Raw genomic sequence first — 112,605 nt, 5'->3', positions numbered from 1 at the left:
GCCCTGCAGAGGGAGAGAGCTGGTGAAAAGGGACACCTGCATAGTCACAGGTGGGCAGTGGGATTGCTAACTGTTGTTAGTATCTTTTTTTTAAAAAAGATTTATTTATTAATTTATACAAGCACTGGGTACAGTCAGAAGCGTGGGAGGGTGAGAGGATTCACCAGAGCCAGAATGGGGAACAGAACAGGCAGAAGGACCGAAGTACACTGCTGAAGGGAGCAGTGGGCGCGGCAGGAGAGGTCTGTGGCGCCATGTGGGACCATCTCTGGTGTCCGGGGATCGAACTGGCGCTGCAGAGGCTGTGGGCACCTTTACAGCCCAGGGGTCAACTGCTGCGCCACCAGGGAAGGCCCTGCTAGTATCTTAATGGGAAAAAATGAACCTAAATTATTTAGGCACCAGAAAAACATACATTTAGGATTTTTGAGAGTGTAATTTATCCGCAAGCACTTAAAAAACTTTCATATACAAACCAATGATATTTTCAGTGGGAGATCCTTTGCTACCTCACCACAGTCGAAAATGCAGATTGGCTTCTTTATTTACAAAATATCCCATTACATTAATGACATATTTATGGTTGAGAAAAATATATAGAAATATCTATCGCCTTGTATACAAAGCCTGAACATTGGTCTTAGTTACTCACAATGGCAATAGCCATAGTTATGAAAATTCACCTGCACAAATACAGAAAAGAAAATTCACTGGTCACAGTGGACATTGCTTTGTGTCCAGATCTATTACCATAAGTTCTAGAGTAATTTATGATTTAATAGACATAAAAAGGAAGAGGAAAATACAGAAGAGAAAGAATTGGGGGTAGACATTTTAACTTACTATGTGCAAGCATTCTTGTGTCATTGTGTCATTGTGATACAATGTGTCATTGTGTCATTAGTCATTAAAATATCATGAGTCACATGATATTGAGGGAACTGACTGAAGTGAGATTAGACAGTCAATATCAAAAGCTGATAAAGTACTGAACTATCTTGTTACTGCACAACAGTCCACAGTAATATAATATAGAGATTTGCATTCATATTTAGATAACATAAAAGGTAATAAAACATTGAGTATATTTTTATGTTAGGTTCAAATAGAAATATTTTCTAGATGTCTTTTAAAGCAGTTTAAATGAGAACATGTTCTTGGATGAAAAGGCAAACATGAAATCTCTCTTCGCCATTTTCAGTGACTTTGAGGGAACACTGTGTGTGCCCTGGAAGAAAGCTTGCCACTGGAGACAGAGGTTCTAAAAATAAAATTGACCAACACTATAACAGTGAGATCATCATAGGCTGCAGTGGCAACAGTAAACAGAAATGTTGGTCCAACTAGCATTAAACTAAAACCTGAAAGAAAGGGGTAGATATTAGAGTATCAAGAGATAGCATTAGAGGCACAAAGTCCCACAAATGTAAATTTTCTCTGGGAGAATCTCAGCAAAATGCTGAAACTTTCAAATGCTTTTTCCTCTATGTTGAAGAAGCAGATTATTTTCTATTGTTATTTGCCTTGCATACTCTCCTTAGGTCACAAACTCAGAAACTTGTCTAATTTTTCCTTAATTCTTGTTTTGGCACCTACCAGTGAAATTTGGTAGAGGATCCCCATCATAGACACCTCATGTAGAACCATTAGACTTTGGTTTGATAGTGTCAAAAACATGGAAAAACTCAAAGAAAGTTACTATACTTCATTTAACAATTAAGATAATGCCCAGGAAATATTTTTTTTTTTTAAAGTTCTGATCTCTGTAGAAGCTATATCATAAATAGTTAAAACTAATCTGGAAATCAGAAATTAGAGAAAATTATGGAAATTTTAAAAACCAAAACTAGACCATCTATTTAATAGTTACCTAGCTAATAATATGAATGATTGATAAGAAGAGATTGAATGTGTTTTAGTGAGTCAAATACAGATTGAAATCATCAATCAATAAGGATAATATCTGTTGTCCACAAATTCAGCAGGTCATTCACTCACTAATTAATCCTTCAAATGTGAAAAACACTCTCTATGTGTTTTGCACCAAAGGAAATAAATGGGTCATCAGGGAAAATCAGACTAAGGCATAAACATTCAAGTAACTCATCAGATTTATGAGTCAGGGGATGTTGTTTATGACGAGATGTTCTTTGTAGATTCATTGTAGGTTTCAAAATGGCGGTGGAATAGGGTCTTCAACTGCTGTACCAGATGGAGCAGCCAATGTCTGCATCAGAATATCCCAGGTGTTTACAGCTTATCCAGGGGAAAAAAGGTTCAAGTTGATCAATGAAACACAGCTAAATTTTAGTTTCCAAAGATGGGAAAATCTTGGGAAAAAGGCACAACTTAATGTTCACCAGTGATTACTTGTGGGGAAACAGATATATGCTATGAGTTAATCTATTTCAAAAATTAACTGATAAAGAGCAAAGTTTTGAAAATATGAGAAATGATCCTATCATTCTTTATACTATATTATTGTTGAATGAATCCTTAAACAATTCTGTTATTGCCAAGTCACAGGTCATTACAAATAGCAGTTATAATATCAATTTAACAATAATGCTTATTTTTATTTTATTTTTTTTTCTTTGTTAAGGATTTTTATTCTCTTTTCCATTCTCTGCAAATAGTGTCCATATCCATTAAAACCAGTGACATGCTCTCCTTAATAAAAGCAACTCTGTTAAGTAGTAGAATTCTGTCTTTTTTTTTTTTAATATTAAATTTTATTTTTATATTCCCCCATACAATTGCAAACGCCCCATTCTGACCCCAATCCTTCCCCTCCCGCCCCCCACCCCCCAAAAAGTGTCTCTGGTTCATAGTTTTTTGTTGATTTTGATTTTCACTTTCTTATATTCATTTTCCTGGTCCCTTATTTAAGTTTTCTAGATTCCTGCTATGAGTGAGACCATCCGGTATTTTTCTTTTTCTTTTTGGCTTATTTCGCTGAGCATGATCCCTTCCAGCGCCATCCATGTTGCTGCAAATTGCATGTGTTTATCTTTTTTGAATGCTGAGTAATATTCCATGGTATATATGTACCACATCTTCTTGATCCAGTTATCTATTTTTGGGCAATATAATGCTTATTTTTAATGAGATAGATTAAAAAAGAATCATAAGGGAAGTTAAATGTTAGTTATTTCTTGAAAAATTTGTTTCCGGTATACAATTTTGTTACATGTGAATGCAATATTCACCCCAGTGCAGTGTAAAATGTATTACTCTTTATATGTGCTCATAATGTTTGAGATACAAGATTTTAAGCCAATCAAATGGCATTTTAAGGAGTCAAATGTTTTAAAATAATTGTCAATAATTCAAATAAATTACATGACTTGACTTTCTAACCAAAAACCCATATGAAAAGAATATTTTTTCCTTTTTTTCTGAGATCTCTCTCTCAGTTTTAGGCACAGATTGGGAAGAGTTCCTGAGCCAGGAATGAGAAATCACACAGCAATAACTACATTCATCCTCCTGGGGTTAACAGATGACCCAAAACTGAAGATTCTGACTTTTATATTTCTATTTATCACCTACATGTTGAGCATAATTGGAAACCTGACCATCATCCTCCTCATTTTAGTGGATTCCCACCTTAAAACTGCAATGTATTATTTTCTCCAGAATTTTTCCTTCTTAGAAGTCTTATTTACTTCTGCCTGCATTCCTAGATACTTGTACTGTCTATCAACAGGCGACAGGACCATTACTTATAATGCTTGTATATGCCAACTATTTTCCATAAACTTGTTTGGAGTAACAGAATTTTTTCTCCTGACCACTATGTCCTATGATTGGTACGTGGCCATCTGCAAACCCCTGTACTATGTGACCATCATGAACCACAGGGTCTGCAAAATGCTTGTCTTTTGCTCTTGGATGGTGACTTTGTTGTTGATATCACCAGTATTTATTTTGTTACTGGGCCTGGAATTCTGCAACTCCAATGCCATTGACCACTTTGGCTGCGATGCTAATCCTCTGATGAAGATCGCATGCTCAGATACTTGGCTCATGGAACAGATGGTCATTGTCTGCTCAGTGTTGATCTTCATCATCACTCTCGCGTGTGTGGTTTTGTCCTACGTTTATATCATCAGAACAATTCTAAGGTTCCCATCAGCCCAGCAAAGGAAGAAGGCATTTTCCACCTGCTCTTCCCACATGATTGTGCTTTCCATATCCTACGGCAGCTGTATCTTCATCTATATGAAACTTTCATCAGAAGATGACATGACCATGAATAAGGGAATGTCAGTATTAAATACTTCCATTTCTCCCATGTTAAACCCATTTATTTACACTCTGAGGAACAAACAAGTGAAACAAGCTTTTAATGACTTAGTAAAACAATTATACTCTTCTCAAGGAACTAGAAGTATATTTAAATAGGTTCATAAGCTCAATTTATTGAGTTTCTACTTCATCTTTTGCCTCTTTGTGATCCCCAATTTTTTTATTTAGTGCCAATTGTGTTCTATTTAATCTGTACTACTTGTTGACTATCTATTTTTTGATAAATGGTATATAACAAAATGATTAAGGTAAATAAATATCTATATCTTCAGATCTATCATCGATACCTATATCTATACCCGTGTCTATATTTTATATATATCTATACAGTATCTATGTCTATATCTACATAAGTAGATAGGTATATAGAGATTTGCTTCAAGAATGGCAATAATAAAAACAATATTCAGAACTCATGAGAATAGGTATGTCTATTTAGAACTTGAAAAAAGGGACTAAATTGAGACAAAATAATCACAACATCTTGTAGGTAAATATTTTACAGACCATTTTTATACATATGTAACATAAGGCTAGAATCTATATTATGTTTAGATATATATTTATCCAGAATTTTGTTTAAGATTACAACAATAACTAATATTTTTATGATTAAAATTAACCATGATATGAAATAAATATATGGGGAAATCTTTCTGTGTATTCAAATAATATGCAAACTCTTGCAACTGTATATGAAAGAGCTGTTTTCAATCATCTAAAGGGTTATAGAAATAAGCTGCATTTTTAAAGACCTACAATCAAAATTTTTGATTTAAGAAATGTTTTGTTAGCAGGACTGTGGACGGGTTCTTTTATTTAAATCTGGAGATTTTGTGAATTTGGTCCAAAAGATTAAAGAAATACAAAGACCTTTCTCATTTTTAGATTTATCTTGGTCTATAAAATCTTCTACAGCCTTTGGTGAATCTCTCAATATACTCCCCTATTCAGCTTTCAAAATCTGCTCAACATCAATAATTTTTAACTTTTTTGAATTTTATTTCTTTTTCTCAGTTCCTATCACTTAAAAATTTATGCTTGCCCAGACAATAATTTATTTCTTCTTTGTATGATTTCCTCCTAGTATCCAAAAGATCTGAACTTGTTGAGAGGGTTGTCTATGAGTTTCTCAGTAGTTTCCAGAATTGAGTGAGAAAAATGTATTGTAATTTTGATATTCACTGGTCTACATATGGCTTTTCTTTTATTGATTATGTCACAATGCATTTTTCTCATATCTACTCTCAAGTAATAAGTAGCCACATGAACCTGTTTTTCCTTTCATTAATCGATGTAAAGATATCTTTCTAGGATGCTATACCCTGGCAAAGGAAAAAAAGTCCTGAACTTAATGAGTAAGTGATCGTCATAGAGCAAAGATGTTTTCTTTTCAAGTGACCAGTTCTTCAGCATTTTCCCTCAACTTTCTGATTGTTATACCTCTCTAATTAATCAGAAAATAATGACACACTAATTTAGGTGTATATAATAAACTTTGTGGCCTTATGGATTCCTATTCAATAAAAGTGTTTAAAATATTTAATCAAAAGTTAAAAATTAAATAATTGATAAATCTGTCTTTGATTCCCATAATAATTGCTTAAATATCACTTTTAAGAAAAAACTCAGTTTCTAAAGCACTGAAGTACAAATGTTAACGTTCTTGTATTTTCTTCTAGAAGCATAGAAGAAGACAGATGTAAACTTGTAGCATTATGAATGTGCTCACAGCATAATATTTTTCTATGATTGAAAAAATATTCAGATGTGACTCAATTGCAAAAAAATTGACTGTGCATTATTTGTCTCTGTAAATTTTCTACCTCAACTCTGCAAGTTTTTTTCAATGTTTGAAAGGTGAATTGTGTAATAAAAACTATAATATATTTCGTTTCCATCACAAAAATATAATCCCTAATATTTCCACAGCTAATATTGAAATGATACAAATATTAATGGTGTGCAATATTTTTTCACTTGTTATAATTGGTAATGGGAATGCTAAAAGTATAATAATATCATTGAACATATCATAGACATGATATTATACATAGAAATTCTAAAGGCATAGTTACTTGTAACTACATGAATATATTACTATTATGTGTACTCATATATACAAAAATAGATAATATACTAATTTTTAGGTTTTTTTTCATGCTTTCTTATTTGAGCAGAAGCATTTTGTTTTTTCTTCAGGCAAAGTTGTTGCATTATTGTCCCCAAGGACACTGCTCCCACATGTCTCTGTAGGAGTTTGCCAAAATTCACTTCTCCTTAGAGTCATTATCATGTTTGCACTTTGGTCACAAAGGGCCCTTTATTCACCCAGATGGTCCTTGTAAATCCATAAAAGACAGATAACAAAGCATCTTAATTCATTGTGTAAAATTTATGTCCCGAGATATCAACTGTTACCTTTCTGAAACTTACACAAATCACCTTGTCCTTGTCAAACTTTTAAAATAGGTGTTTTGATTTTTGTACTGAGAAACAAGGAATTGATTCCCAGAGATACAGTGGAATAGGATATCACTGGTGTCTGTGTGTGGGGGAATCATGGAAGATCCTGCTGTCATGTATGTTCCAAAATATGTCATAGAAACATGTAAAACTGCATGACCAGCCATTTAAGGACAGACTGACTCTCCTTACACTTTCATTTTCATCTTGAGTCTCTCAGAATTGCATTGTCAACTAAAGTCAGTTTGTCTTCCAGGAGAGTAAGTATGTTTTTGTTTGTTAATTTCAGTGTTTTTATTCAACATTCTAGTTTCTTGGTCTCAGTAAAATACCAGACTTCTATGTTTAAAATGAAAATGATAATATGGAAAAGAAAAGTTATATCTGATGGTGTTTAGTCCTATAAATGTAAAATATAAATGTTAAATGATTAGATTCATTAATTTGTTGCATGCATCAATAAAGATTTAGATCAGTTCCTGTTCACTCCTTTTTCCTCATAGCAAGAGTAGCATCAATCATAGTGTATAGTACAGGTTTTTTTTTTCCAAGTTTTTATTTATTTATGCCAAAAAAAACTAGGGTGCAGGGCATAGGTGCAAGGGGGTGAGAGAATTCACCAGAGACAGACTGGGGAACAGAACGGGCAGACTGACTGAAATACTCTTCTGCGGGGAGCAGCAGGCAAGACAGGAGAGTCTGCTGCACCAAGTGGGTCAGCTCCCTGGCCTGGGATGGAACTCAGGCCATTGCTTGTGGTGGGCCTTCACAGTGATGGTGCTGAGACTTAACCCCTAGGCCACCATGGAGGCCCTACTATAGGTTCTTAAAAAATGAACCAGAATGATTTCATGAATATGCTTTGAAATAGAATAACTTGACAGACATTTAGAAGTGATCTGCCCAATAATGTAATTTTCACATATCACAATTTATGCCAAGATATAACTATGTTTTCCTTCATCATAAAGGTCTAATTTACTGTAATATTGTCACTAGAGTTCACTGACATAATTAAATGTAAGTACTCCTGGAAATACACTAATAGAAAATACACCTGAATTTCTTTATCAAAACCTACATTAATATCTGGGTAAACAGAAGACACGTATTGATGATGAAACTGAGGGCTGCAGAAGCTGGGACATGTATTGTATTAGGATCTAGTGAAGACTTGTGGGATTAAGAGTTTTCTTAATTTGTTTCAGAAAGTTCAATTCCAATGGGATTCTGTGTAAAGACTCCCAATTACTAGATAACAATTACTTCTCCTGAGCTCTGATCAGTGCTGCTTTGATAAAATGGTCCCTAGAAACTATTGTTTGATACATAGGACAATGATAGTATCTGTTAATGTGCTGATGGGAGAAAATAAACCTAACTTATTTAGGCACTGGGAAAATATACAGCTAGGATTTTTGTGAGTACACTTTATAGGAAATATTTTAAAAAACATTTCATATGCAAACTAATGACTTTTCAATGAAAGATCCTTTTTTTATCTCACCCCAGAGGAAAATCCAAAGACTCAGATTCTTTATTTGCAAACAGAAATATCATCCCATGTCATTAATAACATAATCATGGTTGAAAAAGAAAGTTAAAAACCTATTGACTCATATACAAAAGTGCTGATTCCTGAATGCTGGTCTTAGTTACTGATGAATAGCATTCTTTCATAGTTAAGAAAATTCACCTGCTTCAAATACAGGAAAGAAAATCCACTGGTTCTAGTGGCTGTTGCTTAGTGCCCAGATATATTAGCATAAGTTCTAGAGTAATTTGTGGGTTAAATATAGATGAGGAGAAAGAGGAAAATAAGGGTGAAAAAAGTTAGGGGTAGAAATTTTAACTTACTATATCACTGTGTGATTATCTCAATTAGTCATTAAAATATTCAGAAGGTTCAATGCCAGTGGGATTGTAAAGGCTCCCAATTGTGTTGTGGAGAGAGGAAAGGAAAAAAATGAAACAAAATCAAGGGTACAAAAATGACAAGACCTGGTGATAAACTGAACTCAAGAAATGGAAGAAATAAAAACTGTCTCTCTGAGAAACTTAGTATTGACAAGAGAACTAAAAGTAGTATCAGATTTCAATTGTTGAAATGTGCATATCAAACCATTCAAATGACATCTTAAAGGAGCCAAAAATTGGTTTTAAAATAATTGCCATTAAAAAATGAAATAATTGTCATTAAATCAAATAAATTGCATAGTTTGACTTTTCCAACCAAATACCCATCTGAAAAGAATATTGTGTCCTTTTCTCAGAGTCTTATCTCCTTACTTTTAGACACAGTTTGAGAGGAATTCAGGAGCCAGGAATGAGAAATCACTCAACAATAACCACGTTCATCCTCCTGGGGTTAACAGATGACCCACAACTGAAGATTCTGACTTTTATATTTCTATTTATCACCTACATGTTGAGCATAACTGGAAACCTGACCATCATCCTCCTCATTTTAGTGGATTCCCACCTTAAAACTGCAATGTACTATTTTCTCCAGAATTTTTCCTTCTTAGAAATCTCGTTCACTTCTGCCTGCATTCCTAGGTTCTTGTACAGCCTATCAACAGGTGACAGGACCATTACATACAATGCTTGTGCATGCCAACTATTTTTTATAGACTTGTTTGGAGTAACAGAGTTTTTTCTTCTTACTGTTATGTCCTACGATCGATATGTAGCCATTTGCAAACCCTTGCATTATGTGACCATCATGAACCAGAGGGTCTGCAAAAGACTTATTTTGTGCTGTTGGATAATTGCCTTGTTGATTATATTTCCACCACTTAGTGTGGGACTGGGACTGGAGTTCTGTGACACTAATGTCCTTGACCATTTTGGCTGTGATGCTAATCCTATCCTGAAGATCACATGCTCAGATACTTGGCTCTTAGAGCAGATGGTTATTGCCTGTTCTGTGTTCGTCTTCATCTTGACTCTCGTGTGTGTGGTTTTGTCCTACACTTATATCATGAGAACAATTATGAGGTTCCCATCAGCCCAGCAAAGGAAGAAAGCATTTTCCACCTGCTCTTCCCACATGATTGTGGTTTCCATCACCTATGGTAGCTGTATCTTCATGTACACCAAACCTTCATCAAAAGATGACATGACCATGAATAAGGGGGTATTAATATTAACTACTTCCATCTCCCCCATGTTGAACCCATTTATTTATACTCTGAGGAACAAACAAGTGAAACAAGCCTTTAGTGACTTAGTAAAACAATTACACTGCTCTCAAGGAATTAGAAGTATGTTGAAGTAGGTTTCATAAGCAAATTTTCTTGAATTTCTACCTCATTTTTTTTGCCTCTTCTTGATCCCAAATTTTTCATTATATTCAGTGCCAGTTGTGCTGCAGTTAGTCTGTACTTCTTGTTGACTATCTTTTTTTTGATAAAAGGGACATGAGCACAAAATGCTTAAGATCAATAACTGTATCTTCGTTTTTGACATCTCTATCTATACCTATGTCTATATTATATCTATATATCTATATATCTTAGCCATACTCTGAAAAAGAAATTTGATAAAGTTATAAAGTTCAGAATTCATCATCTTGCCCTCAATATAATTTGTTTTGCTTGACAATAGTGCATTAATGTCAAGGTTTGAGGCACTTTAAAAATAACATGCAACTTTTGCAATTGTATATGAAAGAGCAGTTTTCTTTTTTAATTTTTTAAAATTTTATATATTTTTACATCATTCTTCATTTTTGTACAATGTAAGCTTTCTCATCTCAGTTATAGCCCCTGTGAACTTTCCACCACCAATTCACCCCTATACTATCACCCTAGTCCCTCATGCTCTTCCCACCCATTTTGACCCTGTAGACTGTCTCTGGTTTATAGTTGCCTGTTAATTTTGATATTTACTTTATTATGTCCTTCATTCCTTCCTTCCTTTTCCTAATCCCTTACTGGATCCTCTACATTCCTCCTAAAAGTGAGACCATCCAGCATGTTTCTTTTTCTTTCTGACTTTTTTCACTGAGCATGATCCCTTCCAGCTCCATCCAAGTTGCTGCAAATGGCACGAGTTTATCTTTTTTGATTGCTGAGTAATATTCCGTTGTGTATATGTACCACATCTTCTTGATCCAGTCATTTGTGTTGGTTTTTTTTGCGGCATTTGGGTTGTTTCCATATCTTGCCTATGTAAATAGTGCTGCAATAAACATAGGGGTGCAGGTGGCCTTTTGAATCAATGTTTTTGTGTCCTTTGGGTAGATACCTAGAAGTGGAATTGCTGGATCATATGGAAGCTCCATTTTGAGCAGTTTGAGGAACCTCCAAACAGCTTTGCATAGTGGTTGTACCAGTTTGCACTCCCACAAGCAGTATAGGAGAGTTCCATTTTTTCCACATCCTCACTAACAATTGTTGTTGCTAGACTTTTTAAATATGTGCCATTCTCACTGGTGTGAGAGATGGTATCTCACTGTAGTTTTGATTTGCATTTCCCTGATTACAGTAATGTTGAACATTTTTTCATATGCCAGTTGGCCATTTGCATTTCCTCTTTGAAGAAGTGTCTTTTTAGCTCTTTTGCCTATTTTTTGACTGGGTTGTTTACTTTGTTTTTGTTGAGTTTCGTCAGCCGAAAAGAGCAGTTTTCAACCGTCAAGATAGTTTTAGAAATAAGCTGCATTTAAAGAGCTACATCAATATTTTTGGATCCTTACATGAATGTTTTGTTAGCAGGACTGTACACTAATTGTTTTGATTAAATATGGAGATTTTTGTGACCACTGTATATTCGATGATTATTGTCCAGTATACTCTGATGACCTCCATGGCATGTGATTCTCCTGTTATTATATCAGTAAGAGTTTTTTCCAAGTCAATGTACTCCTGAGATTAAGACTCCTTCTATCAAAACATATGTAGTAGGTCAAACTCACAGTTGCTGCATATTTAAGTCGTTGTTCAGCTTTCATTCAATTGCAAAAAGATGGAGTATTTATTTTGTGCTTTCTGTCTTTCCTTTCTCATCCTCACAGTATTTTGAATTTGTATAATCTAAGAAATCACACAGTAAAAACTATAATATTTACTTTATATTCCTGAAATGTTAATATTTATGTTGAAATATCAAATATTAAAAAGTGCAATACTTTTTACATGTGTTATAATTGGTAATGTGAAAGCAAAAAATTCAAGAATATCTCATTTCCAGAGTTAACATACCGTCCAGCAAGGAGCTAAATCATTGCTAACTGTATTTTAAAAAGAGTATTTAAAAAAATTTTTTTAATTGCACAGACAAATGATGACAGGAAAAATCAGCAGCAGATAAAAAAACTTTTCCTGGTAATTAATGATCAGAAAACGCTAGTTACGTACAACAAAACTAATTCATTCACCATATTTTTTCTTTTTAAAAATGAGATAAATTTATTTATTTTCATACACGTTGTTTATTTTTGTATAGTGCTCGATTTACAAAAGTGTTTTAATAAAAAGTGAAGTACCAGTATACCTGAGAACTGAAGTTATTAAAAATGTCTAAGAAAATGAAGGTCAGCTGTGGACATGATTACACTAATTTTATTATTAAAGATTTAATTTTAGATTATAGTTAAATGGTATAAAATGTTATTAAATTAACCACACTAGAATATTTTATTCTGCAAGTCTCTGAAAATTTACTTATTTTATCATAAGCTGTGGCATAATACAGATAATAAATTTGGGAATGGATTGCCTCAATATTTAAAGTTCAACATAAGTTCAACATAGGTGGAGCAGTATGTCAAGACGTAAAAGTAACACTATCAAATGAAAGGAATGTGGTTTAAATGAACAGAATGTGACTAAATGGCTATTAGGGAGTTTTGTCTGAGAAAGAGAGGTAGATATGAACTGGTGAAATCCCTTTGGAAACATGCTAATTAATGGCACACCCTAGAGAAACAACCTTAGAAAAGAGGTTTTATCAGTGAGATCTTTTTAACAAAGTCTTCTCCTCTGTTATTTATTTAATAAACTTGAAATTTATGGACTTAAGATATTAATAGAAAATGCCTTGTAAATGATAAAAATAAAACAATGCCTTAAAAAAGACGTGCTTTATCAAAAAGAGATAAAGCACGTCTTTTTTAAGGCATTGTGACATGGATGGAGCTGGAAGGGATCATGCTCAGCGAAATAAGCCAGAAAGAAAAAGAAAAATACCGGATGGTCTCACTCATAGCAGGAATTTAGAAAACCCAAATAAGGGACCGGGAAAAAGACTAATTATAATAAAGAAAAAACCAAAATCAACAAGCAACTATAAACCAGAGACACACTACGGGTGTGGGGTGGGGTGGGAAGGGTGGAGGGATTAAGGTCAAAATAAGGGGAGTACAATTGTATGGGGAATATAACAAAAATGAAAATGCATGCATTGCACAAAAATGAAAAATGATGTAAGAAGTATATAAAACAAAATATATTACACATTAAAAAAAGACATGCTTTATAACAGAAAGTGACTCTTTCTTAAATGCTCCACATGTATCACTTAAATCTCTCATGACAAATATGAATCACATCCCATGCTATTATGGAGAAGAAGGACATTTTATAGAAGCCACAGCTGTCAATCCCGAGTGTTTCCAAGGGAAGAATATATGACCTGTAACTTGTTATCGACAGTACCTTTGAAACACTGGGCAAAGTTTATAATTCCCAGTTAGTCTGATTTTCATGATGTAACGTTTTTGGTATATAAGACTATTGTGATCAGAGTGACTTTTTATACCCATGGAGCATAATGATTTATGTGGTTTTAGTAATAAAAAAGAAAAAGAGAAAAAAGAAAAAGAGAAGAAAGAAAAACATAATTGATGCCAAGATGAATTGATGCCAAGATTGTTACCAAACCATCCTTGGCCTGGAGTGACAAAAACTCTTTGGAGATGGGGTACAATTCTTACAATGAAACGCAGAGTCAATAGACAGAGGTTGAGAGGAGACAGTCAAGTGGAAAGTAGGGAGCACAATGCATCATGGAAATTAGCATAATATTCTATACTCTCATCTGAAGGAAGAAGTACCGAAATCTAATGATGAAAGACTTCTCATTGCTGTGAGGTTTACACACGTTCACATGGTCACCAGGGAAGAAATGAACACCCTCTCAAATGAACTCAAGAAGGGCCATTGAGTAACCTGAGTAATACAGGTGGTTGAGATAATGATCAAATGAGTAAAGGTTCCGAAGTTATTTTTTTTTAAGACCTAGCTTGCTTTATGAACCAGCAGTATAAATGCCTAATGAATCTTTATCACTGTGGATTCACAGAATATATAAAAAGGGAGCACTTCATTAATTACATGTACTTCTGAATAGAATTATTTAGATTAATGACCCAAGTAACTGAGTTTTGTGTGCAGGCTCCGTCTGATGTTGCACTGATGGACTTTTTGAAGTAGGGAGAGGCAGGAGATGCAGGCTCATCCATTCCTTTTTTTGAACCACAATTGAAATGTTGCTTTCGAGGTGGGGATATTACAAATTCAGAACTTATTATAAGAAACTTATTAGATAGAACTTATTATAAGAAAAAAGACAGACCCAGGTTAGTATTATCAATTAGGTGTTTTTAGGAATAAGAACCAGCATATTTAACAAACAAAGATTTCTCCGATATAGTGAGAATAAACATTCTTAAAGTTTAGTTTTAATGGAGAGTTAAAAAAGAAGGATTAGTCAGGATTCATAGGAAGCAAGTTTTAAAAGGAAGTGACAATGTTTATATGACTGGAGAATAAACTATTTAAAAATATTCTTAAAAGATTCAGGCTCTGTGCCTACTCACTCTTCCTTCTAATTGGATTCATTGACTTTTTTTCTTTACATCTTTGAGAGGAATGCAATTTTTTTAATTGAATCATGAAAAGCTTGCTTCACTTGTTTATTTCTCAGTGTATAAATAAAGGGATTCAACATTGGTGAAATGGAAGTAACAAGGAGTGAAATCCCTTTATTAATAGCTACTTCATCCTTAGTTGAAGGTTTGACATAAATGAAGATGCAGCTACCATAAGAAATGGAAACAACTATCATGTGGGAAGAACATGTCGAGAAGGCTTTTTTCCTTTGCTGGGCAGAGGGAAACCTCATAATAGTTTGGATGATATAAATGTAGGAAAGAACTACACACAAGAGGGTCATGATGAAGGTTATCACGGCACAGGCTATGACCATCTGTTCTATCAACCACGTGTCTGAGCAAGAGATCTTCAGGATAGGAGATGCATCACAGCAGAAATGATCAATGATGTTTTTATCACAGAACTCCAGGCCCAAGCCCAGACTAATTGGTGGGAGAATGACTGTCAGGGCTGCTACCCAACAGAAGAGGATGAAGTTCCTGCAGACCCGGCTGTTCATGATGATGGTGTAATGCAGGGGCTTGCAGATGGCCACGTAGCGGTCATAGGACATGATGGCCAGAAGAAAAAATTCCGTTACTGCAAAGAGGTCTATAAACAACAGTTGACTGACACAAGCATTATAAGTAATGGATTTGTCCCCGGATGATATGCTATACAAGAATCTGGGAATACAAGCCGTTGTGAATGAAACTTCTAAGAAGGAGAAATTTTGGAGGAAAAGATACATAGGTGTTTTAAGGTGGGCATCAATGAAAGTGAGGGTGATAATGGTTAGGTTTCCAGATACACTCAACATGTAGCAAAGGAAAAGAAAGACAAAAAGCAAAATTTTTAGTTGAGTATCATCTGTAAGTCCCAGCAGGATAAAGGTTGTTACTGCAGTCTGGTTTCTCATTTTTGATTGTCTCTTCTCCAATTTCCTTGAAATGATAAGGAAAACTTTATATGAGGAGTGCAAGTGCTGACCAGCCCCTAACTTCAAAAGAAGTAAATCTGAGTTTGATTCCTATACATTTTTTTTAAGATTTATTTATTTATGCATACAAGAACTGGGTGTAGGCCAGAGGTGTGGGGGGTGAGGGGATTCACCAGAGACAGAGTGGGGAGCAGAACAGGCAGACTGACTGAAGTACACTGCTGAGGGGAGCAGTGGGGAGACAGGAGAGGTCTGCTGCGCCATGTGGGTCAGCTTCCTGGCCAGGAATCAAACTCGTGCTGCAGTGGCTGCGGACAGCTTCATAGTGCTGAGACTTAACCCCTTGTACAACCAGAGAGGCCCTTGAATATATTTTTTAAAGATTCATTTAATTGTGTTGTAATCCAAAATTGTGTAATATTTCCCTGTAGAAGATTTATTTCAATTATATATTTGTAATATTTATCCTTGACACTAGTTTTCACCTACTTTTAGAATGGATAACCTATGTTATATCTCCTTTATGCTTTCTAGGATGTTCTCATGCTGCAAACAATTTCTCCCTAGTTTACTAGCTGGTTTGGAATTTGTATCATCTGAACAATTACTTTCCCTTAGGAGTTCTTATTCCTTTGACAGTGAAAACCCTAACGACCTCTGACTGCTTCTATACACTTGCCGTATGATAAGTAAAGTTTGGCATTATCAGGTTAAACAAGGTTTCATTGTGTCTTAAATATACTTCTATATTTTCATTTAAATTTTACCCACTTGACATATGTCTCCTCTTTCCTTTTAGTTATTTATATACTGACTCATCTGATTCGTGCACCATCTAAATTATTCCAGCCAAGGTCATTACTAGCCTCCCTCTTGCTTCACTTATGAAACAACAATTCAGTGTTCACTTAACTCAGATTCTCTGCTGCATGTGAGTTTGTAAACTGCTAACAGAAGAAAGTTTTTGCTTTTAACTATTTCACAATTCCACTAGTTCACATTTTCCTGAATTTCTTCCTACCACTTTGTCCATTTTTTCCCATTCTCTTCCATGTCTCCTTTTCCTTTTCTAATCCCTGTGGTTGTTGTGTCACCTGAAATATCTTGTCCAGGTTGTCCTTTCTTCACACTGCTCCCTCTAGGGGACTCTCAGAAGTAAAGCGAATTCAAATAGACTGATGATTCTAAAATTTGTATCTATGGCGAAAATAAGTCTTACAGCATTCCTGACTTCAGAATTTATGTTATTTTTTACATCTAGGTCATACTTAGATGATTTGAATTTAGGCTTATCTTTCTTCCCATCTGAGTGTCGTTGAGCTAATTAACTTCCCTATATAGTATTTTAATCCTTGCCAAAAATTCAGATGAAAATAGTATGTATATAATATGCATTTAGATGCTGATAATGCATATAATAATACACATTTAGAGAACGTAGACAAGATATCTTAGCTGCATCTAGAATATGATGAATACTCCTTACTACTCGTATGCTGAGCATTTTTATTTTGTTATTTTTCCTACTGAGAAATCCACCTACCTAGATATGTACACTTCAAGAGTTTATTTTTCAAGATTCACTATTGTGGGCCTCCCCTGGTGGTGCAGCGGTTGAGCGCTGGGCTGCAAGGCTGCTTGCAGCCTCTGCAGCGCTGGTTGGCTCCCTGGCCGCCGGCGAGGGTCCCACACACACACACACACAAAAAAAAAAAAAAAAAAAAAAAAAAAAAAAAGATTCACTGTTGTGCTTCCTTTCCTGTTGATTCTATGCCTCATATATGGGCTTTCTTAATTGTTCCTTTTTCTTTACTCCCACATTCAATTTATCACCATGTCTTTCCATCTCTGTATTCTTAATTTTTTCCATTTGACAATCACACCACTAATTTTACTCCCGGTGTCTTTAGCTAACTGCTGAAATATTACCAAAAAATATATTGACCTATGAATAACATACATATTTATTTCCCCCTTCAGTATTTTAAAATAAATGCAATCGGAATCCTTTTTATAAAACCCAGATATGGCTAATTCTTCCCTTTCTGAACTGAATTGAGAAAATTGAGAAAATTCTTAGGCTTTTAATATTTTATTGCAGCATCCTAACTCAGGGCATTGTTCCAGATGCCCAAAGTCTCCCCTCTTTTTAATCACCAAGATTTATCTTCTGTGATATCAAAATACTAAGTGAATGTTTAGATAAATTACTTTTATTAAAATGTATTTTCTACTTGGTATATTACAAGGAATGATTTACATTTATAATTAAGACATTGATCGTTAATGACAACATTGCTGATATTCTGGCATTTGATTAAAAGATATAAGGTAATATCTCAGTATTAATATATGGATACATATTGATTAGTCAGAGTGATATTGTGGGGCAAGTCACATCTCTTTTTCTCTCCTATTTTCATGATTACTCATGAATTAATTTAAAACATGTATCTTCAGAACTTATTATATGACAGGTATTGCTACCCACACTAAGAATAAAAAGAGTGAGCAAATACTGACCCATCTTTACTGTAATGAATATTTCCATTGAGTCCAATCCCTTAAAATTTCATTTCCTAAAACAAAAATAACATTAGATATAAATTTTCTTTTTCAGAAACATACAAATTAATTTATTATCATCTGATCTCTAAGTAGGTGTGATACTTTACAGAGAGCAAGGAACTAAAATACTGAATGAATGAAGAAGCTAAAATTAACAAAGAAGAACATACTTACTCTCATGGAAGTTAATCATGACTTTAGTTGACTCAAAGTCGACTGAGTGATTCAGATAGTCCCGACAAGGAAACTGAAAGTCTAAGTGGAGCAGTATGTACACAAATGTTCTCGCCAGTTCTCACCCACTCACAGACAACTTTTTGTAGCAGTTAGTGCTTTTTGAGTGGCCGCCATACTCTCATTACAGATTCTAACCCACAACTCTGAAAGCTGAAATAAAAAAAATATAGTATGTCTTATTATTTACTTATAAATAAAAGACATTTACCTTAAATGTCTGAGAAATGTTTTGTGATTTTTAGAAGACTTTAAAAGAGATGTTTTCTAATGTCTCTGGACAGAGGTAAATTTTTACATCATCAGGTAGGATGGATGTTTTATTATCCTGAATGTCCAGGGATCCTCTGTTTCGATAAATAAAAGGTCCTTTGTGACCAGAGTTCAAAGATGACTAATGAATCTAACATACACTGATTTTTGGCAAAATACCTAAAAGAGCTGCAGTGGGAATTATGTCCTTGGAGACAATAGATGCGACCGTTTTATTCAACACATTCCAAGCGCAAAACAAATATTCTGTGCAAAAAGATTTCTGTCTGAAATTTACACTTATGGATAATTAAGTATCAACAAAAGACAACAAAATGGTTTTATGTCTGTGTTTTCAGTGGGAAAATATATAAATATGCACTGGGAAGTCGTTTATATGCAGTCAATTTTGAAACCAGTAACTGCAAATACTCCTTTGTGATAAAAATATAGATTTGCATTTTAAGTTTTCTGCACTGTACTTTTTAATTAATAAACCGTTATTTAATAAAACTTCCCATTTTTAAATTATGATATAAAAATCTTTCAATAATATTTTACGTAAATTCAACAATTTATGTAAATATTATGTGACTATGTCCTTATAAATTACTGGAAGAGGAATTTCTGAAGCAAAATTTATGCACATTTTAGAATTTTGAAGTGTTTCATGACATTTCACATCCGATAGGTCATATCACATTATAACTTGCAAAAGTGGGTCTCACGGGTTGAATTAACATCTTTAACAGTTTGATCAAGAGACGTATGAGTGGGAGCCTCCCTAGTGGTGCAAGGGGTTGACTCAGCACTAAGAAGCTATCGCCAGCCACTGCCGCAAGAGTTCGATCCCTGGCCAGAGATTAACCTACATGGTGCAGCAGACCTCTCCTGTCTCCCCATTGCTCCCCTCAGCAGTGGATTTCACTCCATTTGCCTGTTCTGCTCCCCACTCTGTCTCTGGTGAATCCTCTCACTCCCTTGCACCTCTGGCTTACACCCCAACTCTTGTATGCATAAATAAAATAAATCTTTAAAACAAAAGAAGTCTGAATGAATCAGGGCACTGTACCCATCTTTCTTAGCCATCTGTGTGCTGGTTTGATACCCTGTTTAGTTGCTCTCCTGTTAACATGAAGAATGACAACAATTTCAGATATTACTTTTCATATCATATTGTATCAGGGAAAGAGTGTACAGTAAATGTATCAAATGTCCAGAAGATGGCTTAACTCTTTATTGACTTCAATAAATAAATCAATAAATCACTGTGGACTATGAATTTACTGTGGAAATTCAATAAATCACTGTGGAATTTACCACTGAAATTCAGGATAGAGGTGATTTTTCTGCAAAAGAAAATCAATTGAACAAATGTATTTACTGAATGTTCTACCTCCATTCCCACAGGTGAATGTAGGTAAGACATTAGAGCTTTAGGTTTTAATTTATTTGTATATAAAGGTTTCATTTTTGCATAACATTTGGCTGCAAGCACATTAAATCTAAAATTTCCTACATATATTTAGTCAGTTATTCCAGCACTATTAACGATACTGTCCTATTTGTCCTGATATAAATAATATCTTTGATGCTTTCTTGAATATTTGCATTTTTTTGTTCTTTTGCATATATATATTTAAAATTTTAAACTTGTAGCTTGCTTCCTCTACAAATTGTAAAGAGATATTTTGTCAAATTTTGTTCCAAATTGCACAGAATTTAGCAGATACTGATTTAGGGTTGGATAAGTTTTATTTTTAACAGAGGAGGTTTACATTATTTAAATTATATTTTGTCATCTTAAATGGCTTTCAACTAGAGTAATACAATTATGTATATATACATAAAGCATAACCAGGAGCTGTCCATATCTTGCTACCCTTTTGCACTGGTGGTGGATTTTTAAAAAAATTTATTTATTTATACATACAAGAACCGGGGTTCAGTCCAGAGGTGCAAGAGGGTGAGAGGATCCACCAGAGGCAGAGTGGGGAACAGAACAGGCAGACTAACAGAAATACACTGCTGAGGGAGCCCTAGGCGAAATAGGATAAGTCTGCTGCACCATGTGTTTATCTCCGCGGCCAGCCGCATCGAACCTGCACTGCAGGGGCTGCAGACAGCTTGATAGCGCTGTGGTCAACTGCCTGTGCCACCAGGGAGGCCCTGGTAATGGATTCTTTTCCAGTACTTTGTTCTTCTAAAAATATTGTTTTCTGTAATATTAGGGGCTTGGGAGTACTTGAGTGTTAGGTAGTTTTTTTTAGACTGATATATATTGATTAATCCTGCCCTTCCATTTTGAAAAAGCAATCATATGTTTATATGGTAAGAAAGGGCAGTTCAGACTTAGGCAGACAAGTTGCTGATCACACACACCGCAGGATGGAGGGCACTGAGTCATGCTCCGCTCAAAGTTAGGGAATAAATTTAACTCTCAATGGGGTAAGAATTTGAACAATAGTTGGAAAAAGAGGTGATATAAAGGATTATTTCTCATTTTTTTGATCTGTGGGAGTAACTGAACTATACATCATAATGAAAATAATTATCTTGAAGAGATTCTTGATAAGCTATTATTTATTTGCTTATAACATTGTCTTTTTGAGCAAGAAAGTCCTGAATAATAGTTAAGCTATGTAAATACAGCTCACATCTTTCTTAATACATGAAGAATTCAGAATAATTCATAGAGTAGAAATAATCAGATTCAGAAAAGAAAATGAAAGATTCAAAATGTATGTAATATATTCCATTATCTATTTTGAATTGTAAATACACAATGATCAATAATTTAAAAAAGAAGAAATATCAAATGTCAATTTTAGATCATCTTGTAAAATTATCTTACTTTGTATACATACAAACAATTTTGTCATTTGGGCCATGATGTCTCTATTAAATGAGTCAGTTCTGACATTAAAAGTAGCCACATAAAATATACAAATAAGTGAGACTGGACTTGTTCCAATAAAACTTTATTTATGACAACCAGTGGTGCCTGGATTTTACCTTCAGGCTGCAGTTATCTGACTCTTTCTCTAGACTGTGGTCCATACTCTTAAGGTATTCTTTTGATTCCAGTAAAAAAAACCTCTCACGTTCTTCTAGAGAGAAGCGATTTTGATTGCGAATAAAGAAAGAAGTTTTTTTAAAAAAAATTTATCTATGCATACAAGAATTGGGGTGCAAGCCAGAGGTTCCGGGGGTAAGGGGGGTGAGAAGATTCACCAGAGACAGAGTAGGGAGCAGAACAGATAGAACCACTGATATACACTGTAGAGGGGAGCAGTGGGTGAGACAGGAGAGGTCTGCTGCGCCATGTGGGTCAGCTCCCTGGCTGGGGATTGAACTCATGCTGTAGTGGCTGCCAATAGCTTGACAGTGCTGAGACTTAATCCAAGAGAGAAAGAAATTATTTAATACAAATAAATTCACAAATTAAGATTCAAAGGCTCATGACACTATTAACCTAACTAAGCTAGTTGGGTCTTTGAAAAAAAGATTCAAGAATGAATTTCTACTTTTTGTTTGATTACTCCAACTCCATGCATTCTTACTTGTTCAAAATAAATGCAATTTTTTTAATTGTGTCATTGAAAGATTGTTTCACTTGCTTGTTCCTCAAAGTATAAATGAAGGGGTTCAGCAGAGGAGCAACAGATGTCATAAGCACGGATACTCCTTTGTTAATTTCCACCTGCTCTTTGGCTGAAGGCTTGATGTAGATGAAGATACAGCTGCCGTAGGTGATGGAAACAACAATCATGTGAGAAGAACAGGTGGAAAAAGCTTTCTTTCTCTGTGAAGCGGAAGGGAATCCTAGGATAGTCCTGATGATATAGATGTAGGAAAGAGCCACGGCTATCAGTGTGACGATGAATATTAACACTGCACAGAAAACAACCACCAGCTCTATGGACGAAGTATCTGAACATGAAATTTTGAAAAGAGGAGAAGCATCACAGATAAAATGTTCGAGGGCATTGGAGTCACAGAATTCTAGCTTGAGGCCCATGCCAAGTGGCGTGAGGACGATTATCAATGCAGAGAGCCAGCAGCAGACAATGAGGATGGTGCAGACTCTGGTGTTCATGATGGTCACATAATGCAGGGGCTTGCAGATGGCCACATAGCGATCATAGGACATGGCTGCCAGGAGAAAAAATTCTGTGGACCCAAGAACTACAATAAAAAATGCTTGGCTGACACAGGCATTATAAGTAATCGAATTATCTCCAGTTGATAAAATATACAAGTATCTGGGAACACAAGCTGTTGTGAATGAAATTTCTAAGAAGGAGAAATTTTGAAGAAAAAAATACATAGGTGTCTTGAGTTGGGAATCTATTAGGGAAAGAATGATAATTGTCAGGTTTCCAGTTATGCTTAATATGTATGTCAGAAGCAGGAAGACTAAAACTAGTACTTTCAGCTGTGGGTCATCTGTAAGTCCCAGCAAGATGAATGTTGTTACTGATGTACGATTTCTCATTATAAACTCGATGTTTTAGTTAGTCTGCCTGTAAAAAAATCAACCAGGAAATATTTAAAGAGGAGACAGAAAATAAAAGGAAATATCTAGAAAGTTGAAAATTGAAAAACAAGAGAGAAGATTAATGACGTCAAAGTGGATTTGTTTTCTGCTTTTATTAAAATAGCAGAAGTTAAGTTTGAACATCTGTTTGTGGTAAAAAAAAAAAACACTTAATAAAATGAGTATGGAAGGAACATGAAAACATACCTCAACTTAATAAAGGTTGTATATGAAAAACACCAGACTACATCATACTCACTGGTGAAAAAGTCATAGTTTTTGTCTCAGGTCGGGAATATACCAGGATGGTTTTCTCTCACCTTTATCATTCAATCCAGTGTTGGAAGTTCTATTCAGAGCAACCAGATCAACAAAGAAAAGGAGTTATTCAAATTATAAGGGAGAAGGAAATCTATCACTTTGAAGATAGCATGATAATATACAAAGAATTTCAAGGACTGAAATAGAGTAACACAAAGCAATTTGAGAGGAGAAGTAAAATCATAAATGGTGCTACTACCATAAGATATACATATGGCTAAATATGAACACAATCAAAAGAAATTTGCAATAGATAATAAAAGTAAAAAAAGTCAGTTTTTTAAAAAAATGAAATGGGTAGTTATTTACTAGGGGAAGATATTTGTAAGACAAAAATTGCCAAAGGTGATGTATTTATTATAAATACACAGGTAAAATAAAATGTATGTATCTGAATTCAAGATTAACCTTACTGGTGGCCAAGGATCGAACCGGCGCTGCAGAGGCTGCGGGCAACTTTGCAGCCCAGCGCTCAACTGCTGCGCCACCGGGGAGGCCCAGAATAATTGATATTAATAGCAAGTGCAGGAGAATATGAGGCAAGTGAAATGTCCATTATTAATAGTGGAGATAGAAAATAGTATATCTCAGTGATCCAAAAACAAGTAAAACTCATGTCATTTGCAGCAAAGTGGATGAAGCTGGAGAGGATTATGTTAAGTGAAATAAGACAGAAGGAGAAAGACAAGTGCTAGATGGTGTCACTTACATGTGGGATGTGGAGAAACTAAGCAAAGTGTCAGATAAAAGCGAACTCAAAAACTAAGTCTTGACAGTTGACTGTAAAACTGATGTAGTCGCAGGAAGGGTGGGGGAGACCCAAAGGGAAGGAGCACAGTTTTTAAGTAGAATCTAGTGTCTCGAGCTGGACACGTCATCAGCCCTGCTGGCCACTCTCCACAGGACTTTTCTCTTAAATAATTTCTGATATGGACAATGTGAACAAACAGAACTCCATAAAATAAGTGGAAGGTAATGAGGTCTTAAAAAGTGTAATGATGATTTATTCTAATGATGATTTCCATTGTATTATATTTACCTCCATATTTACTAGAAGTCCCTTAAGTGTGTGGACGTGCTAGTTTGATTTTATAGATAATATATAGGACAAGCTACTTTGTCGTCTAGTTAGATTAGAATTAGCACCTTCTATTGGGTGGTGTGTTATTGGATAGCTAGTTTCAAACAAAGCTTCCCCTGAATTCCTTCTTTGTCAAATGGTCTTGGATGGAATCTACACACAAAGGCAGCATTTAGAATTTCTAGATACTATCAGAGAGAAAAAACACTGATACAGGTTCATGCAAAAAAAAAAAAATTGTTGAAATGCTGTCACCCCATGTGATTCTGCAGATCCACACTTGAAATAGCTGTAATAATTACATGAGAAGCAGGATTACTTATCACCACAACCCACCTTCCTTCCTTCTTACAGTCATTTTCTTTTCATCCCCCATTGAAATTTGTATCAAAAAGTCCCTGCAGACCCCTGTATTATCCTAGGATGCAAAACAACCTTTTGTCCTCGTTAACATCAAACTGTGCCTCAGATGATTCCGAAAAAATAATACATTTCAAGTCTTATTTACTATTTTATTTAAAAGAACTTAGATGTCAAAAATTACTTATGCTTTTTAAGATAAGATTTTAAAAAGTGAAAAATCAACCCAAATCTCATCAAAGTTGATGAGATTAATATTTGAGATTCTGTGCGTGTGACAGTGGGAGCCGTAGATGCTGCATTATATTCCTACTAGATTTTACTATTTAATTGCCCACATACTTTACCAATTTTTAAAACTTTTGCTTCCATGTTTAATACTTAAAAAATAAATGATATTCAAGAAATTAATTTGTTGGGTTCTTTAGAATTATCCAAATTAAACACACATATATGTATAAATTTGTGTTTATATGTAGATATGTGTATATATGTATTTAAACTTAATTAGGAATGTGATATTTTAATTAGCACCTTCTATTGGATGGTGTGTTATTGGATAGCTAGTTTCAAACAAAGCTTCCCGAGTTCCTTCTTTGTCAAAAATATTTAAATTATTTTTCCTAATTTAGCATAAAAAATTAATTTGAGAAAAATAGAAATACTTTTAATTCTCTCATCAGGCTTCAGTTTTGGGATTATCCACATGGATTCTTAATGAATCTCACCAATAAAAAGAATTCTTAGTAACATGGACATAATCTAGTTATACTCTCCACTTTCAGGGTAGCAGTGGGAATGCATGCACAAGCTTTATCAATTTTTATATTCCTATGTCTAACATTTATCATGAATTGCCATGTCAGTTAAAGTTAAAATGACAATTATTTCTGCATAATCAGAATAAATTCATAGCAGGAAATCTAGCAAACAGGCAGAGGAAAAACAGAAATTTCTGATTCTTCAAAAGTTGATGATGCAATACAACAGTTTTACCTGTGATTCTCATAGAAATTTCACCACAGATATGGCAGAGCTGCTTTATATGGGCAACTATCAACTAAGTTTAAATAATTGTCCTTGGTGACCCTGTTCCAAAGACACTAATATGTAAAATTATAATTAATATAGAAAACCAAGCCAATAGCTAACTAATGCACCTAGATTGAGACAGTGTCCTTGGAGAAGTGTGAATAACATCAAGGTCAAGATGTATTATCAGCTCACTAATCTATGTCAAAACAATGATCCTAATAATAGTTTGCTCTTTGTTCACTTTTATTCATATTTTATTAATTGATAATGACATACATTACTTACAAGGCAAATGTTTTCATAAAACACAGAATATTACTACCCTTTCACAGTTTTTGTGTCAGAGATTTTTTATAATTTTCAAATATGTTTGCATATATTCATGTTAATAAGTAATAAAAGTCTTGTATTTTAAAGATATTGTTTCATGATTCTCTATTTAAATTTATTGCAATTAATGGTGTAGATATAGAAAAGCTTTGTTTAACACATAAAATATATTTGTCTTTTGTATTATTTCTGAATCTATTGCCATTGTTTGAGAAGTTTTAAATCCTTATCTTATATATTTATTTATATATTTTTGCAGTAATTTATGATTTACCTTGTTAACCAAAACATCTTCTCTGTCATCGGGAAGATTTAAAAATTTTCATAATGTATTTCCTCTTCAGAGAAGTTTCTTTTTAGCTCTTCTGCCCATTTTTTGACTGGATTATTTTCTTAGTTGTTGTTGAGTCTCATCAGCTCTTTGCAGATTTTTGTGATCAGTCCTTTATCATTAGTGTTGGGTGCAAAATGTTCTCCCAGTTGGTGGGGTTTCTCTTTGTTTTTGTTATTGTCTCTTTTGCTGTGCAGAAGCTCTTTAATTTGATGTAGTCCCAGCTGTTTATCTTTGCCTTCACTATCACTGCTTTGGGTGATGTGTCTGTAAAGATGTCTTTGATGTGCAAATCACGTAGTGTTTCGAAGAAGAGGATATGCAAATGGCCAACAGGCATATGAAAAAATGTTCAACATTACTTGTCATCAGGGAAATGCAAATCAAAACTACCATGAGATACCATCTTACACCAGTGAGAATGGCACATATTAAAAAAACTAGCAACAACAAATGTTGGCGAGGGTGTGGAGAAAAAGGAACTCTTCTGCACTGTTGGTGGGAGTGCAAACTGGTCCAACCACTGTGGAGAGCTGTGTGGAGATTTCTGGACCTACTAAACCCAAAGGACACAGAAACATCCATTCCAAAGAGCACCTGCACCACTATGTTTATAGCAGCACTGTTTACAATAGCTAAGCTTTGGAAACAACCCAAATGCCCAAAAATAGATGACTGGATCAAGAAGATGTGGTCCATATATACCATGGAATATTACTCAGCATTCAAAAAAGATAAACACATGCAATTTGCAGCAACATGGATGGCGCTGGAAGGGATCATGCTCAGCGAAATAAGCCAAAAAGAAAAAGAAAAATACCGGATGGTCTCACTCATAGCAGGAATCTAGAAAACTTAAATAAGGGACCAGGTAAATGAATAACTATAAGAAAGTGAAAATCAAAATCAACAAAAAACTATGAACCAGAGACACTTTTAGGGTGGCGGGGGCGGGAGGGGAGGAATTGGGGTCAGAATGGGGGGTCTGCAATTGTATGGGGAATATAAAAATAAAATTTATTATTTAAAAAAAAATAAAAAAATAAAAAAAAGTAAAAATAAAACTGCTGTAAAATAATTAAGAAACAAATGTCATGATAATTGACTTAATATCTAGCGCAATTTATTTCTAGAGTTTCACAGCAATATTTCTTCTGAGATCAATAAGATATTACATACTTTTAGGATTTGACTTACAATAAATTGTATTTAAGATTTAAAAAAAATTTTCATAATGTACATTATGCTAGAAACAGTGTGGTGAAAGAGGAACTCTCTTATTTTACTGGTGGGAATGCAAACTAGTCTAGCAATTATGGAAAGGTGTGGAGGTTCCTGAAATCATTAAAAATGGATCTACCATATGATCCTGCAAATCCACTCATATGAATCTACCAAAATAACACAAAACACCATTTAAATGAAGCCTACTACCCATGTTTATTGCAACACCATTTAAAATAATCAAGATATGCAAACAACCTAAATGCCCCAAAGCAGATGAATGAATTTACAATATGTGAGATACACACAAAATGGAATACTACTCAATGATCAAAAAAGATGTGATCGTAAATGGAGTGATTTTCTTAATTCTTTCTCTTCCAGTTAAATATAACTATAAAAAAAGAAATGCTCATGAAAATCCTTCATATTGAAGTGATAGGGTTTAGTTTATGATACCATTTGCAGTATAGGCATATAAGATCCAAACTTTTCACATGTACTTTGTTACACCACACCGGAAGAGTAGGACTTATTGATTGCAGCTTGAGGATGTTTGACTGGTATATTGTGAATCCCTAAAATAAGTCTCATGGGCTATGAGAAATTTAATCTGACTGGGCTATGAACTAATATGAAAAAAAAATGTTTTAGATCTTAAGGAAAATTTAAAAGTCATTTTTTTCTGTTCTTGTCAGTGCTTGATCAATTTCACCAAATGTTTACTTGTGGATGAGAAATTCAATTTGTGTCACTGCCTTTTGCTTTGTTACCGAAAGCTTGTTTCACTTGTTTGTTCCTCAGGTATAAGTTAAGATATTCATCGAAAGGGTAAAGATGGAGTGAATATGGATACCTATTCATTAAGGTCCACATTTTGTTTGGCAGAAGGATTGATATATATGATAATACACTTGCCATAAATGATAGAGACGACAAGTGAAAAAAATTTTTTCTTTGCTGTGCAGAGGAGAATCTTAAAATTGCCTCCACAATATACATGTAGGAGAGAAAGACACGTGCTGTGTGAGCATGAATATCAACAAGCTTTGTTTTAAGAAGACTGAAGGGATTATTCTCTACTTAATCTACAACAGGTGTACTGGGATAAAACAAATTAACAGATGAAATTATCTTTTGTGACCTTAGTTTAAAGTTATTAATTTGATGTATAATTAACAATGAAAATAGAACAAAGCAATAGGGACAGTGTCCTAGGGGACTGGAAGATAGAGCACAGGTACCCATTAAAATAAACTGAGCATCATCAGATCTTGAAATTGTTCTGAAATAATTATTGTTTTATTTCAATTTATAAATAATAGTTTGTGAATCAGACAAAAGAATTTTTTAGATGTTTGTCAGCCATTCATTCTTAATTTATTAATTGGGTTGTTCTTGGACTTTCCCAATCTTAAATATTGGAGTGTTGGCTTTGTCCTTTGTTTTTAGTGAAATGTTCATACACTATGGATAATTATACATGTTAGTCCTATATATTTTATTTTTGTGTATCATTGAATGTAGTCTATGACATTTGATGTGCTTGTTAGTCAAGCTATATCTAAGTTTTGCTTTATAGTTTCTAAACTTGCTTCCATTAGAAAGATTTTAATCAAAGCTTATATAAAACCATTTATTTATATTGGGTAGACTTTTCCTGTAAAAGAGCAGATACAGAGCATTTCTGGCTTTTGATTCATGGGATCTTTATTAAATGAGTCTGCTCTGACATTAGAATTAGCCATGGAAAATACACAAATATTTGACACTGGACATGTTCTAATAAAACTTTATTTACAACTATCTACTGGTGGCTGGATTTTCCCCTCAGGCCTCAATTATCTGACTCTTGCTCTAAACTGTGGTCTATACCCTTGAGGCATTCTTTCGCATTCTCCCCAATATTCAGTGAGATCTGGGACTTCAGGGGATATTGACAAGGTGTCTTCACTTTGCTTGGCTCAAAACTCCAAGGTCACAGACAACTTGACCTCTGCACCTCTGTTGAGCTCTCAGCACTCTAGCTGGTAACCTTGACCACTTTTGCCCTACATGTGTTTTTGCATATTTCAGATATTTAATTTTTGACTTTGGTTATCATACATTTATTTTACTTGATATGCTTAGTTTAAGATCTTATATTAAAGCTTGTTTTATCAACACCCTAATACTAAGATGAACTATTTCTGATATTTCAACTGTTTCTCTTAGCATATTTACATATTTAAAATAAAAGCTATTGTTATCAAAGCTATTGTTTCAAATATTTCCGGGCAACTTAGATAACATATTTGATATGTTATACAGTTTCTTTTTGAATAATATATATGCTTAATGTTTGGATGAGGGAAGATTTTGATTTCTAGAAATAAATAATCATGCTTTTAAAAATAGGAACACTTTGATTAAGATTAAAGAGAGAAAGAAATTATTTAATCTAAATAGGTTCTCAAATCAAGATTCAAATATTACAATATTAACCTACTTAGGTGGTGGTGCCTTTCAAAACAATGTTAAAGAATACTTTCTGCTTTTCATTTGATTGTTCCAATTCCATGTGCTCTTACTTCTTTAAAATAAATGCAATTTTTTTTATTGTGTCATTGAAAGCTTGTTTCACTTGCTTGTTCCTCAAAGTATAAATGAAGGGGTTCAGCAGAGGTGCAACAGATGTCACAAGCACAGATACTCTTTTGTTAATTTCGACCTGTTCTTTGGCTGAAGGCTTGATGTAGATGAAGATACAGCTGCCGTAGGTGATGGAAACAACAATCATGTGAGAAGAACAGGTGGAAAAAGCTTTCTTTCTCTGTGAAGCGGAAGGGAATCCTAGGATAGTCCTGATGATATAGATGTAGGAAAGAGCCACTGCTATCAGTGTGACGATGAATATCAACACTGCACAGAAAATGACCACCAGCTCTATGGACGAGGTATCTGAGCATGAAATTTTAAAAAGAGGAGAGGCATCACAGCCAAAATGATCAATGGCATTGGAGTCACAGAATTCTAGCTGGAGGCTCATGCCATATGGTGTGAGGATGATTATCAATGCAGAGAGCCAGCAGCAGACAATGAGGATGGTGCAGACTCTGGTGTTCATGATGGTCACATAATGCAGGGGCTTGCAGATGGCCACATAGCGGTCATAGGACATGGCTGCCAGGAGAAAAAATTCTGTGTCCCCGAAAAGTGCAACAAAAAAGATTTGACCAAAACAAGCATTATAAGTAATGGTATTATCTCCAGTTGATAAAATATACAAGTATCTGGGAACGCAGACTGTAGTGAATGCAATTTCTAAGAAGGAGAAATTTCGGAGGAAAAAATACATAGGTGTCTTGAGTTGGGAATCTATTAGGGAAAGAATGATAATTGTCAGGTTTCCAGTTATGGTTAATATGTATGTCAGAAGTAAGAAGACAAAAACCAGCACTTGCAGCTGTGGGTCATCTGTAAGTCCCAGCAAGACGAATGTTGTTATTGATGTGCGATTTCTCATTATAAGCGCGATGTTTTATTCACTCTGCCTGTAAACAGGCAGTAAGGAATTATCTAAACAAGAGGAATAATATAAAAGAGACATCAATAAAATAGAAAATTGAAACAGCGAGAAAATTAATGGTCAAATGTGGATTCATTTTCTTTCTTTTTTTTTAAATTTCTTCCATTTGTTTTTTTTTTTTGAGCTAATGTGGATTCATTTTCTGCTTTCATTAAACTAGTGTTTTGGTAAATTTCAACAACGATTTGTGTTAAAAAAAAACCTCAATAAAATGAGTATGGAATGAATAGGGAACATACCTCAATAAAGATTACACAGACATATACAGAGCCCACATCACGCTCATTGGTGAAAATGTGATAGTTTTTGCATTAGGTCAGGAACATAACAAGATGGCTTCTCTCACCACTGTCATTCAATACAGAGTTGGGGCCCTATTCAAAGTACTAGGTTAACAAAGAAAAGGAGTTATCAAATTATAAAGGGAAAAATAAAATTATCACTTTGTATGATATCAGATAGCAGGATCATGTACACAGAATTTCAAATTCTCCAGAAAGAGGTGTAAGAAATAGTGTAACTACATTACAGAGGGAGGCTACAAAATTAATATACAAAATTCTATTGCATTTCTATATCCAAACAATAAATGGCAGAAAGAGAAATCAGAAAAAATGCCATTTACAATCATATCAGAAAGAATTACATAACTTGGAATGTATTTAATCAAATAGTTTAAAGACCTGTATGTTATTGATCACATGACATTGTTGAAGGAAATGAAGAAGACACAAAGAAATGATGAGCTAGCCCATGCTCATGGTTTGCAAAAATTAATATCTTTAAATTGACCATATTACATAAAGCAACATGCAAATTCAATGTAATTCCCATCAAATGTGAATCACATTCTTCAAAGAATTAGAACATGAAATCACAGAATTTATTTGAAATGGCAAAAACAATCTTGAGAAGTAAGAAAAAAAATGGAGACATCCTACTACCTAAGTTCAAATAAGTATTGGAATAAAAACAGACATACAGACCAGTGGAACAGAAATGAGAACCCAGACAAAAACCTACACATGTACTGAGAGTGAGTTTATGATAATGGAGCAGAAGCATAAATTGGAACAAGTAAAATATCTTCAATAAATGGTACTGGCAAAAGTGGACAAATAGAAAAGAATAAAACCAGCGACTATCTTGTATTGTACACAAAGTTAATTTGAAATGGATTAAAGACTTGGTTGTAACAACTGAAGTCAGAAAATACAGACAAGAAAACAAAACTGATAGAGCCCTTGATATTGGCCTTAGAGATGCCTTTATGCAAGCAAAAGCAAAAAATAAAGAAATGGGATTACATGAAACTAAAACGCCTCTGCACAGTGAAAGAAAACATTATCAAAATAAAAATGAATTCTATTGGATGGAAGAAGATATATGCACATGTACATGCAGCATGGGGTTAATAGCCGAAGTATTCAACGAAGTCACACAACTCAAGAACACAAATACTGAACAAGACAGTGGAAAACTGGTCAGAGGATCTGAATGGACATGTCTCCAAACTGCTGGCTGACAGACACAAGAATAGACATTCTTGATGGTGTACTATGAGGGAAATGCAACTTGGAAGAACAAGACGTCACCTCCAGCATGTGAGAATGATCATTTTTCAAGAGAAAAAAAGTGGAGCTGGACACTTCATCAGCTCTGCTGTCCACACTCCACACTCCACTTAAATAATTTCTCATGTGGACAATGTGGAAAAAAGGGACTCTAAAAACATAAATGTAAGCTCCATTAGATATAGGCTAATGATGATTTCCATTGTCTAATATTTACCTCCACATTTTTCTAGGAGTCCCTTAAGTGTGTGGAAGTGCTATTTTGGTTTTTACAGATAAAATATAGGGCACTCTACTTTGACTGTAGTCTAGTTAGATTAGAATTAGCACCTTTTTTTGGATGGTGTGTTATTAGATGGCTAGTTTCAAACAAAGCTGCCCCTGAATTCCTTCTTTCATGGTCTTGGATGGAATCTATACAACAAAGGCAGCATTTAGAAACACTTTTGTCCTACCAGTTAATATCAAAAAGTGCCTCCAATGTTTCTGATAAAATAATATATTTCAAATGTAATTTACTATTTGGTTTAACAGACTTTAGATGTCAAAATCACTTACTTATGCTTTTAAAAAGGTCAGATTAAAAAAAAATGAAAAATTAGACCAAATTGCATTGGGGAGATAAATATCTAGATTGTGTGTGTTGACAGTGGGAGCAGTAGATGCTGCATTATCTTCCCACCAAATTTGACTATTTAATTGCCCACATAACTTCACCAATTCAGAGAACATGGGGAGAGAACCCCGCATTTGCTTCCATGTTTAATATTCTTGAAAAAGAAATGACATTCAAGAAATTAATTTCTTGTATTCTTTAGAGCTATCCAAATTAAACACACATGTAAGTATAAATTCATGTTTATATGTAAATATATAAGTTTATATATATTATATATACATAAGAGTATAATAAGAAATAGTTTGTTTTTCCAAATTTCAGAATAAAAATTGAATTGAGAAATATGAAATACTTACTCTTCAGTCTCTCATCAGGCTTTAGTTTTTGTTTTATCCACACAGATCCTTATTGAATCTCACCATTTATCAAGAATTCTTAACAGTAACATGGACACAATCTAGTCATACTCTCAACTTTCACTCAAAGGTAGCAATGGAAATGCATGCACAATCTATCACTATCTCAATTTCTATATTCCTATGTCTAACTTTTATCATAAATTGCCATGTCAGTTAAAGTTAAAATGGCAATTATTTCTGCACAATCTGAATAAACAAATAGAAGGAAAACTTGCAAACAGGCAGAGGAAAAACAGAAATTTCTGATTCTTGAAAAGTTGATCTGATCCAACAATTTTAGCTTTGATTTCCTTAAATAGTTCACCACAGATATGACTGAGCATGCTTTATATGGTCAACTGTCAACTAAGTTAAAAAAAAATGTCCTAGGAGCCCCTGTTTAAAAGTCACTACTGGGTGTAATTAAAATTAATATAGAAAACATGTTTGTAAATGAGAGAACTTGCCCTTGGCCAACAGATTGATATCAATGATTATACACTTGCCATAAATGATAGAGACAACAAGTGAAAAAATTTTTTTGCTTTGCTATGCAGAGGGGAATCTTAAAATTGCCTGCACAATGTACATATAGGAGAGAAAGACACGTGCTGTGTGAGCATGAATGTCAACAAGCTTTGTTTTAAGAAGACTGAAGGGATTATTCCCTACTTAATCTACAACAGGTGTACTGGGATAAAACAAATTAACAGATGAAATTATCTTTTGTGACCTTAGTTTAAAGTTATTAATTTGGGCCTCCCCAGTGGCGCAGCAGTTGAGCGCTGTGTTGCGAAGCTGCCCACAGCCTCTGCAGCGCCGGTTCGATCCCCGGCTGCTCCCCGGCCACCAGAGGAGGGTCCCGCATGGCTCTCCTGCTGCCCGATGCTCCCCTCAGCAGTTTGCTTCGGTCCTTCTGCCTGTTCTGCTCCCGCTCTGGCTCTGGTGAATTCTCTCACCCTCCCACGCTTCTGACTGTACCCAGTGCTTGTATAAATACATAAATAAATCTTTAAAAAAATAAAGTTATTAATTTGATGTATAATTAACAATGAAAATAGAACAAAGCAATAGGGACAGCGTCCTAGGGGACTGGAAGATAGAGCATTGGTACCCATTAAAGTAAACTGAGCATCATCAGATCTTGAAATTGTTCTGAAATAATTATTGTTTTATTTCAATTTATAAATAATAGTTTGTGAATCAGACAAAAGAATTTTTTAGATGTTTGTCAGCCATTCATTCTTAATTTATTAATTGGGTTGTTCTTGGACTTTCCCAATCTTAAATATTGGAGTGTTGGCTTTGTCCTTTGTTTTTAGTGAAATGTTCATACACTATGGATAATTATACATGTTAGTCCTATATATTTTATTTTTGTGTATCATTGAATGTAGTCTATGACATTTGATGTTAGTCAGTCTTGAGTTACATCTAAGTTTTGCTTTATAGTTTCTAAATTTGCTTCCTTTAGAAAAATTTTAATCAAACCTTTTAATCAAACATTATATCTATATTTTCTTCTAGAAACTTTAGGTTTTGATTTATTTGTATCTATAGCTTTCATTATTTGCACAATATTTGACCATAGGGTCATTAAATCTACAAATTCCTACACATGATTAGCGAGCTATTCCAACACTATTTATTAATAACATTGTACTATTTGTCCTGATATTAGATAATATCTTTGATATCTTCCTAAATTTTTTTCTTAATTTTTCTTGTTCTTTTGTACATACATGTGGTTAAAATTTCAGCATTCATGTCCAATGTGTAAAGACTGAAGTGGGTAGACTTTTTCTGTAAAAGAGCAGATAGAAAGCATGTCTGGATTTTGATTCATGGGATCTTTATTAAATGAGTCTGCTCTGACATTAGAATTAGCCATGGAAAATACACAAATATTTGACACTGGACATGTTCTAATAAAACTTTATTTACAACTATCCACTGGTGGCTGGATTTTACCCTCAGGCCTCAATTATCTGACTCTTGCTCTAAACTGTGGTCCATAGCCTTGATGTATTCCTTAGCATTCTCCCCAATGTTCAGTGAGATCTGGGACTTCAGGGAATATTGACAAGGTGTCTTCACTTTGCTTGGCTCAAAACTCCAAGGTCACAGACAGCCTGACCTCTGCACCTCTGTTGAGCTCTCAGCACTGTAGCTGGTACCCTTAGCACACTTGCCCTCCCTGTGGAACATCAGACTCCCAGTCATGGCTGCATGGGGATCTCCTGCCCTGTCCTAGTTCAGTCTGGCATTGGGCTGAGGATACTAACTTTGTTACCTGATCTGATCTTTGCAAACACATCTCAGAGGCACAATCATGTTGCTCTTTATCTCTAGGTCATAGCATGAATTGAGCTAAAAAATTGTGGACTAATTTTCTGAAATTCTCTTTTTCAGAGGGATTATTTTGAATTACTCATTGTCTTTTCCTCATATAGTTGATTCCGTTTTGTGCTAATTAAATGCAGGAAACAGACTACAACAAATTGGTTTGACAGAGGGAAAAATACTCTTGTTATTTTAAATATTGCTTTATTTTTATTGTGTGTATGCATGAACATATGAATGCTAGCCTGCTATTGTCAAGTAGCTGTGGTCTAATTTTTTTCTTGCCTTGAAATAATGTATTTTTTATGTGTATTTGCTTCCTCATCTCAGGTATTTATTTTCTGACTTTGGCTACATGTATTTATTTTACTGTTATGCTTATTTCAAGTTCTTATCTTAAAGTTTGTTTGACCAACACCTTAAAACGAAGATGAACTACTTCTTTTATATTTCTGGTGTTTCTTTCAGCATATTTATGTATTAAAACAAAGGAATTTATCAAAGCCGTCAAAAATTTCTTGGAAATCATAGATACTATATTTAACATTTTATATAGTAACCTTTTGAATAATATAAGCTACCCTTTGTGTTGGATAAGGCACGATTTTGGTTCCTGCTAATAAATTCTTATGCTGTCTCAGGAGAAGTACTTTTATTGAGATTAGAGAGAGAAAGAAATTTATTTAATCCAGAAAGATTCACAAATGAAGATTGAAGAGATCAAGAGAATATTAACTAAACTGTTTGGGATTTGCAAAAAATGTTGAAGTATAAATCTCTCCTTTTCTTTTGATTGTTCCAATTCCATGTGCTCTTACTTGTTTAAAATAAATGCAATTTTTTTAATTGTGTCTTTGAAAGCTTGTTTCACTTGCTTGTTCCTCAAAGTATAAATGAAGGGGTTCAGCAGAGGAGCAACAGATGTCGTAAGCACAGATACGCCTTTGTTAATTTCCACCTGCTCTTTGGCTGAAGGCTTGATGTAGATGAAGATACAGCTGCCGTAGGTGATGGAAACAACAATCATGTGAGAAGAACAGGTGGAAAAAGCTTTCTTTCTCTGTGAAGCGGAAGGGAATCCTAGGATAGTCCTGATGATATAGATGTAGGAAAGAGCCACTGCTATCAGTGTGACGATGAATATCAACACTGCACAGAAAATGACCACCACCTCTATGGACGAGGTATCTGAGCATGAAATTTTAAAAAGAGGAGAGGCATCACAGCCAAAATGATCGATGGCATTGGAGTCACAGAATTCTAGCTGGAGGCCCATGCCAAGTGGTGTGAGGATGATTATTAATGCAGAGAGCCAGCAGCAGACAATGAGGATGGTGCAGACTCTGGTGTTCATGATGGTCACATAATGCAGGGGCTTGCAGATGGCCACGTAGCGGTCATAGGACATGGCTGCCAGGAGAAAAAATTCTGTGGCCGCTAAAAGTACAATAAAAAATAATTGACTGATACAGGCATTATAAGTAATGGTATTATCTCCAGTTGATAAAATATACAAGTATCTGGGAACGCAGACTGTAGTGAATGCAATTTCTAAGAAGGAGAAATTTCGGAGAAAAAAATACATAGGTGTCTTGAGTTGGGGATCTATTAGGGAAAGAATGATAATTGCCAGGTTTCCAGTTATGCTTAATATGTATGTCAGAAATAAGAAGACAAAAACCAGCACTTGCAGCTGTGGGTCCTCTGTAAGTCCCAGTAAGATGAACGTTGTTATTGATGTGCGATTTCTCATTATAAGATCAATGTTTTAGTTAGTCTGCCTGTAAAAATCAACCAGGGAATATTTAAAGAGGCGGCAGAAAAGAAAAGGAAATATCTAGACAGTTGAAAACTGAAAAACAAGAGAGAAGATTAAGAAGTCAAAATGGATTTTTTTTTTCTGCTTTAATTAAAATAGCATTTGGTATGTTTCAACATTCATTTGTGATTAAAAAAACTTAATAAAATGAGTATGGAAGGAACTTGGGAACATACCTCAACTTAATAAAGTTTATATATTAAAAACACACAGACCACATCATACTCAATGGTGAACAATTTTGCCTCAGGTTGTGAACAGGCCTCTCAGCACTGTCATTCAATACAGTGTTGGAAATTCTATTCACAGCAACTGTATTAGCAAAAAAGGAGTCATCCAAATTATAAGGAAGAAGAAATACTATCACTTTGCAGATAGCATGATAATATACACCAAATTTCAAAGACTGACATAGAGTAACATAATGTAATTTGAGAGGAGAAATAAAATCATCATAAATGGTGCTGCTATAAGAAGATATACATATGACCACAATCAGAAGTAAATTTGTAATAGATCATAAAGCTAGAAAAACAACCAGTGTTTTAAAGCTGAAAAGGAGAGTCATATACTAGGATAAGATATTTGTAAGGGCCTCCCTGGTGGCGCAAGGGGGTAGGCACTGCACTATGAAGCAATCTGCAACCTCTGCAGCACGGTTTGATCCCCCCAGGGAGAAAAACACATGGCACAGCAGACCTCTCCTGTCTTGCCTGCTGCTCCCCTCAGCAGTGTATTTCAGTCCGTCTGCCTGTTCTGCTCCCCACTCTGTCTCTGGTGAATCCTCTCACCCCCCCCACCCGCATCTCTGAGCCTGTACCCCAGGTCTTGTATGCATAAATAAATAAATCTTAAAAAAAAGATATTTGTAAAACAAAAACTACCAATGGTGATGTATTTACTATAAACACACAGGCAAAATAAATATAGCTGAATTCTTGCTTGCTAAATACATGCTATATGCAGATGATAAAGGTATGTAACATATACATGAACAGGATATGTGTATATGTAACATAAAAACATGCAATTACTAATGAAAACACAAACATCCCCCCCAAAAGATCTCAAAGCTCTGACGAGAGCCTTCACAAAGGATGGCGCACGAGTGGACATTCATTCTTGAAAGATTCTCAACATTGCTTGAATTGAAAACTAAAGGGAAAAATGAAATGAAACCTAAAAGGAAATAAATTATTTGTAAACATTTATTGGAATAATAAAAATTAAGTTTACTCAATAGCAAGTGTGGGAGAATATGAGGCAATTGAAAGGTTCATCCATTGCTGGTGGAGATAAAGTGTAACTGGGTGATTAAAAAACAAGTTAAACTCATGCCATTTGCAGCAACGTGGATGAAGCTGGAGGGGATTATGTTTAGTGAAATAAGACAGAAGGAGAAAGACAAGCACTAGATGGTGTCACTTACATGTGGGATATAGAGAAACTAAGCAAAGTGTCAGATAAAAGCGAACTCAAAAATTAAGTCTTCACAGTTGAGTGTAAAACTGATGCAGTCAGCAGGAGGGAGGCAGAGAACCCAGCAGGAAGGGAGCACAGTTTTGGAGTCGAATTAGTGTGTCCAGCTGGACACTTCATCAGCTCTGCTGGCCACACGCCACAGGACTTTTCACTTAAATAATTTCTGATATGGACAGTGTGAAAAAACAGGTGTATCCAAAAAATAAGTATAAGGCAATGAGGTTTTAAAAAGTTGTAGATATATTCCAATGATGATTCCCATTGTATTATATTTACCTCCACATTTACTAGAAGTCCCTTACGAGTGTGGAAGTGCTATTTTGATTTTATAGATAATATATAGGACAAGCTACTTTGACAACAGTCAAAGCATGTATTTAGCATGTATTTCAGATTAGAATTAACACCTTCTATTGGATGGTGTTTTAATAGATGGCTAGTTTCAAATAAAGCTGCCCTTGATTTCCTTCTTTGTCAAATGGTCTTGGATGGAATCTACACAGCAATGCAGCATTTCTAGATACTATCAGAGAGGACAAACACTGATACTGCTTCATGCAAAAAAATTGTTGAAATGCTGTCACCCCATGTGATTCTGCAGATCCACACTTGAAATATCTGTAATAGCCTATGTGAGAAACAGGATTATTTATCACCACAATCCACCTTCCTTCCTTCTTACAGTCATATTCTCTTCATTCCCTATTAAAATCTGTAGCAAAAACTCCCAGCAGGCCTTGGTGTTATCTGAGGATGCAAAAAACCCCTTTTGTCCTACCAGTTAATATCAAAAAGTACCTCAAGTGATTCTTATAAAAATATATATATTTCAAGTGTAATTTACTATTTTGCTTAACAGTGTTTAGATGTCTGATGAAATAAATATTTGACATTCTGTGTGTGTGTGACAGTGGGAGCAGTAGATGCTGCATTATATTCCCACCAGATTTGACTATTTAATTGCCCACTTCACCAATTCAGAAAACATGTGGAGAGAACCCCTCATTTGCTTCCATGTTTAATATTCTTGAAAAAGAGATGACATTCAAGAAATTAATTTCTTGTATGCTAACGAGTGATCCAAATTAAACACATGCAAAAATATAAATGTGTGTTAATATATAAACGTATGTATTTATATATATATTTATACACAGTTAGGGAGGTGATAGGAAATAGTCTGTTTCTCTAAATTTCAGAATAAAAAATTGATTGGAGAAATATGGAAATACTTACTCTTCAGTCTCTCACCAGGCTTTAGTTTTTGTTTTATCCACACAGATCCTTAATGAATCTCACCATTAAACAAGAATCTTAGTAGTAACTTGTATGTAATCTAGTCATACTCTCAACTTTCATTCAAAGTAGCAGTGGAAATGCATGCACAAGCTTTATCAGTTTTCATATTCCTGTCTAATGTTTATCATAAATTGCCATATCAGTTAGTGTTAAAATGGCAATTGTTTCGGCATAATCTATATAAAAATATAGAAGGAAACTAGTAGTCAGGCGGAGGCAAAGCAGAAATTTTCTGATTCTTGAGAAATTGATAATCTGATACAACAGTTTTTACTGTGATTCCCTTCAATATGTCACCACAGATATGACTGAGTAAGCTTTATATGGTCAATTGTCAGCTACATTTTAAAAAGTGTCCTTGGTGACCCTGTTTCAAAGTCCCTAACGGGTGCAAATTAAAAATAATACAGGAAACCAAAACAAAAGCTAACTAATGCACCTAGGAATTGGGACAATGTACTTGGAGACTAGAAGACGTATTAATAACACCAAGGTCAAAATGTATTATCAGTGTGCTAATCTATGTTAAAATAGTGATCCTAGTAGTAATTTGCTCTTTGTTCACATAATTTATATTTTGTATATTGTTAGCGATAGACATTTGTTCAAAACTTTTTGATAATTTTTGCCTTACGAACTACCACCCTTTTGCTGTTTTGAATAAGAATTTTCTAATATGTTTGCAAATATTCATGCTATTAAGTACATGAATATCTTGTATCTTAAAAATCCACTTGCATGATTTACTATTTAAATTTAATACAATTAATGTTTTTGATATAGAAAAAGTTAGGTTAATACATATAAAATATATTTGTGTTTTGTTTTATTTCTGAAGCTATTGTCATTGTTTGAGATCATATATACTTATATATGTATTTATGTTTATGTATTTATTTATATAACTGATCATATATTTATTTATATGACTTTGCAACAATTAATGACTTACACTGTTTACATTAACACTTTCTCCCTCTCTGGTCAGATTTAAATGTTTTCATAAACTACATTATGCTGGTGATGATGTGTTAAAAATTGAATTCTCTTTGGGCCTCCCTGGTGGCGCAGCAGGTTGAGCACAGCTCTGTGAGGTTGTCTGTGTCTCTACAGCACCGGTTCCATTCCCGGCTCTCCAGAGAGATTCCCACATGGCACAGCAGACCTCTCCTGTCACGCCCGCTGCTCCCCTCAGCAGTGTATTTTTGGTCCTTCTGCCTGTTCTGCTCCCCACTGTGTCTCTGGTGAATCCTCTCACCCTCCTGTGCTTCTGGCCTGCACCCCAGTGCTTGTAAAAATAAATAAATCTTAAAAAAAATGAATTCTCTTCTACTGTTGGTGGGAATGTAAAGTAGTCTGGCTACTATGGAAAGCTGTGTGGAGATTCCTCAGCACTAAAGAAATGGACATACCCTATGACCAAACCTAGGAATCTACCCAAAGGATACAAAAACACAATGAAAGAAATCTGCACTTCTGTGCTTTATTGCATTACTATTTACAATAGCTAAGATATGGAAACAGCATAAATGCCCCAAGCAGATGTATAGATCAAGAATATGGTATAAATACAACATAGAATACTACTCAGTGGTCAAAAAACAGAAACTCATGCCATGAGGCAGCAAGGATGGAGCTGGAAGGGATTATGTAAGCAAAATAAGTCAGGAGAAGAAAAATAAATATCAGATATTTCCCTTACATGTGGAATATAGAGAACCCACCAAAGTGTCAGGAAAAACAAGAGATGACAAAACTTGCAAGCTGATATAGATCTGAGGTATAAAGCAGGGCTGGGGGTAGCAGAGGGTCCAAACAGGAGAGGGAAGAGCACAAGGGACTGTGGTCATGGTTCATGGGTGCCATGATGGTGGGAGACCTAAAGGATGACAGAAGAGGGAAGAAATCCAATATTATCCAAAAATGAACAAGATTAAGAAAATAAATAAATTAATTAAAGAAATTAAAAAGAGAAAGCATTCCCTCAAGTCTTTCTGTTTGCTTGAAACACTAAAATGACATTAGAAGCGAGGGAGGCCGTAATGTGGCAGGAGGAGACAGCACAGACTAATCCAAGAAAGTTAGAAGCAGCCTGGGTTCTTGGTGACTGCTACTCAGACAAAACCATTTTTTCAGTTCATTAATCATTCATTCTTAACTTATTAATGGGGCTGTTCTTGGACTTTGACAATTTTAAATATTGGCACGTTGGCTTGCTCTGTATGCTTCTAATGAAATGTTCATATGCTATCAAATATTATACATGTTAGGCGTATATACCTTATTTTTGTGTATCACTGAATGTAGTCTCTGACATTTGGTGTGTTAGTCAGTCTTGAGTTACATCAGTTTTGCTTTATAGTTTCTAAATTTGCTTTCCTTAGAAAACCTTTAATCACACTTTATAAGACATTTATTTTTTATATTATTTATATTTTTTAGTCATGTTAGTTTTTAATTTATTTGTATCTTTCATTATTTGTACAATAATGGCCATTGGCACATTCAATCTAAAATTTCCTACACATGATAAGTCAGCTATTCCAACACAATTTATTATTAATGATAAGGTTTTATTAGACCTGATGTTAAATAATAACTTTAATACTTTCTTGATTTTTTCTTTGTTTTCTAGTTCTTTTGCTCATATATATATTTAAAATTTCATATCTATAGCATTGCTTCTGTTCAGTGTGTAAAGACAGAAGTGAGTAGACATTTTTTGTAAAAGAGCAGATAGAAAACATTTCTGGCTTTTGGTTCATGAGATCTTTATTAAATGAGTCAATTCTGACATTAAAAGCAACCACGGGAAATATACAGATATGTGAGAGTGGACACGTTCCAATAAAACTTCATTTGCAACAACCAGTGGTGGCTGGATTTTACCCTCAGGCCTCAGTTATCTGACTCTTGCTCTAAACTGTGGTCCATACCCTTGAGGTATTCCTCAGCATTCCCCCCAATGTTCAGTGAGATCTGGGACTTCAGGGGATATTGACAAGGTGTCTTCACTTTGCTTGGCTCAAAACTCCAAGGTCACAGACAACTTGACCTCTGCACCTCTGTTGAGCTCTCAGCACTGTAGCTGGTAACCTTGAGCACACTTGCCCTCCCTGTGGAACATCAGACCCCCAGTCATGGCTGCATGGGGATCTCCTGCCCTGTCCTAGTTCAGTCTGGCATTGGGCCAAGGATACTAACTTTGTTACCTGATCTGATCTTTGCAAACATATCTCAGAGGCACAATCAGGTTGCTCTTTATCTCTTGGTCATAGTGTGAACTGAGCATAAAATACTATGGACTCAGTTTCTCAATTTCCCCTTTTTCAAAATACTGAATGGATCCACTCATTGTGAAATGTTTCCTCATGTAATTGATTCAGTTTTATGATAATTAATTGCAGAAAACATGCTATAAAACAAGTAGCTCTGATAGAGACAGAAAAAAAGCCTCCTGTTATTTTAAATATTTCTTTTTTTGTTCATGTGTGTGTACGCATGCATGAGTGCTTGCTTGCCATTATTGTCAAGGAGCTTTGGTCTAAATTTTTAGGTTTCTTGAAATAATATCTTTTCTATATCATATTTGTTTCCACATTTTAGGTATTTATTTTCTGACATTGGTCTTCCTATATTTAATTTTACTCGATGTGCTAAGTTTAAGTTTTATCTTAAAATTTGCATATTCAGCACCCTTAATACAAGATGAACTTTTATATTTCAAATATTTCTTTTAGCATATTTACATATTTAATATAAAAGAGTTTATCAAAACTCTTTTTTCAAAAATTTTCCAGGAATCATAGATACTATATTAGCATGTTATACCATTTATTTTTGAAGAATATTTGTTTGGTATTGGATAAGGGGAGGTAGTGAATCCTAGAAAAATATTCTAATGCTATTCTCAGGAGAAACCATTTTGATTGCGATTAAGTGGAAAAGAATTATTTAATCTAAACAGGTTCACAAATCAAGCTTCAAAGGATCATGAGCTTATAAACCTGACTAACGTAATGTGTCTTTCAAAAAAACTGTTAAAGGATAATCTCTCATTTTCATTTGATTGTTTCAATTCCATGTGCTCTTACTTGTTTAAAATAAATGCAATTTTTTTTATTGTGTCTTTGAAAGCTTGTTTCACTTGCTTGTTCCTCAAAGTATAAATGAAGGGGTTCAGCAGAGGAGCAACAGATGTGGTAAGCACGGACACTCCTTTGTTAATTTCCACCTGCTCTTTGGCTGAAGGCTTGATGTAGATGAAGATACAGCTGCCGTACGTGATGGAAACAACAATCATGTGAGAAGAACAGGTGGAAAAAGCTTTCTTTCTCTGTGAAGCAGAAGGGAATCCTAGGATAGTCCTGATGATATATATGTAGGAAAGAGCAACTTCTATCAGCGTGCTGATGAATATCAGCACTGCACAGAAAATGACCACCACCTCTGTGGACGAGGTATCCGAGCATGAAATTTTAAAAAGAGGAGAAGCATCACAGCCAAAATGATCGATGGCATTGGAGTCACAGAATTCTAGCTGGAGGCCCATTCCAAATGGAATGAGAACAATGATCAATGCAGAGAGCCAGCAGCAGACCACGAGGATGGTGCAGACTCTGGTGTTCATGATGGTCACATAATGCAGGGGCTTGCAGATGGCCACATAGCGGTCATAGGACATGGCTGCCAGGAGAAAAAATTCTGTGGCTGCTGAAAGTATAATAAAAAATATTTGACTGAAGCAAGCATTATAAGTAATGGTATTATCTCCAGTTGATAAACTATACAGGTATCTGGGGATGCAGGCTGTTGTGAATGCAATTTCTAAGAAGGAGAAATTTCGGAGAAAAAAATACATAGGTGTTTTGAGTTGGGAATCTATTAGGGAAAGAATGATAATTGTCAGGTTTCCAGTTATACTTAATATGTATGTCAGAAATAAGAAGACAAGAACCAGCACTTGCAGCTGTGGGTCCTCTGTAAGACCCAGCAAGACGAATGTTGTTATTGATGTGTGATTTCTCATTACAAGCTCCATGTTTTAGTTAGTCTGCCTGTAAAAAATCAACCAGGAATTATTTTAACAGGTAGAGAATATAAAATGGAAAATCAAGAAAATAGAAGATTGAAAAACAAGTGAGAAGATTAATGAAGTTAAAAGCAGATTCGTGTTCTGCTTTTATTAAATAGTATTTAAGTGGCAACATACATTTATGTTAAAAAACACTTAATAAAATGAGTATGGATGGGAAAAATATAATATTTACCTCTACATTTTTCTAGAAGTCCTTTAAGTGTGTGGAGGTGCTATTTTGATATTAAGGAAAATATATATGATAAGCTACTTTATAATTTAGTTAGATTAGAATTAGTACCTTATTTTGGATGGTGTGTAATTAGATGACTAGTTTCAAACAAAGCTTTCACTGAATTTTTTCTTTGTCAAAATGGTCTGGACTGGAATCTATACAAAAAGCCAGAATTTAGAATTTCTAAATACTATCAGAGAGGCCAAACACTGACACAGGTTCATAAAAAATTGTTGAAATGCTGTTACCCCATATACTTCTGCAGATCCACACTTGAAATATCTGTAATAATGATGTGATAAGCAGGATTGTTTATCACCACAACCTACCTTCCTTTCTTCTTACAGTCATATTCTCATCATTCCCTATTGTAATCTGTATCAAAAAGTCCCTGCAGACCTTACAAAACAAGGCTGCAAAACAACCCTTTTGTCCTAGTTAACATCAAAATGTGCTTCAAATGATTCTGATAATATATTTCAAGTGTTATTTACTATTCAGTTTTACAGAACTTCAATGTCAAAAATTACTTATGCTTTTTTTTTGTTTTCGTTTTTCATTAAGGTAATGTTGGTTTACATCATTGTTTGTATTTTGGAAGTATAGGATCCCCCCTTTTGGTGGTGTTACCATAGCGCTCTGACCACCTAAGCCCCATAGACATACTTATGCTTTTTATTTATTTATTTTTTTTATTTTTTTTTTTTTTCGTTTAAAGACAGAGGCTTTTATTATAGGAAAGACATATTTAAAAAATATTGAAATTTCAGGGAAAATGTTAAACAAACTACAAAAGAAAAAAATAAGTTCCCTGATTCTTCCAGTATCATTTAAATAGTTATAATAATGTAAAGATTGTTTATTGTTTTAACAAAATAACTATATTCAAAAGAATTTAACATGCTTGCTTCAGAAAGGGGAACATGAAGAAGGGGAAAGTGGGGTAGGAGAGGATGATTGTTTTTTTTTTTTTTTTTATAATAAATTTTATTTTTATATTCCCCATACAATTGCAACCCCCTTATTTTGACCCCAATCCCTCCCCTCCCGCCCCCTACCCCCCATAGAGTGTCTCTGGTTCATAGTTTTTTGTTGATTTTGATTTTCATGAAAGTCATCTTCTAATTCAGCATACCATTGATGTTTATGGACTGCTGGGATTTTCTTTTTTTTTTTTTTTTTTAAATATTAAATTTTATTTTTATATTCCCCCATACAATTGCAAACGCCCCATTCTGACCCCAATCCTTCCCCTCCCGCCCCCCACCCCCCAAAAAGTGTCTCTGGTTCATAGTTTTTTGTTGATTTTGATTTTCACTTTCTTATATTCATTTTCCTGGTCCCTTATTTAAGTTTTCTAGATTCCTGCTATGAGTGAGACCATCCGGTATTTTTCTTTTTCTTTTTGGCTTATTTCGCTGAGCATGATCCCTTCCAGTGCCATCCATGTTGCTGCAAATTGCATGTGTTTATCTTTTTTGAATGCTGAGTAATATTCCATGGTATATATGTACCACATCTTCTTGATCCAGTCATCTATTTTTGGGCATTTGGGTTGTTTCCAAAGCTTAGCTATTGTAAACAGTGCTGCTATAAACATAGGAGTGCAGGTGCTCTTTGGAATTGATGTTTCTGTGTCCTTTGGGTAAATACCTAGGAGTGGAATTGCTGGATCATATGGAAGCTCTATGTTTAGTAGGTATGCTTTTTAAAGGAAAAGGTTTAAAAAAATGAAAAATCAAGCCAAATTTCATTCAGTTGAGGAGATAAATATTTGAGAGTCTGTGTGTGTGTTTGTTGGGAGGAAAGGATGTCTGGGTTGCCCTGTAACATTTGACAGTGGGAGCAGTAGCCGCTGTGTTACATGCCCACCAGATTGATTATTCAATTGCCCACCTGCTTCACCAGTTCAGAGAACATGTGCAGAGAACCCCGCATTTGCGTCTACGTCTTATATTCTTGAAAAAGCAATAACATTCAAGAAATGAATCTGCTGTATCAGTATGAACTATTCAAATTAAACATACACATATTTATAAATGTGTTTCTATGTAAGTATGTATGTATATATATATATTTACATATACTTAGGAGTAGGATAGGAAATAATTAGTTTTTCCAAATACAGATAATGATTTAAGAAATGTGAATATACTTACAGTTCAGTCTCTCATCAGGCCTCCGTTTTGTTTTATCCCCACAGATTCTTAATGAATCTCACCACCACACAAGAATTCATAGTAGTAACATAGATAGAATCTCGTCATACTCTCAACTTTCACTCAGGGTAGCAGTGGAAATGCATGCACAAGTTTTATCAATTTTTATATTCCTATGTCTAAAATTCATCATGAATTGCCATGTCAGTTAAAGTTAAAAAGGCAATTATTTCTGTTTCATCTGGATGGAGACAGAGATGGAAAACTTGCAAACAGGCAGGGGAAATCCAGAAATTCTTTTTGATTCTTGAAAGCCTGATGATGTGATCCAATAATTTTAGCGTGACACCCTTTAACATTTCACCACAGAGATGTTTGAAGATGCTTTATGTAGTCAACTGTCAACTAAGTTTTAAAGAAAGTGTCCTTGGTGACCCTGTTTCAAAATCCTAGCGGGTGCAAATTAAAATTAACACAGAAAACCAAAACAAAAGCTAACTAATGCACCTAGGAATTGGGACAATGTCCTTGGAGAAGTGTGAATAGCACCAAGGTCAAGATGTATTATCAGTGTCAAGACAATGATCCTAATAATAGTTTCCTCTTTGGTCACTTTAATTCATATTTTGTTGATTGCTGATGATATGCATTTGTTCAAATTTTTTTTTGGTAATTTTGTCTTGCTTATGAGCTGAATACTGCTATCCTTTCACTGTTTTCAAATAAGAGATTCCTTATAATTTTCTAAGATGTTTGCATATGCTCATGCTATTAAGTATATGAAAGTCTTATATTTTAAAAATACTATTTTGTGATTTGTTATTAAATTTAACACAATTAATGGTGTTAATATAGAAAAATTTTGGTTAATACATATAAAATATATTTGTGTTTTGTTTTATTTCTGAAGCTATTGCCATTATTTGAGAGGTTTTACATCCTGATCTTATATATTTACTTACATAATATTGCAATAATTTATGACTTACATTTTTAACATTAATGTCTTCTCTGTTTTGGGGCAGATTTAAATGTTGCAGAAAACACATCTACAAGTGTTCACTTATAATCTAAGTGTTAAGCCTGTTTTTCTTGCACAACTCACCTTCTACAGTTGTCCATTTACCATTTTATAAAAAAATGGATATTTCCCCTCTCTTTAATTTTTACAAATTATTGTGATACATAAACCTCATTTATTAAAATCTATGTGGTACCAAAGGGTCTATTCACATTATGACGTCAGTGAAGCTCCCTTTATTCAAAACAACTTAAATAACTGCAGTTCTTCTTTTAAAAAAGTATTTCCTATGCAATTTTATTTTATTTTTTTCAAATTGTTTTTATTTAATAAAATGAATACCAGGTTTGGGTTTCAATGATCTTCTGAACTGTCTTTTTTTATTCCTATTTCATATCCGTTTGCACTAGTTGTTCTAACTTCTTCCACTACATTTTTGTTTGTTCTTCTTTTTCCACTTCCATAAGGTGAGAGGTAAGGTGTTTTATTTGATCTCTATCTTATATCTTGATGTGGGTCTATATTGCCACATACTTCCTTCTTACTACTGTTTTTATTCTGTTGTGTAGGTGGTGATTGGTTATGTCTTTATATTCATTTGTCGCTAAGTATTTTGTAAAATTTCTTCTTTGATTTCCTCATTTATCCAGTGGTTGTTCAGTAGTGTGTTGCTCAGTCTCCATATGTTAAATGCTTATATCAACAAGTCAAGCAACAATATGTGTTGTTGAGAATGTGGATTAAAAGAAACCATCTAACACTGTTGATGGGAATGCAAACTCGTACAACCCTTCTGGAAAACAATGTGGAGGTTCCTCAAATTACTAAAAACCTTATATTTAATGTAGGTATGTGTACTTTCATATTATGAATAATTGTTTCATGTGTAGAAGAATTAGCAGAGTACTTCATGCATACTAAGTGTTCAATATATGATAGGTGTTATAATAATTAGTAATAAGTAAAAAAAAAGTTATAATTAGGTGCACATTCCCAAATTACTGAGGTAAATATTCATTCTCAAATCATAATGTAAGATACTTCCCTAGCTCAGTTGACTAGGTGGTCTCATGATGTCAAAATGTAATGTGGAAGCTTTATTTTTTAAAGTTTGTATTTATTTTATTTTGTGATGGGGATACTTTTAACATTTATTTCTTCATTTGTATATTATATATGTGTGTTCCTTGAATTTACTTTATTCTTATGGCTAAATAATATTTTAATGTGAAATTTTTCTTTCATCTTCAAAAAAATTCTCAAAGTACATGTATATGTGTGTATGTATATATATGTATATAAAATAATAAACACAAACATGCTGTTCTTCTAGTGATAGATTCACATACTGAGGGGAAAATAAAAGTCTCAAAAGAAATTCCCTTGGTTTCTTGGGACATATTAACAAACCCCCAAATAATCTGCTAGCTTGCAATGTTTATATTATTGTCTTGAAATGATTAATTTTAAAGGAAACAACTCTAACTTTATAACATCACACTTGAAATTATAAGTGTATTTTTAATACACTTCTAGGATCTTTTGAATATTTTTTCTTCTTTTGTTTTTCTCCCTAGAGACACTATCCCCTTAGATTTGCTGTAAAGAAGCAAACACTCCTTTCATATAATTTAAAACTGCCAACATTTCCCAAGTTTCAAGCTAATCATCTCAGTTATGATGATCTTTCTTAATGTTTCTGATGTGGGATTAGTTGGTAACACATATTTTAATTATATGGCATCAAAAAAGAAAGCTTTGTGATTCAAAAGCATAGGTACTATTTAATATTAAGATATATGTGAGAGTGAAGGAAAATTATGTTTCTAAAATCATTACACTTTAGCCCTTTCTTTGAATTAACTTAAAAGATTACTTGAAATTAATTTATCTGCCTACAGACTTAAATATTGTTTTCCAGTGAGAATGTCTGCCTTTCTTTATGATCGATCCTTAATCTGGACCTAAGAGGAAAAAGATACCAATAGACTTACAAATGGTAAGTAAAATAGTGGTGTTATTTTAATTTTAATTTTTAATAATTACAAACATCTCCTAATTTGCATATGTATAACTTCATTTGCAAAAGAATATTTTGTTAAGAATTCTACAGGAAACTCTAGAGTATCTGTTGCATTTACTCTAAACATACTGTGGGAAAAAGCAGTTTCTGCATTGCTAATAGTATAGTGATTAGATCAGACCCTGCACTCCAGAATTGTGGAGGGAACCATGGTCATTCTATTATACTCTAGATATAGAGAATTTGAACAGCTCCAGATGTTAATCAAACATAAGGCTGAAAGGTATTTTCCTGGACAATTGTCTTCACATGTTTTAGTTCATTGCTAGAAACAGAAAAATATCTTTTTTGAAATTGCTATTTTGAAATTGCTATCTTTTTGAAATTGCTATTGCTGATAAACACTGGGCAATGATAGCTCAATGTTGATAATTATTGATTGCAAAAATCTGTACTTGTTACAGAACAAACACCTGATTTGTGGTTTTGAGATTACTCTGATAACCACAATGAGCATAAAGGAATGCTTGATGTATTTTGCAGGAAAAGTAGAAGTTAGAACAAAGACAGATTTTTAAAATTTATTGTTATTGAAGTAACATTATTTTATATCCTTGCTGAGGATTTCCCGCCTTAGGTGTAGTCACCATAGAACTTCCACCATGAAAACACTCATATTCCTCTGCTATAGTCCACTGTATTCCTAACCCTTCCACATTCCCCTGATTTCTCCCTATTCCTGCTCCCTCCCCCTCTGAAAGCCAAATATCTATTGCTAAATTTCTAGGGTTGGTTTTAAAGTTTATTTTTTTATTTCATAAATTTTTTTACATCATTTTTCATTTTTGCACAATGTATGCATTTTCATCTTGGTTATAGCCCCCAAACAGTTCCCACCCCCCTTGTTTTGATCCTACTCCCTTATCCCCCCACCCCATAGTGTGTCTCGGTTTATAGTTGCTTGTTGATTTAAATATATCTTACCTTATGTAAATAAGATATATTAGTTTTTTGAATCCACCAATAGTTTATTTTTTTGCTTTTATGGAATAAAAGCAAAAGATTAGGGAAGCTTGAAAGAAAACATGTTATTGGATGGTTTCTTTTGGTAGGTGTTTTTAAGGATAACTAATTTTTTTAATGAACACATAAATGTCCTATAGTTTAATTTTTCACTTAAAGAGTACTTTATTTTTAATTAACATTGTTAGTACATTTTCAGAAATGATATTTGCATGTCCATATGTTGTCATTGTAAAGTTTGGGTCAATTCATATAAAACATTTGTAACAAATATATTTATAATGTTTTTAAGGAGACTGTGTATTCAAAATGTAATTTTATTAATGGATAACATTATTTAAATTTTTTTATTTAAATTTTTTACCTTTTTTTCTTTAAAATGAGGTACATTCGTTAGAGCACCATATCTTAGGGTATAAGTTCACACCTCTTTGGATGTCTGTTGCCACACCACCAAGGCGCCAGTGATTCTCCACCCAGTTCATTGGGCTCCTCCACCATTTGCTTACATTCACCTGCCTCCTCCGGCAGCCTCAATTCTACATATTACAAAGATTTATTCTGGCTTGGTTAATAATTATTTGTAATTATATATGTCTTTTCCCCCACAAATGTATATTTTTCTTTTTCAGAGGTCTGTCTCTTTTATTGATTTTTTCAAATAAACACTTAAAAATAGGAAGTTTAGTTTCATTATCTTGCATTATCAGTAGTATGTATCTAAAGAATATATTAGCTACAGTTTTCAATGGAATGAATCAGCCCTGTTTGAATCACTGTGATTTTTTATAGAAATCTGAAACAAACTTACAAAGTTTTAACAACATAAACAAAATCATTTGTTAGTAGTACATCTGAATCTGGATAGTGAAATCAATAGATGAACAGTTATTCAACATAATGTACACTTTGCTTAAAGACTGAAGAAGTATGGTTAGAGTTATATAATTGAAAAATAAAATTTAAAGCTGTTTTAGTAATATCAGCAGTTAATAGTATTTTTGATACAAAGATGCTGCAAAAAATATTTCCCGCAATTCTCTTTACCACTGTTTTCCTTTAAAACATCTAAATAGTAAATCTGAAGAAAATTCAAACATTTTCTCCATTACTCTCATGGTCTCAATTACACATGGCAAAATGTTAAAGCCTTAAATATTTTTTTTTTGGAAAATGGGGCTATATTTACTTTATATTCAAATGTCCCCCTAAATTCACCTAATACTTATTTTGTTGTAGTATTGAACTCTCTCTCCTTTTGTCATTTTTTATGTCTTCATCACAGTTCACTGAGAAGTTGCAAGAAGCTACATTGGTGTTTTAAACGACGTTTCAATATGAAATCTAAAGCTTGAGATTTTAACTATAAATTAATATGTTTATGAATATGAAGCATTTTATATATTGTATCCTGGATATAAAGTTGCTCATGTTTTAGTGCCTCTTTATTTCTAGAATTTTATTTAATCACAAAAGAGAAATGAAAAACCATACAAGGCAGATAGAATTTATCCTTCTGGGACTGACGGGTAATTCTCAGTTACAAATTATCATTTTTTTCTTTCTTTTTCTAAATTACCTGCTGAGTATGATAGGAAACTTAACGATCATTGTTCTCACTTTACTGGATCCCCATCTCAAGACCCCAATGTATTTCTTCCTTCGTAATTTCTCTTTCCTGGAAATTTCATTCACCAGTGCTTGTATCCCTAAATTCCTAATCACCATTGTAACCAGGCAAAAGACCATTTCCTATAATGGCTGTGTATCTCAACTGTTTTTTTACATATTCTTGGGGGTTACAGAATTTTTTCTTCTAGCAGCTATGTCCTATGATCGCTATGTCGCCATCTGCAAACCTTTGCATTACACATCCATTATGAGAAGCCAAGTTTGCCATAAGCTTGTACTCAGCTCTTGGGTGACTGCATTTCTGGTCGTTTTCCCTCCATTGATTCTGGGTCTCAACCTAGATTTCTGTGCTTCAACTATCATTGATCATTTCATTTGTGATATTTCTCCTTTTCTGCAACTTTCTTGCTCAGACACCCATTTACTGGAACTGATAGCCTTTACCTTAGCTGTGCTGACTCTCGTCGTCACGTTGTTATTAGTGGTCCTTTCTTATTCTTGCATCATCAGGACAATCCTAAAATTCCCTTCATCTCAACAAAAGAAAAAAGCCTTCTCCACCTGTTCTTCTCACATGATCGTGGTCTCCATCACATACGGCAGTTGTATATTTATCTACATAAAACCATCAGCAAATGAAAGAGTGACTTTAAGCAAAGGAGTTGCTGTGCTCAATACTTCAGTTGCCCCTTTGCTGAATCCTTTTATTTACACTCTGAGGAACCAGCAGGTTAAAGAAGCCCTCAGAACTGCATTTAGAAAGATATTTTGTGCTTTACACAATTAATAGTGTGTATTGAAATAATTGACATAAAAATATGAACAGAAACTATATTGACTTCTGGTTTAAGCACTGGTATCTAATATTTGCATCATCTTAGCTTACCGAAGTTTAGAAATTCCATTCTATACATTCTTTTTAACTTTCCTTACAGTTTTTCAGCATGAAATTTAAGTTAGAAATATGATCACAGATTTTATTTTCTCTAAAAGCATGTTAGAATAAAATAAATACAGGTTTTTATTGCACTATAGAAGATAGGTTTGCAGAGAGCTGGATATGATAAATAAGTTAAATATGGCCCATGTTTTACTTAAAATACATGCTTTTAAAAATTCCTAGATACAATGAATTTTGTAATTATTAAGTATGCTTAAGATGTTTCAAGAGAACTTGATCTTTAAAGGGACAATGTAGAGATATGTCTTGTAAAATTATTTATTTTAAAGTGTAAAAGTATCAACATAGTAAGAAAGCACAATTTCCTTTGAAACAAATCATACATTTTATATATGTGATTTTAGTTTTTGTTTATGTTGGGCAGTTGATTTCCAGTCTTTTAAAAAAACTATAAGCAATTTTAATCTCTTAAAATTATCAATGAATGTATTGAATAAATGAGTATATATAATGAATTTTATACCTTGTTAATTATTACATTTTATTTATTTTATTGTCTAAGATTTATTTATTTTATGCATACAAGAACTGGGGTATAGAGGCCAGAGGTGTGGGGTGGTGGTGAGAGGATTCACCAGAGACAGAGTGGGGAGCAGAACAGGCATATCTACTGAAATACATTGCTGAGGGGAGCAGCAGGGAGGCAGGAGAGGTCTGCTGCACCATGTGGGTAGCTCCCTGGCCTGGGATAGAATTCGTGCTGCAGTGGTGATATTGGGATAACGCTGAGCATTAACCCCTAGGCCACCAGGGACGCCTCAGTTATTGCATTTTAATTCTGTACAATTTTCCTACAGAAAATGACATCAAATCAATTTCTTAAAATTCAAATGACTTTAAAGATAAAAAGTTTCATTTTCTCCAAAACTGTTTCACTTTACTCCAAAGTGTCACTCTTAGACACATAGATGCCCAGCTCTGTAATGATCCTAGTGTACATACCATTATAACAATTGCTTTATACTGAGATGGTGATTAATGATTAGAAAACATCCTCTTCCATCTTCAATATGTGCCAGTGGTATATATTTTTGTTTGTGTTACAGATACCATATACTTCCCTAATCAATATTCTGTCTATTAATTTTAACAACAGTGGGAAAAGAAAACATTCATGGATGAATAAAAATATATTACTAGGTTATTGGTAAACTTTGATCTTAACAACTACAAGTAAAGGAATTTTGTAAAGATACATGTATATTTAAAAAAGAGATTAGTTCTCAGATATCAAGATAATGATTGCCGCTATTAATCCACCTAGAATAAGTGGAGGAGATAAATGTATAGAGTTGTGTGTTGCATAAATTTCCCATAATTTTATCTTTCCCACACAGTCTCATTGAAAAAGAATGAAAGCAACATTCTGTGTTCCATCTTCATTCCTGTGGCAAATAACATTTCCCTAAAGGACAGTAAGACAAAAATAACTCTATCCAACATGCTCCCACAGTATAACTTTGATACTCCTCCCAAGAGATGGAGGATCTAAGTTCCTCTCCTTGAATTTGAGCAGCAACTACTGACTGTTCTAACCACTACAAGTTACACCAGGTGATTCTAAGTTTAGGTAACAAAATATATATAGCTCCGGTCTGGGCCCCTCTATTTTGAGACATGGTGGAAAAGCTCAAGTTGATCCTAAGATGAGATAGAGAGGTGCATAGCAGGCAAACCAAACAAAGAAATCTGACTATTAAGGCTACGGGGGTGTGGGCATGAATGGGGGAGAATGAGAGCAAAGATGGAGTTAGCCCAATGCACATGATAGGGGATTGTGCATGTCTTGGTGGTGGACATAGTGGTAACACACTGGAGGGGTGTAAAGTATGCCTCTGAATTATATACAGCACTGTAAACTGTTACCTCTATAACATAATAACAAGTAATAAAACCAACCAACCAAGAACAGAAAACAGAGGTCTCAAACTGACAGCCAGATCCTGCTACTGGACCCGGAGACAGTGTCGTAAGCTGGCTAGCTCTTTGTCTTTGAGTCTTTCCTAGAAGGCTCCAGAGAGCAAGGTGCAGACATAAGATCTGCTGTTAGTTTATGTAAAAATTCCTGATAACAGAATATGTGACACTATGACTTCTATACAATAAAGCAGTGAAGTATTTTTAATGGAAGTTTCCTGGCAAAAACATGCTTACAATTGGCAATTATTTTTCCTGTAGAAATCATACCAAAAGTAATCCATAAGTCAAAGTGGAAACCTGCAATTGATTAATTGATCAATCACGAATTTAATAAGAATGTGGCTTATGTTTGTCAAAGCTCATCTAATTGGATCTTTAAGTCTTATGCATTTCGCAAAATGTAAATTTACCTAAAAAGGGAATTTTATTTTATTTTATTTTATTTTGATTCTTATTTTATTTTTTTATTTAAATTTTATTTTTATATTCCCCATACAATTACAACCCCCTTATTTTGACCCCAAGCCCTCCTTTCCCCGCCCCCACCCCCCATAGAGTGTCTCTGGTTCATAGTTGTTTGTTGATTTTGATTTTCACTTTCTTATAGTTATTCATTTTCCTGGTCCCTTATTTAAGTTTTCTAGATTCCTGCTATGAGTGAGACCATCTGGTATTTTTCTTTTTCTTTCTGGCTTATTTCGCTGAGCATGATCCCTTCCAGCTCCATCCATGTTGCTGCAAATTGCACGTGTTTATCTTAAAAAGGGAATTTTAAACACAATTCTGAACACAGATTTGTTTTACAAAGTTGTGTGGACTGTCAATTCTATAATTGCTTTGTTTGTATTCTACACATATGCAATTATTGTGGTAAGTAAAGTGACTTTAAAACAGTTCTATGATTCTAACCTTCATGTTCCAACACAGTTATACCACATTACAGATCAATAAATAGGGAAAAATCTGTATTTGAGAATGATCTATTTTCACATACAAGTGACGGAGATCTCAAGCTTACCTGTATGTAATGTCACCCTCACAGACTTGCCATACCACAATGCACTCTTGATTTGGAAGCAAAGTATTCAAATATCAACACATGGGATTCCAAAACCACTGCAATTTTCCCCACAAATAACAATCAAAAGAAAGTTGACAGTGAAGAGAAAATTTTAGTTTTCCAATTCCATTGATAATTTAAAAGAAACTTTCAACTTCCCTTACAAATTTAAAATAAATAGTTGGTCAGGAGTGAGCTTAATATTGGAGCTATTTTATTCAATTAGTTCCTTGCCCTTTCTGTGTGTTAGTCAGAAGTAATTAGTTACTTTCACAGAGCGATAGCTTTAAAAAGTGGGAGTATTATCAGTAGATTTTTGTTATTTTTCGTCTTACGTTAACAAACACACTATTGTTCATGTCCCACCAGAGTCACCAAAACAAACAAACAAAAAACCACTATCACTTACTTCAAACTGTAAGCGCTTCAATTTAGAAATATTTTCAACTGTCTCTTTGATCTTTTATTTATTTTTAATTAATTAACTTATTTTTATTAAAATTTTTGATTATGGCAACATTGGTTTAGAACACTTTTTATGATTTAGAAGTATAGTATCCCACCCTATCCTTATATGTCACTACACATCTACCACCAAGACTCCCATGGTCCCCCAATTTTTTTAATTCCAGTATTTTATGCCCTTTAGTAGTTCTTTATTTTTCCTGTTCTTGCTGATTTGCTACCCTTGATAGCTCTTAAAATCTGTCAATTGACCTTGTGCTGTATGTGATGGTATTTGTTGTATTTCATCATTTAAAATGTGTAGTGTGCCAACATGTTCTTATGTAACTATTCCATGTCTGTAACATATAAATGATAAATGATATGTTTAAATACGTTTTATATTAAATGTGTGCCTTAAGTTAAGTTCTTCTTTCATGAAAATAAATAAATAGCTAAATCATCTTATCAGGGATTGTGAAGATATTTCCGTATCTTCAATTTTAATTATTCCAAATTCCTCTGTCATCTCCATTTCTACTTTGTTGGTGTCATTATTTTAATTATCTTGTGATGGTTTGTTTGGTTTTATTTATTTTTAATCTATCTTTGATATTGGTGTTTTCTGTTTTTTATTTTATTCTTATATTTATAATATTAATTTTAATACCTTTGTTTTAGAACAAGCCAGTGATATTACTACATAATGTAATGCCTATATAATTTATGTGCTTTTGAATATTACTGTTTTCCTTCTTTCCCTACAACATTAAAAGAAAGACTAGGGGGCCTCCCCGGTGGCGCAGCGGTTGAGCGCTGGGTTGCGAGGCTGCCTGCAGCCTCTGCAGCCGGTTCGATCCCCGGCTGCTCCCCGGCCACCGGAGGAGGGTCCCACATGGCGCGCAGACCTCTCCTGCCGCCCGCTGCTCCCCTCAGCAGTGTACTTCGGTCCTTCTGCCTGCTCTGCTCCCCGCTCTGGCTCTGGTGAATTCTCTCGCCCTCCCACACTTCTGACTGTACCCAGTGCATGTATAAACCAAACAAACAAACAAATAATAAATAAATAAATAAATAAGACATGCCTCTAGAAAATTAAAAAAAAAAAAAAATTAAAAAGAAAGACTAGGTCAGTGGTGGAGACAAGTTTAATGGCTTGGAAATATGTTTTTTAGTTTCACATGAGTTTGGTTTGGTTGAAGAAGGTGTTTGAAAGAAGATGGGAGGTTAGAATGCAGTATCAAATCACTAAGAAAGTAAGCAGGGCCAAATTAAAGGTATAAGCAATGAAATAAGTTAGAAGTTTTACTTAAGTACTTAGAGGGCTTTCATCTCTCATATTACCCTGATTCATCGAAGTTTTGAGAGAAATGCAATCCTCTTTAAAAAGTCATTGAAGGCTTGTTTCACTTGCTTATTCCTCAGGGTGTAAATGAAGGGGTTCAACAAGGGAGCAACAGAAGTAGTGAGCACTGAAACACCTTTATTTATGGCTACCTCATCCTTTGCAGAAGGTTTGATGTAGATGAAGATGCAGCTTCCATAAGCGATGGAAACCACCACCATGTGGGATGAGCAGGTGGAAAAGGCCTTCTTCCTTTGTTGGACAGAGGGGAACCTCAGAATTGTCTTAATAATGTATGTGTAGGATAGAAACACACACACAAGGGTGATAATGAGTGCAATTATGGCCATAACGATAACCATTTGTTCTATTACCCACGTATCTGAACATGCAATCTTTATGAGGGGGCTTGCATCACAGCTAAAATGGTCAATGGCATTGGAGTCACAGAATTCAAGCTGAAGGCCCATGCTAAGAGGTGGGAGAACAATCATCAAACCAGATACCCAACAGCAGAGGACTAGTGAGGCACACACCCTATTGCTCATGATGGTCATGTAATGAAGGGGTTTGCAGATAGCGACATAGCGATCATATGACATGGCTGCCAGGAGAAAAAATTCTGTTGCTCCGAAGAGAATGACAAAAAATATTTGACTTGCACAAGCATTGTAAGTAATGGTATTATCCCCGGTTGACATACTGTACAGAAACCTAGGAATACAGACAGTGGTAAATGAGACCTCTAAGAAGGAAAAATTTCTGAGAAAAAAGTACATAGGAGTTTTAAGATGGGAGTCCACCCACGTGAGGGTGATAATAGTAAGATTCCCTGTTACACTCAACATGTAGGTGAAAAATAGAAAGATAAAAAGCAGGATTTGCAGTTGTGGATCGTCTGTTAATCCCAGCAGGATAAAAGTTGTTATTGCTGTGTGATTTTTCATCACAGACTTTTGGACTCTGCTAATAGGCATATAAAAATCATAAAGTCTTCATGAGGAAGTAGATATTCAATATCTGTAGCAAAATGCAGTATATAAAAGCCAGGCAAACTCCTTTTTACATCACGGTCAATATTGCCACAATTCCAACAGCCTTTCTGAATTGTGTATGCATGAGCAGGGGATAATTCCTTCAGGATTCATGAAATTGTGAAAACAATTATTAGTTTATTAAATCAGTCATTACCCCTTGAAACTGACAAAGGTAGTTGATTGCAATTCATTGCATAGATTGGAATTACAAACGGGGGGAAAGGTGATGTTGCTTCATGTACACTATAACATTCTTTATCCAAGACAGACTTTGGCTGTAGGACAGTTATGAGCATGAAGAGTTATGAGCAGAGAGTTAAGAGCATGAAGCTTCTTCCATTGTTGCTATCAAAGGATGCATTTTTCTTCTGGAAAACAAGAAAACAACAATCACAACAAAAATCAACACTGGTTCCTAGATTTTTCTTTTATCTCTTTTATCCTTCTGTCCTTCTATTCCTTATTCTTAACTCCCAGAGGGTTTGGAAAGTATTTTATATATAGCATGGGTAAAATTTACCATCAAGATATTTGCAAAAGGATTTATTCTCATATGTGCTCATGTTATTTTTCAGTCTGTTGACATATTTCCATTTCTCTCAAATTCCTGAAGCCAAAGGTACACTTAATATCACTAACTATAATTTTCCAGGCTGTGTCTTCTTACATAATGTTCTTAATTTCACTGAAAAGGCAATGGTGTCTCCACCACCTGAAACCCTACTCAGTTTAGACTTGAAGTCTCTACAACCTTTCATTGCAACCACCCACAGCTTTTCTTACACCCTCAAGGACTTCTTTTTACTATTAAGACAGCACATTTTTATAGTTATTTTGCCTTACATCACCCACAATATTTTTTTAAATTAAAATTTAGTCATTCATCGAATTCTGTCATCATTCTGATTTTTGCTCCTAATTCTAAATCTCACTTCTCAATGTCCTACTCTATCTCTTCATCTTCTATTCATCTTTGAATTATTGCTGTTCTGCAATGTTCTATCTTGAGTACTTTAGTTTCATGATTTCTGTTTGTGATTCATCTTACTTCACACTTTTCTTCATGGGTGACATTCACTCAGTGAAAAGGATTTTCATTGAATAGATGAATTCCAAAAGCCAAAACTTTTCCAAGTAAAAAACACTTACCATATCTCTCACCTGTTGGATACCCCACAGACACCTCACATTTTGTCTGTTCAAAGTGAAGTCTTGCTCCCTCACCATGCCTTCTTCTCTTCCATTGGTAACTATTTCTCACAAAGATTGATTTCTTTTGTGAGGACGCTTCATGAACAGTACCTTCCCTATATTCTTGCCTCAATACTTGTAAGTTCCTTACCTTTCTTCCTTATAACGGAAATTGCAACAGCATTGACTAGTTGCAATTCTCCACCCTGTCTCTTGTGCAAGAGCTGCCTTGTGCTTATTTGTCCTTGAGGAGTCTCTGAGAGTATCAGTTCTTCAAGGAAATCTTCATTTATCCTTCCAGGGTGTGAGAGTATGATTCTGTTATTTCTAACCCCTTGTTACGTGTGCTGTCTTGAAAAATAGGACTGTATATTTCAGTATACTTATATATTTCTGTTCAATATTTCTATAAATTTCTCCAAAGTAGAGATTATACTTTATATATTTTTATATTCCCTTGTGGATAGCATGTGTAAGGCATAATGGAAGTGTGAATTGAAGAAATAAAAGAGTTGTCTATGGGCTGAGACTAAGCTGTAACTTCAATGTCTCTTCTGATCACTTGGTCCAACAGCTTTATTTTCTTCTCTCCTTCAAATTTCACTGTAATTTTGAGTACATTCTTAAGTAAAAGGCTTACAGTTGAAATCCCAACTCTAAACTTTGTAAATCTGCCTTTTCTAGACTCTTCCTCTGGCTTTTGAACTAGTCCTTATTTTATCGCTTCTCGGCCTTTTGGCTAAGATCAAGTGTGTGAACTAGTCCTTATTTTATCTTTAATATTATAATTCTCCATCTATTGCTGTTATTTACCTAGTGGGCTGTTTCTAATAATCCCTCTTCTGGAGATTTGGGCATTTCCCCACTAACCAGAATTTGCTCCCCCTATGATATTTTATAGAAACTGAAGTAGTTTTATTCTTCCTCTAAGAGAGACTGTGTATTTTAGAATGCTTTCTTTAGCTTTCCTGCCTTCTTCCCAGACCTCAGTACCCTTTCTCTGATAAGAACTGTTTTTCATTCAAAGAATTACTTTGTATAGTTTCCATTAAATTCTACAGGCATTCGCATAGATGTTATATATGTATTCCTTCTAGAAGTTCAAGAGCCTCCTAATATTCTTAGGGTCATTAGATCATTTGGGTCACTAATAAACTCTAAAAACTCTGCTACCGTAACTGTGTCTGACATATAACAATTACTCAAGGCGTTTGATGAATGATGCACCTAAGATGTACTTTTAGGTGTATTTGCATTTTAATTTTTTAAAACATGGTGAGAATTTCAGGTTATACTCACCAGGGTTAATTATTCATAATGGTAGTTATGAGTCCCTGTTTGAAACCTCAGTCTCTGCGGTTCCTACGATTTCTCCATCATTGAAGGAAATGGTGTTTCCATGGGAGAGATCAATTACTATGTTGTATGAATAATTCTTCAATCATTCATAGTTTGCTTTCAAATACTTCCTATAAATGAAATGAGTCCTCTGACACTATCCAATGAATTCCTTACTGCCTATGGACACGTGCCTTATAAAATCCCATGAGGTACACGTGGGAAAGCCAGCTTTGGCTTACAGAGACCATCACAGGAAAACGGATGCAAAAAAAACAAAGAAAAACTCTAATTTAAATGTTACAAGCCTAGCACAGCTAATATGAAGACACAGCAAAGCTACTGACCATTGCTCTCCAGAGACAACCTGGCACATAGTTACCTCAGTTAAACACTCAAGGTTTTGCAAGAACTTGGTAAATAATGGAAACTGTTTGTTTTGGTGATGCTTCCATTCTTAAGAGCATGAGGACTTTGTGAACGTCAGGTGCTAACCAACAGCCTTCAAGGAAAGGAAAGCAGAGTTCTTTGTTTCCAAAATTACTATGACTTTTCATATCTCGTCAATATTCCTTCCTCTATGCAAATCTTATTTTGCCTTTGTTAAATAGGATCAATTTCCCTTGTCCTCTGATTATGATATATCTAGCATTTCTTTTTTGCCGAAACTCTTTCCTCAGTTGGCAAATTGTTCTTTACAGAATAATTCTGAGATTAAGGGAACTTTTCCACCAAGTCAAAAGTTGCTTTGGAGGGACTGAATTACATCTGCTGAAAAATTTTCATCATAAAATAATGTTTACAATTTAGAAAATGTAGATATCTTTAATGATGTAATATTCTTTTTGAGTATTACTTCAGGGGGTTGGGAGTTGTATTTTTGTGTTCTCATAAACTAACACCATAGATGACTACTGGTCTATGCAAAAACATACAAAGGGATATTGAATTATACATAATAAGTCCATAATTTTCCACATTAAATATTAAATACATTATGGAGGAAAATGCATAGAAATATTTCTTTATCTTATTTATCAAAAAAGAAAATAATTTTCATATCTGTGTAGTGTTCAGGATCATCAACCTAAATTTACTCACCAGGCATCTTTGGGAGGATCTTGAGAGCTCCTAGTTTTCCATTTTCATACCATATATTAGCTATCGTTAGAGGCACTTTTTTATTTTAAGTCTTGGAAACATTTTCTTTTGATCTATGCCATGAAGAGAAGAAAACCAGTGTGAGGGAGAACAAAAGATCTTCCTCTGGGTTCTGGAAGAGCTCTGATCATTCTGAGCAATGAGTTGGCTTTCAAATATTAAAGTTAATGATATTTATGTTTTTCTGTTCCTCAATTTTCTGGAGGTACCCAACGATCACCTGAATGAGTTAAGGTTCCTCAGTGACCTATTTCCTCACGTCTCTAACAAGCCTCTTGGGTAATATACTTTGGCAAAATAACTAAATAAGCAACAGCATCCATGCTGTCATCTGAGATAGTAAAGTAGAACAACAGCATCAGATGGAAGTCAGGTGCCAATCCTACCAACCAGAAAAGGAACACAGCCTGATTCAGTTCTCTGCTACACTCTCTAAGCACATGGGTAGAAGAGGTTTAATAATTAAATATTTTGCTTTACCTGATCTCCCATGACATAACTGTTTATAAAGTGTCTATTTACTGTTATAAACACATTGAGGAAAAATACCACGTATTCATTGATCTTGCGGAACAAATTTGCATTATTTGTCATAGGAATATTTTTTGATGTGTGAAAAACAGGAAAAATATTACAGACATATTATTTTTAAATTAATGTAACATTGGTTTACAAAACAATGTAAATTTGAGATGTAGTTTCATACCACAGGACGCTCAACACCTAAGTTCAAGCACCGTTTCCTGCTGTCAAATTGACCTCCTCTGCTCTTTCCTCCCACACACTTTCCCTTATTCTCTGGTGACCACTGTTTTGTTGTCAGAATCTAAGATTTTCTCTTATTGTGTTTTGTTTGCTTCTTTATATTCCACATATTAGATAATTCATATGGTGTTTGTCTTTCTCTTTGTAACTTATTTCATTTAGTATCAACAACTTAAATTCCATCCATGTTGTTGCAAATAGGAAAATCCATTTTTAAGTTGTTCAGTAATCTATGGTCTTTCATCCCCATGTTTACACTGACGTGAAGTTGCAGTATGGAATTATATGAGTTTCAGGTATGCATAATTAAAAATTAACATGTGTATAAACTACATTAAATTCACCACTAAAAATCTAATTCTTTCTCCATACATTTGGGTTCTGTTTATATGATTTACTCACCCCCTTTACCTTATCTTATGGTAGCTAATAATTAGTCTTATAATCTAAAATTTTATTTGGTTCATCTGTATGTTTTCTTTATATACCACGCTAGACTAAAATCATTGGTGTTTGTTCTTCCCCATCTTTCACTAAACATAATACATTCTCTGCCCATCCATGTTGTTACAAATGGCAAGTTTTTATAACTTTCTTTTTTAGCTGAGTGTTGTCCTATTTGTATAGATACCACGCCTTCTTTATCCAATTATTGAAGGACATGTGTTACCCTCAGGCTTTTGCTGTTATAAATAATGCTTCAATAAACACGAAATTGTACAAATTCTTTTGAATTAGTGTTATCCTTTTTTTTTTTTTCAGTTTAATATCCCAAAGTGGGATAACAGGATTCCATGTAATTTCTATTTTCAATTTTTTTGAGTAACCTTCATACTGCTTTCTTTAATAGCTGTACCAATTTATGATCCTACCAACAATGTACAAAATAGCAAGATTCCATTGTTAAACATATTGTTTGTATTATATAAATATGCACTTGTACTAAAAATTGGCTAACTTGTAGTGAAATGTATGTATTATAAAGTTTGCCACTAAAATTGAAGAACCATTCACCCTGGAAAATGTTAGTTTGGAAGTTTTGTGCTTGGAATATCTGTATTATATATTATAATCATTATAAGGGAACATGAAAGTGTTCTCAATTGGTGCCAATTCTCATGAACTTAAGGAGCAACCTGCCTCCATCTTAGACTGTGGAATATAAAGTAACTAAATTAATAGTTAGATAAAGACAAACTGAAAAGCTAAATCTTGGTAGAAGACTGCAGAGTTGAAGGACCAAGTACAGGAGGAGGTGGAACAGGTGTAAGAAAAAAGAGGGAAGGGAGCACATTGGCCTACGGTGGTGGACTATGGGTGAGCTGGTGGTTGGGTACATTATAGTGGTAATACCTGATGGGGGCACCCCAATATTACCTTAAAAATAAATAATTAAATAAATTATAAAAGAGAAGAAATTTCCTCCTACCGAATGTCTGTATTTTTACTCAGTAACATTACTTGGCATAAGAATATTTTTATGCCTCTTTTAATTTTTATCACTTTTGAGGTTTAATATATTAAATTATAATAATAGATTTGTTCACTATTGGATTTCTCAAATAAGGTATTTGGTCATGCATGTTATTAATTTTACATGTTGCTGGATTTGGTTTCCTAATATCTGGAAATTATCAGTCTCTTCTTGTGTGTATATGTGATATCTTTGATGAACTTTGGTATCAAACTGTAGAAATTACAAGGAAAAACATAAACAAATGAAACTTAATCTACATCTTTCAATCTGTGATAGGAACTTAAAGGAGTAAAACGAGCAAAATGAAAGACTGGAGAATACCTAAATAGCATACTTTGTATAGAAGATTTAGTGGAAATGTACTCTATAAACTGGTGCAAGAAAGTTCACCTTCTTTTAATGTGCCCTTTTTATGTTTACAAAATTATTCAAAAGGAAATCCTATTAAACTCTTAGACTTTGAGGTAAAACAGAAAATTTTATCTGATCATAATGCTATAAACTAGAAATCAATAGTGAAATTTTAATGGGAAGGGATGATTCATCATGTGTCTTCAAATTTAGGTAAAAAGAAAAAAAATGATATTCATGATTTAAACCACCCCATTGTCCTCAGTTCTTTATTAGGCTGATGCTGAGAATGTGGCTACATATATAAGACACCTGAAAATTCTAGGCTCTAGTAACCTTTTTAAAGTGGTTAAATATATACTGTGATTCAAATATTTGACTCGCATGTGAATATGACAGATAATAATACAAATTTGATAAAATATGTTTCTTACACAAGACTGTACTAGTATAAATTTACCAAGAGTATGTCTTTCTCTAAAGAATGTGTAGGTCACTTTTATTTTGAAAGGGTCTCTATAGCTGCAGGTCTGCATGCTTTCCATACATTTGTAATATACATTCCCATATTACCCAGATTTTTAAAATTGAGGTAACATTGGTGTACAGCATGTATATGATTCAGAGGAATGGGTTCACAGCCCCTGAGACATAACCATGTCACACCCACATCTATTCACAGTTACCAAGTAAATTACTGATTTAAAAATGGATGATGTATTTTTTTTTTACATAAGAACTATTTCCCTGTTATTTTTAAGCAAGAGTAGGTTCCAGCCTCCAATTCTACCTCTCAGTAAATATTGTGTTCCACACTGATATGTGAACAAAGGTAACTGTAACAAGAATGAGATTAACACAGCTATAATAACCAACCACCATTAGTATGACCAGCAGAATGTTAAGTGTACAAAGGATAGCAATAAGTACAAATCCAGATGACCTAAAACCAACACATTTAAACTAACCATCTATTGTGGTCTAGAATCACATAACTGAGCCTCTTGGATTAAAGAGATGGTAAGTTATTAACACCCATTCAAAGATGAGTCAATCAATTCTTTGAAACTGGTAATTCTCTTAGAATTGGTGCCTGGGTTTCTTCTCTCTCTCTCTCTTTTTTTTTTTCCCATAAATTGATGAGTAGTCTAGAGCTTGTAAAGCACTGTGATACTTTTTATGTGACAAAAATACCCATGTTAAGGAAGACAGAAACAAAACAAAGAAATGCATGATCCAGAAAAAACAGAGAGAGAGAAACACAAGAGTGAGGTTGATCAGCAATCATTCATGGCAAATGTGAGCTCTTTCTGACTCCTGAGATAAAACGAATTTTCTGGGATTATAAATCTTTCTAAGATTATCAAAATCTTAGATAATCTTTAGATTATCTAAATCTTTGGATAATATGGTTTTCATTTTAAAATGCGGCTTGCAAAAATATAATTCTCCATGTTACACTAGGTAATCAAAACAAGATTAAACCAATTTACAAAAGAGATATGACAATACTATTAGCTAAGATACTGTATTGCTCTAGAGTTACAGACCACAAACTTGGGTAAAGTTCCCTAGAGAGCTTCATCACCAAGCTACATGTGCTAACTCTTTGCACAATTGTTTTATAGAGCATGATCCCTTCCAGCGCCATCCATGTTGCTGCAAATTGCATGAGTTTATTACCATGCAATTATCTTAATTATAATAAAGTAAAAATCAAAATCAACAAGCAACTATAAACCAGAGACACACTGCAGTGGGTGGAGGGAAGGAGTAGGATCAAAACAAGGGGGGTGGAAATTGTATGGGGACTATGACCAAGATGAAAATGCATATATTGTACAAAAATGAAAAATGATGTAAAAAATGTATAAAATGAAAAAAGAAAAAAGAAAATCAAAAAAGAATATCAAAATGCAATCTAATATAAAAAAGAATTGTTTTATAGAAACATGATTCCATTCCATTGCCTCCTTTTAAGTAATACTTTAATTATACATGTCATACACACATGAAATGGTATTAGTATCATAGTTTATTATCTTAATTATTCTTTTTTTTATTTCAAAATCAGTCTCTGCATATCTTAATTATTCTTAATTAAGCATTCATACAATAAATTGCTAAAAACAAAACTATTAAAGTTCATTCTAAACTTTCTTAATTTAATTCTTGTTTGTAAATAAATCATTCCTGTGTTCCATACGTTTCATCTAAATATCATATGAAAGAAAATGAAATTAAATTAAAGTAGAGCACATGTATGTAATAAATTTCACATGTAAATATAAAAATGCTTAGGTACAAACATATGCAGGTGAATTCATATATATGTATAGTTCTATGATTTAACAGCTATAAATGTTAATGTCATATTCTGTTTGATATAATAGACATTGATAAATATCACCACAATGTATATTATTTATAGTTCATACATTAATATAGAAAATGACTTTAGTAATTTCCTTGTGTTATGCTGTAGGATAATGCTACAGATCACACCCTTTTGTGCTTAAATTAATGTAAGGAGAGTTAGTAATGTAAAAACATTGAATCCAAAATTGCATAAATAATTGCATTACTGAGGAGGAAAAAAGAAGATAGAGGAGATATAAAAATTAATTACTTGTCTCTCCAGTTAAAATTGTGCTTTAGTTATAAATTAAAGTCAGACCAATGTTTTTGAGGAAAACATCTTTCTCACAACATCTTTAAAAGCTTGTTTCACCTGCTGATTCCTTAAGGTGTAAATAAATGGGTTTAGCATAGGAGCCACAGAGGTGTTCAGCATAGCTACCCCTTTGGTCAATGCAACTCCTTCCTTTGGTGATGTTTTCACATACATGAAGATGCAACTTCCATACGAGATCGAGACAACAATCATATGGGAAGAACAGGTTGAGAAGGCCTTTTTCCTTTGTTGGGCCGAGGGGATTCTTAAAATTGTTCTGAGAATGTAAGAGTAGGAGAGAATTACTAACATCAAAGTGGACAGAAGAGTAATCACAGCTAAAACGAAGCTCATGAGCTCTAAGGTACTTGTGTCGGTGCAGGAGATTTGCAGCAAAGGAGCAGAGTCACAGGTGAAGTGGTCAATGACCCTGGAGTCACAGAAATCCAGCTCAAGGCCCATGATGAGTGGTGGGAAGATCACCAAGAACCCAGCCAGCCAAGAGGAAATGACCAGCTGGTAGCAGACCTTGTTACTCATGATGGTGGTATAGTGGAGGGGCTTGCAGATGGCCACGTAGCGGTCGTAGGACATGGATGCCAAAAGAAAAAACTCTGTTGCACCAAGGAAGATAAAGAAAAATACCTGAGCTATACAAGCATTATAAGAAATAGATTTGTCTCCAGTGAGGATGCTGATCAAAAATCTAGGATTACAGACAGAAGTAAATGAAATTTCTAATAAGGAAAAATTTCTGAGGAAAAAATACATGGGAGTCTTCAAGTGGGAATCCAGCAGGGTAAGAATGATGATAGTGAGATTTCCAGTAACACTCAGTAAATAGGTGAAAAGCAGAAAGAAGAAAATCACAAGCTGTAATTCTGGAATATCAGTCAGACCCAGGAGGATGAAATCTGTCACTGATGTTCTATTTTTCATTTCTGGTGCTCGATTATTGAGAAAATACTGCTGTGGTCAAGAGAGAAAATAATGAAACAGCCAAGTATAAATAGCTATACCTATTTTTTTTCAGAAAATGATAACTTTTCACAAGAAGTAGCTGGGACTTCAAAAAATTCCTTCTATGCATTTTTCACAAGTTTATTATTGATCTAATAGGTACATTTTTTCTGTTTAATAGCAATCTTATTATTCTGAGAAATGTCCTGTGATTCCTTCCTATGTGTTTATTCTGTGTCGGTTTCTTACAATTGTTGCAAAACTTGTTGCTTCAACAAAAAATCTTCTCCTGTTTTTTAGCTAAAATATAGAAGAAAGTATGCTATTTAAAATGTCACATTTTCCAGGCAGAACGATTTCTGGTGATAATGGAAATCTGTGATTAAGCCAACACTGATTAATATTTTCTAGTGAAAATTCTTAATGTTCTTTCTGGAAAGTAGTAAATACTCCCTTGACAGGTGTATTTATTTATTTATCACCCTTTTCCTAGTGAAAAACTGGAGGGTAAGTCATTATAAAGTTGAATTGTGAACTTTTGTTTATATTAAACTATGTTTTTTTAAAAAAGATTTATTTATTTATTTATACAAGTACTGGGCACAGTCAGAAGCTCAGGAGGGCGAGAGAATTCACCAGAGCCAGAGTGGGGAGTAGAGCAGGCAGACTGACGAAGTACACTGCTGAGGGGAGCAGCGGGCGGCAGAAGAGGTCTGTGCGCCATGTGGGAACCTCACCCGGTGGCCAGGTATCGAACTGGCGCTGCAGAGGCTGTGGGCAGCCTTGCAACCCAGCACTCAACCGCTGCGCCACCAGGGTGGCCCCATTAAACTATGGTTTATGAAAATGGTGCCCAAATTTTTCATTGTCCTACACATATTTCTAAACATTAATGGAACTTCTGAACCACTATCTCTATTTTGACTTTTTAAAAAAGTTTCTTTCCATGAAAGTGGAATTAGTAAAATTTTCTTGTTTCAAAATTCCTAATAAAATACATTTTTAAAAATCCTACTTAATAGTTGAGCATCAGAAATTATGTTCACAAGATATATTAATGAAGTACAGGGATATTCATACATAGAATTTAAACATAGAATTTAAATATAAAACATACACATATTTTACATACATTATTTAGAATTATCTTGGACACTTATGACAGGTACATGCTTTATGTCTTTCTAATGTCTAAATGTACCAATATTAAACCGACATATTCTGACATTCATTTTCATGCTTCATTATGTCCCCATCTGAAATATAAATGCGGGCCTCCCTGGTGGTGCAGTGTGTTGAGCACAGAGCTGTGAAGCTGTCCGCAGTCTCTGCAGTGCAGGTTTGATTCCCAGCTGGCCAGGGAGATACCCACATGGCGCAGCAGACCACTCGTGTCTTGCTGCTCCCCTCAGCAGTGTTTTCAGTCTGTCTGCCTGTTCTACTTCGTGCTCTGTCTCTGGTGAATCCTCTCACTTCTACCACCTCTGGTCTGCACCCCAATTCTTGTATGCATAAATAAATCTTTAAAAAAATAAAATAAAAATATAAATGCAGGACATATATGTATACATACATTACATATATTAAGTAAAATACATGTACGTAATACGTTAATATACATTTTGTGAAAAAGAAAGAGAAAATGAAGAGAGAGAGAGGATAAACAATAGTAATCCATTGTGATAATAAAAAGAAGGGGAAACTTCAACTAGGAATAGACAGAGAATACTTACAGTTTGTAAAACGATGGATGGGTAGAGCTTAATATTGGATCCAAACTAAGATACTCAATTACCTTAAATCGGAAAACAAGCAATAGGTTAATGCTATGTGGAGAAATATCTTTCCCCTTGCTCCCTTCGATAAAGACCTTGGTATTCTTCTCACTAAACTCAGTGGAATAGTTTCCTCTTGTTTTCCCCACCATTGCTTCCAATCTGAATCCTGAAATATCGCACCTGATATCTTAACATGAAAACCTCAGATGAAAGTTTCATTTTTATGGAAGAAAAACAATCTAGACTCATTTTTGATCGGCTCTTCCAATATTTCACACACAACCATTTTCATTTATTTTCCTTAGGAAAAAAACAAACCTAAGACTTTTGATGTGTTTTGTTAGGGGAATATAGTCGTGCTGCAGAAATATTCTTTGAGACAAATTCCTAATGACTTTTGGGAAAATAGTAATAGGACACTAATGAATTATACACTAGAGCAACTTTGATAAATATATTTTAATTGGTTGATTATGAGTCCTGTGTCCCAGGAGAAGTTTGAGGCGATGATCCAGCGGGGTAATGAATGGGTATTTGGAGATGGGGCTGCTTAGCAATAAAAAAAAAACCCAACATTTTCAGGTGGTCATTTTCATATGATCAATGTATTATCATTCATAGCACTGAGGGGAATCAGTTTTAAAAAAACATCTGGTTCCACAGTTGATGCCACAATTTTATGATTATTAGAACTTTGAGATATGTCAGCTAACCTTTCCTTTAGAAAGTACTTCTTATTTTATCAACTCAGCTAAGTAACTGGTATATATCTAAATTTAGAAGCAACTCAAATTTCACCTTTACACTTCTATATTATTTCCAACACATTAGCATGAAAGCAAAGATTCATTGTAATAATGTATTAATGAGCAAATAGAGCTTATTCCATAATGAATAAATGCATTATAAAAAATAACTTTAGAAATAATATATTCTTGTTGAATATATTGTATAAGTGAAAGCTAGGATATGAAAATTACTTTTGTGTAACCAATACCGGTACTTCAAATATAGATTTTTAATCTATAATTGCATTGTTATAGACTTTATCAGTAATGTAGAGACATTTCATTTAAGAAAAATCACATCATGTATCTTTTGTTTTAAGAAGGTTGCCTTTATGTGATGTGACTATTACCTTTTGAGAGTAAGTTTTTCTACAAAAATAGCTACAGGGTTGTAATTTTATGAATAAATTATTCATACATATTTTCACATTTGTTTGCCTCTTATGCTTTAATGAGAATGAATATTTTAATGCAAATTTAGCTTTAAAAAGACAGATACTTTTAATTGTGTGTGATACAGTATAAATGGTGTGCATATACCTGTGGAATATTTATCCTAATGTGGTGATGTATTGCTTAGTTCTCAAAATTTTTAGAAGGCCTCCCTGGTGGCGCAGCGGTTGAGCGCTGGGTTGCAAAGCTGCCCGCAGCCTCTGCAGCGCCGGTTCAATCCCCAGCTGCTCCCCGGCCACCGGAGGAGGGTCCCACATGGCGCGCAGACCTCTCCTGCCGCCCGCTGCTCCCCTCAGCAGTGTGCTTCGGTCCTTCTGCCTGCTCTGCTCCCTGCTCTGGCTCTGGTGAATTCTCTCACCCTCCCGCGCTTCTGACTGTACCCAGTGCTTGTATAAATAAATAAATGAATAAATAAATAAATAAATCTTTAAAAAAAAAAAAATTTTTAGAAGTAAACTTAAATATATTTATTTTCACAAAAAAATTTAATGGTAAATATACCAGTTTAAAGACAAAGATGTCAAATTGAATTTATAATTTGCGGCCATATGTTATTTGTTTCTTTAATATTCAAATTGTATTATTTTTTATGAGGTAAAGTTAGTTTATAACACTGTGTGGTATTTAAGGATATAAATTCAAACTTCTTCAAATGTATGTTGCCATATCACACCTACAATCAAAACACTCATAATCCTCCAACATTGTACATTATTCTCCTTCCCTGTTTTGTCACTAGCACTCACCTGCCTCTGGTAATCTTAATAACACAGGGTTTGTTTTGACTATTCCCAGGTGAGGGAAATCATGTGATACTTGTTTTGCTTACCATAATCTTCTCCAGTTCCACCTAAGTTGTTGCAAATGATAAATGTCATCTTTTTTATAGCTGAGTAATATTCCATCGTGCATATGTACCACATCTTATTTATGCACTTATATGTCATTGGGCACTTTTTGTTCCATAACAATCTGGCCTTATAAACTATAGTAACAAATAAGAGTTATTGCTGATTTCCCTATCTGGATGAATAATGAGAATAATTATTTACTTGAAATATAAGGGAAGAAAAATCATTATGTCCTTTTGTAATATTAAACACAAATTTTATTTCATCAACTTCAGCTATAAATCTCATAACATGAATCTGAAACAGTCATATTATTGAATGTAGCATAATCTAATCATTATATGAGTTAAGGAGTTTATTAAAGATGTGCATGCAGGTGTGTGTGTGTGTGAGTGTGTATGTGTGAATGTGCATACACTGAATTAGGAAAAAAGAAAGAAGAGGCATTAGAGAAAAGATGGTGAACTTGGAAAAAACAGGAATCTGTATTTCCCCTTAGACAAATCATGTTGGAAGAAATGATCTAAAGTATTTTGGAAATTGATTTCCTGCAGTTCCCATGTGAAAACTTAGTGGTCATTATTAGTTGATTTCAGTCAATAATATGATAGCTGTTACCTGTCCCCCACCCTCAGATCTTATAGTAAGCAGTTTTAGGGTGCAAATCCATCTTTCTCAAAGTCTTCAAAAAATGAAGAAGGAAAAATTGCTAAGTCATTATATGAGGCCAACATTAATAATTTGAAAATTTTGAAACCAAACATAGCTCAGCTCTTAGGGTTAGCATTATGTTAGGGAGGATTTTGAGGTCTTATCCTCATTGTTCAAGAAATAATTTTGAAACTTATTAGCATTATGTGTTATAACTATGGGGAAGGAAGGTTAGTGGCATATCTACTTTTTTTCGCTATCCTTAAATGAGATGAAAAATTCTGTTATTCTAAATACTTGGTGCTTACAACTAAAAAACAAGAAAATCTAATGAATGTATTCTGAAAAATATTTTGTTTTAGAATTTAAATATCTTGATTTTCCTGGTATTTCTCGGAGACAGAGGTTTTTCAAAGAAGTTTCCTGCAAAAGAAACAGACATTAAAATTTCATGTGTTTTTGAATATGTTACAGGAGTGTTTGTGTGGGATTATTCTGTTAACTCTTTAACTGTATCCCTTTGGGCATAATTGGGTGTTCGAGGAATATAGAATATTAAACTTTGTAGTACTTAATATTAAACTTTGTATAAAGCAATGGGAAAAATAGTCTCTTCTTTGATTATCTTTCAAATTATCCTTTTGATAATTATTTTGAAAGAAGAGAGTCTTACTTTGGTTCTCATGTAGATTTTGGTAGGCAAACACACATTATGAGGTCAGAATTTCATTGGGACCTAGATCAACTGAGCTGATTCTATAGCACAATCAGGATGAAGAAGTAGTTTTGTGGGTACAGTGTATGTTCTCTGCAGTTAGGGAAGGACCTTCATTTTCAGTTGAATGATTTAATAAAGTACGACAGAGTTTTTTCTTTTTTTTAGATTGAGGTGTCATTGGTTTACAAAATGTGTGTGTTCATACTTCCTGAGATGTAAGTTGCCACACGACAGCGGCCGCCAAAGAGCCCAAAGCCCCCTGCACAGGCCACTGGAGCCCTCTCTACTGAGCTCCCTTCCCCACACTGCAAGTCCCATCCAGTAGCCTCAACTCTGCCGTTACTGCTAGGGTTTGTTTTGGTTTAGTACTGTCACTTCCTTTGTTTAATTTCTCTGTATGCAAAGTACAGTGAAATCATGCAGTATCTGTCTTTCTCTTTCTGGCTTATTTCCTTTAGCATGAGTATCTCAAGTTCATCCCTGTAGTTTCAAAGTGAAAATTTAATCTTTTTTATAGAGGAGTACTATTCTATTGTGTATGTGTATATATATGTGAATATATATAAATATATGTATATATACATATATTACAACATTTTTATAGTCCAAAAATCTATTTTTACTTTATTTAACTCATTTATTTTTTTGTTTTCTCTATATACCACTTATAGGTGAAATCATATTGGGTTTTCTTTTCTCTGAATCACATTTCACTAAGTATAATTTCCTCAGGTTTGTCTATGTTTTTTTCAAAGGGCAGGATTTAATTTTTTAGAGCTGCATAGTATTCCATTGTGTATATATGTGTCACCTTCCCTATCCACTGTCAATTGATGAGCACTTAAGTTGTTTCCAGTTCTTAGCTGTTGTAAATAGTGCTGCAATAAACATGGGAGTACATTTATCTCTCTAAATTGGTGGTGTTGTATTTTTCCAGGTAAATATCCAGAAGTGAGATAACTGGATCTTATGGAATTTAAATTTTTAATTTTTTAAAAAACCTTCTTGCTTCTTATAGGAAAGATTTATGTCACACTTTGCATAGTGCCAACATGGTTAAAAATCACACCGTTCAATAGCCACAAAAACTCTGAAAGATTGTGTGTGTGTGTGTGTGTGTGTGTGTGTGTAAAGAATGTAAACATATGAACACCTGGAAAACATTTTAGGGTATTGACTCCCATAGTAAATTAGGGTTATAAGCTGGCAACTTCAGGGACGTGCTGGAAGGGACTTTGGAAGAGTTAAATAGACTTCTGAGATAAGGGCAGAGAAATCCAGGAGGGCTAATGAGGACAGTACATTTTAAGGGTAATAAGAACAGTATATTTTAAGAGACCTTGGACAGGGGCAGTGACAGAAGGTAAGGTAAGAGCTGTAAAGCTGGACACGCTCTCAAGGAAGTGCAGAGAGAGCTAACACAGAGAGGTGACCAGACTTTAGAATAGAGAAAAAAGGTTTACATATCTCCTAGACACGGGCCTGGGCGTGTCTGTTACCCCTCCCTGGCATCCCTGCACTGGAGTCTTCGCTTCTGTTCCTTTTCCCTCTAAATAAACCTCTTTGTTCTCTAAATAAAGATTTGCTTCTCTCCACTGATTTATCTGAGAGCCTGTATATGAATTCCTTTCTATGGCTTCGTGATACAAAACCCCCAATAGTTCAAGGACTAAATTCCTGCCTTTTCAAATCTACATTGGGGTGAAAACAGCAGTGGCTGTGGCTGTAATCACGGTAACAGCGCACACCACTGTATCGTTGGCGTCCCATTCAATCTGAGACTACCTGAAAGTTAGAGAGTATATGGTTTCAATTACAAAAACTACAAAAAGAGCAGAAATTCGAACTAATGAAACATAGGACAAGATAGTTTCTTTCCAAAGCAGCTTCAGATGAGCTACAGGTTCAGCGTCAGTAAATTAAAAGAAAGCAGCGGGTTATGCAGCCACTGGAGATGGTAGCAGGATCTAACAAATATCCAATCCATACTTGTAGTAACTTTGGACGTTTCTTTATAAAACAATAAATGAAAATGTTGCAATTTTAGAGTATGAAATTGAATATGAAGATATAACACCTATGCATCGAAAAACACAAAAACTATAGGAGACACAGGGACGAAAAGAGACACTGGAAAATGGGAACTTAACCTCCCAGGAAAGCTTCTTTTAATACTCTGTGTTTATGACTTAAATATTTTTTTCGGAATTTCTTGATGATTACTTTTCTTTAGCTTTGGATTTGTGCCTGTAGTGATAGTTCTTCAGTACATGTTCAAACTGAATTCTGGCATTCTTGTGAAATGTCAGTCTCATCTATGTGACATCAAAACATTCAGGCTTAACAAACGATCAGGGCATACAAACATAATAAAAAAAATTAGTTGAACCAAGTTAGGTCAAATAGGAACAACAGAGAGCAAAGAATGAAAGAAAACAAGTTGAACAGTAGTTAATAGAGAAATTTAGTAATGATCATTTTGTGTTTGTCATCGGTTCCAGGTAAAGTTCAGGCCATACATTTCTTTATGATTAAAATTTATTTGAGCAACATTTTTTGACTAAGTTCTTAAAGGATTGCTTTACTTGCTGGTTCCTCAAGGAATAAATGAAAGGATTCAGCATTGGGGCCACAGAGGTATTGAGCACGGCTATCCGCTTGGTCCAAGCCACTCCTTCCTTTGCCGAAGTTTTGACATACATGAAAATGCAACTTCCATAAGAAATGGACACGACAATCATGTGTGAGGAACAAGTGGAAAAGGCTTTTTTCCTTTGCTCAGCAGAAGGGATTCTCAGAATGGTCTTAAGGATGAATGCATAGGAAATGATCACTAGTATTAAGGTTACCACGATTATTAATACTGCCATGAAAAACCCCATGAGCTCCAGTAAGGAAGTGTCTGTGCAGGAGATCATCAACAAAGGAGAAGAGTCACAGGTAAAGTGGTCAATGATATTGGAGTCACAGAAATCCAGGTCAAGTGCCAGTATTATAGGTGGAAAAATAATGATAAATCCAATCAGCCAGCAACTGATCACAAGCTGGTTGCAGACTCTGCTGTTCATTATTGTTGTATAATGCAACGGTTTACAGATAGCTACGTATCGATCATAGGACATAACTGTCAAGAGAAAAAATTCTGTTGAGCCGAGGAGTAGGAAGAAAAATACCTGGGTCATGCATGAATTGTAGGAAATGGTCTTATCCCCTGTTACAAGGCTGACCAGAAATCTCGGAATAGTCACTGTTGTGAATGAGATTTCCAGGAAAGAGAAATTCCTAAGGAAGAAATACATAGGAGTTTTGAGGTGTACATCCACCAGGGTAAGGGTGATAATTGTCAGGTTTCCAGTTATACTCAGTATATATGTGACAAAGAGAAAGAGAAAAATCAAAATATTTAGTTTTGGGTCATCAGTCAACCCAAGAAGAATGAACTCTGTCACAGATGTATGATTTTTCATTTCTTTCTTCTGACTCTTTCAAGTCTGGAAATGCCAACAAGAAAAAATGATTTAGTGAGTCTAAGGTTACTTTTAAAATCACTTTTGCAGCTTTAGACAGTATATGACCTTTAATGAGCCAATAAATCAGCCACCAATTTGTATTGAACTCTAAATATATATATATATATATATATATACATATATATATGTGTGCGCGTGTGTGTGAACAAAAATATTTATTATCCTTTATCTTGTATATAGTTAGCCATTTATATTGAGACACCTGAGACGTCTACTAAACACATCTGTGTAAGAAAACTTCTCAAATGTGGTTTGATATTTAAAGGTTTTGAAATTTCATCATATGCTTAGAATTAGGAAGAACACTCTAGAATGTAACATATTTCATTTTTATTAAAATATCTTAAATAACCATAAGTTCTAATGATCACCTAAAGATGAATGAGTATGAAGTTTTTTCTTTTCAGTTATTCTCCATGATTTTTAAATGTGCTTAAACTCATTCCATCCTATAGAAAGCATTAATAATAACAAAAGAGTCCTGACTATCAAAAGCAATTTTTCTATAACCATAAACAAGAAAAACAAATTTAAAGTTTTTCCTTTCTGAGTTATATAATAACCTATTGCTTTTCAGAAGAGACTCTAACAACTACGGTTAACTGATCTAAGTAGTAAAGTTATTAATAAAAGGAAAAATAAATGAGTTGAGAATGAAAAATATATTTACAATTAGATAATCCCTTGTGGAAACAATTTGTTCAAACCCAAGCACTCTGTAGTCTTGCTTCTTTTGGGTGACAGTATTGTATTATTTTTGAAGCATTGCATAGGATTCGCAGCTAGTCACTGATTTTGATTTTCTTAAGAATCACATACTCACATGGTACAGAGGTGGAATTAGTGGGATGATCCAGGTTTCATAAGGGGAGATAGAACTTATTGACGAATACATCCAAGAGAAACTTTATTTCCGAGGCTGGAGACGTCTTGTTGTGAGGCGACACACTCCCAGTGGCTGCAAGCAAGCCTTGAAAAGGTCCTGCAATTTGGGATCCTGAAAAGGGTGGATGACATAGGGCCTTGCCAGAGCTCTCTGGGAAGTTCCAAGTTGTCAACCCCCGTTAAGTCTGAAAGGCTAAGACACAAGTACTGTTGCAAAATTGTTCAGTGAGTAACAGTCTCTGGTATTAATGTGCTGTTTAGAAGGAAAGCTGGAAGCCATGGAAATGGGAGCACACACCAGAAAATATGTATTTGTCCTATGATTTTAATTGGTTCTATGGTAGAATCAGAGACTAAACTTTTCTGGTATGGAGCAAGATTTTCAAAATATAAAATTAAGTTACAGAAGAAAGATGTGGAATCTAGGCATTAGTAACTCTACAGCAGGCAAACAGAGGTGACAAAGTCATATATTTGATTGGTTAAGTGCAGTAGTTAGTTGATAAATGACGAGTTGATGAATGAGTGGGAAAAGAGAAATTATAGCTATAAGAAAGACTTGAGTTGCATGGAAATAAGTAAAAATTTGTGAGGCAGAAAATCCTTGAAAGAACTGTTTGTGCAAGAACTGTTCCAAGTGGCATCATTGAAAGTCAGGCATTTAATATCCCCCCCCGCAAATATCTATAAAATAACAACATCCATAAAAATAACCTTACATGTTAAGAAAATCTATTAATATTTTACTTGACCCATAGCAACTTCTGGGAATTTTTTTTTTTTTAACTTTCCTTACCTTTCAGCCAGAAAACTCGGGTTTCTATTATTCCCTAAACAGACAGACAGGTTTTATCTGTTTGCTTCTTTTTTCTCCTCAACAAAGTCACAGGGAATTCTTGCAGGAAAGCAATTAAACACCCCCTGGAGAGTGATGATGCGTGCACACTCAAGTTCAGTGGAATAATTTTAATTAAGTGTCCTTGGAAAAGAATTTTTACCAAACAAACATCAGAGAGTTGTTAATGCAAAGAATAATAGTAAGAAAATAGCAGCCTTAGATTAATTATGGATTTATAATGCTTGTTTTATTTTTACCTGAGATAAATAACTATCAAGATAATATAACCCAATTGCATGCTCTTGTGAAGAAGCAGAAAATAGAAAAGGGAAAAGATCACAGGACCTAAAATATGTCATCAAAATTTTATTTATTAACAAATTGACATTGAGTGTCTATTTTAGATAAGTCTTTTGGCACATCAAGATAAAATAAAAATTGGGAGACTGACATCTAAACATGAACTCATGAAATGATTTTCTGAAAACACCCTTAAGCATTTTTTCTTTCTACTTAGAAAGTGAGACAAGCACAGCTGTGCACCATTTCTTTATGTTTATCTCATTTTCCTATTAGACCAGTTGGACTCTGGTACATTGTTTTTAGCTACTGAATTATTTAATTCTCATTTTTGTTTTTTTGTACAGTATTTTATTACAATGCCAAATTTTAATTCTTTTTGACCTTTGAAGCATCTGTCTGTTGAACTTGTCAGAGCAGCCTGTGAGACTGGGGAAGGACTATTGGTGGCTGAGGCTGATTGTTTTATTTTGAAAGACATTTATGATAGAATTTTTTGAAACCAAAATCCACATTGTATTTCTTTTTTATTACCTTTATTTATTTTAATTATTTACATATTTTTAAATCATTTTTCATTTTTGCAAAATGAATGCATTTTCATCTTGGTTATAGTCTCTGTAAAATTCCTACCACCCATTCACCCATGAGCTATCAACATGGTCCCTTGTGCTCTTCCCACCCTTGTTTTGATCCTACCTCCTTCTCCCTGCCTGTAGTGTGTCTCTGATTTATAGCTGCCTGTTGATTTTGATTTTTACTTTATTATAATTAGTCTTTTTTTTCCTGATCCCTTATTTGGATCCTCTACATTCTTGCCATAAGTGAGATCATCTGGTATTTTTCTTTCTGGTTTATTTCACTGAGCATGATCCCTTCCAGCGCCATCCATGTTGCTGCAAATTGCATGTGTTTATCTTTTTTGAATGCTGAGTCATCTTCCATGGTGTATATGGACCACATCTTCTTGATCCAGTCATCTATTTTGGGGCATTTGGGTTGTTTCCAAAGCTTAGCGATTGTAAACAGTGCTGCTATAAACATAGGGGTGCATGCACCCTTTTGAATTAATGTTTCTGTGTCCTTTGGGTAAATACCTAGGAGTGGAATTGCTGGATCATATGGAAGCTCCATCTTTAGCAGGTTGAGGAATCTCCACACGGCTTTCCATAGTGGTTGGACCATTTTGCACTCCCACCAGCAGTGCAGGAGAGTTCCTTTTTCTCCACATCCTCGAGGCTGGTAGACTTTAGGAAGTCTCCACCATTCACAATTCTTGCTGCTTGTAGCCTTGAGGCAGGGCCTGTGATATCCTTTTAATGAAGACAATATGACAGACATGATTGGAGGCTTGTTTCATGATTATGTTTTGTTACAAAACAACTTTTTTAAAAAAGAGATATTTATTTATGCACAGTAGGCCAGGGTTGCAGGGCCTTAAAAGGATTCACCAGAGACAAAGGGGGGAACAGAACAGGAGGACCTGGAGGATCTACTGAAGTACATTACTGATGGGAGCAGCGGGGAGACCAAGAGGTCTGCTGGGCCATAAAGGCCAGCTCCCTCACCAGTGATTGACTAGTGCTGCAGAGGCTGTGGATAGCTTCATAGTACTGTGCATAACCCTTGCACCCCAGGGAGGCTCTATTTTCTCCAATTTTTTGGTCTTGATATTTTTCTGATGGCCTTGTGGAGCAGAGTGATATTCAATTATGTTTTTCTAAATAGATACATGTAAAGTCTAAAATTATGCTATCTACTGAATATATACATCTATTGTTGTCATACTTTATTAATATATTTAATCAAAAATTTTCGTGAATAAACTTATACTTTTTTATTAAATTTTTTATTTTTTATATCATTGTTCATTTTAAACAATGTTTGCTTTCCCCCACCCCCTCAGGTGTAGTCCCCATAGAATTTCCTTCACCAGTGCATCCGTGCACCATCACCTCAGTCCCCTGTGTTCCTCCCTCCCTCCCTCTGATCCCTCTCCCCCTCCCCTGATTTATAATAGTCTGTTTTTGCTTTGTTGTGCTTTGTATTGTTATTATTTTTTTACACTGATGTCTATTTGGCTCCCCTATATTCCTGCTATAGGTGAAACCAGCTGATATTTTTCTTTTTCCTTCTGACTATTTCACCGAGCATAATTCCTTCTACTCCCTCCATGTTGGTGTGAATGGCATGAGTTTATCTTTTTGGTTGCTGAATAATATTCCATTGTGTATATGTGCCACATCTTCTTGATCCAATCAACTATTTTGGGGCTTTTGGGTTGTTTCCAGGTGAACGACCTGGTTGTTTCCAGGTGAACGACCAGGTGAATGGCCTTCCTACCAAAAGCAATTTACAGATTCAATGCTATTCCAATAGAAACCTCAATGACAGTCTTCAAAGAAATAGAACCAATACTCATGAAATTCATATGGAACCACAAAAAACCATGAATAACCAAAGCCCTGCTGATGAAAACAAAAGAGAATGGAGGTATCACACTTCCAAACTTCTTGCTGTACTACAAAGCTGTAATAATTAAAACAGTTTGGTATTGAAACAAAAAAAGACACACAGATCAATGGAACCAAATAGAGAGCCCAGAAGTAAAGCCACACTTACATGGACAAAATCTTTGACAAAGGAGCAAAGAATATGCAATGGAACACGGACAGTTTGTTCAATAAATGGTGCTGGGAAAACTGGACCACCACATGCAAATAATGAAACTAGACCACTGCCTCTCACTGTGCACAAAAATCAACTCAAAATGAATAAAAGAACTGGACATAAGACTTGAAAATATAAAATATATAGAAGAAAAAATAGGTAAAACACTATAAGACATACATCTCAGTAACATCTTTAAAGAGTCATCACACAAAGCAAAGAAAGTCAAGGAAAAGATAAACACCTGGGATTACATCAAACTGAAAAGCTTCTGCACAGCACAAGAGACATTAACCAAAACAAAGAGACACCCTATTAGTGGGAAAAATTTTTTTACTCCATACAACTGATAAGGGACTAATCACAAAGATATACAAAGAACTCACATGACTCAACCAAACAAAGTAAACAATCCAGTAAAGAAATGGGCAGAAGAACTTAAAAGACATTTCTCCAAAGAGGAGATGCAAATGGCCAACAGGCATATGAAAAAATGTTCAACATCCCTTATCATCAGGGAAATGAGAGTAAGTTTCTACAAAAATTGCTGCAAGGTTGTGATTTTATGAATAAATTATTCATGCATATTTTCAGATTTGTTTGCATCTTATACTTTAATAAGAATGAATATTTTAACGTAAATTTAACTTTAAAAAGACAGATATTTTTAATCTTGTGTGATACAGAAAAAATGGTGTGTATGTACCTTTCTGTGGAATATTTATCCTCATTTGGTGATGTATTGCTTAGTTCTAAAAATTTTTAAAAGTAAACTTAACTATATTTATTTTCACAAAAAAATTAATGGTAAATATACCAGTTTAAAGACAAAGATGTCAAATTGAAATTATAAATTTGAAGGCTTGTTATTTATTTAATATTCAAATTGTATTATTTTTAATTTTTAGTTTAGTTTATAACACTGTGTGATATTTAGGGATATGAGTTCAAACTTCTTCAAATGTGTGTTGCCACATCACATCTACAACCAAACCACTCATAATCCTCCAACATTGTACATTATTCTCCTTCCCTGCTTTGTCACTAGCACTCACCCTCCTCTGGTAATCTTAATAACACAGGGTTTGTTTACAGGTGAGGGAAATATTAATAAAGCACAAAGCTTCGCCATTTGATTTGCTTATGTTGTCAGTCCCTTCCACTGTGTGTTCTGAAAAGTAAACTCTTCCATATACTAATAAGCTATGTATGGAATTACACACACAAACACACACACACTAAATGAATGGTTTATACATACAAAAATGTTACTTAAATAAAATCTTTTAATGTCTGGATGCACAGTTTTAAAGAGTTGCATATTTTCAGTAATTCCTTTCATAGTTAAAAATACATTCATGTAACCTATTGCCTTATGAATATTTGCTAATTAATAATCTTTTTAAGTTTTAAGTGTTTTTATACATAGTACATAGTACCACAATTACATTACTATCACATAACTATACATATAATTTTGTCTGTGAGTGTTAAAAATGTTATAGCAATATTTATATTTGTCTTACATTTGTTATATTAAAATGGCAAAATTTTTTGTAATTAACTTTTTAATCAAACTGCTTTACTTTTTGTTAATTTTCACATTATCTTTATTTTCTTTGGTTTTACACTAATTGATTTTTGTTTAATTCTTAGGGTTCTGAATTTCACATTTAATTCCAATATATTCATTTCTACTAATTAAATAGTTTGAGCCACTTATAGTGATTGTTCAAATATCAATGGCATATAATCTATGCCGGTATATGCAAAGTCGTATAGTCTTTCCTTGATTATTTGAATACCTACAAAAATGTGGTAATTGCTCCTCATATGTATGTTGACTAGGTGCATAGAAATCTAGCAATGATTGTCAGTAACTTCATGGACTGAATTTCATGATTTCTCACCTCTGTTTTCCGCTAATCTAATGCATATACATGCGTGTATACATATATATCATGTTACATGCATTTCAAAGAGATTGTTAGAGAGGTGTGATTTTTACATAATTTATAAAAGGAATTCACTTTTATATGTTCAAAATTCAAAATTTAATTATTTTGTTTAGATTATCCTCTGTCATAAACCACCCCGTTCTCAACCTAAAACTCAGTCTGTGAGTATGAGACAATCCAATGAACATATTCTGAGAAATATTTTGTTTTAGAATTTATATATCTTGATTTTCCTGACATTTCTCAGAGACAGGTTTTTCAAAGAAGTTTCTTGCAAAAGAAACAGACATAAAAATTTCATGTGTTTTTGAACATACTACAGGAGCATTTGTGTGGGAAACAGAACCCTCTTCAGAGAAAAAAACTGGTCAATTTACAGTGGAATTATTCTGGTAACTTTTCAATTGTGTCCCTATGGGCAAAATGGGAGTTGAGGAAAATAGAATATTAACATTTATATTAATTAATATTAGACTTTGTATAAGGCAATGGGAAAAACTGATGGAAAAAATAGTCTCTTGTTTGATTATCTTTCAAATTATCCTTGGTTCTCATGTAGATTTTGGTGGGCAAACATACATTTTGAGGTCAGAATTAAGTTGGGATGAAGATGAAATGAGGTGATTCTACAGGACAATCGGGATGAAGAAGTAGTTTTGCGAGTACACTTTAAGTTCTGGGCAGTTAGGGAAGGACATTCATTTTCTTTTCGTTTCTTTTTTTAAAGATTTATTTATTTATACGTACAAGAACTGGGGTGCAGGCCGGAGGTGCGGGGGTGAGAGGATTCACCAGAGACAGAATGGAGAGCGGAATAGGCAGACTGACTGAAACACACTGCTGAGGGGAGCAACAGGCCAGACAGGGAGGTCTACTATGCCATGTGGGTAGCCCCACACCTGGGGAATTGATATCATGCTGCAGAGGCTGCAGATAGCTTCATAGTGCTGTGCTTAACCCCTTGCTCCACCAGGGAGGCCCAAGGACTTTCATTTTCAATGGAATGATTTACCAAAGTATGGCAGCTTCAGGGACACTGCAGGCAAGGTCTTTGGAGAGTGAGAGAGGCTTCTGAGATAAGGGCAGAGAAACCCAGGAGGGCTAATGAGGACAGTACATTTTAAGGCTGATAAGATCAGGACATTTTAAGAGACCTTGGATGGGGCAGTGACAGAAGGCTAAGGTAAGAGCTGTAAGCTGGACACGCTGCTCAGGGAAGTGCAGAGAGAGCTAACACAGAGAGGACGATGAGACTTTAGAATAGAGAAAAAAGGTTTAAATATCTCCTAGACACGGGCCTGAGCGTGTCTGTTACCCCTCCCTGGATCCCTGCACTGGAGTCTTCGCTTTTATTCCTTTTCCCTCTAAATAAACCTCTTTGTTCTCCAAATAAAGATTTGCTTCTCTCCGCTGATTTATCTGAGAGTCTGTCTACGAATTCCTTTCTATGGCTTCGTGAGACAAGATCCCATGATGGTTCGAGGATTAAATTCCTGGTGTTTCAAAGCCAGACAGGGCGAAAGCAGCAGCTGCGGCAGCTATAACCATGGCAACAGCGCACAGCCGCTGTATCATCGGCATCCTGTACCATTTGAGAACAACCTGGAAGTTGGAAGGTTTATGGTTTCAATTGCCAAAACTATCAAAAGAGCAGAAATTGGATCTAATGAAACACAGGACAAGACAGTTTCTTTCCAAAGTAGCTTCAGATGAGCTCCAGGTCCAGCATCCGTAAAATAAAAGAAAGCAGCAGGTTATATAGCAACCACCAGTGTATTCCAGAAAAAAATGGTTCATGGCGAGGGTAGCAGGGTCCAACACACAAATATCAAATCCATGCTTGTAGTAACTTTGGACTTTTCTTTATAAAACAGTAAATGCAAAGGTTGTAATTTTATTTTATTTTATTTTTTAAAACATTTGTTTATTTATACAAGGGCTGAGGTACAGGCCAGAGGTGTGGGAGGTTGAGAGGATTCACCAGAGACAGAGTGGGAGGCAGAACAGGCAGACGACCAAAAAACACTGCTGAGGGGAGCAGCGGGCGAGACAGGAGAGGTCTGCCACGCCATGTGGGTATCTCCCTGGCTGGTCGGGAATCAGACCCGCACTGCAGAGGCTGTGGACAGCTCCACAGCACTGTGCAAAACCCACTGCACCACCGGGGGGACCCAAATGTTGTAATTTTAGAGGATGAAATTGAATATAAAGATACAACACCTATGCATCAAATAACACAAATATGTATAAAGTAAAACCAAAGAGATTCAAGGACTAAAAGTGACACACTGGAAAATGGGAACTGAACCTTACAGTGGAGCTACTGTTAATACTCTGTGCTTATGGACTTAGATTTTTTTTAAAAAGATTGATTTATTTAAACAAGAACTGGGGTACAGGTCAGAGGCACGAGAGGGTGAGAGGTTTCACCAGAGACAGAATGGGGAGCAGACCAGGCAGACAGACTGAAAACGTTGCTGAGGGGAGCAGCAGGTGGGACAGGTGAGGTCTGCCACACCATGTGGGTAACTCCATGGCCGGCCAGGAATCAAACTGGCACTACAGAGGCTGCAGACAGCTTCACGGTGCTGCACTTAATCTGCTGCACCACTGGTGAGGCCTGGACTTAGATATTATTTTTAAAACTTCTTGATAATTACTTTTCTTTAGCTTTGGATTTGTGCCTATGGTGAAAGTTCTTCAGTACATGTTCAAACTGAATTCTGGCATTCTTGTGAAATGTCAGTCTCATCTATGTGATATCAAAGCATTCAGGCTTAACAAACGATCAGGGCATACAAATATAATAAAAAAAATTAGTTGAACCAAGTTAGGTCAAATAGGAACAACAGAGAGCAAAGAATGAAAGAAAACAAGTTGAACAGTAGTTAATAGAGAAATTTAGTAATGATCATTTTGTGTTTGTCATCGGTTCCAGGTAAAGTTCAGGCCATACATTTCTTTATGATTAAAATTTATTTGAGCAACATTTTTTGACTAAGTTCTTAAAGGATTGCTTTACTTGCTGGTTCCTCAAGGAATAAATGAAAGGATTCAGCATTGGGGCCACAGAGGTATTGAGCACGGCTATCCGCTTGGTCCAAGCCACTCCTTCCTTTGCCGAAGTTTTGACATACATGAAAATGCAACTTCCATAAGAAATGGACACGACAATCATGTGTGAGGAACAAGTGGAAAAGGCTTTTTTCCTTTGCTCAGCAGAAGGGATTCTCAGAATGGTCTTGAGGATGAATGCATAGGAAATGATGACTAGTATTAAGGTTACCACGATTATTAATACTGCCAGGAAAAACCCCATGAGCTCCAGTAAGGCTGTGTCTGTGCAGGAGATCAAAAATAAAGGAGAAGAGTCACAGGTAAAGTGGTCAATGATATTGGAGTCACAGAAATCCAGTTGAAGAGCCAGTACTAGAGCTGGAAAGATAATGATAAATCCAATCAGCCAGCAACTGATCACAAGCTGGTTGCAGACTTTGTTGTTCATTATCGTCGTATAATGCAACGGTTTACAGATAGCTACGTATCGATCATAGGACATAACTGTCAAGAGGAAAAATTCTGTTGAACCAAGGAGTATGAATAAAAATACCTGGGTCATGCATGAATTGTAGGAAATGGTCTTATCCCCTGTTACAAGGCTGACCAGAAATCTCGGAATAGTCACTGTTGTGAATGAGATTTCCAGGAAAGAGAAATTCCTAAGGAAGAAATACATAGGAGTTTTGAGGTGTACATCCACCAGGGTAAGGGTGATAATTGTCAGGTTTCCAGTTATACTCAGTATATATGTGACAAAGAGAAAGAGAAAAATCAAAATATTTAGTTTTGGGTCATCGGTCAACCCAAGAAGAATGAACTCTGTCACAGATGTATGATTTTTCATTTCTTTCTTCTGACTCTTTCAGGTCTGGAAATGCCAACAAGAAAAAATGATTTAGTGAGTCTAAGGTTACTTTTTAAAATGACTTTTGCAGCTTTAGACAAATATATAAGACCTTTAATGAACCAATCAATCAGCCACCAATTTGTAATGAACTCTGACTATATATATATATAGACAAAGATATTTAATATCCTTTATCTTGTAGATAATTAGCCATTTATATTGAGGCACCTGAAATGTCTACTAAACACATCTGTATAAGAAAAACTTCTCCAATGTATTTTGATATTTAAAGGTTTTGAAATTTTGTCATATGCTTAAAATTAGGAAGAACACTCTAGAATGTAACATATTTCATTTTTATTAAGATATCTTACCAATAACCGTAAGTTCTAATGATCACTAAAGATGAATGAGCATGAAGTTTTTTCTTTTCAGTTATTCTCCATAATTTTTAAGGCATTTAAACTCATTCCTGCCTATAGAAAGCATTAATAATAACAAAAGAGTCTTGACCACCAAAAACAATTTTTCTATAATCATAAACAAGAAAAACAAATTTAAAGTTTTTCCTTTCTGAGTTATATAATAACCTATTGCTTTTCAGAAGAGACTCTAACAACCAAAGTTAACTGATCTAAGTACTAAAGTTATTAACAAAAGGGAAAATAAAGGAGTTGAGAAATGAAAAATATATTTACAATTATATAATCCCATGTGGAAACAATTTGCTCAATGCCAAGCACTCTGTAGTCTTGCTTCTTTTTGGTGACAGTATTGTTGTGTTATTTTTGAAGCACTGCATAGAATTCACAGCTAGTTGCTGACTTTGATTTTCTTAAGAATCACATACTCACATGGTACAGAGGTGGAATTAGCGGGATGATCCAGGTTTCATAAGGGGAAATAGAACTTATTGAAGAATACACCCAAAAGAAACTTTATTTCCCAGGTTGGAGATGTCTTGGTTGTGAGGTGACACACTCCCAGTGGCTGCATACAGACTGCAAGCAAAGCCTTGAAAAGGTCCTGCAATTTGGGATCCTGAAAAGGGTCGATGACATAAGGCCTTGCCAGAGCTCACTGGGAGGTCCCAAGTTGTCAACCCCTGTTAAGTCTGAAAGGCTAAGACACAAATACTGTTGCAAAATTGATCAGTGAGTAACAGTCTCTGGTATTAATTTGCTGTTTAGAGGTAAAGCTAGAAGCCATGAAAATGGGTGCGCAAACCAGAAAATATGTATTTATCCTATGATTTTAATTGGTTCTATGGTAGAATCAGAGACTAAACTTTTCTGGTATGGAGCAAGATTTTCAAAATATAAAACTAAGTCACAGAAGAAAGATGTGGAATCTAGGCATTAGTAACTCTACAGCAGGCAAACAGAGGTGACAAAGTCATATATTTGACTGGTTAAGTGCAGTGGTTAGTTGATAAATGACGAGTTGATGCATGAGTGAGAAAAGGGAAATTATAGCTATAAGAAAGACTTGAGTTGCATGGAAATAAGTAAAAGTTTGTGAGGGAGAAAACCCTTGAAAGAACTATTCATCCAAGAACTGTTCCAAGTGGCATCATTCAAGGTCAGGCATTCAATATTTCCACCCCCCCAATATCCATAAAATAACAACATCCATAAAAATAACCTTACATGTTAAGAAAATCTATTAATATTTTACTTGCCCCATAGTATCTTCTGGGAAAGTTGTTTTTTTTTTTTTTTTTTAAACTTTCTTTACCTTTCAGCCAGAAAACTTGGGTTTCTATTATTCCCAAAACAGACAGGTTTTTATCTGTTTGCTTCTTTTTCCGCCCCCCTCAACATAGTCACAGGGAATTCTTGCAGGAAACCAATTAAACACCCCCTGGAGAGTGATGATGCGTGCACACTCAAGTTCAGTGGAATAATTTTAATTAAGTGTCCTTGGAAAAGAATTTTTACCAAACAAACATCAGAGAGTTGTTAATGCAAAGAATAATAGTAAGAAAATAGCAGTCTTAGATTTATTATGGATTTATAATGCTTGTTTTATTTTTACCTGAGATAAATAACTATCAAGATAATATAACTCAATTGCATGATCTTGTGAAGAAGCAGAAAATAGAAAAGGGAAAGGATCACAGGACCTAAAATATGTTATTCAAAATTTTATTTATTAACAAATTGACATTGAGTGTCTATTTTTAGAAGTCGTTTGGCACATCAAGATAAAATGAAAATTGGGAGAATGACATCTAATCATGAAATTGATTTTCTAAGAACATCCTTAAGTATTTTTTCTTTCAACTTAGAAAATTAGACAAGCACAGCTGTGCACCGTTTCATTATGTTTGTCTCATTTTCCTATTAGACCAGTTGGACTCTGGTACATTGTTTTTAGCTACTAAATTATTTAATTCTCATTTTTTTATACAGCAATTATTTATTATAATGCCAAATTTTAATTCTTTTTGAACTTAGAACTATCTGTCTGTTGGACTTGTCATAGCAGCCAGTGAGACTGGGGAAGGACTATTGGTGACTGAGGCTGATCGTTTTATTTCGAAAGACATTTAAATGATAGAATTTTTTTTAACCAAAATCCACATTGTATTTCTTATTCTATTTTTTTCAAATGTTACAGTCAGCATAACAAAGTGCTTCAACCACTTAAAAAATTGTCATCACCAAGTTTCAGTAACGTGTCTTCTTCCAAGATGTGGCTGATAGACTTAAGGAAGTCTCCACCTTCCCAATTAAAAAATTATTTTATTTTATATATTTTTATATCATTTTTTATTTTTGTGCAATGTAGCTATGGAAACAACCCAAATGCCCAAAAATAGATGATTGGATCAAGAAGATGTGGTAATAAATTGACATCTTTTACTTCATGTGCTTTGCTGTAGGTAGGATATATTTTGCAATAAAATAAAAAAAATATTTTGCAATAAAAAATAGTGATGTAAATGTTTTATTTGAAAATGTCAGTATTTCCTCATTGCCAACTTACCTAATTTTGGATGTTTGTTTATATCAAAAATGTTAAACTTTTCAATGAATCACATAATGTATTTTCAAATATATCATATTTTGCTTACCTGAAATAAAGCAATGATAATAAGAGGGTTTGAGAATTAAATGTGATAACACCCACACTATAAGCAAACAATTTTAAATGTTTTTTGCATTGTTAATGTTCAATATATGGAACTCACTGTAATTGATACTAAAACAGAGTTTGAATTAGTGCCTCAAACTTCAGCATAATGTTTTCTCGGTTTTTGATATTAATCTAAAAACAGAACTTTTTGAAATGCTATTGCTTGAGTAAAACTGCCTTTTATACATTCATGGAATTGGATATTGTCCTGTGTTTAACGGTTTCCTTAACATTGTGTGAATTGGAATGAATGAAAAAAAAAAAAAAAACCCTGAATATTTTTGATAGAAAATAGATAATACGAAAAAGTGGCTGTGCAGAACTGGAAAATGCCACCACTAGTTCTGAATCAGAATGTTGCTTTTCAAGAAAATAAAATGTGGTTTGTCTTTAAAGAAATCCAAATAAGTAGAATATCTTAGAAAATGTGATAATATTTAGTCTATTCCTAGAGGAATTTAAATGCAGGAAATCTGGTTAAATTAGGGCAGAAATGGAGGTAGAAAATAACTGATATCTAACTTTTTTATTCTAATTAAGTTACAATTCATTTCTTTCAAATTCTTCTTCCAAGCATTTTTGTCTGTAAGGCAAAAAGGGTTTTCCACAATTGTCCAATTGTGTGATTTTTTTCTTAGATTTTGTCATCATTATACCCTAATGATTATACTTCCTTCGATAATCACCACTTATTTTTATGAGCCCCAGGGATTCAAGGGTCCATGAATAACTGTTATTCTGTTGAGAATACTTAGTAATAGCCACAATTTGAGGAATGCTGTGTGGGAGCATGAATTAAGGAAGTTCCAATTTGCAAAAATGTTAAGAAATTTTTCTACCAAGCAAACATTTAACTTTATATTTATCAGAATCAACTTTCAAGATTATTATTCACCAATGAAAGTAAATATGTTTGTGATGTTGCATGTACTACATATATACAATTTTCCTATTGTTAGTGGAAATGTATTTTTGAAAGATTACTGTGTGAACTTTAAATGAATATAAATATATTTTGAAATCTTAAAACCATGACCTCCAAAAATATAACAGATACATTTGTTACCAGTCTTCACATCTGCAATCAAATATTCATTGTTTCACAATATTTATAAATAGTATTTCATCTTAAAACATAATACTATTGTATAACGGTACAATATAATTCATATAATTGTACTGACTGATCATTAATTGTACTGACTGATCATTAGATTGCTAGACTCACTTTTTCAGATAACTTCTGTCAATCAATGTAATCAATTTTCCCTTATCCTCTTATTTTCATCTTTCTCCTTTTTACCTGAGACCTATAAACTATATACTTTACATAGTATATATTACTTAACATTTGCATGTTGTTTTTCCACACTCCTGAATTTCACTTACATGTTTCTGCTTATTTGTTATAATTTTACAAAATAAAACGTGTATTGCTTCATATATTTTTTCAGATCCCCCAACAATGATTTAAAATCAAATAAAATCATCTTTTACTTTTCATTTTGTGATAATTGTTTACTTTGGGCTAATAAAAAAGAAACATTGATGATAACGACATTTCAATGTGCCTAACTGCATGAGTGAAATGAGGTTTTTTAAGAATTTATGTAGAGAAGGGTAGTGACTTTTTCATTCATTATTGTTTTCAGGACATTGTTCGCATAATCACATTCACTTATTTGAAGAAAAGATAATCTTTTGGACCATATTCCTGAAGGCTTGCTTCACCTGCTGATTTCTCAGGGTATAGATGAAAGGATTCAAGAGAGGAGCCACTGAAGTATTGAGCACAGCTACTCCTTTGCTTAAAGTCACTCTTTCCCTTGCAGAAGGCTTAATGTACATGAAGATGCAGCTTCCATAAGAGAGGGAGACGACTATCATATGGGAGGAACACGTGGAAAAGGCTTTTTTCCTTTGATTTGTGGAAGGAATTTTCAGAATTGTGCGTATGATATACGTATAAGAGAGAATAACCAGGCTTAAAGTAACCATGAGTGTTACCACAGCTAAAAAAAATGCCATAAGTTCTAGAAAGTGAGTGTCTGTGCAGGAAAGCTGCAGAATTGGAGAAGAGTCACAGATGAAATGATCAATTACATTGGAGGCACAGAACTCCAAATGCAGCAGCAGGATTATGGGTGGAAAGATGATCAAGAATCCTGCAAGCCAGGAGCTGAACACAAGAAGGAAGCACACTCTGCTGCTCATGATGGTGGTGTAGTGCAGCGGCTTGCAGATGGCCACATAGCGGTCATAGGACATGGCTGCCAGCAGGTAAAATTCTGTCACCCCCAAGAAGATGAAAAAAAATAACTGGGCCACACACCCATTATAGGAAATGGTTCTGTCCCCTGTCACAATGGTGACAAGGAATCTGGGAATGCAGACCGAGGTAAATGAGATTTCTAGGAAGGAGAAGTTCCTAAGGAAGAAATACATTGGTGTCTGCAGATGGGGATCTGAGAGGGTGAGGGTGATAATAATCAGGTTCCCAGTCACACTCAGCAGGTAGGTAACAAGAAGAAATACGAAAAGTACAATCTGCCACTGGGGGTCATCTGTCAGTCCAAGAAGAATAAACTCTTTTACTTCTGTGTGATTTATCATTATTTTCCTTCTTTATGAGAATATTCTTTGTTTTAGCTATAAAAGAGGAAGAAATAGGAAAGCTATAATACCGGCAAAGAAACTCAAACATGCATATGCAAATACATACATTAAAAAAACTTTAAATTTTGCTTTTAGAGAAAAATGATTTTCTTGTACATTAAAACAAAATACTTTAAAATAATGTTATTTACTATGTCATATATTAATTCATTATTTCTATATTTCCTTTATTGTATTCTCACATATTTTAGGATAATATTTGTCTTAATGCATTCCAGAGAACAAAGAAAAAGATTAAAACCGGGCCTCCCCTGGTGGTGCAAGAGGGTGAGCGCCACTCTGGGAAGCTGCCCGCAGCCTCTGCAGCACCAGTTTGATCCCCAGCCGGGCGGTGAGGGCCCCACATGGCTTGACAGACCTCTCCCGCCTTGCCCGCTGCTCCCCTCAGCAGTGTATTTCGTCAGTCTGCCTGCTCTGCTCCCCACTCTGTCTCTGGTGAATCCTCTCACCCTCCCCCGCTTATGACTGTACCCAGTGCTTGTGTAAAATGAATAAATAAATTTTTTTAAAAAAGATTAAAACCCCTGAGATTAATAAAATAAGATCTCAGAATTTTATCTGAGACATACCTTTTTATTTTTCTGTATATACCTCCTATATACAAAATACTCTTTCAAGACTGTTATTTTCTTGCTTTCTTCTTCAAATATATAAAATGTGTTTTATCTAATATATAAATATATTTATATACATATATATCTTTTTATTATATAATTTTTTGTAATAAATACTTTTTTTTTCCTTCTCCATTCATACTTTCACAATCTCTAAGGACAATCCAGTTGTCCATTTTAGTCAACTAATGTGTCCTGATAATAGTTTGCAGAGGTGTTTAATGTAGCAGGATATCCTCAATCCGATTCCAGTGAATGAAATACAATAGATTCTAGTTTCAATTACTAACATGTTATAATAATTTTATACAAGATTATAAATGTACTATCATGAAGCTTCTCTATCATATGTACAGCAGGATTTTTCTTAAGCAATATAAATTTTTGTAAAATGTAGCTTTCTTATATAATTCCAAATGGAATTAAGCTTTCCACAATATTACATGTAATTTTCTTAAGGATGATAAAATGGAATAGTTCAACATTCAAAATAAGTTTTCAAGAGGTAAGGGTTACTTTCATTATTTTCTCTTTTTGGGCTTTAACTTTGATGTTATATAGAATTTGTTTCATTGTTTAAAGATATTATTTTCCACAAAACTTTAGATGTGCTGGCGTCTGATACCAATGTTATGTATTTAAATTTCCAGGTAACATGCCTTAAGTCTGTTACATTTATTTTCAACATTCTTCAGAGCTTTCAAAAGTAATAATATTTTCTTGGATTAGCCAGCTAATTTAATATGTTATGAATTTACTCAAAATATTTAACTTTGAAAATTACTGGGAGGAATATATTTTCCTTTCCATTACCTGTTGTCTTTGTGTTCATTTAATCTGTTTTTTTTCCTTATAAATGATGGGTGAAAACTTTCAATATGTATAGAACCCATATTTTGCAAAATGGAAACAAAAATTACATCAGTAATAAAGAAGGCACATCAAATAAATTGTGTTGAATCTTATACAAAAATTACAACTAGGGGCCTCATATTGATTATATCAAAATGTTTATTAAGCACTATCTACACAAGAACACAAAATTAGTCTTATCAATGAAATATATGTTTAAACGAAAAAACTCATTAAACTATTAAATTACAGTAGTTTAAAATTTTGTTCATATATGTTTCACATATAACTTACTTGGTTTGATATTATTTACATTGTGTTATAAATGTATCTATATAACATACATTAGCCCTATTCAAGATATTTTCTGAAATAAGCTGTCAAAGACATACTTACTTTTATGGTAAAGGTGACAGTTTTAGTCACTGTCATTTCTTATAGTATCTTTAATTTGTTTAAACAGAATTTCTTTGTGATTCTTTAAAACTGTTTGTTTTTCCTCTGTCCTTCTATATTTGTAACAAATGTTCAAAATGTTGATAATGAAGAATGATTCTAGGTCTTCTACAATGTTTACAAAAAGGGCATCTATCAACTAAATTTCTCTCAGGATTTGAGTTACCAGGATATTGTACCTGTTGCCACAAAAAGAAGTATCTTGATATTTGAAATAAGCTGTAGCTGAAATGAAGATTAATATAATGTCTGCAAGCCTGGTGGACTAGATGATATGCCTTTTTGTGAAGAGATGTTGCTGTATTCAAGCTAGCCATCATTTTATCTACTCCACTATGATAGCTCTGGGGGATTCGCTGAACGAATAAACAAAAGACACCACAGAGATCGGTGTTCTCAAGATACCAAGCGTTAAAAAAAATTAGTGTGAATTATTATACAATTTAGAACAGACTATTTAGGTGCTAGGAGTCTGAAATGAGGATTGAAAACTATGTTGAAGGATTTGCAATTTCATCATAATCCATAACGTCACAAATGGAAGTAATTTATTGATGGAGTAATAGAGATTAGCCTGTTCTAAATGACAACAAGCTCTTGTGAACAAGCGAGATCCTAGAGAAAATGTGAAAAATTCATACATTGTCACTAATATGTGGAAGATAAAATAACTAAACTAACAGTCAGATAAAGAAACATTTAAAAAAATAACCCTTGCTAGTTGACTACAGAATAAAGCGCCAAGCCTGGGTGGGGTGGGAGGGCTAAGAACAAAGAGGAAGGAATCACAATGGATTATGGGGGATTTGGTGGTGGGTGCACTGTGTTTGTAATGGTGGTACCCAAATATTGCCTCAATTAAAAAATAAATTAATGAATTAAAAATAAGCATTCATTCATTGTGATGTTTTGGACAGGGACTGAGTCCTTCATTATTTTGCTGCACAAGAGATGTCAGGCTTGTCTTTAAAATTTCACACCTTTCACTCAATGAAGACATAAAAAACCTGTTATGATTAAAATTACTATCATTTATTCATTCAGTAATAAATTTTTTAAAGATTTATTTAATTATGCATACAAGAGCTGGGGTGCAGGCCACAGATGGGGGGAGTGAGAGGATTCACTAGACAGAGGAGGGAGCAGAACAGGCAGATCTACTGAAATCCACTGCTGAGGGGAACAGCAGGCGAGACAGGAGAGGTCTGCTGCACCATGTGGGTAGCTCCCTGGCCAGGGGTTGAACTCGTGCTGCAGTAGTTGCAGATTGCTTCATAGTGCTGTGTCTTAACCCCTTGTGCGACCAGGGAGGCCCACAGTAATAAATTTTTTGATACTTATTGTGTATTGGGTGAGATCCTACAGCTTCGAGAATCTGAGTTATCCCAGATGAAATAGGGAGCAAGAGATCATTAGTTTCATCAGAAAAAAAAAGGGGGGAGGAAACATTTTCTATTTAGGTGTCCCCAAACATAAGTCTGAGAAAATACAATCCCAAAAATGGTTTGAAATGCCTCTGGAATCTCTAGGTGGGGTGAATGGCAATGGTCTTCCCTGTACAAACCAGTTTGGTTGCTGAAGACAGTAAAATATGTACATCCAAAAATCCTCTCCAAAAATATAAATATTTCCTTAAAAGGTTTAAAGAACATGGGAATTTTATAAATAATACTTAATACCATGATCAGTATTTATCTTGAAAATATGCATTAAATTTTACAAATGATATAATTCTACATATATAAGTTCAAAGCATTAGTGCATATTACCTCTAAGGACTGAATTTAATATACAATAATACAGAACACATAAATTCTTGAGATGTCAAGAAATCATCAATGTTCACCTGAAAAATACACAAGAGATGTTAGACTAATTTTGAAACTCTACACTTGAAGCACGATGTGACATGCCTTCTAGGGACTGATGTAATAGAAACAAAGCTGCTCTTTACATTGTATTATAGAATATGTCTTAAAAAATTCATTTTATTTCCAGAAAATTCTGCAGCAGAAATAAACTTTATTTTTCAATGACTCAATAAAAAGTCATTGGAACAACTAGGATATGGAAATGGGAGAAATGGACTGGAAAACCTGCCTGCTGGAGTCTATGCAAGTGTCTTTTTACTTTTCTGTCACTATGCTACTAAACCTGCTCTTTTTTTTAAATAAATTTTATTTTTATATCCCCCTTACAATTGCAACCCCCTTATTTTGACCCCAATCCCTCCTCCCCCCCATAGAGTGTCTCTGGTTCATAATTTTTTGTTGATTTTGATTTTCACTTTCTTACAGTTATTCATTTTCCTGGTCCCTTATTTAAGTTTTCTAGATTCCTGCTATGAGTGAGACCATCCGGGATTTTTCTTTTTCTTTCTGGCTTATTTCGCTGAGCATGATCCCTTCCAGCGCCATCCATGTTGTTGCAAATTTTATGTGTTTATCTTTTTTTGAATGCTGAGTAATATTCCATGGTGTATATGTACCACATCTTCTTGATCCAGTCATCTATTTTTGGGCATTTGGGCTGTTTCCAAAGCTTAGCTATTGTAAACAGTGCTGCTATAAACAGAGGGGTGCAGTAAACCTGCTCTTTAAATTAAAAAAAAAAAAGAAATTTACTGGGAAATATGAAGTGGATCATAATGTGGCATATAAAGAAGCTATCGAGAACAAGCACAGTTATCTAGAAATTTAGGAATTTCAAGATGTTACTTAATTATTCTTTAAAGTGCTTGCTTTGGTCAAAACAATTTCATTTACTTGCGGAAAACACTACTTTACGGATCACATCTCTGAAGGCTTGTTTGACTTGCTGGTTTCTCAGGCTGTAAATGAAGGGGTTCAGCATGGGGGCAACGGAGGTGTTGAGAACAGCCACCCCTTTGGTCAGTGATGCCTTTTCTTTTGCAGAGGGGTTAGCATACATGAATATGCAGCTTCCATAAGAGATGGAAATGACAATCATGTGAGAGGAACAGGTGGAGAAAGCCTTTTTTCTCTGACTGGCAGATGGGAATCTCAAAATAGTTCTGATGATAAAGATATAAGATAAAATGACTAATGCCAAAGTGGACAGTAAAGTTACCAAAGCAAGATAAAACACAATCACTTCGAGGAGCCACGTATCTGAGCAAGACAGTTGTAAAATGGGGAAAAAGTCACACGAAAAGTGGTCGATGACATTGGAAGCACAGTAATCCAGCTGCAGGAGAAGCACGATGGGGGGGAACACTGTCAGGAAGGCGCCCACCCAGGCGCAGGCCACCAGCAGCGTGCACAGCCTCCTGCTCATGATGGTGGTGTAGTGCAGGGGCTTGCAGATGGCCACGTAGCGGTCGTAGGACATGGCTGTCAGGAGGTAGAACTCAGTCACCCCCATGAAGATAAAGAAAAATAATTGGGCTGCACAGTTGTTGTAGGAGATAGTCTTATCCCTCGTGATAATTGCCCCTAGAAATCTAGGGATGCAGACGGTTGTGAATGCGATTTCTAAGAAAGAGAAGTTGCGTAGGAAGAAATACATGGGTGTCTGAAGATGGGGGTCCAGCAAGGTTAGGGTGATGATGGTCATGTTTCCAGCGACACTTAATATGTAAGTGATAATTAAGAAGAGGAAAATCACAACTTGAAGGTGAGGGTCATCAGAAAGGCCTAGGAGGACAAACTCTGTGATCATTGTGTGGTTCATCTCCCTCCCTCCCTCCCTCTCTCTCTCTCTTTCTCTCTCTCTCTCTCCCTCCCTCCCTCCCTCTCTCTTCTCTCCCCTCTTCCCTTCTGTTTTCTTCTTAAAGATACTTAGGTAGAAAAAGTATTAAAGGGAGGACATGGAAGGATTCATTCATCATGACCATTGCCACCATTCTAAGGCGTGTTCTGTAATCCATGCCCATTGTATCTTCTTTTGATACTTCTTGTCTGTGTTATGTGTCAATACATATTTGTGAGTGCTTTATTTACTGGTTTCGTATTTAAAATCTAGGAGGAGAATTTAGAAAATCTTCATACAATAGGCCACATCCCTGAGAGATGATAAGTAAAATCAATACTTCTTCTTCGTCTGATTTTTTTGGTGAAACAATAAGAAGAAATTGGATTTTTTTTTTCTTTTCAACCATGTATTTATTAGAGAATACGACCACCTGAAAACAGAAATGGATGATTTTAATTTCATCGAAAGGTAAAAAGTGAAACATAGACGACTAAAGTAATCCATTATGCTTTTTGTAATAGACTTCAGTTTATGACCACTTTGCATTCTTTTCTTTACTTATTAAAATTAGATCAATAAATTTATAATTTTTAGCTTATACATTTTCAATTTTGCTTTTAAAGTTATGTAACTTTTAAGTTTATATATAAATTTATAGCTATAAATTTAAAACTCACATACAAAATTAAATTTAATAATTTATATTAATATGATGGGTAAAATATCAAACTCATGACAGCATACTATACATACTTCATAGTATATGTTATATAGTAGTATATCTTTAGTTTAATATAGAATATGCAACCTGATTACCTTATTTCACAAATAGAAAACATTCGCTAACTTATTGGTTTGTCTTATAATTCCATTGAAATCACTAATACTTGACATCTATGATTTGCTAGAAATGTAGAAACTTTTTTATTTTTGAGTTTGAAAGGAACATACAGTATTTATCTGTTTTCATTGTGTACTGACGCCCAAGTTGGAAAGTAACTACTTGCCTCGGAGCTTAGCAGCTCTGTCTCCCAGTGAGTCGCCCAGTGTCTTTTCCATCTGCACGTCCTTCTTTTGTGCTATTTCATTATATGAAAAAATTGTTTTATTCCTTTGCAGTTTTTATCCACACATACCTGTTACCTTGTGACAGTTGTTTTACATATCAGATTTCTGTTGTGAAGGATAACATGTAAAATCACTTCCTCTTGGCCAGATGATAACAAAATTCACACTAATCAAGTTTGATTTTATTTTTTCTCTTATTTTATGATTGTTCAAAGAAAATAGTTCAGGAAACAAAAATGGAATGCCGAAGCCTTAATAAGATTTAGAAATATACTATAATCCTTTTCAAGAATATTGATCTAAGAGCTTAAAAAATAGTATTTTAAGAGTGAACTGAGAGGGACATGGCCATATTTGGTATTCTGAGTATTAATTTTTAAACTAGAATCTGGGTTCCCTCTTGTTGCTTTCACAGCTCAAATTTTTGAAGTCTACTTGTTTTGTCTTAAGAAGAGAGTTGTATGTTGATTTCCTGGGAACAAGGCAAAGTCCAGGCCACATCTCTGCTATATTAGAGACCATGAGGGAATATGGAACCATCCTTGATTCTCAGTAGCCACCACTGTCTTGCCTACAGTGAATCTCCCCTGAGAATGTTTATAATTCTGTTTCCCACAGAGGACTTGAAATGTTGACTTCTACAAATAATTACTTCCATTAATGAAAATTACTTAATATTTCATAAGTAATCAAAAAAATTATGAAGGCTACTTTCTTATAAAAGTAAAATTTGTAATTTAATTTATATTTAATCAACTTGAAAGTTTTATATATATATATATATATACACACTCATTTTGTTACTTATCATTCAGCTTTGTTAGTGTCATGTCATTACAAAAGAAGACTGAAAATTTTAAATGATATAATAATGGATGTGTTTCTTTCACAATTTCAAAAACTGTTATTACTAATATTATCTAATTTAATACATATTACAAATATTGTATTTAATGGCAATGTCAATTTTGTCCATCTTATTGTTTATCTTGGACTTCCATTTATCATATTTAGCATTCTAATTAGAAACACAAAAAATTCAATTCTTTTGTTTTTGAAATTTTGTTGAGTGAAATATTATTAATTTTCTTTATTGATGTTCTTTATCTTTTCCACAAATGTTTTTTCTTACTGGGTTGCTACATGCAGAAGAAAGAAGCTTGACCACTACCTCACACTATGCACATAAACCAACTCAAAATGGATTAATGAACTAGACATAAGACCTGAAACCATAAAATATATAGAAGGAAATATAGGCGAAACACTACATGACATACACCTCAGCAACATCTTTAAAGACTCATCACCCACAGCAGTGATAGAAAAGGCAAAGATAAACTGCTGGGACTACATCAAATTAAAGAGCTCTGTACAGCAAAAGAGACAGTAACCAAAACAAAGAGACACCCCACCGACTGGAAGAAAATTTTTGCACACAACACTAATGATAAAGGACTGATCACAAAAATCTACAAAGAGCTGAAAAGACTCAATAAAAAGAAATTAAATAATCCAGTCAAAAAATGGGCAGAGGAGCTAAAAAGGAACTTCTCCAAAAAGGAAATGCAAATCAAAAGTACAATGAGATACCATCTTACACCAGTGAGAATGGCACATATTAAAAAAACTAGCTACAACAAACATTGGCAAGGATGTGGAGAGAAAGGAACTCTCCTGCACTGCTGGTGGGAGTGCAAACTGGTCCAAGCACTGTGGAGAGCTGTGTGGAGATTCCTCAACCTGCTGAAGATGGAGCTTCCATATGATCCAGCAATTCCACTCCTAGGTATTTAACCAAAGGGCACAGAAACATTAATTCCAAAGGGCACCTGCACCCCTATGTTTATAGCAGCACTATTTACAATAGCTAAGCTTTGGAAACAGCCCAAATGCCCAAGAATAGATGACTGGTTCAAGAAGATGTGGTACATATACACAATGGAATATTACTCAGCAATCTAAAAAGATAAACTCATGCAATTTGCAGCAACATGGATCGAGCTGGAAAGTATCATGCTTAGCAAGATAAGCCAGAAAGAAAAAGAAAAATGCTGGATGGTCTCACTCATAGCAGGAATTTAGGGGAGGGGAGGAGGGATTAGCGTCAAAATAAGGGGGGGGTGGTGGAATTGTATGGGGAATATAACCAAGATGAAAATGCATGCATTGTGCAAAAATGAAAAATGATGTAAAAATATATATAAAATAAAATGAAGTAAGATAAATAAAAAAAAATAGTGGGGCTTCCCTGGTGGCCCAAGGGGTTGAGCACAGCACTATGAAGCAATCTGCAGCCTCTGCAGCATGAGTTTGATCCCTGGATCCCCATCCAGCCAGTGAGCAACCCACATGATGCAACAGACCTCTCCTGACTCACCCACTGCTCCCCTCGGCAGTGGATTTCAGTGGATCTGCCTGTTCTTCTCCCCACTCTGTCTCTGGTGAATCCTCTCACCCTCCCGCACTTCTGACTGTACTCAGTGCTTGTGTAAAATGAATAAATAAATTTAAAAAAAAATAGTGGGTACTGGGCAAATAGAGGCAGCCGGTATGAAAAAAATGTTTTTTCTTTATTGATATAAAATTAATTTACAGCACTGTGTGTGATTTAGGGGAATAGGTTCACATCTTTTCAGACATATTTTACCACACTAACTCACAATCAAAGCACACACTCCCTCACCCGAAGCCATAGGGACCCCTCCCCTGTGTGTTCCCACCCCCATTCTCCTCACACTCCAGCAACAGTATATCTAGGGTTTGTTTGGATTCAGTTTTGTCAGTTTCTTTGTTTTTTTTTTCTCCCCCTGTATTCCACATATGAGTAAAATCATCTGGTTTTGTCGTTTTTCTTCTGACTTATTTCACGTAACATAATCGCCTCTAGTTCATTCCATGTTGAAATGGCAAGAGTTCATTTTTGTTTTAATTGCTGAGTTCTATTCCATTCTGTGTATATCTTCTGTGTATATTGATTTCCTTGCCATTGGGATCAAGTCCCCAAAGATGTCCCTGCAACCAATGCTGTAGCATAATTTTGCCTATGTTTTCGTCTATGTATTTTATGGTTTTAGGTCTTACATCCAACTTTGACACTTTTTTAAAAAAGATTTTTTATTATTATTTATTTTTGCATAGAAGAACTGGGGTTTAGGCCAGAGGTGATAGGTGAGAGGATTCACCAGGGGAGGAGAACAGGTGGATCTACTGAAATACACTGCTGAGGGGAGCAGCTTACGATTCAGGAGAGGTCTGCTGTGCCATGTCGATCAGCTCCCTGCCCAGGGATAGAACTCAGGCCATAGAGGTGATAAGACAACCTCTATGAGGCAACCACTAGGCCACCAAGGACGCCCAACTTTGACATATTTTGAGTTAGTTTCTGTGTATGGTGTCATTTTTCTGCATGTGGTTGTACAATTTGCCAGCACCATTTATTAAAGAGACTTTTCTTTTTTCACTATGTTGTGTATGAATTGTCCATATAAATGTGGGTGTATTTCTGGGTTCTCAGTTCTATTCCATTTGTCTGTGTGTCTATTTTTACCCTAATACCATACTGTTTTTATTGTTATGACAGTTGTCTACTAGAGTTTGAAGTCTGGGATTGTGAAGTCCTGCGCTTTTTTTTTTGGTCAAGATTGCTTTGTCTATTTGGGGTCTTTTGTGGTTCTGTATAAATTTTAATAATGTTGCTCTATTTCTTTGAAGAATTCTGTTTGAAACTTTGATGGGCTTACATTGAAACTATGTGTTGCTTTGGGTAATATAGACACTTTAGCAATGTTAATTCTTCCAGTCCATAAACATGCACTATCTTTTGATTTTCTTGTGTTTTCTTCTATTCCTTATAACAATAACTTATCTTTTCCATTGAATAGTCTTTCACCTTTGGTAGGTTTATTCCTAGGTATTTAATGCTTTTTTGTTGTCCTATAAAAGAGATTATTTTCTTGATTTCTTTCTCTTTGGTTCATTATTTGCATATTCGAATGCAAATAATAATTTTGTGTATTGATTTTGTAGCCCATCCTTTATATTTCCTCTAAGTATGCTTTTGTTGTATCCCAGAAGTTAATTTAGGTCATGTCTTCATGATATATTCATGTATTCAGGTATATTTTAATTTCTTCTTTGATTTCTTCATTAACTCTGTAGCTATTTGGTAACCTGTTGTTTGCTATTCAATCTCCACATATTAGAGGTTTTTTCCTGCTTTCTTTTGGTGATGATTTCAAATTCAATACCACTGTGATTAAAGATAAATATCTTTAGCATTTTATTTTATCTATTTAAATAGGCTGTTGCTGGCTTCTGCATGGACTCAGATCTGCTTTGTGGTAGCATAGGGCAGGCAGGGATATAGAGGGACCAAATGTGTGTGTTGGTGACTTAGGGAAACATTCACAACTTTTCTCTAACATTCTGAATATTCTTTACTTTTTTATCACTTTTTAAATAACACTCAGTAAATAATTGAATGTAACATAATGAGCATTAGAAATGTTGTGCCATTAATTAAATTATAATATATTTTCTATTGCAAAAAATCATTATATGATTTGTCTTTTGTGTCCATGATTCCTATTTCAGCTTTACACATACATGCATACGCATACATGCAGGCACACAGACACATTTTTTTCCCAAAATATTAAAGCATTAAGCAGAATAAGTGGAAGAGTTTTAAAAGATGTAATCCCAATTGTATAGATAATGTAAAATTTTGCTTTGTATGAGAAATAACGTCACCTGTCTGAAACCCCAAAACTGATGCAGACACTTGAAGTCCAACAGGAAATGAAACTTTACACCCTGCAAGACAGTGTCTGCAAATTGGCAGACATACTAATACACGTTTTTATTCAGTTTATATACCCTAGTGTGCAAGTCCCTGCCTCTTTCATTGGCTGAGTACCGAGGGGCTTAGCATCTTCCCCACTGGTCACCTAAATTCCTTCCCATAATTGGTAATATGCATTAAAACCCTTTTGTTTCTTTTGGGGTCATCTGGCCTGTTTTGTGCAATCTCAGTGCAGCTTTGCTTGGCTTTGAAATTCCATTTTACTTAGAAATATCAGTTACACCCTGGGGTCTGCGCTCCTGTGGTCATCACACCTGCAGTTTGCGGCTGGAGGGGGCAGTGGTTAGTAGCTTCTCATTTTACCTGAAAATAGAAAACTGACCAAGCAGCATTTCTTTCACTTTGTTACGAAGCTTTTGTTTTTTACAAAACTTAAATGATTTGTTATGTTCTAAAATATATACATATATAGCTTGAAACGGGGTGTGAATCCAAATGTGTGTGTATGTACGTATGTGTCGTCGTTTTTGGAGTCAGTGGATTTGGGGTGCAGGATCCTTGGGTTCACTCTGGGAAAGGTTTCACCAGAGCTTCCCTTTCAGTGGCACGTGGTGAGTTTCCCCGGCGAGTTTCTCCACGAGACAGAGACAGCTGCTGTATTTAAAGAACAGATTTATTAGGAAAAGGAGCAAAAGAGTAAAGGACACTTGTATAGACACAAGCGGGCAGGAAGAGCTGCCCAGAAAGGTCCAGGTTTGCTGAGAGGGGCCTGCAGGGTAGCAGGTGGGTGGCCTTGAGGAGAGCGGCCACTGCTAAGGGAGGTCAGTGAGGAGAAGCCGTGGCAGGCACAGGTCACCGGCAGGCAGGGGGGCTGCTGCCCAGCAGAGGAGAAAGTGGGTGAAAAGAGGCACCTGCATAGACACAGGTGGGCAGAGCGATTGCTGCCGCAGGCTGTGCAGATACTGCACTGAAATAGTCTTGTTCTGTTTGGGAGGGGTCACTCCTTGTGAGCCTTTTGGTTAGTTGCTGATTTGGGATAACCCTGCAGAATCTGAAAGAGTCCACAATGGGCTCAATCTCCATATCTTTACCTTTGGGGTCTGTTGGGCTCAATCTCCATATCTTACCCTTGGGCCTGTGTTCTAGACACTCCCTGCAGCATCTGATACCTGCTTGGGTCTTTTGCTTTGTAATCTAGGCTTGGGTTTCTAAGGATCTTGGTTTCTATAGCTGGGTCCATGGCCCTGCTAATCCTGTCTACCCCCACCTCCAGCTCTTGGCATTTTGTGAGGTTTCTGGTCTTGTGTGCACCTCCTTTTCAGTTTTTTTAATTCTTGTCCTCCATCATATGTATGTATGTATCATCTACTGACATCTCTCTGTATAGAGAGAAAGAAAGAGAGGAAGATAGGTAGATAGATATTTTATATAGATATACAGATAAATATAAGGGCCTCCCTGGTGGAGCAGCTGTTGAATGCTGGGCTGCGAAGCTACCCGCAGCCTCTGTAGCGCCGGTTCGATCCCCGGCAGTGGGGAGAGGGTCCCACATGGCTCGCAGACCTCTCCTGCCGCCCGCTGCTCCCCTCAGCAGTACACTTCGTCAGTCTGCCTGTTCTGCTCCCCACTCTGGCTCTGGTGAATTCTGTCACCCTCCCGCGCTTCTGACTGTACCCCAGTGCTTGTATAAATAAATAAATAAATAAATGATTAAAAAAATTTATTAAAATAAAAAAAAGCTATACAAATAAATATAGATGTTTTAGTGTAAGCAGAAAGCAGAGCTTATAACTATGGAATTAAGGAAAGTAAATTAGTACATTTTAAAGTATGTTCATGTGCACATTTCTCTCTCTCTGTGTGTGTGTGTGTGTGTGTGTGTGGAGAGAGAGAGAGAGAGAAACAGAATTATTACGGGATATGGAAATATGGAAGTTTATTTAGCATGTATGCCAACAAAATTATATATTATTAATGTTCTATGCATTATACCAATAGATAACTTATATAGACATATCCTATGAAAGTGAGCAGCAAGTAATGTTCTTTGTTTTTTAAATGAACACATACACATCTCTCAATAAGTTATGCCATTTAATTTTTTTCTAGAGGAGCTGCAAGAATATGAAAAGAATTTCTATCAAACAAATCAAACTCATAAAATTATACATTTTGTGTATAGCAACAAAAATATATAAAAATTTATAGTTTCTCCAACCTGGTGATATTTTTACACAAAACGCAAAACACTGTTTTACTTTTTTACAGAATTATTGTTTGAGAAGTAGCAGCGAATAAAATGTTGAGAGAAACATTAGAAACACAAGAGAAAATTAATTTAAAATGAACATTGTGTTAAACAAAGTGTTTCTGTACACTCTAGAAAGAGAATGAAATAATGAGGAGATCATTCTTATTTTATTTTATATAGTTTTAAAAATTTATTTATTTTTATACACGAACTGGGGTACAGGCCAGATGTGCTGGAGGGGGAGAGGATTCACCAGAGACAGAGCAGGGACCAGAACAGGCAGACTGACTAAGTACACTGCTGAGGGGAGCAGCGGACGAGGCAGGAGAGGTCTGCTCACCATGTGGGATTCTCGCCAGCTGGCCAGGGATTCAATGGGCACTTCAGAGGCTGTGGACAGCTTCACAGCCCAGTGCTCAACCACCTGTGCCACCAGGGAGGCCCCATTCTTATTTTAAATAGGTGCTAAAAGCCCATGTTCCTATGTTAAAAACTGCTCTGTAATGTCTCCCATTAATTAGGCCACATCATTTCATTTGCTTGTGGAAGAAAGTCTTCCTTGCCATGTCCATGAAGGCTCGCTTCACTTGCTGATTTCTTAAGCTATAAATAAAGGGGTTCAGCATGGGAGCTACTGAGGTGTTTAGCACAGCAACCCCCTTGCTCAAAGACATCCTTTCTTGTGCTGAGGGCTTGATGTACATAAAAATGCAGCTGCCATAAGAGATAGAAATGACAATCATGTGGGAGGAACATGTGGAGAATGCCTTTGTCCTCTGACTGGTAGAAGGAATTCTTAAAATTGTCCTGATAATATATATGTAGGACAGGATTATCAGTGCCAATGTGAACATTAAAGTAAAGACAGCACAGGAGAATCCCATCATTTCTAGGAATTTTGTGTCTGAGCAAGAAAGTTGTAGTAGAGGGAAATAATCACAGGTAAAATGGTCAATAATATTAGACTTACAGTAATCAAGATTTAAGAGCAACATGAGTGCAGGAAATATGATTAAGAACGAAATTAGCCAGGAAGAGAAGACAAGTAATATACAGACTTTACGGCTCATGATTGTCATGTAGTGCAGGGGTTTGCAGATGGCGATATAACGGTCATAGGACATGGCGGCCAGAAGGTAAAATTCAGTAACTCCTAAGAGAATGAAGAAAAATAACTGAGCAATACAATCATTAAAAGAAATGGTTTTATCTCCAGAAATAATGGTGCACAGGAACTTAGGGATACTGACAGTTGTGAATGAAACTTCTAATAAGGAGAAATTTCTGAGGAAGAAATACATGGGGGTCTGAAGATGGGAGTCCAGCAGCGTGAGTGTGATAATGGTCAGGTTTCCAGTGATGCTAAGCATGTAGGTGATGAACAGAAAGATAAAGATCACAGCCTGAAACTTTGGGTCATCTGACAGTCCTAAGAGGATAAACTCTGTTATTTCTGTATGATTTATCATTCTTCAGTTGCTTAATTTTTTTCCTGCTGGACCTATAGGAGAAAACACAAAGAAGACACTTGAAGAGTGGATTACTAATATTCAAATGTGGAGCCAGAACTTGCCTGAATTAATATTTAACAGGTGAAAACTCTGGTCAAGATGGGTTTAAAAACTGGAAGTGGTAGGGCTGGGTTTGTTTCCAGAATTCTCTGCTCCAGATACTACCTGTGAACTTTCAAAGATGTGCCCACAAGATATCTTCCCAATTGGAACCATCTTTGTGTTATTGTTTCAAGACCTATGCAAGTTTCCCATTCTGTATAAATTAAAAGTTTAGTTACATGGAGAACCCTCAAAAAAAGGGAAAGATACTTTATTTTTAAGTGACTTTTGTCCCCAGCCATCTATCTATCTATCCACTTTTGCTAATACCTTTCAATATCTGCTGCTGCTACTTCACTGAAATTCAAAACACTAAAATCATTGTGACCAGCAACTCAGGAATACAGGGAAACAAGAGGTAGAAATTAATATAGGCTGGGATGGCTTCGAAGTGAGGTTGAATACATTTGAATCCCTGGCAATACTTCATGATGTTTCAGATGATCTAGATATCATTTTTCTGAACTTTATTCCTATACAACCGATTTCCCTTTCTTTATAAAATAATAGTAATTTAATATAATTAATTTAATAGTCAATATTATTATACTGAAGCACTTCCCTCTGTTAAAGGGATGATAAGTGAGTATCCAGTGATCCAGTGAGATGGTAGCAGAGTAAAGACTCCGGGGTAGCCTATCTTGAAAATTCACAACCAATAACGATAAAACAAAGAATCCCTGAACAATAAATAGACTACAATCACACACAATAAGAAAAGCAGAAATAAGCAATGCAGAAAACTGTAGAAAAAATAGTAACTGGACTGTGTTTAGAGTGATAGTAAGGATGTACATGCCATGAGAGGGCATGAGAGCTGTTGTATGGACCTCTCTCTCTGTTGTTAACTCTAAGGAGCATGCTCGTATTGGGGATTTTAAAAAGGGGGCACTGCACTGAAGAAGGGGTAAACAGAGTTCAATGTGCAGGACAGAGAGTCAATGTGCACTACTGGAGAGAAAGTATAATGAGACAAAACTAGAACATTAGAGCCCAAACCATCAAGAAGAGCCAGATTGGATCACCTGTGTCTCATCATAAAGAGGCTATTATTTAAGAGTCTGAAGCTATGATGTGTGAAATACCTGCCTTATACATACCCAAAACCAAAAACTAGACATAAACTAAATGTCCTCACTCACTAAAATTTGAATCACCTGAATCTTAGCAATCACTCTTAAAAGGGAAGATAACTATATTACAGGCCCACATTAAGAAGCAATGTTTGTTTGCAACAGACATCTGAAGAGGTATGGGCTG

The 112,605-nt window shown here is 34.8% G+C and overlaps 15 protein-coding genes across 15 annotated transcripts; 3 read left to right on the top strand and 12 right to left on the bottom strand.

Annotated features, from left to right (window-relative positions):
• Positions 1 to 3,421: 3,421 nt before the first annotated feature.
• On the top strand, positions 3,422 to 4,407 carry LOC119247083 (olfactory receptor 6C2-like). The gene has a single exon (XM_037513299.2). It carries the CDS (start codon positions 3,454 to 3,456, stop codon positions 4,405 to 4,407), a length of 954 nt encoding a protein of 317 aa, XP_037369196.1. The 5' UTR covers positions 3,422 to 3,453.
• Positions 4,408 to 6,823: 2,416 nt separating this feature from the next.
• On the top strand, positions 6,824 to 10,077 carry LOC119248459 (olfactory receptor 6C2-like). Its single transcript, XM_037515414.2, has 2 exons — positions 6,824 to 7,037; positions 9,073 to 10,077. The coding sequence occupies exon 2, from the start codon at positions 9,104 to 9,106 to the stop codon at positions 10,055 to 10,057; it is 954 nt and encodes a 317-aa protein (XP_037371311.1). The 5' UTR covers positions 6,824 to 7,037; positions 9,073 to 9,103; the 3' UTR covers positions 10,058 to 10,077.
• Positions 10,078 to 14,637: 4,560 nt separating this feature from the next.
• LOC119248457 (olfactory receptor 6C2-like) lies at positions 14,638 to 15,576 on the bottom strand. Its single transcript, XM_037515413.1, has one exon. It carries the CDS (start codon positions 15,574 to 15,576, stop codon positions 14,638 to 14,640), a length of 939 nt encoding a protein of 312 aa, XP_037371310.1.
• A 6,634-nt stretch (positions 15,577 to 22,210) lies between these two features.
• LOC119248456 (olfactory receptor 6C2-like) lies at positions 22,211 to 23,149 on the bottom strand. The gene has a single exon (XM_037515412.1). It carries the CDS (start codon positions 23,147 to 23,149, stop codon positions 22,211 to 22,213), a length of 939 nt encoding a protein of 312 aa, XP_037371309.1.
• A 7,290-nt stretch (positions 23,150 to 30,439) lies between these two features.
• LOC119248455 (olfactory receptor 6C2-like) lies at positions 30,440 to 31,378 on the bottom strand. The gene has a single exon (XM_037515411.1). It carries the CDS (start codon positions 31,376 to 31,378, stop codon positions 30,440 to 30,442), a length of 939 nt encoding a protein of 312 aa, XP_037371308.1.
• A 5,811-nt stretch (positions 31,379 to 37,189) lies between these two features.
• Positions 37,190 to 38,128, bottom strand: LOC119248454 (olfactory receptor 6C2-like). Its single transcript, XM_037515410.1, has one exon. The coding sequence runs from the start codon at positions 38,126 to 38,128 to the stop codon at positions 37,190 to 37,192; it is 939 nt and encodes a 312-aa protein (XP_037371307.1).
• Positions 38,129 to 45,065: 6,937 nt separating this feature from the next.
• LOC119248453 (olfactory receptor 6C2-like) lies at positions 45,066 to 46,004 on the bottom strand. Its single transcript, XM_037515409.1, has one exon. The coding sequence runs from the start codon at positions 46,002 to 46,004 to the stop codon at positions 45,066 to 45,068; it is 939 nt and encodes a 312-aa protein (XP_037371306.1).
• Positions 46,005 to 53,993: 7,989 nt separating this feature from the next.
• On the top strand, positions 53,994 to 54,932 carry LOC119248452 (olfactory receptor 6C70). Its single transcript, XM_037515408.1, has one exon. The coding sequence runs from the start codon at positions 53,994 to 53,996 to the stop codon at positions 54,930 to 54,932; it is 939 nt and encodes a 312-aa protein (XP_037371305.1).
• A 4,945-nt stretch (positions 54,933 to 59,877) lies between these two features.
• LOC119248451 (olfactory receptor 6C2) lies at positions 59,878 to 60,819 on the bottom strand. The gene has a single exon (XM_037515407.1). It carries the CDS (start codon positions 60,817 to 60,819, stop codon positions 59,878 to 59,880), a length of 942 nt encoding a protein of 313 aa, XP_037371304.1.
• Positions 60,820 to 69,863: 9,044 nt separating this feature from the next.
• LOC119248450 (olfactory receptor 6C76) lies at positions 69,864 to 70,805 on the bottom strand. The gene has a single exon (XM_037515405.1). The coding sequence runs from the start codon at positions 70,803 to 70,805 to the stop codon at positions 69,864 to 69,866; it is 942 nt and encodes a 313-aa protein (XP_037371302.1).
• Positions 70,806 to 78,596: 7,791 nt separating this feature from the next.
• LOC119247082 (olfactory receptor 6C76-like) lies at positions 78,597 to 79,532 on the bottom strand. Its single transcript, XM_037513298.1, has one exon. It carries the CDS (start codon positions 79,530 to 79,532, stop codon positions 78,597 to 78,599), a length of 936 nt encoding a protein of 311 aa, XP_037369195.1.
• Positions 79,533 to 89,214: 9,682 nt separating this feature from the next.
• On the bottom strand, positions 89,215 to 90,150 carry LOC119247081 (olfactory receptor 6C76-like). The gene has a single exon (XM_037513297.1). The coding sequence runs from the start codon at positions 90,148 to 90,150 to the stop codon at positions 89,215 to 89,217; it is 936 nt and encodes a 311-aa protein (XP_037369194.1).
• A 4,818-nt stretch (positions 90,151 to 94,968) lies between these two features.
• Positions 94,969 to 95,907, bottom strand: LOC119248449 (olfactory receptor 6C75). The gene has a single exon (XM_037515404.1). The coding sequence runs from the start codon at positions 95,905 to 95,907 to the stop codon at positions 94,969 to 94,971; it is 939 nt and encodes a 312-aa protein (XP_037371301.1).
• Positions 95,908 to 100,649: 4,742 nt separating this feature from the next.
• On the bottom strand, positions 100,650 to 101,585 carry LOC119248448 (olfactory receptor 6C3). Its single transcript, XM_037515403.1, has one exon. It carries the CDS (start codon positions 101,583 to 101,585, stop codon positions 100,650 to 100,652), a length of 936 nt encoding a protein of 311 aa, XP_037371300.1.
• Positions 101,586 to 110,245: 8,660 nt separating this feature from the next.
• On the bottom strand, positions 110,246 to 111,230 carry LOC119248446 (olfactory receptor 6C1). Its single transcript, XM_037515402.1, has one exon. It carries the CDS (start codon positions 111,199 to 111,201, stop codon positions 110,260 to 110,262), a length of 942 nt encoding a protein of 313 aa, XP_037371299.1. The 5' UTR covers positions 111,202 to 111,230; the 3' UTR covers positions 110,246 to 110,259.
• Positions 111,231 to 112,605: the final 1,375 nt, after the last annotated feature.

This window comes from Talpa occidentalis, unplaced genomic scaffold (genome assembly GCF_014898055.3).
Source record: "Talpa occidentalis isolate TD23 unplaced genomic scaffold, MPIMG_talOcc4v2.1 talOcc4.16, whole genome shotgun sequence".
Lineage (NCBI taxonomy): Eukaryota > Metazoa > Chordata > Mammalia > Eulipotyphla > Talpidae > Talpa > Talpa occidentalis.
This window is presented reverse-complemented; position numbering and strand designations above follow the sequence as displayed.

Excerpts from the sequence above, each read along its gene's own strand:
- LOC119247083 (XM_037513299.2), top strand. The coding sequence starts at position 3,454 with ATGAGAAATCACACAGCAATAACTACATTCATCCTCCTGGGGTTAACA.
- LOC119248459 (XM_037515414.2), top strand. The coding sequence starts at position 9,104 with ATGAGAAATCACTCAACAATAACCACGTTCATCCTCCTGGGGTTAACA.
- LOC119248457 (XM_037515413.1), bottom strand. The coding sequence starts at position 15,576 with ATGAGAAACCAGACTGCAGTAACAACCTTTATCCTGCTGGGACTTACA.
- LOC119248456 (XM_037515412.1), bottom strand. The coding sequence starts at position 23,149 with ATGAGAAATCGTACATCAGTAACAACATTCATCTTGCTGGGACTTACA.
- LOC119248455 (XM_037515411.1), bottom strand. The coding sequence starts at position 31,378 with ATGAGAAATCGCACATCAATAACAACATTCGTCTTGCTGGGACTTACA.
- LOC119248454 (XM_037515410.1), bottom strand. The coding sequence starts at position 38,128 with ATGAGAAATCGCACATCAATAACAACGTTCATCTTACTGGGACTTACA.
- LOC119248453 (XM_037515409.1), bottom strand. The coding sequence starts at position 46,004 with ATGAGAAATCACACATCAATAACAACATTCGTCTTGCTGGGTCTTACA.
- LOC119248452 (XM_037515408.1), top strand. The coding sequence starts at position 53,994 with ATGAAAAACCATACAAGGCAGATAGAATTTATCCTTCTGGGACTGACG.
- LOC119248451 (XM_037515407.1), bottom strand. The coding sequence starts at position 60,819 with ATGAAAAATCACACAGCAATAACAACTTTTATCCTGCTGGGATTAACA.
- LOC119248450 (XM_037515405.1), bottom strand. The coding sequence starts at position 70,805 with ATGAAAAATAGAACATCAGTGACAGATTTCATCCTCCTGGGTCTGACT.
- LOC119247082 (XM_037513298.1), bottom strand. The coding sequence starts at position 79,532 with ATGAAAAATCATACATCTGTGACAGAGTTCATTCTTCTTGGGTTGACT.
- LOC119247081 (XM_037513297.1), bottom strand. The coding sequence starts at position 90,150 with ATGAAAAATCATACATCTGTGACAGAGTTCATTCTTCTTGGGTTGACC.
- LOC119248449 (XM_037515404.1), bottom strand. The coding sequence starts at position 95,907 with ATGATAAATCACACAGAAGTAAAAGAGTTTATTCTTCTTGGACTGACA.
- LOC119248448 (XM_037515403.1), bottom strand. The coding sequence starts at position 101,585 with ATGAACCACACAATGATCACAGAGTTTGTCCTCCTAGGCCTTTCTGAT.
- LOC119248446 (XM_037515402.1), bottom strand. The coding sequence starts at position 111,201 with ATGATAAATCATACAGAAATAACAGAGTTTATCCTCTTAGGACTGTCA.